At 43.8% G+C, this 144,179-nt stretch overlaps 2 protein-coding genes across 2 annotated transcripts; one reads left to right on the forward strand and one right to left on the reverse strand.

Annotated features, from left to right (window-relative positions):
* Window positions 1-3,318: 3,318 nt before the first annotated feature.
* On the forward strand, window positions 3,319-95,387 carry LOC147888947 (copper ion binding / methyltransferase). Its single transcript, XM_087392541.1, has 13 exons — window positions 3,319-3,757; window positions 12,272-12,531; window positions 25,888-25,961; window positions 26,527-26,621; window positions 55,404-55,504; window positions 64,433-64,516; window positions 89,360-89,440; window positions 89,570-89,677; window positions 93,193-93,288; window positions 94,203-94,282; window positions 94,478-94,563; window positions 94,661-95,101; window positions 95,248-95,387. The coding sequence occupies exons 1-13, from the start codon at window positions 3,628-3,630 to the stop codon at window positions 95,355-95,357; spliced, it is 1,746 nt and encodes a 581-aa protein (XP_087248667.1). The 5' UTR covers window positions 3,319-3,627; the 3' UTR covers window positions 95,358-95,387.
* Window positions 95,388-112,130: 16,743 nt separating this feature from the next.
* On the reverse strand, window positions 112,131-115,907 carry LOC147888948 (pentatricopeptide repeat-containing protein At2g39620-like). Its single transcript, XM_087392606.1, has 2 exons — window positions 112,900-115,907; window positions 112,131-112,575 (listed from the first exon to the last, which is right to left on the reverse strand). Exons 1-2 carry the CDS (start codon window positions 115,659-115,661, stop codon window positions 112,572-112,574), a joined length of 2,766 nt encoding a protein of 921 aa, XP_087248732.1. The 5' UTR covers window positions 115,662-115,907; the 3' UTR covers window positions 112,131-112,571.
* Window positions 115,908-144,179: the final 28,272 nt, after the last annotated feature.

Consider the following 144,179-nt stretch of genomic DNA (forward strand, 5'->3'; position numbering starts at 1 on the left):
CTTAATATAGGGACTTTACTCCTTTGGTCTATCTAAATCTCAATCAACTTCTCTAGGATGTTCTTGCCTTTGACCTCTTTCTACTCCTTTGAGATGTCAGAGAAATATGTTTATTGCCATCACTATAACAAGATGATGTGGAGGAAAAAGAAACCAAAATATGTCAAGTGCCCCTTTACTTTTTCCCTGCCTCCCTTTGCTAACCCTCTTCTCCACATGGGTTTTCTAAAGCCCTAATTCTCTTCATCTCCCCTCCTTTGGCTACCCCTATGTGTTGCTATGTATTGGTTAATTCTCCTCTATGGTGTCATGGGCAATTAAGGAGTGCCCCTTGGGCTCCTTTGCCTCTATCATTCCCTCAAGTCTACATTCCCTATTCAAGTCCTGATCCATTCAATACTTCTTTGCTTCTCTCTATTTCCCTTTGTTTTTCTTTGTTCCTTGATGGTTTTGTTCATTGCTAGTCTCCCTACTAAGAATATGAGGGGAAGGTTGCATCTTGGGTCTTAGGTTCCTCAACCACCTCCTTTATTGTTGCATTCTTATTAGCCTCCCTTATTTTTTGCTTCTCGAACCCTTTCTATTACCCTTAGTTTTTCTTTGCTTTGAGCATTCTCTAACTTTATCCATCTCCCCCTATTGCACTTGCACTAGGTGGTTCATCCCTTAGGATATGAAGCTGGTGTGTTATCATGGTGACTACTTTCCTTTTGTTATGTGATTCATTGCTTGCATTGCATTGTCCTATGGAAAGCTGTGTTCGGTTGGAATTTTATAGTTGATAGGACGACGGTTGGAAGGTCCTATGGTGTCTTTGTGTAGGTGAACATCAAACATAGGCATCTGCATGTTGCTATAATGGTTTGGTAATAGAGCACATTAGTTGGGCTTCATGAAAAAGTAGTCATGCCCTAATCATGTGAGCACTACCATACTTTAGTTCCATGTTACTCCCTTTGGCTTTTATACTTCCTTAGCATGGTATCTAAGACCATGGTTGATTGTGCTTGCATTCTTTGAAATACTCCTTGTGCTCGTATATAGCCTAGCGAGAGAGACCATGGTTGACTGTGCTTTCTTTCTTTGAAATACTCATTGTGCTCGTATTATAGCCTAGAGAGAGAGACCATAGTTGCTTGTGCTTGCATTATTTGTAGCAGTCCTTGTGCTCATCTTGTAGCCTAGGGAGAGACTTGTACTTTTGCTTTTAATAATACCTCAATATGAGCTTCCTAGCTCAAAATATCACATTTCAAAGCTTCTGTCCCAATTTTCATCAATGAGATAGGATGATTGAAGAAATGAGGAGAGACTTTCTTGATTAGTATTTGTAGAATAACTCACATGGAGGATCCCCTTATGCACTCTAGGTATAGTGCCTTGAGCTTTAAATCCTTCAGAACTTTCTCAAATCCTAACATGGATCTATTTTTGCCACCTTGAATGCCATTAGGCCCAAATGGGTGGCCCCCTTTTCTTTCAATCACATTAGCCCTCCTTGAGCCTCACAGTTCTACCCTTTACCTCCATGAGTGCCTCCTCCTCCGATGGCTTACCATGGTTCAATCTGGCTTCAACAATCCTTGAGTGCCACCCTTTGTCATTGAGCAAGCACCTAGCATAGCTACTCCATTGTTGCCACCACGTAGTTTACTCCTCTGAGCTTTACATCCATATTAAACCTCTACCTTTAGTTTTTAATGCTCCTCAAATATCCCATATGTGGCTCAAGCACTTTATCTATGTGGCGTCCTACTCATATTAACCTACAAGTCACGTTTACAAGAAACCCAATGAGATTTTCATTGGACCTAAAGGATTTGCTACGATGGCTCAAAGCATAGCAAAACACAACCTTATTATAGGAAACCACGAAATGCCAAAGGGTCCATGTGATTTTCATTGTCAATAAGCTCAAGCTCAAGTTTCTTTGAATGATTAGCTTGCACATTGCTTTAGTAGTCAACCAACGGTAAGAAGGATAGTTATGGGGGAAGAAAGAGAAATGTACCTTGGAGCTCAAAGATAAAAGAGAAGCCAAGAATAGGACGAGATGTGGGGCAATTTGGTTTAAGATTTGAAGATTGACAATATAATGGTATTTTAAGTGTGTGAAGGTCCTAAAAGTGAATTTTTAAATTACTAAATTTATCGAGGTCATGATGAAATCACGAGGGGTTGAGAAGATTCAACTTCATAGCATTTGCAAATGTATTCACAAGTCATTATAAACTCAAAAGGATATCAACAAGGAAAGCACTAGGTAGAGGTGAAAGGACAATAATGAATACAATAAGTATGGACATCTTGGTGGTCTTACCTTACAATGACATTTTGGTGGACTAGCTTGACTTGAGACAACTAGATCATAATCCAAGCAAACATAGGATATTATCCCTTGAGAGGTACGTAAGACATTGATCTATGACCTAGATGCACAAATTTTTTCAATAAGATAGAGAAAAGGTTTGAATGCAAAAGCAGTGTCATTGAATTTAGATAGTATGGAAGTCGATAAAGTGGAAGAGGAGGGCCCTTCAACCTCAGGTAAAGAGTCAATTCAAAATAAGAGACCTTAGTTTATAAAGAAAAGGAATTTACCTAATTTATCTCTAATAGGGTTGAGAATTATACAAGTTCTCAAACATTATCATAAAATAGCGTTGAGAATCGTGAAAAATGGCTTACATGTTATCCAAACATTATCAAAACATGCAAGCACCTCAACTTCAAGAAGGGAATGTGTTTTTTGGAAAAATAAAAAACAAACAAAATGACAAGCTTTCATGCCATCTTTGAGAAGCTAGACTTATCAAACAAACTTTTTAAAAACACCCTAAATTTGTTGATAAGTAAATATGAAGCTGTTCCTAGAAAATATAGGATAAAATTCCTTAGATATACTGGAATTGAGACAATGTGACTACGTTGGTTTATTTTTGTGGAGAGCTTTGGCATGAGGAGTGCATCAAGGGAAGCGAGTTCGAGTGTGACGTTGTAGCTATTAAAGAGGTTAGACTCAAGGTTATAGTAAGCAACCAATTGAATAACCAAAAAGCCAACTTTGTCTAAAACCTTTTAGCCATTTTTTAAACAGGGAGTTGGGCTATCAAAAGGCAATTTGAAACACTCAACTTAACTTAGTGGAAATTCACACTCCCACTAAGGAGGCACCCCTAGGGTCAAAATGGAAAATGAGCATGTCTTCGATATATTTCCTATGAAAGAACTTTTGTGATCTTCCTTAAAACATTCAAAATCCATGGCAATGTCCTACTTGGGCAAAGGTTTACGTGAGCTAAATCTTGCATCAGTTTAATATACGTGGGACAAAAAGGTTTAACTCTCCAAAGGAACGTCTGTATGATACAAACAGCGACCTCTGTGGATGAATTGTGGTGTACCCATAAGATACTGCAAGTCAGATTGCCTTGACAATGGCCCTTGCCATCACGACACACCATCTCTTCCCAAGCTTTCTAATAGAGCGCAAATGCAGCATCAATTGATCAGGTCAAGTCCAAATAATGTTTGAATACAACACGATACCAAATGATTGATTAAGGCGCGTGATTTAATTTGAAACTCTTGGAGTTCTTCCGCTGCCTATTGGGGTTTTGGTGCAGCATGGCTCTCGTTCCTTATGAGGTCCAGAAAGCTCTCACACCAGCTGGTCTCAGAGCAGCATCCCGCCAAAGCCAAGGCCTACTCCGTATACCACCCCGGCTTAAGTCGGCCATAGAATCCTTTCTTGGAGGTACGTCGGTGTTGTTTTTTGATTTGCAGTTATTTACAAAACACTCTCACAGCCGCTGTGCATTGATACAGACATTGTCAAGTGGTTGATGTGTTTCTTCAATTTTCTTTTTGGGTACTGAAGACCTGCAGTTTGAGCTAGAATTTGTTCGGTAACATATATAGTATGACCAATGAGTATTCTAATAGTAGTGTTTTCGTACCGTGCTCTGCACTAAGGTATTCAAAATCTGCCTTTGCATGTTGCAAGCATGGAAAACTGCATGAAATTCTGTCAGAGATAACAGCAATTTCAAGCATTCATGATTTTTTTTTGGGTTGTTTGAACTCCTAAAAGGAAATGTCTTAAAGGGAGGGTCTACTACATGAAAAGAACGAAAGTATCCAGACTCATGACTCCCAAGTATTTTCTCCTTTTGGGCTTATTGAGAGGTTAGCTTGAGCTTGCACCCTGTTCTCTGACAGCTAGCCTTCTAGCCTATGCATCTTGAAAGAATGCAAGTTGCTCCACATCTATCACTCACTCAGTAGATTGACTCTATAACTGTAGATCCACAAGTCCACATCCTTCCTACAGCCAGCTTCAAGATGACTGCGTCACATGCCATAATACCCCAAGTACCACAATATGCTTACGGTGCAGGGCACTGTTGTATGATCCAATACATGGGACACATTGTTACCAAGGATGACAATAGAATGGCGCTGGTCCCAACCATAAAAGAATGGTTGAGGTCCAATGGAATATCTGAGGTCTTATCTTCTAATCCCCCTAGTTCTTATTGCAGACAGATCACGATACCCACATAGCCCTTATAGCCCTTTTACTCCAGCAAAGGGAATTGATTTTAACTAAAGAGAGATATAGATGCCATTTTGAGAGCTTTGGTTTCCGATATCGCTCCCCTCATGCTAGATCGACAATAGTGGGGCAACAATATAAGCCAATGGCCACAACATCACCTATAAGAGTAGGAAGCTACAAAGTTCAAAGCTCGACCGTAACATTTGACAGAATTGATCATGAAATGGAAAGTGTCTAGTTGGCAATGGAGTTTTTCTGAAGACTGACCATAGACACTTAAGGATTATTTCACTCTGCAGTTTAACAAAGAGAGACGCATGACATGGACTAATTTTTTTGCAAACGCTCGTCTTTCAGTTGATGCATCACCTTGTGAAAATTAACAGGCAACCCGTAAAAGAATGCCATACTGTGATCATAGTAAAGATCGACAGTACATTAAACTCATCGTAAGGGGTCAACTGTGTCTTGGTATAATGCCAAAATTGTTGGCTGAGATAAGTGTCCTGAAACATGTCCAATGCACTCCAAAATCCGCAAGATTTTGTAAGAAAATGAGTTTCTCTCTGTGCAATGCAACATGTTGCACCTATGGGAAAATGCGACCATGGACATTGCATGCTTACAGAAGATTACAAAAATTACAATCTTCTGAAAGAAAGAGAAAGATGGAGATCGGAACAAAGAAAACACAAATTACGAAAGGGTGGCAGTGGTGAGACGGACATTCACAACCCTTCAAAAACATGTGTGCAGCCCAAGGTCTTTGAAAAAGAACATTTTCGCAATTACATTTAATGTTGTATGGTTCAATCAGCCCCTTTTTTTGCATGCTGCAAGTCCTGCTTTTCCTCTAAGATAACAGCTCTCTACAAGAGAGATACTTGCAGGTGCTTGTTTGACTTGATAAGTTTAGTCCGTAAGAACGCAATACGGTCGCTAATCAAGCATCACACACCTCTACATCATAAACCACTGCTGTCCTGAAATTGCACTACACATTCTAATGAGGGTAGAGCTATACTAGTTGCAATGACCCTCCAATGCCCTGAAGCCGTTCTTTTGAGGATAAATGCATAGTAGCATTGTGGACGTGTACAAATATAAGTGTAGCGAGCCACACACATTGTGAAACCTGTTTAAATATGTCTTTTGACATCTGTGTGTCCTTGTAAAGATGACATCTCTCTAAACCTGAAACTATGAGTGTTTTCAGAAATTTTGTATAGCAGGTGTTGAACGATTCTCCCAAAAGAGAAAAACGCAAAAGCTTCATTTTCATTTCTTTTAATGTAGTAGACCCTGATATCCCTCCCTTTTAAGATATTTCCTTTGAGGCTTGTTATGAAGGGAATCAAGTATTTTCTTCTTTTGGGTTATTGAGAGGATTATCATGCATCAGATTTGAGGTGGTCTCCAAGCTGAAATACACCTTGCCTCACAGGCTAGTGCATTGAGCATTTTAAATTGAGAGTGCTACTAGTAACTACAAAAGCTGTGGGTGATAAAAACCTATAAGTGGTGCGAGAATTGTGGGATGATGGTACATAAGGTTGTTTCCTTGTATACAAGTTTTATTCTCTTCTTTTGATTCTCAGTGACATATTCATAGGTCTTCCACCATATCAATGCATCATTCAGCTCGCATGGGCGAAATATGGGTTTTGGAAATTCCTTACATTTGTGATGTAAGCAATCAAGATTATGCCATTCAGTATTCTCTTTCTTTAGACATACTATTGACCTCCACATTTTAGACACAGAAGAGTAGGTGCTAGTGTTTGCAACATATGTTTCTTCTCCTAGTGGCCTACAAACCTTGCATAAGCAATCACACATAGCTCCATGCAATGACAACATATCCCGTCTCATGGAATGCACTCCTAGTCGCATCTTGCATGGTCAGGGTATGTATGACGGTTGTTGCACCTTACATATCCAGCTGTCACATTTGACAGAGACGTCCCTCTATGCCACATGTGGAGATACAAATGTGTTAGGGCAGCCACTTGTTGTTGGAGCTATGCTGCCTAGAGTAGTTAGGCAAACACTCAGGAGGCCTATGGAAATAGATGCCAAACTACTAAGGAGAATGCATTTCTGCCAATGCTTGTAATGCAGTCCAGACATGTTATGTCACTCCCTGGCATGCAGCCAAACCAGGCTTCAGAGCCATGGATAATGCCTTTGGATGCAAGACAAAAATCTGATTGTTGTTAGTGATTCCAGCTGCAAATGCTAAAGGATGTTGTGGGGAGAAGTGTTCTAATGAAAATAGCAGCTTCTACGGCTAAGAACAACAAGAACCAAACGCTGTCATTTCGGGAGCACCCAAGGGTATACCTCCTAGCTTTGTAATGCTCACGCTTGATGGCACAAGGGCTAAATTCATGGATGCTTTGTCGAGATGCGTCAGAGCGTGACCCAAGCCGAGGCAGTGAAGCAGATGGGCCAGCAAATCGGTGAACAAACTTGTGAGAAGATCGGAGAGGTTGTGCACATTGCAATGTAGGAGATGGGAAAGCAGCCCATGGTTCCTCCTATGCACCAAAACGATGGGGGTGGGAAAGATATTGATCCACCCATAGAGTCTCCTAGACTCGCACAAGGTTGTCAAAGACGAACCTACATCAAAGGGGAATCGAAATTTGAGATGCTTAGCTTACATGCCATGCTCCTGAAGCACACAAAAGAGATGCATTCATTTGGGACTGAACTTAATGGTGGGGATGGAAACCAGGCCAAGCATGCAGATTTCAGGGATAATACAAGAGGGCAGAGCCCTATAGCCGATTCTGATGTATTCACAACCACTGCCAATGATAGAAGCGGCATGTACACGGTACAACCTGAAAGTGACAGCCAAAATTATGAAGACAATGGACAGCAAATGCAGCTTGGACAGATTTATGTGGAAGGATGCCATATGCGCGATTCGCACATGAGTTTGTGGGCCGAATGGGACGTTGATGTTGCCTGGTCAAATTAGCACCATGCCTATGTGGGCCTACCATCTGTGGTCATGTCTTTTGTACATTATTGCAGGGGCTTGTTTGGACAAGTGTGTGGTAGACAAAAGATATTTTGGCAAACCACAGATTCAAAGGAGAAACCAAGGATGGTAATAAGTAGGAAGAATGGCTCTCAGCTTTGGAAGGAGATATCATATTGTATACAATGGATGATAAGGGCTAGATTCTTTATGATGGCATGCATCATGCCCACACTTGGTTGAACTACACATGGGCAGCTTTCAAAGACCTCAGGGATGTCATGGTTAGAAGGAAATTACAGTGATACAGCCGGGGTTGAAGGCCTTACATGTGAGGACTGAAGATCCCTGGAATGTTGAGGAAGCACAAGAGCTTCTGGAACTATTCGAGCCTGAAAATAACATCTATAAGGAAGATGATTTTCAGTTTGTTGCATTTGGGCAAGACGCTAGAGATGCAGTGGATATATGGAAAAGCAATGAACACTCCCAATGTAGGCAAAAAGGGACAGCAAGGCATAAAGAGGTGTGCAAAGTAGACTCCATGGAGACAAGCAGTGACTATGTGATTGTGGAGCTTCTTGATGATGAGCATGATAGGTGGGATCAACGCTTACATGACCTAGGAGGTGCCACAACATCTATGCCAAAGAACTATCTCTTTTGACCCAGGTGGTCTGCTTGTTGGAGCATGTTTATTCTACAGCAGGGAGTGTTGGAGTTTACTCATCACTTGCAATTTTGAGGACAAAATTATATTGAGTGGGGATTGCGTAATGAAGGCCAAATGTTGGTTAAGTTAGTGGGGATTAGGATTATTAGTACTTGGGGGTGTTTGGAAGATAGAAAGGTTAAAGGGGATAAGGAGGTACTATATAAGTTACCTCCCCTCATTGCAATGTACTTTTGATGTGACATCTAATCTATCTACTATCCTCCTACTTGCAGCTTTCTCTCTCTCTCTCTCTCTCTCTCCCCCCCAATCCCTCTCTCACCTCTCTCTCCCTCTCTCTCTTTCTCTCTCTCTTACACATATTTGGGGGTAGTGTTCCCTGGGCTAGGTTTCACGACGACCCATGCAACTACAGCATGACTCACATGAGGGCAGGGTGCTCTAGAGAGGTAGTGCTTCCAGGCACACTTCCATGATCCTTCGACAAAGGGTTGGATTTTTGACATCCTAGTGAGACTGACTGCCATGCATGCAGAACCTTTCTAGGGGAGTGACATTTTAGCCATAGAGTGGAAGAGATTTGAGAGGCTATAGGTGGCTATGGGATCTAGGATGATTCGGAGTAAGCCCTCGGTCCCCCCCCCCCCTCAGATTATATAGGTAGAGTTCACCATGACCCCTCTCCAGGTTGATGCCATCTTTTAGACAATGAAATTCCTCCCCAGAGTCTAGGCCTTACCCCAGTGGAGATTACTGAGGCTAGCATTGGAGTCTTCCAGGCGACTGGCAGAGAGCGGTACTGATACATCATGGTACGCACGGGTATCCATATGGTTTGGTAGTCACGGCATTCAAATGGACAGACTTCCCCCCTTTCAGTACAACATGGATGCACCACCCGAGATGTGATCCCACGAGATGAGATCAACCGTAATATACGGTTGGACCTTCTCCAGCTTCATATGTCTAGGGCTTGGGGGGAGAGGAGTTCCCTGCCAAGATCCAGCTCTACCATGACCAATTCTTGAGGGTCTCAGAGTATGGTCTCGTCATTAGACCTCAGTATCTTGAGGATAGGAGAGTCTCACATGCACTGAGGATCGCCATTTGATAGTTGCGAGTCTCGTCACATCAGTTGAGGATTGAGGCAAGGAGAGTTGCAGGCATACCCAGAGAGCAGAGGATCTGCAGACTATGCCCTTTGGGGGAGGTTGAGATAGAGGAGCACTTTCTATGTGTCTGCCTAGTCTACTATGAGATCCGAGGGTGATATCATCGCCTCTTTCAGGAGGGACATGACTTTGGTCCGCTTACACGATTGATCCATTTTCCCGACCAAGTTTGTGTTGGGCTCTATCTAATTGAGATGTGACGACACAGAGATATACTAATGCGATATACTAGAGAGTAGTAGGAGGCGATGCCACAGGTCCCTGAGATCGACCGAGCACAAACATGTGTTACAGACTTCTATGCATCTGACTCGGCTACCGAGGAGGCTGAGGGAGAGGGGCTTGATTAGATGAGAGCATCATGGATTAGCAGCGAGAGTCACCGCCACCACGATCTGCCAGACGAGAGGTACACACTCCACATGCGGCACGGAGAGAGTGACTAGAGCATGCACGATTGAGGTCTGGTCTATTTCAGCCCCCCTCAGAGGAGACTGCCAGAGTTGAGGCCTCACCCTTGACCTAGCCCATTGGATACAAAGATCGAGGAGACCACGCCCTTCGCCGCCTCGAGAGACTATTTTGCTATTTTTCTCACTAGTTTAGCACTTTAGCTTTTAGCAAGGACCTTAGTGAGCCCTTTGCTTCAGCCCAGAGCGGCTTACATGAGTTACTTTTGGTTTTGTACTTTCTCTCATAGGCCCACGAGGTCACCTGCAGATGTTAATACATCTTTTTTTCTTTCTTTCTTTTCTCCTTTTCCCACCTCTTCCTCTCTCTCCTATCCCTTCTCCTTCCTTCTCTCCCTTCCTCTCTCTCCATTTCTCTCCTCAATCCCCCTTTCTTTAATTTTTCCCCTACCCTTTTCCACAGGATGATCCTAGGGTAAACCCACTAAGCTTCCTTGTACTCCATATTGTTGGGCACGAGGAGCAGTGGAACTGAAGTGGAATGCAAGAACGGAACAATAGCTGAAGGAACTGGGAGTTTTTCCAAAATAGATAATGAAGAAAGTACAAGAGTGGCCACTATATGGTCCTAAGGGCCACTATATGGTCCTAAGTCAACTGGTTGACAGGATTATGACTAAATGTCCTAACTAGCCTACAAGGCCATACTAGAGCTAAGTGCTAACAACCCCCCTCCATGGTATGGCTAAAGTATCCTGGATACATCTTAGGTATACCTGGAAACTATATCATGGTTGCACATATTTGTCCATGATGGATATAGCAACCTATAAAGTATAGGGAAGCATAATCATGTTAAAAATGTTACCAAGTGTAAAGCTTGCTGAAAACCTTCAAACTTGGGTTGTGATAGAGCGTTTGTTAAGAGTCTACGAAGTTATCCTCCGTGGGAATGTAGGATAATTGTATATCCCCAACTCATAGTTGCTCTCGAACATAATGATAGTGCACCTCAATGTGCTTTGTACGTGCATGAAAGATAGGATTACGTGCAATGGCCAAAGCCCATAGTAGCGGTCCATCTGAATACCGTAGCTATCAAACCATCTAGGCCATGCAAACTCCGCTCTAGCTAATCGTGTAGATGACTGCACGTGAGACCCTTCAAGGTTATGGGACTGGCAATCACTATTAACTAGTAGTAATCCCCTACATCAATGAAAGAAAATATTACAAACTTGCTATGTATTGAGTACTTCTTGGGCTAGCTTGTGTGCTAGTCCTAGACCTTGTTGTGGTGTTCCAAGACCTCTTCTATGTAGTTCCTAGCTTTTGGTTGGCTGCTCCAACGGATTTTTCAAAATTGTCTCTGCTGTCCCCATAGCCTTTTGAGAGAGAGAGAGAGAGAGAGTATATGATGATATTAGAGGATTGAAAGCTGGCCTTTGGTGGCCGACCCTCTTTGGGGATGCAGCTGAATTTGTCAAACGATGCGATCCCTGCCAAAGAATGTGTATTTCTGCCCTATAAAATGGCCTCTTTACATAGAGAATGAAGAGGTGTACTAAGAAATGTATGTGCCTCAGACTATGTCCATGAAGTGTAAGCCATATGAAGGGTTTGACCCTTTATGAGAGGGTGCACAATGCATAGCTATAAACAGAAGTGTCTCTTCCTTAAACAGTGTCTGTTGTGAAGGATTATGTCAGTTCCATTTGTGACCACTTGTTTGGCCTAGATTGGCTTTGATGGGGTTGGCCCAACGGAATTCATGGCTGGCAAGGGCTTGCTGAGGGGTAGCCTGTTTGCACAGCATTAGCTTCTTATAAGTTCACCTTGGGAGGCTGCAGAATGGGGATGTTAGCCCTTGCTACTCTATCAACACACCTCCACCTGGAAGTGCGGTTTTCTGTTCTTGCAGTAATATGCCCTTTAATTGCAGCCTCTCCCTCTTGTAGTTGCAGTTGGCTTACCCTTCCCTGTTATCATCATAGGATTTCTTCTTATATTGTGCAGTTTTTGTGCACGTAATGCATGGCTCGAGCTTGTGTCCTTGGAAAAGTTTTCATCCCGTGGTTTCATTATTTTACTTGCGCTTGTATCTTGTTGGTTTCTCACAAACTTGTCCTGTATTTTGGCTCTAATGTAATTCAAGCCCCGCATGTCAAAAGTCCATGCTTCAATGTTTGTGAATGATGTTTTGCACACGTATTTTGGAGCTTTTCTTCAACATTGTCTTGTTCGGATATAAAATTAAATTAGCCTGCCCTGACCCCCCCCTTCCCCTCCCCTTGCCTCCTCTTCCTTGATATATGTTTGAGACTCTACCAGTTTGCATTTTTCTATGTGTTTGCATGTCTGTGTGTGCAGCTGTACAAGTGGCATATATAAATACAACATAGCTACATGCGTGAAGTGTGCTTTGGAGTTAGTCAGATGGTCATATATATTGTCCTTGTGCAGAATACCCAACACGTGAGCTAAAGCTAAGTGTATCACGCCTGTCTGAGACAATGAGGAAGACCAAATTGGCATTGCAGCAAGAAGAAGATCCACAAGCATCTGGTGAACAAGATGCTGAGACAATCACTCCACATAAATGGCAAAAGAAAGCTTACTCTCGTCGTCAGCTTTTCAACAAGTATAGAGAACATGATACATGTGCTTATGTTGCTGCTCGTATGCCTGCAGTGTATAGTGCAGCTTATCGTGTTCTAATTGAGGTATTATTGCACAACATGTTTGCACCATTGGGATCAATACAGAGTATAAGAAAATGTAAATTTATTTCTTGTCAGGTGCAAAAAAGACAGCGAAAAATAAGATTAAAGTGGCAACATTGCCCTCTTGACATTTTTGTAGATTATCTGATTTCAAGACATTAGGTCTCTTATACAAGGCTTTTATGTGGATGAGATGTGAGTTTTTCGACTTGGCTAGATGACTTTGACCGTGAACCTACCATGAAACTGAGAAATTTTTTCATATAGTACTTGTTATAGGAGCTCAATTTTGCAGTTCTACAAAAGATATTGAGAATATGCTTCCTGTCGGGTCAATTGAGACTTGCTAGATTATTCTACCTGCAACTCATCTAGTCAGGTGTCAAAATTTTGATCATCAGATGTCAAACTGCTTAGTCAGGTTTTTATAGAGTCACTAGAGTGAGAGCCCTCTGAGCTGCTGCGTGCTGCTGCTGCCCCTTGTCCCGCTGCCCCGCCCTTCCGCAGCCCTCTCCGCCTCCCCCCGCCCTCCTCCTCCTCCGCCTCCCCCCCGTCAGCTCCGCCCCCCACCATCTAGCCCACCCCTTGGCCTTCTCTGCCGCCCACTCCCCGGCCCCTTCCGCCATCTCCTCCGCCTCCCACCTCCTCTCCTCCGCCGGCTCTTCTCCCCCTTCCCCTCCGCCCCCTGCCTCCTCTCCCCTGCTTGCTCTTCCGCCCCCCCGGCCACTTCTTCCACCTCCCCCCGCTTCCTCCTCTTCCTCCTGTAGCCATCCCTTCTTCCGCCTCCCATCGTCCCCCCCGCTCCATCCGCTGCTGCCCTCCCACCGCCTTCTCGCCTTCCTTGCCTCCCCCCCGCCCTCTCTACCTCTCTCCCCCCGTCCCTTTGCCTCCTCTTCCCCACCGCCCCCTGCCGCCCCTCTTCCTTTTCCCGCCTCCTTTCCTGCCTTCTTCCTCCTTCCCTCAGCCTACCCTCGTCCGCTCCCCGCCTCACCTCGTCTCGGCCTCCTCCTCTTACATCTTTCCGCCTCGCCCCCCCTTTTTATCTTCTTCCTCCCTACAGCGGGAGCATTTGTGCTTCTTCATTGAAAGAAAATCTTGGTGGTGACCCTTGGTTTGGCCAGAGGGGCTCTATGGCAACACCCACACCCTCGAATCCCACAGCCGTTAAGGTTCTTCTTCCCTAGCCGACAAGCAACAGGTACAGCAGGCAGTTCAATCCCTTCAAGACAAGGTGATTGTGAGCAGAATTGTGGGCCTTACTCCTACAAGGAGACTGGTGCGAGAGTGGATCCAGGCGAGCTTGGCACTAGAGGGTGACCACATTCAGGAGGTCACCATCTATGGATGAGGCGTATTCCTCATCCAGCTGAGCTCCCTCAACATTGCCTCAACACTCGTGGAGCAGAGCCCCATCCTCCTTGGCCCGCATCTGGTGTACCTCTTTCGTTGGTACCATGGCTTTACAGTGGAGGACATGGACACGACACACCATGTTCACCGTTTTCCGGTTACGCTCTGCTTCCCAGGGCTCCCAAAGGAGTATCAAGCCATCTTCCCCTCCATTGGTCGGGCACTTGGCACCGTGCTCGAGTCCCCGTCAGATTCGGCCGCTTCAGTGGTAGCAGATGACGGGGTCCCCAAGATCAGATTGGTGGTTGAGAGCCCAGAGTCCCTCTTAGAGTTGATCCTCCTAGAGACCCTCGAAGGGGGCACACTTCGCCAGCGAGTGGAGATTTCTGGGTTACCAGGCCAGTGTCTTCATTGTAGACTAATGGGTCACCTGGATGCTGCGGTGAGGAAGCGGAAGGGGACGTCGTCTTACCCTTGCCTATTGGCAAGGATGTCGAGGCAGGGGAAGGGTGGGAGGCTGAAGAACCTGCTGAGGAGTTGGAGGGGGGGTCGGAGGGGGAAGGGGGAGGAAGGCAGTCGGAGGGAGAGGGGGGAGTGGTGAGGGTGACCACAGCAGGAGGGGCGAGGGGGGGGGCAAGGGGCGAGGGGAATCCAAGAGGGAGGGGAGGGAGTGGAAAGGGAGCGAGATCTGGAGGGGGAGGGGGGGAGTAGGGACAACCACAAGCCCCCCCTACTGATGAGGCTCGACGGGGCTCTGGACTTGCTCCTCTTCAGTCAATGTTGGGCTAACGTCCGCAGCTTCCGCCATCGCAACGTCAGGAGCTCATGGGGTTCGGTCTTGATGCAAGGGTGAGTGCGGACGCTGAACCTCCATCATAGGAGGATCCTCTGACTGGGCAGTGGCCCCTTCTGCTAGGGGAGGTGGATCTCCACATAAGGGCTCCTGATGCTGCTCCACCTCAGGTGCCTCTCGAAAAGCCTTGTCTCTCTCTTTGTGTCTAGCCATCTGCCTGCGACGCTTGCGGGCCTGTTTGCTTGGTTTCTTTTTCTTTTTAACTTGGGTCCAATCTCCTTCTGAGGGGGTCACCCAGGGGGTTTGAGACTCCTGCTGCTCCTGTCTGCTATATAGCGACACTGTTAATCGTCGCTATATAGCGACACTGGTAAACGTCGCTATATAGCGACGATTAACAGAAGTAAAAAAAAAGGGTTAGTGGGGCTAAACAGGGCTTCCTTTTGGCCCTGTTTAGCCCCACTAATCCTTTTTTTTTTTAATAACTACAAAAGAAAGTTTTTTATAACAAAATTTCCCTTGCTTGCAGGGTGATACAAAATTGTTCTTGTGAAATGATGAGTAACAAATGCATATACATGTTGGACATATACAACAGTGTTTGTAACAAAATTACCTTGTTGAAAGGGCGATACAAAATTGCTCAAACGAGCGGATATACAAAATGCTACTACCACTACTCATCCGAATCCGAATCATCTTCGTCTTGTTGGCCTATTCCTTGGTCCTTGACACCTGCGTCTTCTCCCTCGTCCTCACCACCTGCGTCTGATCCTTGGCCCTGTTGATCTATAGGAAGGGAGCCAGAGGGAAGGGGCTTGTCCTCCTGGTCAGCAGCTCCCAATCTCTAGCCTGGGCATCCCTTACTGCAGGGATTCTGGAGATTGGGACCCTGGAATTATTTGGAGATTCAGGACTCCTACCCTCTACCCCTGGAGTTAACGCTTGTGGTCTTGCAGCCCCGAAAAGGGGGTTCGATCAGCGTAGTGGGCTCTCAGACACATCCAGTTTGGAGATTGCAGTTCGCACTCACAAGGTTGGAGAAGTGGTCCCCAGTGGTGTTTGATGCTATTTTGTTTGATGCTATTATGGAAGATCAGAGTTCACACATGATGGACGAGTGGATGGGACCACAGGCACTAGACCTTTGGCACACCCATGGTGCAGAGGTGAATTTTCAGCTGGGCTTCACGCGAGAGAAGCCGATGTGTGGCAGTAGGAGTTATTAGATTGTCGCTTGAGGCAAAGGTTGATTGGGCATACTACTGGCCACTCCAGAAGTGTGCGGAGTTTTTCGGGGTGGAAGTCTCCTTCATGATGAAGTGTGCACGGAAGATTGGCATTGAGCCAGTGTCCACTTTAGTACGTTGACATACAGACACTGACTACTCTCCCTCCAAACCCCTAGCAAAGTCACATAAGGTAGTCTTTCTGGAACAGGCACCCACTCACAGGAGAGCCTTGTTTTTTGCATCCCCGTCCTCATGAGTTGGACCATAGTGAGTTGAATGTGCATGGGCTCCACGACCGTGCTCCTAGTCAACCGTAGTACTTGATCCTTCGGCAGGAGTTGCAGAGGGTAGTGGTAGGGCGGATTGTGGACATCCTTTTGATATTCAGGAGCATATGTTCTTAGCATCAGACATCAGATGGCGACACCACCTCCTCCCAAGGAGAGGTCCGGAGGTGTGGTCCCCTGCAGTAGGACGGAGCGGAGGGGTCTGCATCTCGGTCTCACAGACAGTGGCTCCAGAGTTCTATGATCAAGGCGAGCTTATCCCAGGATGGGTAGTTTGGATGGGAGTTAGGATGGGAGAGTCCAGGATTGGGATCTTGAATGTGTATGCCCTAGTGTGCAGACAGCACAGTCCGGCCTTTTGGAGGAGGCTTTTAGAGTGTCTTCCGGATGTAGATTCCTGGATTGTTGGAGGGGACTTCAACAACCTGGAGTTTGGGGAGGACAAGCAGGGCGGCGCCTTTTTCTTTGAGATGCCAGCAGCAGCACGGAGTACCTGGGAGTAGTTTATTTTCATGATCAATGGCAGAGACCCGTGGCGAGAGCTAGATTTCAACAGGATCCTTGGCAGCCTCCTCATCTCTTTCGGACAGAGGAGACATGATGGACTGCTTGAGAGGCTAGACTGCTTCTACGTTGGTGACTGGGCACTACATAGAGGCGGCTCTACCGGGATTCTGACAGGTACCACGATGTTAGACTACTCTCGAGTAGTACTTCACTTAGAGCAACCCCCAGAGGTCTTCCCCAAAAGGGGGTCTGCATTCCAGAGAACCTTCTGCAAGACGAGGAGATTCAGCAGGTCATGGTAGGGATTTGGCAGAAATTAGAGACGGCACCGTGCAAGGGCTGGGCTTCGTGGGTGGCCGATGCGTTTCAGAGGAGCAGTGAGAAGTTGCATTAGGTGGAGGAGGACTCTTCAGGAGCAGGTGCGGGCACTGAGGAGAGACCTCGCCTCCATAGAGCATCTCAGGGAGTAGGACCCATGATCTTAGTGGCTTAGGGACAGGTTTGAGAGCGCTCGCCTTGAGCTTTAGGACACGGAGATTTGGCGGGCTGCGTTCTCCTATCACTCTTCCTGGGCCCGGTGGGTACAGCAGAGGGACAGGATGACGAAGGAGTTTTTTCAGACCACTGGGCCCCAATCGGTAAGCACGCAGTAGTGTCTTCGAGATCTGCAGGGCATGATGCACATTGACCTTCAGGAGATTTTAGACCTGACCACAGGTTTTTACAGCCAGCTCTTTTAGACAGGGAGGATGACTTTAGTTGGTCTTGTGGCCCTGGAGGTAGTTTGGGATCACATTCCGACGGTAGTCTCGTAGGATTTGTGCAGCAGTTTGGAGGAGCCCTTCATGGATGAGGAGCTCTGGGAAGCCCTCAAGGCTCTCCCGATCTAGAAGTATCTTGGCGAGGATGGCTTGACTTTGGCCTTCCTCCGGAACTTCTGGGAGATCATTTCCACCCATTTCCGACTAGCTTGCGAGGAGATTTTTGACACGGGCTCCCTCCCTCAGTCCTTGAGTAGGGGGTGGATTTGTTTGATCCCGAAAGGGGGGGGATAGGTCAGATATCCGGCAGTGGAAACCGATCGCTTGGCTTGATCTGCATACAAGATCGTCGCCAAGGTCTTGAGTTTGTGGTTACGGCCCCATCTTACTGACATCATTCACGACACACAAACCGGGTTCGTCGAGGAGTGCAACATCCTGGACAACATCTTCACATCCTGGGAGGGAGTGGATTGGTCTAGGGAGGAGTCACAGCCATTGGCCGTCCTCCTCTTGGATTTCGAGAAGGCATACGACAAGGTGGAGTGGTCCTTCCTGGAGGGTACTATACGGAAATTGGGTTTCTCAGACAGATGGGTCAGAGGAGTTTCTGCGCTTTATGTGGGGAGCTCTAGCCAAATGCTTATCGGAGGACACACGGGCGAGGCCTTTCCTCTCTCTCTCTCTCTCTCTCTCTCTCTCTCTCTCTCTTCTCTCTCTCTCTCTCTGCCAGGGCTACCCCCTCGCTCCCTTCCTCTTCTTGTTTGTGGCGGAGGCTTTGGGCTACTACTTGAGATCGCAGGTGGTTACAGGGTTGAGGCTCCCAATCAGGCAGGAGTTGCTAGACTTGCGATGACACGGCCTTGTATGTGAGAGCACCACAACGAGCTTAGAGAGAGTCAAGGGAGCCTTGGCTATCAACTGTGAGGCCTCGGGTGCGCGGATCAACTGGACAAAGTCCATAGGTTTCTTCACAGGCTTTGAGGAGACACAGGAGATTTGTGAGTGGGGGAGCGACTTTGGCTTTAGATGGATACCGCGGGGCCAGACGGCGAGATACCTCGGATGCCAGGTTGGTATTGACATTATAGCAGAGCAGCAGATTGCCCCGGTCCTTGAGAGTGTTCGGCGCAAGCTTCGCTGCTGGAGCTCGGACAAACTCTCCCTAGGAGGTTGTGTCTTAATGGCAAACCGGGTCCTTCTTGCCACGGCCTGGTATATCGTGTCCTACTGATGTTTTCACAGAGGGTACATTGAGCAGCTTCAACGGTTGGTTCGGAACGTCCTTTGGGCAAGTTCGGATGGCATGAGGAACACTAGAGCCGGGGTCGCTTGGCAGACGATGATCATGCCGTAGGCACTGGGAGGCTTGGGTATCATCGATCTAGAGATGCAGAGTAGAGCCCTCTTGGGCAAGTTGGTTGTTCGCGGCCTCACATTAGGTGCGGAGCCTTGGAAGCTCCTCTTATAGCGAGGGCTTCTTAGGAACACCCCACGCACTGGGAGGTAGTGGCATCTTTCACACATATGGATCTTCTCAGAGGCCCCCCTTACGGGGAAGGGTTCCCCCTTGATGAGGAGCCTCCATAGGGTGTGGAAGAGATTAGCAGGGGGCCTCTTTCGAGCTCAACCCAGATGCAGAGAGGAGTTCGAGCGTCAACCCCTTGTTTGGCACCCGAGATCCGAGATCAGGAGGGGCGTATGCTAGGACAACCAACTCACATTGGTTGGGCGCAGTTCGACAGTGGACCGGCTGGGTCCTTTGGCAGATGGAGCAGATTACCCATGGAGGCAGAGGCGAGGCTTGGCACCGTAGTGCATCTGCGAGAGGCAGGGCAGCGGATGAGAGAGATTGACCTAGCCATCCCTGAGTCCTGGTGGGAGGGACTTCACGTGTGGAAGGACAACAGATGGTTGGGCGAGTTTTCTCGGACTGGTGTTCCCTTGAGGATGATGATGCAACGAGGTAGCACGCAGCTTGGTTTTTTTCGTGTAAGACCTGGAGGCCTACTCCAGGCACTCACTAAGAGAGACCTAGAGATGGATGGGGGTCTGGATGGGATTCACTGGTAGATGATCAGAGTGGTGGGACGTTTGGGGAAGGAGTGGCACATTGACCCTCCTAGTATCTCAGAGTAGGATGCCCCTAGATGGCGCCTCTGGCTTTGGGAGGGTAGGCCGTTGAGGGAAGTCGAGTGGGATCCGGGAGAGTGGTTTTGGCCCTCCAGGGGTGGCCTTGTCGAGCAGGTGGATGAGGTACCCTTCTTTTCCTACACCACATGGATTGGCAGGAGGCTTCATATGAATTTTTCGATGTGGATCCCTTCGAGGGAGAGGCATTGAGTGGCCCAGAGAGTGTCCCGAGATGTCCATTCAAGGTTTTGGACGCGGTTATGGTCCAGTTTGCGGTCGAGGAAGATATCCTACTTCTTATGGTTAGCCTCCCATGGAGGCTTGCCCATCAGCCTGTGGTTGGAGCAGATGCGGGTGGAGGGGCAGTGTCACTGTTGCTCTGCTGGTTTTCTGGAGACGATCCCGCATTGCCTCTGGAGCTGTTGTAGCGCAGTGAGGATTTGGATGGGAGCCCTCAGGATTATGACACGTATGCAGAGTCTTTAGAGGGACTACACTTGGGGGTTGGTGGCCTGGTTGACTGAGGGAGGACATGCGTTCCGGATTGATGAGATCTCCCCAGCTTACCGGATACAGGGTCAGAGCATTCAGAGGATAGAGCAGAGGCAGTCCCTCTTGATAGCGTGGCTCCTCCTCCTCCGGAGGACAGTGTATGGGAGGTAGTAGTTAGTATCACTGCGTGGAACATTTGGGTTGCTCGCTGCAGTCTGGTGATGGGTGAGCATCCGGTTCCACCCTCGGCTACCTTGGTCACCATCTCGCAGGATATCATCTACACCCTCCTGTGTGTGCGCTTGCTTGCTTTGGCAAGCTTTTTTGGATCTTTGGCATTCACCCACGGAGGGCAGAGTTTGATATTTTTTTCACATGGGTTTGATATTGGGCACTTTGGACTCTGTGGAAAGACAGGAACCACAGAGTCTTTAGAGAGCCTACTTCTTCCATGTTCTACTGTTTTCGGATGTTGCTCAGGCAATCCTTTTATGATTGCCTATCTGTTGGTCAGATAGATTACTCTGTTACTCGTCTTACAATGAAATTTTCTGATCTTGTATTTGCTAGTCTCCACTTTGGAGACCGCCTCTTGTAATATAAAAATACATGGATTTCACCCAAAAAAAGAAAAAAGAGAGTGTGCGCGTAGCTGTCTCACTTTGAGACAGCTATGAATGTACATTCTTTTTAATGAAAGGTTCTTTTGCCACCAAAGGAAAAAAAGTGCTCGCGCGTGGAAGCATCCTCTATAGCAGTAACTCCAAAGTTGTAGATGAAACTCCTAGAAAAGAGATTACGAAGTCCTATATAAGATCCTACTCTTTGAAAGGTTTATCTTGACACCCTCTATGATGCCTTGAAGTAGCATGCCAAGTATCATGGACATACCTCGCCCCAGCCTGTTCCAAACTTTTCATCACACAACACCTCAAGGAAGCCATAAAATCCCAAAAGAATGAGAGATCCGAGGATTACAAAGGCCTTCAAGTAGAGCTTGGTTGGGGAACACTTGCACGGATCTTGACCAAGCTGCTTAATGAGGTATTTTGTAAATCCTCTTGAAGCATGTGCATCACGAGATCTTTCAGCTAAAGATTGAAAAAGAGGAGGATCCACTTTCCCATCCCCAAGGCGGCAAATATGATGCCCAAACCGAATGAAGTAAGCTACCCTCTACTCCCATCATGCCACCTTTGCCTGGCTAGGAAATGATCAATGTAACTTTTTTTGACTAGGGTGAAAAAGGGATGGAGCATGCCTTTACTATCTGAAGAAGCCGTGGAAGTAAGAGGGTTGGTGGGATGGAAGCCTAAAGATCGTTGGGGGATGGGCTGCAAGATAGGGGAATCAGCAAGCAAAGGTTTTGAGAGAGTTTGGTGGGATTCAAAAAGAGTTTGAGAAGGGGGTATGGCTGCAAAAGCCTAGAAGGGAGCTTTAGTGTGGCAGGGGTGTGTGTGTGTGTGTGTGTTAAAAGTGGGGTGGCAGGACTGGGCTGTGTGGGAGGTGCAAGGGTGGTTGCTTGGAGTTAGATTGCTGAGTGGGTGGGTCCACGTGAGGGTTAGGAGGAGGGGAGGGGGGGCAATGTAGAGGCGATATGACAATGGCGGAGGGGCCATAAGGGGGTTTGGATGAGCAAGTGCTCCCTTGGAGGGGCTATGCTACCAGTCCACATGGGAGTTATGGCAGGTGCACTGATTCTTCTCAGGGGATTTGAAGGGCTAAGATTTGGTCTTGGGGAAGGAGGCCCTCTATGGTAGGTTCAAAGGGAGAGGCTGAATTCTGTGAGGACTCAAATGATTTTTGCTCGTTAAGGCTCCAATAGTCTTCGCACTTGGATTCTGCTTGGTGAGGTAGACACTTCATACAAAACCTTGGGTTTTGGTTTTTGGAGGGGGATGGTTCTTGCTTGAAGTGGACTAAATGGATTGATCCTCACACTTAACCTCAGGGAGGTGCGTCTTGTGAAACGATGGGATTGGCTTGTGATACCATGCTAGATACAAAATAAATCGTCCACGAGATCACGCTTTGGAAATCTAGATCCTACTCAATATGTGCACACATTTATAGGAATGAATTCCACGCTCAGATTTGAAGTAGACAGGGAGAGTAGCAATTAATAATGGAATAGAAATTTCCACTGAAAGGACCAAAACATGGATATAAAAGTGCACTCACAATGTACTTTACGTAGACTGTGGGATGCCACTTCTCTAATTCTAGTTAGAAGGCCACCAATTGATACCCAATCTTCTACTCCTCCTGCTACATGCCTCTCAAGAAAGATGTTCAATGGCTTAGGGAGAAGCCCAAAACTCTATGTCAACATCCTCTCTGCTTGCATTGTGATATGCTCCTTAGAGCATGTGTGCTGCCCACATGGCAGCTTCTGTCTCCTTGCATAATCCCCCTAGTTTTCTGTAGTTGTCACTCCCCGATGCTCTCCTCATTTGGGGGCTTAGAGCGTGGAGTTGACCCTTCTTTTCTAATCCCCCCTCTCAACGAGCCTTGTTTTTCTAATCCCCCCTCTCAACGAGCCTTGTGAGCCCTAGCCCACCCTTCCAAGAATGTGCTCAATCTACTTGTTGGAAAGAACGCTCAGAAACACGTCCAAGGGGTCGGTCCATTTTTGGTCCAAACACTCGTAGTTCATACTATAGCACCGTGTGTGGTGGCCCTACGTAGCACTCATACTCTTCTCTTGCCTCTTTGTGGCATCTTGCTCTACATTCCTGCAGTTTAGTTTTTAATGGAATGTCAGTTTTATTTTGTCCCTGCGCATGTGCTGCCTCAGTTTGCTTATACATGTGCCTATGCCTATAACTTTGTTTTGACTTTTTTCTATTCTAGGCTATGTTGTACAATGTTTCCTACCTCTCCACCTAAATCACTGATTGTTTGGTCATGTTTTAATGTGGCAGTTACCTGTCCGTGACCATCATTTCTCTTTCTACTATGGATTTGGCAATTGCACTTGACTATTTGCTTACTGGAGCCTTTTATTTGCTATCTTCATCTAAATCGACCCTTCTCCAAAATGCTTGAGCAGTTAATGTAAGGATTTGGGGTAGAGGAGGATAAAGAGTGGAGCTGAAGTGCTATTGCAAAATGTGAAAGATCACAAAGTGAGGTTATGTATGGGGAAAAATCCCTTCTAACTGGAGTAAAAAGTGCCCCAAGGGTATTCACACTACACTATTCAATATCCAACAAATCCCCTCTATAGTGGCAGTGTGAACATGCACAGGAAAGTACATCAATCACCACAAGGTATCAAGCCTTTGTGGAAAGATTCAACCTCTTCTCTGGATAATGCCTTGGTGAAAAGATCTGCAACATTTCATGTGTACACTGTAGGACAATAAATCGGTCTGATCTAGCTTAAGCCCAAGTTCAACTGGAGTTAAAATTGGCTTACAATTCTGCATTCTAAACCTGCGTAGCAGCCTTGAAAATCAGTCTTGAATTATGCAATTCTGTCCTCATGGGTTCTTGTGAGCAGCATATCATCCACATAAAGGATAATTATGATCAGATTTCCTTTGTCTATCTTGACATAGAGGATGCTTTTAGTTTGGACTGTTCTTCAAACTTTGGCTTGTTAAATGAGTGTGTTATTTTATCATATCAAGCCTGTGGATCTTGTTTGAGCACAGTTTACCTTTCTGTCCAGACCCAGACATCACAAATCCAATGGGTTGACTCACATAGACTTCCTTGCAAGTCCCCATTAAGGAAAGTCTTGATGTCCAACTGTTGCAATTTCCAATCGAAATTAGCAGCCAATGCTATAATGCATCTTGGAAGTGGGGGCAAAGGTCTCATCATAGCCTTGTAATTGTCAATGGTACCATTAGATATTCTTTTCACCATCCAAACTCACTTTGTCCCAATAGCCTTTTGGCCTAGGGCGACTCCACTAGATCCCATGTGTTGTTTTTGAAGGATTGAATCCAATTCAGCCCGCGTGGCTCTCATCCATTGCTGACTTTGTTGAGCATCCTTGAAGCTGTCAGGTTCATCCTCATCACAGCCGAGCAGCATGTAGAAAATGTGCATCACCAGAACTTCTAGAACCAGCCCTTGTCTTGGAGAGTTTGAATCAGCGACTTGGGGACTGATCTAGCTTCTTGAGTTGCTGTTCCCTCTTCCCTAATGATTTGTTTCACATCATCTTGAATATTGGGCTGATCTTTGGTCTGGTCCGGATCATCCACATGCTGCTGCCCATGCTGAGGCTTCAAACGCCATCCTGCAAGCTGAATGTGCAGTAGTAATGAATCTGCAATGGTGCTGATAATGATGGCAAAGGCCTCTGCATCATGCAGCACCCAATCTCTGATTGTTACAGGATCTGCTGGAGTTAAAAGTAACCCAGCCACATTCTTTATGTCTTGTGACCTCATCCGTCCTCGTTGAAATCTCCCAAATTACTCTTACCACAGGTGACTCTGGATCTTCATCTTCTATAGCGAGTAATTTGTGCCATCGAACTTTTTAGTGTCCGCAAAGTTTAGGATGGGTAGTGTACTGGCCACGACAAGGATGTGAAATGCTTAGGAGGAGAATTCCTGTAAACAGAGGCACGGTGAGGCTCTGATACCATGTCAGAGATAAGAGTGCATGATGTGCAACCCTAACATGCTGATGACAGCCTCTGAATGAGATCTGTTGCAGCTCCAATTCCCTCTACCTAGCCACACAAACCCCTTTGATCTACTGACCCCTTCTCCTCCTCGTATGGGGGCACAAGTGGGTCAATGATCTCTAGCATATGCGGAATTCAGTTTCACAAATTGTTAAAACTTCGATGTTGGGTGTTATTGTGAATATATTTATATACTTCTTCCATATTATGGCGAGCGTTAAATGTTCTAGGGTTTTTCTAGAGTCCTATCTATGAGGTCTTGTTGTAGAACACGTCTTTATATCTCTTAGTAAATAGAAGTATCCCTTTCTCTGGAAAAAAAGAGTAAATAGAAATATCCCATGGTACAATCAACGGAGGGGGTGGTTCTCACCCACAGCCTAGTCATGTATTGTGTTGCTCTAAACTTTCTACTGATGCATGCTTTGTGGACTATGAAAATGCTATTTCGTATGTTTCTATTGTGTGAATGCAATTGATTCAAGTCAATAATATATGCTCATGCGCTGCCGAAAATGAGGAGAGGTCAAATGTATGTTGAAGTTCTTAAGAAACAATGTACATGTAAAGCTTGGATCATGCAAGCTGGAATTGCTATTGAACATTGAAAGGCTTTATGGATTCAGAAATTGCCTAGTGGCAAGTGCTATTTTGACAGACAAGGTGCCAACCCTCACAGACCAATGGCTGCTGGGAACTAGAATTGCAACAGGGTATGTGGTTGCTGCTAGGAGGAGGCCATGAACAGAAATATGCCTTTCTAGATGGAACCGTTGACCATTTCTGAAAGGACTACGCATGCTGCAGATCAGAAACTGGTTTTTTTGCAGTAACTCTTTCTGTGGCTAAAGAAAAAAGGGCTTTGGTGTGTGTTCTCCAGCCTTTTGCTTTGCTGTAGGTGTCTGATAGTGTGGAGTAGTTAAACCCATGATTGTGGAAGGGGGGGAGACAAATGCCAAAAGTCACATGGAAAGTTTTGAGTCTGCTAAAAACTATATCTAAAGGAGCCAACGTGACCATTCTGGAGTTTTGGTGCTTCTAGGCTTATGGCTGACTCTTTTTTTTGGGGTTTTAGTTTTAAATATGTGTTCTGGTTATAGTTCCCGACAACTTATAGGGAACCGTGTAACAAGTTAGTGGCTTCGTGCAGGTTCGTCGCCGCTTGCCGGATTTCAATCCTAGTCATGTTATGGATTATGGTTCTGGCCCAGGCACTGCTATTTGGTACGATTTCAATTCTCCAATTTGAATATGTTCTTCAATATCACGGATTTTTTGGTACTTTAAGATAAAATAATTCTCCTTATGAAAGGGCAACGAACAGTAAGACATCATGTATTTTGTAAACTGACTTGAGCACCTGCACGCGCGCACAGGCTCACACACACAGGCTCACACACACACATGTGCACACTCACACAACACAAACTCACTCGTGCACACACAGGCTCACACATGCACATGTGCACACTCACACAAACTCACTCGTGCACATGCACACACTTTTTTTTGGTGAAATCGTGCACATGCACACACACAAGGGTAGGCATCTGTGCACACATGCACACACATGCAGTTGCTTGCAACACACCACACATGCCCATAGATATTGATTCATGTCTCATATCCTTAAATGCTTGTGCTTGTGCATGTGCATGGGCATGCATGCGCGTGCACACACAAACACACACAACACAGTCCCGCTGTGTGTGTGTGTGAGAGAGAGAGAGAGAGAGAGAGAGAGAGAGAGAGAGAGAGAGAGAGATAAAATATGTGCATATCATGGAAGGGCTTTATGTGAGGTCTGGCCTGGGGCTATCAAGCACGTGAATATAGTGGAGCCATCTGAAGCGATGTCGTATGCCAGGAGGAGCTTATTTCAAGGTGCTTGTTTCACTTTAAAAAAAAGATTACAATATATGATTGAGGTTGATAAAGAGGTGGGTTGCGTACAACTAGCAATAGAAAGAATGCATTTTATCATAGCATGACACTCAAGCCTTGGAGTTAATAATTTAAGAAATGAGTTAGAAATGCACATTTTGTGAGAGTGTGGGCGAGAGAGAGAGAGAGAGAGAGAGAGAGAGAGAGAGAGAGCGAGAGAGAGAAAGAAAGAAATTTTATTAGTCTTTGGAAGACCGATGGGTCTATGAGACTGAAAGAAAACCTGATACAAATCACAGTAAGGGTGGAGCTATTGAAACGAGCATCATCACCCGTGCTGAATCCTAAGTTTGATCATACATAATCAAATACATCTGGATGTAACAATGAAAAGAAAAGGACTGGAGCGGAGCGGAATCCTCCGTATGTCATGTCGCCCTGGCTGGTGCATAGCCGGTGATGGGACGCTGGTGCCCGGTCGCCCTGGCTGGTGCATAGCCGGTGATGGGACGCTGGTGCCCGTCAAGGGGTGCCGTGCGTCTCGGTCTCCTGGACGAGGCTCGACGCAAGACCAGAGCCACCGTGACTCCCGTGGGACGTATCACGGGTCTAAACAATGACGGGAGGTCCCCTAGAGTGATCTGTGTGTCCCCTCGATGTCTCGTGTGTCGTGCTGCGATCGTTGGGTCGGGGTCTCTGTCATGTCTGCGGCTAGAGATTGGACGATCAATGTCACTCAATGGGAAGAACTCTGTGATCCTGCTCTGAGAGGTGTCTGATGATGTGGCCAAGCCCCGTCGCCTGAGTAAGTACTCTCTATGTCAGACTCCCTTGTGAATGAAGGCCGCGAGGCATCTCTGATCTGGGTAGGCAAGGAATCTGGAAAGGAGCCCGGAGCCGTCTTTGAAGAGGCAATGATAGCGACCTCGGATCTCGTAGTACATTAGGCACCTGAAAATAAAATGCTCCTCCGACTCAACCTCTTGACAGTCGCACAATATGCATAAGTGATGCTCCCTAGGAATCCCCTCTGCTCTGCCGCTCTCTATGCGGAGGCGGTGTGATGATACCCGAAACTGTCCGATGGAGATCCCTACCCGGTGGTGTGATGAATCCCTCCTCCGAAATGCGAAGACAGTAATCTCTGTAGAAACTCAGCTTCACTGGAAGCTCCCTCGGCTCCAACTAGGTCCTAAAGGTGTGTAGCTGCAGATCCTCTCGAATGACCTAGTTGGTATGTGGCCCAATCAAGATGGTGGGTGGGAGTACCGGAGGGGCATCTAAACTGTATTGAAAAGAAGGTATCCTATCGATGTGGAAACCTAGTCTCACAAACCATCTGTGAGTCCGTGCATACCAGCATCGCTTGTCTCCCTCTGCTGCCAACCTCATGGAGGAATCGAGAGCCACCAACCATGGCAACCTCTGTCTCCGTGATGTGCAGTCCCCATATGATCTAACCCGGTGTAGATATGTGATGGTCTGAAAGGCTGCATCTAGCTGGAGTGGAGAAGCACCAAACTCGGCGTGAATGATGTGATGTGGTACAGACGATTTCCCCCGGATCATCCGTGAGAGCATGAGGATTTGCAAGCGCTCCACCCATGTCCACTCTATCTCTGACATGTCAGGCCCCCAACAAGGGCTGCCATACATACCGGCTGGTTGGACCAAGGAGTCCAAGAGAAGAGCCTTGGTCCGAGGGTCCTGGAAGTGGGAGTGAAAGCACTGTCTCTCTAGCTGAGCCAGTGAGGTGTATCCCCTACTCAGTCTGGCCTGCATCGCTGGTCTCATCGTGAAGATCGGGTCGGAGAAGATGACCCCCAAGTAAGTGTATGAGGATACGATCTCAACTGGTGACCCACCGAAAGTAAAAGTAAACTGCTTCCGTTGCATGTTTGCTCGAGAGGTGTTAAAGATCATGACCTTGGTCTTGCCAAGGTTGACCTCCAAATCATGGGATAAACAAAAAGCCTGAAGTGCATCCAGGTGTCGCTGGAGCCCCTCGGGTGTGGACGACAAGAGTGCCACGTCATCTGCATAAAGAAGAATCCTGATGATGATCCCGGCAAGTGAGCAACCAGTCCCTCCGAACGTCCCCATGAAAGTCTCAAGCTCATCGATGTAGAGGCCAAACAGGGTCGGTGATAAGGGACAACCCTGTTTGACCCCTATGGTACTCTGTCCAACCTGCGCCTGTACGAACTCGGCTTGAGACTCTCTCATACAGTGCCATGACTGCTCAGATGATCTCCTGATCAAATCCCAGTGTCTGTAGGCATGTGATAAGATGAGCTCGAGGTACTATGTCAAAGGCTTTGCGGAAATCCACAAAGCAACAATATACCCTCTCCTTTCGTGATCTGGCCTCCTCAATGACACTCTTGAGTGTGAGTATGTGATCCATAGTCCCATGGTCTCGCCTGAAACCGGCCTGACCCTCTGCTCTGAGCCCTCTCATCTCTGCGAACAGGTTGACCGATGCATCCAATACAGCTGCATAGATCTTGGACATCACATGTCCAATCATGATAGTCCTGTAGTTACTCGGGTCCATGGGATCCCCTACCTTGTGGATGGGGGTGATGGTGTTGAGTGTCCAAGTGCGGGGGAAGCCAAGGCAAATAGCGTCATTGAATAGCTTTGCTAGGTTCAGGGCTAATGTGTCGATCCCATATGTGATAAACTCAGTGCATAGTCCCTTGTGATCCTTATCTCGGCCATTGTGCAGTTTCAATGTCGCGTCCTTGACTCCCTCTTTGGTGAACAACGTGCAAGTGGTGGGGCGAGGTGTGTGTATGAGATCTAGAGTGGGCTGGTGTGGGACATCATAAAGATGGTGTGCATACGTGTGCCAGACTCTCGTGTCGGTGAGGGGTGATGGGGACCTACGCTCAAGGAATCTCCGCAAAAAATTGTAGGCCACTCTATGGGCTATCCATAGGTGTCACTTATTCCTTGGTATGTGCCTTGTAGGCCTAGATATTATCAGTTAGGACCTATGGTACACTTAGTACTAGTTCCAGTTGGGACACCTAGTACATGTATGACACCCAGTTAGGGTTTCATCATATTAGGTGTATCTTTTGTATTCTTCATAACTTCAGCAATACAACTTCAGGAGCACACTTTGCTTCTTGCCTCCGTCTCCTGTTGCTTCTGTTGTCCACTTCATTGCTTCAGATCTGCCCCTCCCGCTTCCTCTTCTTGCTGGTTATCACTCTCAGGAGGCTTCCCATCGCCATTTTCTGGAGTTTCCAGCCATTGCTCGAAGTTTCGTCGCGGGAAAGTGCTTCAAATCTGATCTCCCATCCTTCTTGCTACTTCTCCAACCTAGGAGGACTCCATTCAAGCTGATTCAGCCTTCATTTGGGCCAAAACCGCCTGTTTTCTGTCAAAACCACCTGCTGCGTCAGAAAACCACTTCTTGCACACAACAGTTTTGACAAAGTGCAAACTTTTTGGCATAGCTGTGTTCTACAAGTCAGGACGCCCCTACTTGGTGCAAAAATCAGGTCAAAATCACTTTTCTGCTCCAAAACCACCTCCGGTTTTGCAAAAAAAACTTCTGGTTTTAGGGTTTCGGAGACTGTTTTGGGTCAAATTTGGTACAGATCTGGTCGTCCTTCTCTTCTAGTTCCATCTGCCTTGGTCTTGCTGGATTTTGACATTCGTGGTCAAAACTACGACCATTTTGGTCAAAACTGCCCCGGTTTTGGTCAAAACAGCTTGTTTTTTGAGTGGTTTTGTAGTTACAGCAGTAGTATTTGCTGTTGCAGACATACATCTACTGGTGGAGAGTTGGTCAAAGCTGATTTACTGTGTGTTTGACCAGCGTTGACTTTTAGGGTTGACCGGTCAACTGGTTGATTGAAATTCCTGCATTCAATTTCAATTTTGCCTGGTACATTCAAATATTACTGGCAGATTTCAGTTGGTCATACTGTTGGTTTATGCTTTGAAAAGCCTTGAGGCTTACGTATTCAGTCACTGATATTCTCAGTTGAGAGCTTGAGGCTCCTGCTCTTTGCTTTTGTCATTCTTGTGCATTTGACTACATAATGGCTAGTGGCAAAGATGATTTCTTTGGGGCCTTCGGTGCTGATGATAAGCTTGATGGGGTTAACTACCCTATGTGGTCATTCATGATGAAGCATGTCTTGGTGTCCAAGAACTTGTGGAATCTAGTGTCTGGCAATGAGCCTAGGCCAGTCAGGCAGGCCACACCTTCTTCCAATGATGTTACATCCACTGGTACTTCTCGTGATGCCTTTGCTCCTCCTACTCAGGAGATGATACAGTGGGATGGCCGTGATGCTAAAGCACAGGCATTTATTGCTTTGTCCATCAAAAGAAGTATTGTTCCTCATATCAGATCATGCACTACTGCTAAGGACTCTTGGGATAAGCTTGCTTCCTTGTATCAGGTACGCAATGAGGCCCGTGTTGCCTATCTTCGCAAGCAGCTGAAGGATACTCGTCTAAATGAGGGTGATAACATGGATGCATATCTTACAGCTATCCAAGATTTAAAGGAGCAATTGGCTAATATTGATGAGGACATCCCTGACTCACAACTTGTATCAGGCACATTGGATGGGTTGCCTGACTCTTACCAAGGATTTGCCACTACCTTGAGGTTGGTTGCCATGGGCAATGCCAACTACTATTCCTTTGATCAATTGGTTGCACTTTTACTGCAGGAGGAGCAGAGCCGTGTCAATCGGAATGCGAGTATGCACTCAGATCAAGCATTTGCAGCCAATGATCGGAATAAGGGAAGATTTCAAAAATCTGTCCCTAAAAATACAGCAAATAATCAGCCTTCTACTTCATCCTCTCAGGGTGATCAGAAGAAGAAAAAGAGGTGCAATTATTGCAGGAAGCCGGGCCATGAAATTGCTGAATTATGCCGGGGATCAGAATTGGGGCTTCATTGTTCAATGCCATTACAATCCTCCAATGCATGATACAGGTTCACATGCTTGTATGGCAGTTTCAGCCTCTACATGGTTCTTTGACAGTGGTGCTTCTAAGCACATTACCTCCTGTAAAACTTTGTTTACTTCTCTTGCTGATGCCCCAAAGGGGGGTTCCGTGACATGTGCCAACAATGCATCTTATATTGTTAAGGGTATTGGGCAAGTGGCTGTTACATCAGTTACAGGTAGTGTTGTCACTCTGGAGAATGTCTTGTATGTACCAGGCATACGGAAAAATCTGATTTCTATTTCAGCCATAGCTACATGTGGATTTCGGATTGTCTTTGATGGGCATAGGTGTGCAGTCTATGACTTGAGTCATGCCGATGCTATTGTATTGACTGGTACTCTTCAGGGGGGCTTGTACAGCTTGGATGCATATGATAGATGCAATGACAGTTCAGCTCATGATGCTCATGCAGTTGATGTAGATGTTTTGCCTGATACTTACTTGTGGCATGAGAGGTTTGGGCATCTTAACTTTAATGTTATGGTAAAGTTGCCTAAAATGGTTGAAGATATGCCACAGATGCAGATTCCTCATAAGCATGTATGTGAAGCTTGCTTGCTTGGCAAGATGCACCGCTTTGTCATACCTAAGGATGGTAGAGTTGGTGCATCACGCAAGCTATTCTTGATTCACAGTGATGTATGTGGTCCTATGCGGGCTGCTTCCATTGGAGGTTTCTATTATTTTGTGACATTTATTGATGACTTTACCAGGTATACTTGGATCTTTGCATTGAAGTCCAAGTCAGAGGTGCTTACCTGCTTCAAGCATTTCATTGCCTTGGCTGAAAATGATTCAGGCTTGAAGATTGCACATTTGAGATCAGACAGAGGTGGTGAATATATGTCAGAGGAATTTAATGCTTACATGAAATCCCGTGGTATTCATCATGAGTGTACAGTGCCTTACACTCCTCAGCAAAATGGAGTTGCTGAGAGAAAGAATAGGACAGTTATGGAAATGGCCAGGTGTATGCTTAAGGGAAAGAATTTGCCCAATATGTTTTGGCTGGATGCAGTGATGTGTGCCAATTATGTGCTCAACAGGAGCCCCACCAAAGCATTGAAAACAATCACACCCTATGAGGCTTGGAAAGGACACAAGCCAACCATTTCTCACATGCGTACTTTTGGGTGTTTGGCCTATGCACATGTGCCTTCACAGAGGCGGACAAAGCTGGATGATAAGGCTATAAAATGTATATTTTTGGGATACAGTGCAGAGAGTAAGGGTTATAGACTTTATGAGCCTTCCACCAGGAGGGTAATTGTCAGTAGAGATGTCATCTTTGATGAGATATCCTCCATGCCCTTGCGGGACTGCAAAGTGCAGTCTACACTTGGTGTCTCAGATATTTTTTATAGTCTTGTGCCATTGCTTGGATCTGATGCCTCAGATGATGCACCACAGGGTTATTCTCCTCCACCTAATGCTCATTTACAGCCTACTACACAGTCCGGACAGCCACATGTTTTGACACAGATGCCACGTGCTACTGAGGACATTGTGGAAGAGGCAGTAGAGCAAGAATTGGCTGATATTAGACAGCCCAAAAGAGCACCTAGATGGCTCTTTGAAACTTTGAAGGACAACAAACTTGATGCTCCTTTGCAGGCCCGTACGAGAGCTGCAGCCAAAAGAGATTTGGCAAACTCGGTTGCTCATGCATTGATTGCTATCGCATTTGATGAGGAGCCTGTTTGTCACAAAGATGCCTTCTCAAATGAATTGTGGATGAAAGCCATGCAGGATGAATTGGACTCCATTCATGCAAACAAAACATGGGAGTTATGTGACTTGCCTGCAGGCAAACATGCAGTAGGGACCAAGTGGGTATACAAGGTCAAAAGAAAAGCTGATGGTTCAGTTGAGAGGTACAAAGCCCGTCTTGTGGCCAAAGGCTATGCTCAAAAAGAGGGCATTGATTATGAAGAGACCTTTGCTCCCACTTCACGCATCACTACCATTAGATGTGTTATTGCCCTAGCTGCCCATAATAATTGGGAGGTGCATCAGTTGGATATAAAGACAGCATTTCTCAATGGTTTTTTGGCAGAGGAAGTCTATGTTGCTCAACCTCCAGGCTTTGAGGTTGAAGGGTCTGAACGCAAGGTATGCCGGCTTAAGAAAGCCTTATATGGATTGAAGCAGGCACCCAGGGCTTGGTATGACAGGATACACACTCATTTGCTCAGCCTAGGCTTTCAGAATAGTCCTACAGAAGTGACTTTATATATCCGCAAGAGGGGGGCAGATTTGCTGATTTTGATCCTCTATGTGGATGATATGATTCTCACTGGGCCACATCCCGAGAAAATTGCAGATTTCAAGCGGGAATTACAGCAAGTCTTTTTCCATGACTGATCTTGGCCAGTTGCACTACTATTTGGGCATTCAATTTGCTCGATCTGAGGGGGGAATTGTGATGTCACAATCGAAGTACATTGGGCAGCTTCTACATAGATTTCAGATGGAGGATTGTAAGCCTGTCTCCACCCCATTAGAGACTGGTTTTCATTTCTCTGCTGAAGATGGCAGTGGTCCATGTGATGCTACCTCCTATCAGCAAGCAGTTGGTTGTTTGCTTTATCTATGCCATACTCGGCCAGACTTGCAGAGTATGTGGTTTCTCAGTTGAGCAGATACATGCACAGTCCCACTCATCACCATTGGCATGCAGTGAAACGTGTCTTCAGGTACATCAAAGGCACACAATACTTGGGCCTTCTCTACAGGGCTGATACTTCACTTTATCATGCATGGGTTCACTGATAGTGATTGGGCTGGTTGCCAGGATACACGCAGATCCCACAGTGGCAATTGTTTTATGCTTGGTTCTTCATGCATCTCATGGTTCAGCAAGAAGCAGGCTACAGTTGCCACATCTAGTTGTGAAGCTGAGTACAGAGCAGCTTTCACAGCTACAGTAGAGTGTGTTTGGCTACGGAAATTACTTGCAGATCTTCTGGTTAGTCAGACAGCTCCTACCGTCATCCATACTGACAGTCAGAGTGCTTTGGCCATAGCACGAAATCCAGTGTTTCATGCTCGCACAAAGCACATTGAGGTTCATTATCATTATGTCAGAGAGAGATGGTCAGATGGTGACATCAAGTTGTCTTATGTTCCCACTGAGGACAACTTGGCAGATCTATTCACTAAGGCTCTTCCACGGCCTAAGTTTGAAGCTTTTCGACAAGCTTTACACTTGGTCCCTTTTGTTACGTGATCTGCCTTCTCTGTACATTCATAGGTTGCTATATCCACATTGGATGAATTTGTGCAACCATGACCTAGTCTTTCAGGTATCTTGAGACGTTTCCAGGATACTTCAGCCCATACCGTCGAGGGGGGTTTGTAGGCCACTCTATGGGCTATCCATAGGTGTCACTCATTCCTTGGTATGTGCCTTGTAGGCCTAGATATTATCAGTTAGGACCTATGGTACACTTAGTACTAGTTTCAGTTGGGACACCTAGTACATGTATGACACCCAGTTAGGGTTTCATCATATTAGGTGTATCTTTTGTATTCTTCATAACTTCAGCAATACAACTTCAGGAGCACACTTTGCTTCTTGCCTCCGTCTCCTGTTGTTTCTGTTGTCCACTCCACCCAACAAAAATCGTGACATCTGGTTTCAAGTCGGAGTTGTCGGAGATAAGCCTTGCACTCCGTATCGTACCAATTGTTGCAGGGTACAGAACCAAGAGGTGGTGGTCTAGTGGACCGTGTGGTGTGGGGAAAGATTTGGAGGGCAGCCTTGTGGAGTGTGCGACTAATCAGGGCAGCACGGTCCTCTATGAGTGGTATGTGATCGATGTAGGTTAGGAGTTTGTTTAGGCGTCCAGAGTAGGCCGGTGAGAGGCTGTGATCAAAGTGTATGTCGTGGTAGGTGTCGTGCTTCCTATGTGGTGTGTGTGGTGTGGCTAAGCGTGGGGTGGCGATAGTGAAGAATAGGTATGTGTGATCAGCTCCTGGAGGGAGTGGTGCTACGGTGAAGTCGGTGATACATGAAGTGAAGGTAGGGGATCCCATGGTGTAATCTACTACACTAGTGCCCCCCCCATGTGGGAAGCAAGTAAAACCACCTGAGGAGGGCCATAGGTCGAGCCCGTTGTAGATGATGAGATCATGCATCCTGCCAAATCAAGGAGCGCGTGTCCATATGGTGTAACAGGCCCGTGTCGGTCCGATGAGGTCCTGGTCATACTTGCTCCGTCTAGGTCCATGTCTGGTAGCATGATAGAGTCGTCTCGGAAGTCTAGGAGTGGTGCTTGTCGCGTACTCGTCCTGGTGTTGAAGTCCCCAACAAGGAGAACTTCCCCACGGGGTGAAAGGTTTGGGATATTCTGATGTAAGGGTGCATATGGCGATGTCTCACCCTCCTCTCGTGCCACTCTGGCGAAGTGGGATGTGTCTGGCGGGAAGTAGCATATTGCTATGAAAAGGTCACGGGTGTCTGTGTGTCGGATCCGGATCCACATGAATCGGGAGTGTGCGTCCTTTCTCTCAATGGAGATGGCTCAAGCAAGGGAAGACCTGTACAATACTGCAACCCTGCTTGATCCTTGGACTCCTCCCGTATCCCTCGTCTCATCCTTGAAGGCTGACTCCCATGTGTAGCCACTGACTATCGGTAGTGGACGCTCTGGGCTCTGGTGTCACCGTTCATGTGTCTCTCCGTGTAAAAGACTATGTCTCGTCTTGTATAAGACTCCGAGAAGTTCCCTGGGTCTGACCATAAGGTACCATTACAGTTCCAAATGGTGCAGTCTAGGGTCTCGGAAACCTGAGTCTCATAGGCCCCGTCCCCCTAGGGGTAACGGCGGGTGGGAGCCCGACGGGTGCCGGTCAACAATCTACCATCTCGGACCACGGCCCATTTTCCCTCCTTGCGGGCAACATCCCGCTGCTGCAGAAGAACTCGTCGCTCCTCAATTTGTAGTGGTGTCAAATCCTTGTCCATGGATAGGGTGGGATGCTCTCGTAGAGAGGCTCGGCGTTGCAGTGTCGCTAGTCGAGCATGTGAATCTCTGAAGCGAATGACTAGGGGCTGCTCTCGGTTGGGATCTCTCCCAACACGCCATGCTCCCTGTATACCATGGTCGGGGACCCCCATGGTGGTGGGCACAAAGGTGATCGCCTCCTCCATGGGCGTCGTAGTGGTGCTGGTGCTGTCTCGCGTGATCCCTCGTATACGGATGTTGAGGGCCTTCGAAGCCCTCTGCTGCTGCTCCTGTATGGCAGCTGAAACGGTTGCCTTTGCGGGCTCCTGTTTTGCCACGTACACGCATCTAGTCGTCTTTGCTATAGCCGACTGTATCGTGGCTATCTGTGCCTCCATCTCTGTGATTGGGGTCCCTCCAGGCGCTGCTCTGAGGGTCCCAAGCTCCTCTCGAAGCTGTGTGATGTCGTGTCTGAGTCCCTGGATAAGGGTGCCCTGCTCGTGTATAATGCGGGTCTGCTCCTGGGTGTATCGGGCTTGCTCTTGGGTGTAATGTGTCAGCTCTGCCTGACGGGCCCGGAGAAACACATATGAGAGAGTTGATAAGATATGATTGTATTAAGGTTATCTTGAGACCCTTCAAGATCTATGGAACTGGTCATCACTATCAACAAATAGTGGTCTTTTACATTTGGCGAAAGAAAATACTATAGACTTGCTATGTAGTTAGTACTTGTTGAGCTAGCTTGTGTGCTAGTCCAAGTACCTTGTTGTGGTGTTCCAAAACTTCTTTTAGATAACTTCCTAGCTTTGTAGCTGGTTGCTTTAATAGATTTTTCAGGTTGCCTCTGTTGTCATTGTATCTTTCTCTGTGTGCATAGGTCCGACATCTTACAAGTACATGCTGCTCACTTTGGCCTCCCCTGTGCGACAGATTTTGCATATTCTTTCTTGTCTTGGGACTGTAGGTCTTGCCCACCTTCCCTTTGCCACCTCTAGATGGTTCTCGTTTTGCATATTAGATGCCTTTTATACATTGATATGCCTTCCCCAATGTGTTTTTACATCCCGTAGCTGTCCATTGGATTAATTTCCTGTTTGAAGAACTGCATTTTGGCCCTTTGGTCTTGCCATAAATTTTGCAGCATCTTCTGTGTCACTAACTCCCTGTCTCACAGGCATCCTCTGGTATATCAGCAGCTGTTATAGCCCATAATTCAATCCATTTCATCCCATCTTGGTGCCATCCAGTGGTTTGCGAAGCTTCCAATGCCTTGTGAGGTATCCTGCTGGCATCTAGCTTCTCAACTTTGTTGAGGTCAGCCATGAATTGGCATAAGGCCTCCCCTTCGAGAGGTCTCAGCCAGGAGGATGGGGTGAGTGTCTGAGCCTTAATCTCCAATTCTCCTATAATTTTTGTGTGTAAAGTTCTAGTCTTTTCCAGTAGAGGCCATGCCGGACACCCATAAAGGATCACTGTTTGTACGAGAGAGAGAGAGAGAGAGAGAGAGAGAGAGAGAGAGAGAGAGAGAGATGATTTTATTAAAGTCCATGTGAGACCCTTTAGAATCTATGGGACTGGCTATGTCACGATCTGTGACGTATTCCTTTCTCTATTTCTAGACTTATGGATGGTTTGATGAATGGACACTTGTGAAAGGGTATGCCCTTTCGACGGGACACTTCCTATAAGGCACAACCCTTGCCATTTCGACAGGACACTTCCTATGAGGCACAACCCTTCACAAGAGACATTCTATTGAAGAGACATTTCTATTGTAATGTACCCTCTCATCAAGGGTCACACCCTTCACAAGGGGTACACACCTCTTCATGCACATACCCTTTGGAGTACACACCTTTTCATGTGTGACTCTTCACTCTCTATATAAGAGAGGCCCAATTGTATGGATGACACTACATCTATCCTACAGACATTCAAGCAATACAATTATTCCTTGTTCTCTGCTATTTCAATCTCCTTTCTGTTCCTTAGCACATTTCTAAATATAGTAAATCTAGGATTTCTTACAGTGGTATCAGAGCAAAATTCGCTCCTGCCTGTAGGAAATGCCCCCCACCTTCTAGCGCCGATCTGATACATCTTTTCCGATAGAAGGATATCCGTGCACATTGTGCATGGAAGAGATGGAGAGGATGAGCGTAAAAATTTTTCGCGCCAACCCTGCCTAAAGTCATCTATGGCCTCTCCATCTCCCACACATCACAAGTTGATGTGAATGGACACGACAAAAATCGTGTCTTTTCAGGTGCTTGGGCTGTCCCAAAACCAAGGGACGCACCTTTTCCACCATCGGACACACCTTTTGATGAAGAGTCTCGACTCCTCACTCAAGGGCAACACCCCATCGTGGAAAAAAGGACACACCTATTCATGTAGGGACACCCCTTTTAAAAACAGGGACACACCCCTTCATGAAAAGGTGCACCTATTCCAAGGGTTACACCCCTTCGAATAGGCACATCTTTTAGGCACCAAGCACCTATAAAAGGGTACCTAGAGGGGTAAAAAGGGAAAAAAATAAACCCAGCCCCTACCCTTAGGTTTACCCTAGCTACCCTAGGGTTAACTAAACCCCCAAATTAATTTTTGGGCAACTACCCAACCTTAGGCAGCCCCAACAAAAAGAGGCGAACCTCTTTGTTATTCCGTACGGCCTGCACCGTACGGATCTCCCCGCAGCAGCAGCCTGCCTCAGCCCGTGGACCGTACGGATCTGCACGCCAGCCTACCTGCGCAGCCCTAGCCTCGCCAGCACGCCAGCCTACCTGCGCAGCCTTAGCCTCGCCAGCACGCAGCCTACCTGCGCAGCCCTAGCCTCGCCATTTCGCTCAGCGCAGCCCCTTTTTCGCTGCCCTGCCTGGCCTCGCCATTGCACTGCCAGCCCACGCAGGGTTTGCCGCCCTTCAGGCCTCGCCATTTTGCTGCCAGCCCACGCCACCTGTTGCAGCCTTCACACAGATTCACGCTGCCAGCCATCTGCCTTTTTCGCTGCCAGCCTTTGCCTCTGTCACTGCCAGGTTCTTTCCTTTACAGCCGCTGGTATTGCAGCCCTGCTCTTTTCCAGCCTGCAACGGGAGCACAGCATCAGCCAGCCTTGTGGTCGAAAAACAACCTGCAAACAGATTTTTCGCCATGACAGCAGCAGCCTGATGCGCCAATCCTTATTGCGATCCAGAAGCGGGTACCTGCAGCCAGTTGCGCCTTTGATAGCTTGCTCTCCTTGCCAGGTGGAGTCTTTCCAATCTGCTTTTAAGGATTCTCTTGCCATTAACAAATTACAGCAAATGAAAGAATCTCCCTTAAAGCATGGAAACCCCTGGTAATTCACCCGGCATTTCAAGGACACCTCAGACATCATCTACCACACAATATCGTGTTCAGATTGCACAACCAGCCCATTTCGGAGCCTTTGCATCTTGGGTCTTCTGTATCACGTGCCCTCCTAGTGATTTGGACCACATCCTCTACCTTCTGCGTGAGGCACCTCAGTTACATTACTTCCTCAGCACAGTACAGGTTGTGTTCCACGAGACACGAAGATATCCAGAACCCGATATTCCTCAAGAGTTTGCTATCCATCTGTGGAGAGAATTTTACCCCTCACCTTCGGCATCTCCAGGGTACTCTCCACCTCCTTCAGCTCCCAGATATCCTTCTCTACAGGTTGTACCTTCTCCAAGACAGTATTTACACTATGAAGGCACCCCTTCTCCTGGATATCCTCCACTTCCGACAGCAGCTCCTTATCCCTTCTCAGATCCGTGGACTCTGCAACCTACTCCTGTCCTCTCACGAGCTGTAACACCACTTTCGGCATCGCCAGTGTTACCTCAGACAGGACCTCCTTTACCAGATCTCCACGGGTGGTTCCATCCTGCCTCGCCTGCCCCCTCCAACATGAGCAACCTCAGGGAGCAGCCCGAATCTTCTTCCAGGAATGGTACAAACTAGAGCGCAAGTTCGCGCTTTTCTCACAGGGATCTCCGATATGTCGCAACGCTCGCGTGAAGCCTCTCTAGAGATCAAAGACTCAAGATTAAAAAAGACCCCTGAAGTCAACGTACAAGGCGAATCACTACTGCAACTTCAAATTTCCCAGCTTCAAGACAACATCTCCGACTTGGTCCAGAAAGTTCAACAACTTCAAGAGTCTCGCAGTACCACACATACAGAGGATGATGTGACGCAACCAGACGACTATGCGGATTCATTCCCACCAGAGGTAGAAAACACTGAACTACGTGCCCTCTACCGTTTACTTCAAGCTTCCAAAACTAAAAGACTTGACATCAAACATCCAGAAGCCTACACTGGTCAACGCAATCGCGGAACAGTTGACCAATGGCTCGCAAAAATATGCGCATGTATTTTGATACTGTTGACCTCACTGAAGGCAAAAAGCTCACCTTGGCAGCATCCCTCCTCAAGGATACAACTTTTCTATGGTGGCAAAGACGCTTAAAGGACGGCAAAAGTGTGTTAACATGGGAATGTTTTGAACACGTGCTCCGTAAGTAGTTCATACCTGCCAATGCGGACTTCCAAGCACGTTCAAAACTCCGACAGTTGGAGCAAACGGGCTCCCTGTCTTCCTACATCTCTCAGTTCACCACATTGGTGTTGGAGATTGATGGTTTAACTGAGGATGATGATCGCCTTCATGCTTTCATCTCAGGCCTAAATCCCTCGTTATGCATTGATGTCCTTAAAGCAAACATCACCACCACAGTTGGCGCTATTGCTTACGCAGAGCGCATTACAGATTTCCAAAACACAGGGAAGCAGAGTGCTAATCGCACACAGAACTCTCCTATGGCCAAAGGTGCTCGCCCTCAAGATAACACCAGGTTTCGAAAAAACTCCGGTAATCAAGGTCAGCGACAGTCTCAAGATCCCCAGAAGACTCAGAAATCATATGCTGGATTTCAACAGAAGCACTTCTCCAAGGATCGTGCCTCTTCTTCTTCACAAAGTCATTACCGACATCCCCAACATAAAGGTGCGGCCACTGACAAGAAGAACAACTCCAGCACAAAAGGACTTTGTACCATCTGTACAGGCGACCATAGATGGTTTGATTGTCCCAAGTGACCAAAGCAAAATTCCAATATGGAACCTAGCACTTCCCAAAGAGAAGATGCTACCCCAGCACAAGACAAGAAAGGCAAAGCTATTCGAATGGCAAATACCATCCACCTGAGCCTTGCCAGCAACCCCGAACCTTCCCTGGCCACTCAAGTACTTTGTGTTCAAGGATCGATTCGTGGAACAATGGTCACTATCCTCATCGACAGTGGCTACTCTCATAACTTCCTAGCTAGTTCTATGGTCGACAAACTTCGGTTGACCACCAGTCTTAGTCTCATGGACTATCAGATTGAACTCGCAAATGGAACTACTTTCTTGTGCAACACCAGGATCAAAAACTTGTCTTTTCGCATCCAACATTATACGGACAAGTTGAACTTCGACATCATGCCTCTTTCTCGGTACGATGTCATACTCGGACAACAGTGGCTCTACGACTATGATCCATCAATCAGTTTTCGCAGCCATACGATCCAGTTTGTCCACCAGGGAAAACTTATTGAGCTAATTGGTTCTAGGGACTCTCCTTCAACCCCAGTTGCCTCTGCCCTACAAGTAAAGAAGTGGGTTCGTAAACGTCAAGTAAAGACTTCACTTCTATTGGTTACGGCAGTCGAGGAGACACCAACAAAGGATCCTCCTGAATACCTCAACCAACCTTTTTTCTAGCCCTACCTGGATATTTTTCCACAAGAATTGCCAAAGCAGTTACCACCTCGACGACCAGTGGATCACCCAATCGAACTTATTCCCGGCAGTAATCCACCGTCGAAACCTCCTTATCGGGTTTCTTACACTCAAAATGAAGAAATCCAAAGACAGGTCACCGAACTACTCGACAAAGGTCACATTCGGCCCAGTCGCAGCCCCTTCGGATCTCCTGTACTACTTGTGGAAAAAAAGAATAAGTCAATGCGTCTCTGCATCGACTACTGAGCCCTCAACAAGCTCACTATCAAAAACAAGTATCCATTGCCTTGCATCGATGACCTCTTCGATCAATCTACATGCAACACAATTCTCAAAGATTGATCTTCGTTCAGGTTATCATCAAATTCGCATACGAGAAGGCGATGAGTACAAGACAGCTTTTCGAACAAAGTATGGACACTATGAATGTTTGGTCATGCCTTTTGGGTTAAACAATGCCCCGGCCACATTCATGACACTCATGAACGACATCTTCAAGCCTTTCCTCGATAAGTTCGTCATCGTTTACCTCGATGACATCCTTGTTTTCAGCAGATCCCTACATGAGCACAAACAACATCTTCACCAAGTTTTTGAAGTTCTCTGCGCAAATTCTCTCTACATCAACATTGAGAAGAGTGAGTTCTTCAAGACCCAACTCGAATATTTGGGACATATTATTTCAGCTCAAGGCATCTGTGTGGATCCCAAGAAGGTCGAGGTAATCCGAAACTGGCCTACTCCTAAGAATGTTCATGATGTCGGCTCTTTTCTCGGATTAGCAAACTTCTACCATACAAAGGTCTATCAGTTTTCTGAAATCGCAGCTCCTATGTCCGAATTATTGAAAATCACAGCAGTTTTTCAGTGGCTTCCTGAAACAGAGTATAGTTTTCAACAACTCAAGCAAGCACTCACTACCACACCAGTTATGGCTATTGCTGACCCAAACCTTCCATTTGAGGTCATGACCGACGCTTCCGACATCGCTACAGGAGCAGTCTTGATGCAAGAAGGCAGAGTTATTGCTTTTGACAGCCATAAACATTTTGATATCCAAACCCGATACCCGGTTTATGATAAGGAGTTTCTTGCCGTTGTACATGCTTATCGCTCTTGGAAACATTATCTCATGGGAGCCGACTCTGTGGTCAAAACAGACCATCACTCTTTAAAGTATATCTTTACTCAGCCAGTCATGAATGCTCGACAAGCACGCTGGGTTGAGTTTTTGGCCAACTTTCACATGACCATTGAGTACATTCCAGGACTACGCAATGTAGTTGCAGATGCTCTCAGCAGGTTAGATGGCGTCATTGGAGTCCATCTCCTTCGAGACGTCCACGGAGACGAAGGTATGCACAATCAGCTATGGTAATCTCTACATTATCTGTGGATGTTCCGAATTCATTCAAAGGAAAGTATTTCAATGATAAAGACTTCGGCACAACAGTACAAGTTCTTTCAAAAGATCAACCTTTGACTTTCGAACAAAAGATTTTCTCATCCTATTCTTATACGGACGACCTTTTGTATTATCAAGATCGCGTCTGTGTACCACATGACAAGGATGTTCGACGTCTTTTGTTAAAAGAGCATCATGTAGTTCCTTATGCTGCCCATCCAGGCATCAACAAGACTTATCGGTTACTCAGTGCAACATACTACTGGCCTCAGATGAAAAACGACGTCATCAAAATGGTTACATCTTGCTTATCTTGTCAACAAATGAAGCAAGCCGACGACTTCCAACAGGTTTTCTTCAGCCTCTTCCAGTTCCAACTGAAAGGTGGGAAAGTATTTCCATGGATTTCATTACAACACTACCACGATCCTCCAGAGGTAACACTCAGATTATGGTAATTGTTGATCGATTGTCCAAAATGGCACACTTTGTTGCTTGCAAAAGCAGTGCACAGGCTCCGGACATAGCCAAACTTTTCATACAACATATCTTCCAACACCATGGATTGCCCAAGAATATCATATCCGACAGAGATCCTAAGTTTACCAGTCACTTTTGGATTTCACTGTTCGAATCTTTGGGTACAACTCTACTGTTCAGTTCAACCTACCACCCAGAATCAGATGGCCAGACTGAAAGAGTCAACCAAGTTCTGGAAGAAATGCTTCGACATTATATTCAATCACACCTCGCAGCCTGGGAATAGTATCTACCACTCCTTGAGTTTGCTTATAATAACTCTTTCCATAGTGCCATCAGCATGACTCCATTCCAAGTAGCCTATGGACACACTCCGATTGTACCAACGAATTTTATACTTCAACATCGAGTGGCCCTAGCTGATCAACTGGTTCAAGAAATGCAAGACATTCTACTTCAAGTCAGGGATCATATGCGAAACGTGCAAGAGCGGTATCAACGGTCTGCCAACAAACATAGACGTCACCTGGAATTTGACACTGGTGACATGGTGCTATTATTTGTAGCCCCACATCGCTATAAGACGGTTAAGTCTGTGTTTCCTAAATTGCGACCAAGATACTATGGACCTTTCCGGATCGTCAAGAAAAATTCATCTTTAAGTTACAAATTGGAATTACCACCATCATGGGGTAAAATCCATCCAACATTTCATGTTTCTTGGCTAAAGATGTACATTCCAAGCGATGAAGCAGTTCCTCCTGTAGGTGATTATGTCCCAGAAATCGAAGACGATTATGTTCTCCTTATTCCTGAGCGTATTCTGGACCATCGACAGCGAGAGACTCGACATCGACTTATCACATAATTCCTTGTTCTTTGGCGAGATCTGGACGACTCCGACGCTACTTGGCAATCTGATGAAGACTTGCAGCAGTACCCTGACGTTTTACAGCAGTATTTTCAGAATTTACAGTGATATTTTCTACATCAGTTCATTGTCTCCACCAGGGTCTTCTTTTGAGTGGGAGGGGATGTCACGATCTGTGACGTATTCCTTTCTCTATTTCTAGACTTATGGATGGTTTGATGAATGGACACTTGTGAAAGGGTATGCCCTTTCGACGGGACACTTCCTATAAGGCACAACCCTTGCCCTTTCGACGGGACACTTCCTATGAGGCACAACCCTTCACAAGAGACATTCTATTGAAGAGACATTTCTATTGTAATGTACCCTCTCATCAAGGGTCACACCCTTCACAAGGGGTACACACCTCTTCATGCACATGTGTGACTCTTCACTCTCTATATAAGAGAGGCCCAATTGTATGGATGACACTACATCTATCCTACAGACATTCAAGCAATACAATTATTCCTTGTTCTCTGCTATTTCAGTCTCCTTTCTGTTCCTTAGCACATTTCTAAATATAGTAAATCTAGGATTTCTTACAGGCTATCACTATCAACTTGTAGTGATCCCTTACATCTAGTGAGAGAAAACTTGTTATGTAGTGAGTAGTTGTTGGCCTAGCTTGTGTGCTAGTCCCAGTACCTTGTTGTGGTGTTCCAAAATCTCTTTCAAGTAGCTTGGTTCTAATCTTAGGAGTACATGCTGTTCATTTTCTACCTGCCTTGTGAGGTAGATTTTGCAAGTTCTTTCCTCTTTGGGGATCTTGGGTGTTGCCCATCTACCCCTCTCTACCTCGAGATCATGTGAATTAGTTCTGATTATGCAGATTAGATGCCTTTTAAATGTTGATATGTCTTCCTAGAGGTATTTCTGCATTCATAGCTGTCCATTGATTTACTCTCGTGTCTATAGGACTGCATTTGTTCCTGGGTTTTGCCATAGTTTTTGTAGTATTTCTGCGTCACAATCTCCCTTATTTCACATGCATCTTCTGGTATATCAGCGGCTGTTATACCCCATGACCCTCCACTTCATTACCTCTTTGTGTGCACGTAGCTTCCATTGCCTTGTGTGGTATCCTACTGGCGCCCATCTTCTCAACTTTGTTGAGATACGCCATGAATTGACACAAGGCTTCCCCTTCTAGAGGTATCATACCTGTTTCTGCGAGTAGGATGGGGTAGGTTGTCTGTGCTTTAACCCATAACTTTCCTATCAGGAAACGTTTATGTAAAGTTTCTATTCTTTCCTAGTATATTCTAGAGAGCCGTGGTGTCCAAGCGTGACATCTGTAAAGGATTATTGTTTGCTTGAGCATGGTATACAAAAACTTTCCCATTTCCCAATTCCGCAGATGCGCCTTCCTGCATTTAATTTGGAAGCTATATAGAGCTTTCAAACCTCCGAGAATCGTCCTTTCCACGCATGCCTTCACTGTAGTTGTCTATTAAATCCAGTCTTAAATATTTATATGAGTTGACTGTTTCCAAGGGCTCCCCTTCCAAAGTGACATCCACTTGTTTGTTACGTGTCCCGATGACCATTACTTTTGTCTTGTCTATATTGACTTGCATTCCTGAGTGTTTGCCAAATTCTCTCAGTTAGTCTATCCAACTGTCCTTGCAGGCTTTCCTTGTTCTTTGCGAAGAATACCGCAGTATCTGCATAGCTAAGCATTTTACAAAGCATACCCTACAATCTGAACACCTTCAAAGCATACCCTACAAAGAATACCCTACAATCTGAACACCTTCCTTGTTGTGCATTCTCATCTAGTCTTCCAACTCATCAATAAAAAGATTGAAGAGTGTCAATGAAAGGGGGCAGCCTTGCTTAACCCCTATGTCACTCCTTATTACAGCTTCCCCTTTGGAGCATGACCCATCCACTAGCGGCTGTGTTAACTCAGCTAGAGCCCTCCATAGAGTCGATATGTCGTTTCTTTGAGTTCTTGAGGGACTTTAAGCTTTTCCAGTCTTTCCCATAATCTCTTACGCGGCAAAGGCTTTCTTGAAAACTATGAAACAGCAGTAGACAGACTCTTTCTTATGATTGGCTCCTTCAGTTGCAGTCCGTATGCAACCAGATGATCAACATTAGAGTGCTTGGGACAAAACCCTGCCTGGGATGGTGCCATCACTCCTTGTTCCTCTGCCCATTTGCTGATTTTTTGCTCAAGGCTAGTGCCATATAAGTTTGCCATTAGGCTGCTTACCATGATTGTCCGATAATTCTTTGCCATCTTGCTATCTCCCCCTTATGAATTGGTATAATCCTGCTAATTAACCAATCTGATGGAAACCCTTCCTGTAGAGCCATATTCATAAGCCTGGTAAGCATTTTCTTTGTTTTCTCACCTCCCCATATCAACATCTCTACTACTGGCCCTTGTATGTTTGGAGCTTTCCCATTGGCAAGCTTTTTCATGTCGTTTCCCATGTCTTCCTCTGTTATGATTCCATTTGTTGCTTTAATGGTATACTTCTGGTTGATCTTTCGTTCTCCGTCTCTTTCGTAGAGGCTTTTGACATATTGTATTATGTCTTCCCATTGTGCCTTCTTCTCTTGGGATTTGTTGCCGTATAGTTTCTGAAAAAGTTTATGGGATTTTGTTTCAGCTCCTCTAAGCTCTCAAGCTGTTTGCTCATGATGTATTCTTTTTTTGTGCCTTGACACCTGTTATATGTTTGAGCTTTGTCCTCTTTCTCTGCTGTATTCGCTGTTTTCCAAGCTCTATTTACATCCTTGCAATCTTGGTCATACCGATGGTTACATGGCATCCCTGCACTTCTCCCCTTGCTTTTAGTGAAACATTTTGGGGCTGTTGATAGCAGCACATCTGTTATTTATTTGCTAATTTCTTGACATGTTGAAGGCATTTGCCCTTGTGCCATTGCCGCCTATTCTCATTTCATAAACATGCACCTTTTTGTTGTCCATTCTTAGCCTAGGATGTGCAGTAATTTTTTGTTTTTTCATAGCATTGCTCGTCCCAATTTGCCTATGGTCCGACTCAAGAGGCCAGGCCTGGGGCTGCTCCTAGTAGCAAAACAAGATCTAGGCGTGGCCTAGGGAAAACACCAAGTAATCGCGCAACTAGGCCAGCTGCCTAGACTGCCACACGAGGCCTAGACTGGGCATTTTCCTATCCATCGACAGTGAGTTGAGTGTCGCCTTCTAGTATAGAGGCTGGGGCGGGGAGGAGGGAAGGGGGAGGGAGGGCTAGGGGGAGTGAAGCAGGCCTTCGGTAGATCCAAAGGTCAGTAAACATATAAGAACCAGCAAATACTTAGTTTCCAGCCATTTAGAAAATATTCACAGCACAAAAGAATTTCCAAACCTAATATTCAAGAGCTAGATCACCCGGTCTGCACTAGACACTAGATTGGACCTAAACTTAGCGCCTCTTTCGATATTTCTTTATGTTTTATTCAGAAAGCAACAAAAATACAGTAAAGGCACTACTCCGTTCACAGGCACTTTCGTCTTGCTATGCAAATGGTTTCAGTCTCAGCCACATTCTCCACAAGAAGCACCCTTGTCTTTGTTTATACTCAGATCCACATCCTTACCAGATGTGTCCTGAAGAATCCAAATCAGATTTCAAACACGATGAGTATGCATAATGTCCACATAGGAAGTATGATCTCAAGCGTCAATATATATCACAAGAGATGACTGTGTTTTCGCCACACAATACTATTTTTTGGCATTGTCTGCCCAACGAGAATGGCTATCATGACTGGCAAGCAATCCGATAGGCCCAGCAGCGAACAGCCATCAATTGAAATCTAAGAGAACTTGGACTTCGGCAGTGGACTGGGAAGGGCTGATTGTATGCCAAATGAACCCAAGCACTATCTCTTGAGGATGTTGACAGGTGGAGGGTGATCTAAGTCTTAAGGACTTGGACAGCCCTATAAGTTCTGAAATAGCTCCATGTAGTGGAGTCCACCCCTTGCACTAGCTACCATCATCTTGTCACTAAAATGTGACTAGTTGTACACATAGGAAGTGTGAGCTGTGTCTGATCCTTCTGCAAAAAGGTGCCACTATCATGTTAAGATGGTGAAGTCTCATGGTTAAGAACCATAGATAAGTGATATCAGTAAATTGATGAAGACCAATGCATTGGATTTGTAGAAGATGTCCGGCCGGAAGTATAAGTCCTGTACGAAAGAACTAACACTCACATGGGTTACATTCCCTCCATCCTCAACTGAAACTACTAGGTACTCAAATGAAGCGCTTCCTCATAAAGCTGAATCAAATGAGGATAATCAGAAAGAAACTGCCGGTCTACCCACTTTGCATCGGTAGTAGGGTAGTTCTGAAATTTTAGAAGATATTTGTGCTCAAACCGTCCTCTTTGCGTACGCTTATCTTGATGAAAAAGGATTTGTTATGGTATGATAACCTCATCCTCATCAACAACTTATGGCCGAACCTCATCAATGGGTGTATGTCCCTCATAATGCTTCAGCAAATTCATATGAAAAGCATTATGAATTTTCCACTGGGAAGGAAGACACAAACCAAAAGAAACTTTATTGATCCTATGTTGAATCTGGAAAGGACCACAATATTGTAAAGCCAGCTTTACATAAATGATATAGTTACCGCTCTTTAATTTCAGCCTTGCTTTGAAACTCAGCAAATCCCAATCACCTTCTTTATATTCAGCTGCCCTCTATCGCTTATTAGCAAACGTCCTTTGGCATATCTGTGACTGGAGAATATGCTGTCTCACATAATCGTAAGCTGATTTCTATCTTCATTGAACTGATCAGCAGCAAATCTTTGGTTCACGCAACTGGCAAAGGCAAAGCATTACCATTGATAATTTCAAAAGGTGCTTTGCCTGTCGAATGGACTGTATTTGTTGTAAGCAAACTCAATCATGGCACGTACTTCTTCCAGAAAGATGCTTATTAATATAACTCCTTAAGAGTTCCAAAAACGCTTTCTGCTGCCTCAATTTGGCCATTAGTCTCATGATGAAAAGAAGAAGAAAATTCTAGCTTTGTCCCTAAGCTCTCAAATAATGCTTGCCAAAAGTTACTGGAAAACTCACTATCATGATTAGAAACTATGGTCTTGGGAACTGCATGATGTACAAAAATGTGTTTAATAAATAAAGAGACGGATTTCGTAGCTTTTAGAGTTTGTTTACATGGAACGAAATGAACTTGCTCACGGAACCTGCTAATAACTGCGTGTATCATGTCATGTCCCTGGGGAGATTGCGGAAAACCTATGACAAAGTCCATTGCAATGTCCTCCCAAGGTGCCTCTAGAACTGGCAATGGCTGTAATAACCCTTGTGGTTTTGTCCGATCATACGTAACCTTTTGGCAAATTGGACATGATGCCACATAGCTGTTAGAAGTTACCCAACAGAGGGTACGCACAGCGGAGACTGATAGTAATGCCCAGGAGCTCACACAGTGTGGTGTGGGATGTGGAATCACAAACTTCTTAACTCATGTGCATAAAATAGATGTGCAGACTCATCAATAGACAATGAACCAGCCAGATAGAGAAACCACCAAAATAATATATTTCCGTCCAAAACTATGGACACAATACAAAAGATATAGATCCAGAGTCCCACCAATGGTGTGGTCCTCTGATCTTACCACAAGGTCCTTCTCCTATCTGCTGGCTATCTCTAGACTCGAGTCCGCGTGCTCCTTGTCGAGCGTCTGTAGACTTTCTGTCCAGACTTGATCTTTACACCTTGCTGCCCTGGATGTCAGCCTAGGTGTGCAGCCCTAACTCAGCTTGTCTGCAGCTCTTCAGCCTCCTATACACCTCCTGGATGTAGGCCCTATAGGTACTGATCTGCTGCTTCAGTCTGCTGAGGCTCTGCTGCTCCAGATGATGATCAAATGAGGGCTGGAGGCCCTCCTTTTATAGGCCCCAAGGGGGCTGACAAAAAACCGACCAGCCTGCAGCAAACTGGCTGACCAGTCTGTGGCTGGTCCAGCCCTATAAGGGCTCACAACTTGGGGCCTTTTGGGCCCACACTTCTAGGGCCTTGGCCCTCTTATCAAGGCAAGGGCCCAGCCTATATAAAGGCAGGTCCTTGCCTCATGGCAGCCTCTTTTGCTGCTCCACTAGGCCTCATCCAGCCCTGTACTTCTCCGTACAGCTGCGTGCCACTTGTCCCGGGTCTGCACACCCTCCGTACTGCTCTGTACAGTTGCGCACCACCTGTCCCGGGTCTGCACACCCTCCTTACTGCTTCGTACAGTTGCGCCACCTGTCCCGGGTCTCCTCTAGGTGTGCTGCCCTCATGACAGCCATGATGCTGTCCATGTGGCAGCCCCTTCCTCTCTTTTTCTGTGGGGTACTGCCCTAGGTCTCCCTCCCCCATGCTCTCCTCATATGGGGGCTTACAGATGGGGAGGTGACCATTCCAACAATAGCAAAATCATCTCTTTGGATTTGGGGCCAATAAAAGTAAGGTTCAAGTTGAGCCAATGTGGGAGACATACCTCTATGACCAGCAAAGGGTGGATTATGGCATTCTCCATCTTTATGAGGAGTATGCTGAATCTGAAAATTAAATGCAGCAAGAAAGTTTGCCGATCTCATGTGTGTCTCCCTTACCAATGGCTGCGTAAGAAGGTAACACACTTTGATGGTCAGTGTGAATAGGGGATTCAACTCCCAAAAGATAATGCTTCCAAACTTGAAGCGCATGTACTACTGCAAGTAATTGTTTCTCATACACATCATAATTAAGCTCAACATCTTTCAACCGTCTACTTTCATATGCTACAACATGACCTTCTTGCAAGAGATTTGCTCTAGTACATTCTCCACTAGCATCTGCTTGAACTATAAAAGTTTTTTGCAATTAGGCCATTCAAGTCTAAACTTTAGCTTCCTTAGATCCATTGTAATTTCTTCTTCAGCGACTATATGTCCAAGAGCCCGTATCTTAGATTGAAAAAACTCACTCTTCTTAGCATTTTATGAATAACTGATTCTCTTTTAGGAGATCAACTGCAATCTTTAAATGCCTTCTATGTTTCTCTTCATCATTGCTGAAAACAATGATTTCATCAAAGAATGTCTCCACAAAAGATCTATTTTTTTGAAAAGATTGATTGATCATCTGATTGAAGATAGTTGGGGCATTACTTAAACTGAAGGTACTACCACATATTCTTACAAATCCTGTGATGTTTGAAAAGCAATTTTATGGATATCTTGGGGTACATCCTTGTTGATGATAATTACTCTTCAAATCAATGCAGCTGAAAACACATGCTCCCTTTAAGCTATCAATAATCTCATCAATCCGAGCAATTGGATACCTATTTTTGATATCGTCTTATTTAGAGCTCTGTAGTCCACATAGATACGCCAAGGCGCATCATTCTTTAAAGATAGAAGTGCTTTACTCATTCTATATGGAGGTCTATTAGGCGGTGTGCTCCTTGGAATGAAATCTATGGTAAGGGCCGGGTCTCTGAAGTGGTAAAGTCATAGGCAAATCCCTTAGAAAGCAATTAACTGATGCATAAAATTTGGACATTATATGCTTGATCATAATGATCTTGTAGTTTTTCATACTTATGGATCCTCTGCCTTATGGATTAAGTGGTTATGTGTGAGAAAAACTGGTGTAAACCTCTTGTTAAATAGCTTTGCTAAGATCATGTCTAAGTTGCTAAGTCCATGTGCACTTAACTCAGTGCATAGCCCCTCATGATCTTTGGCTCGGCCATTCTGTAGGGTTTCTTGTTTGATATCATAGGTGGTGAAGAGTGAATAAGAGGTAAGGTGAGGCAATTGTGGAAGGTTTGGTGTCGGTTGATGGGGAAGGTCGTAGAGGCTGTGTGCATATGTGTGCCAGATGGTTGGTTTCTCTGAGAGGGGATGGGGACCTCCACTCCAAAAACTTCCGTCGAAAGTCCTTGGAGTTACTCCTAACAGAGTGTTAGTAATTCTTTCTCGTTCTTGCGGATGAAGTGCCTCTTCTTTTGACGGGCTAGACGATAATATTCTTATTTAGTCTCTGTCTTGATGAGAAGATAATGCTTGGTTTCAACTCTGAGTTGACAGTGCAAGTTCTTACACTCATTATCATACTAGCTATTGCAAGGAACCGATCCAGTAAGGTGCTGGGCAGGTCGATTTGGTGGTGTGGGGAACAGACTGGAGATCATCTCATGAACGGAGTGGGTGATCATGCTGCTCTATCCTCTAGTAAGGGAGTACCATCAATTCCAACAAGCATAGCAGAGAGGTGGGCAGTGTATGTGGGAGCTAATTTCTGAGCAAAGGAAATCTCCTAATAAGTGATGTATGTGTGGTGGGGTTGTTGGGTGTGACCGGGTATGGTCGGCTCCATGTGGGATGTAGAAATCTGTGATGTGAGAGGCAATGGTAGGGGATCCCATGAGGTAGTCAACTACATTGGAACCTCCTGCATGCAGAAAACAAGTGAGCCATCCGGAAGGAGGCCATCTCTCCAAACCATTGTAGATAATCAGATCATGCATCTGGTCCATATCTACAAAAGTGTGGTTGTATGAGGTGACTTGGATACATTGGTTTGCAGAAACTCGGGAAGAACTTGCCTCATCTAGATCATTGTTAGGCAATATAAGCAAGTCATGCTGAAAGTCAATGATTGATATGTGGTGGTCGTAGTATTAGCATTGAAGTCTCTAACAAGGAGAACTTCCCCGTGGCTTGAGAAATCCATGAGGTCCAGGTATAGAGTTGTATACGGCGATGCCTCAGCCTCCTCTTAGAACTCCCTAGCAAAATGTGACGTCTTTGGCGGAAAGTATAGCAAACTACTGCGATGAAATTGTCTCGTGAAGATTGCTTTTTGATCCGGATCCATGTGAATCTAGCATATGGGTTGTGTTGTTTCACACAGATTATCCTAGTGAGAGATGGTTGTAATAGAATTGTGACATGGCGTGATCCCTCTACCTTGCCTATCTTTTTAGTCTCATCATGATAGTTTGAGTGGATGTGCTCTGGGCTCTAGTGAGTCTCTCTGTAAAATACAATGTCTTGTCTTATGCATGATTCCAAGAAGATACCTAGCTCTGGCCATAGGATTCCATTACAATTCCAAATGGTGCAAGTCACGGTCTCGGTTGCCGTGAGTCTTATAGACCCTCCCCTTCCTAGGCGGGTGTGTCAACAATTGCCTGTCTAGGGCAAATAAGAATTGTCGCTTCCATACCATTGCCCATTTCTCCTCCTTATGGGCAGCATCCTGTTGTTGTAAGAGGATTCGTCTCTCCTCTACTTGCAAAAGGTAAGCTCCTCATCCATATGAACCTATGGGTGATCCCGAAGGTCTGTGCGCATGTGTACTACTGCCAGCCGAGCATGGGCATCTCTGAATCATATTAGTAGAGGCTTGTCTCTAGTGGGGTCAGGTCCTAGACGCCAAGCCCCTTAATGCCATGCTCTTTCAAGGTGGAGGTTATAAAAGTAGCATCATCTGTGACAGCCGGGGGGGTGGGGAATCCCATGGACTCTACTGTATCATCTGTGACAGCGGAGGGGGGGTGGGGAATCCTACGGCTAGGAGAGCTGAGTGGCGTCGAGGGGGAGCTGCGAGCAGGGTGGGGGGGAGCTGAGGGGGGGGGGCAGCGAGCAGAGCAAAGAGTAAGTGAGTGGAGGTGTGTATGAGAGTGTGGAGGGGAGAATAGGGTGGGGACTGGGGGGCTGAGCAAGGCGGAGAGTGAGTGAGTGGACTGTGTGTGTGAGAGAGAGTGGCTGTTCCTTTCCTTCAAGAAAATGAAAATTCTTCGGTTGTTGTGGAGAGTCTTCTTCCCTTATTGAGGAGAGAGCTATGTATCCCTTGAGTTCAATGCTTATGTCATTGTAATGTAGGTGATACCCTTGTTCTTTTTGAATCTTGAATACAACCAGTAGCTACACTGGAATGACAGCATTAATAAATCTCATAGTGCTTGCATTTTTCTGCATTCGAAGTCAAAATTAAAGATACTGCAATTGAAAGAATTCCAATCTTTCTTACAATAATTGTGAAAAGAAGTACTATTTCCATTAATAAAATAGAGAAACTTCAAGATTCTCAGTATACACGATGTGGAGCATTCTTTTTAATAGTTTTTTCTTTTACTGTTTTCTATTATGTTGTTAGATGCATACAGGATCGACCGTATGCTTTTATATAAAACTCATCAAGATGGCCTTACTTGTGGAGTTTGAATGTGATTGGCATAAAGCAATGAAGAATCTTTTGCCGGAGATAAGGAATTTCGACAGCATTGATGGATTCGCACGTCAAGTTCGACCTGCAGATCGTGCTCACAACCTTGTCATTGCGGTTTGTGTTACCTTCAATTTCTGACCTTGCTATCTCCTTGCTGCCGCCTCCTCCCTCCTCACCTGTGTTGTATGGGGAAGTTATCAGGAATATTATTTGTCATGATCCTTGCTAATAAGGATGGGTGATATTTTTGTTGATCTGAGGTATTATAGTCTGTAGAACTGATGATGGTTGTTCATTTTGTGTGATTACATTGCTGGCTTACTATTTCTATTATTTTTGGTGCAGAAGAAAAATCGATCAATAGTAATGAAATCCCCAAGCATAAAAAAGAGAAGCTTTATCTCTGTTACAATTTGGAAATTTCTGGAAGTAATAAAGTTTCAAAGGTAGGATCACATAAGCAGAGTCAACACTGCGCCTTCCACCTCCTATCCTGCTAGCCCCCCAACCCCCAGTCAGCGGCCTCCTCCCCCCCCTCCCCCTCCCCGCCCCCAAAAAATAAAAATAAAAACATAAAAATCCCAACCCCCCAACACCACCACCACATCTTCCTCCCGAGCCTGTGATGGGTCTGGGTACTACCCCTTAGTGGATCTCTATAGAGCCCATTTGAGGGCTGCCTTTTCCTCCGCATGTACCTGTGTCGTGCCAGCCCATTTTGGCTCTCAGAAAGCCTTGCTTAGGCCTTGCTTTGTCTTCTCTGCTAGGGGCCATTTTGTTTTGTGCGTTGGTCAAACTGGCCTCTCCGGGCCATTTTTGCACCCGCTATCTACTTTCCACCTTGCCTCGGCTGCTCAACCTGTGACCGCTGCCACCCTTCCCCTCCTGCCCCCCTTTCTCAGTTTTGCCAGCCCTGAGGCTGATCTTTGCTTTCTTTTTCAGGCTGAGTGCAAGCCTCAAACTTTTTTTTTTGGTTTTTGTGTTTTTCTTGGGAGTCCCTTCAGGGTCCTCTTTCTTTCAGCCCTTGGCCCCTCTTTTGTTTTTCCCTTTCCTTCCCTTTCCTAGGTTCGTGATCCAAGAGGTAACCTTTTGGTCTAGCGAGAGGGCCTTGCATGGCATCACCCTCGACATCCTCATCCATCAAAATCTCCCTTTCCCCTGGAGAACAAACAGCAGGTACAAAAAGCTATTATCTCCCATCAAGATCTAGTAGTGGTTGGGCACATTGTTGGCCTTACCCCCATGTGACAACATGTGAGTTTAGTCTTGGAAGGTGACTAGTGGCATATGGGATGTCACCATTTATGGGAGGGGGTTTAATCTACTCCGTCTTAGCTCCTTGGACACCACCTAGGCACTGGAGGAGCAAGGCCCAGTTTACCTGGTACTACATCTAGTTTTCTTCATCCCTTGGTTCCTAGGTTTCACGGTGGATGATATGGAGACGACGCATCACACACCAATGTATCTCATTACGCTTTGCTTCCTAGGCTTCCCTAACAAGTACATATCTATTTATCCTTTATTGGGCCTTGTTTTGGCATCAACTCGAGACATTGACCACATCATTTTTGTACATGGAATCCTGAAGGTGCAGGTGATTGTAAATGGCGGATGGGCCACCTGACCTAGGCTTGCCCATGCTTTGTGAGCTTTCCCATTGCTCATCCCCAGGTTCCTTCATATTATCAACATGAGCAAGACACACTCTCACACACACACATACACACACACACACATACGCACACATACACACTTTTTTTTTTTTTTTTGTGAGAAGAAATCTTTTATTTCTATGGAATAATTACATTCATAGCTGCTTCAAAAACGAAGTAGCTACTACTCAACAAAAGATCTCAGTATAAGCTGTATACACATCCTGATCAATCAAACGAGTCTGAAAACAATCGTAGAATGATTGTTGCAGAGATCGTTTGAAAAAAAGAAAGGATGAAAATAGTGGATCACCAAAGACTCTATGATTTCTATCCATCCATAAAGTCCATAGGGTCCAATATCGCACCCATACAAAAAATAAATCAAAACCCTGTCTCTGGGGATGAAATCCAAACAACCAGAAAAATCTGCCAAAAGTAACAGTAGGAAATCGCTGTCGAAGCCTCTGTCTGATGAGAGCAATGAGATCAGAAGTGTTTGGACAGGACCAAAAGATATGAAGCACTGATTCAGTAGAGTGCGAGCATCTGTGACAAACAGCTGAAGCAATATGTCTGTGTGCGAGTAACTGTCCAGATGGAAAAATGCCAAGGAGAACTCGCCATAGGAAAAGCTGTTGTCGAAGAGGGACTTTGTAATGCCAAAGGAGACGCAGCCTTTTTCTCCACCACTTCATTGGACGATCCATATGCCAAACAGTATTTGCTCTGTTGGAAATCCAAGGTGGAGGTAATAACACTTTATATAGTGATGACACTATAATATGTGAAAGCTTCAAAGGACGGACATATGAGGAAGGAGAGCGTAAAATCCAATCCTCAAGCCGATGCTGAATTTCTAAATGAGGTACCGGCAAGTACGGTTGGAGCATTGCTGAAATTTTATGCCATAAAGGACGATAATGAGCTCCCAGGCCATATTTGCGAGCAGCCAAAGAAAAAGATAGAATTGTGCCATCATCCTGAAGTACACACACACATACACACACACACACACACACACACACACGCACGCATACACACACACACACAAGTACACACGCACAGAGACAGACAATTGGGAGCTAGAATCTCGTTAATTGCGAATCGCATGGGTTGCCCCATTTGAAGGGGTTTGTACTAGAGTGGAGGGCAAGAAAGTCAACAAGCACCCAACAAAGAATCAAAGGAGATAGCTAGAGGGGCTTGGATGGCAACGCCCTTGACATCCTCAACCATCCGGATTCCTCGTGGGAATTTTTTTAAGTAGGTGATCTACTAATCTAATTGATGGCAAACCACGGCGATTCAGATGGAAAGACATCTGCAAACTTTGTTTGTATCTCAGCTACTTCCTATACATCTAATTTAGAAGATTCAGACACATTATCCGCGTCAGATGAAAAATTACACACCATACACTTATCCACGTCATATGAAAATTACACATTATCCACGTCAGATGAAAAATTACACACCATACACTAATACACTTTGCGCTTAGTATTTGTAATCATATTAACAACTTCCAATGAGTTTACAAGGGTATGGGATGGGACATCAAAATCACCCTGTAATGCATACCGTACACCTCCTTTAAGAAAGGCTAATCTATGAGTTCGCCAATCAGTTTGGGCAATCCGCGTCTGCAATCCTTCATTCCCCAAAATTACATTTACTCTACCTAGATTTATTAACATAAATCTATGCTTCGTGTAATATTGTATGGTAATAGGAATCTGTCTCGCACGTCAATGCTTCCCATCTGCAATGTCCATCTTCTAGACATGGTCACTCAGCTGTGTTGGTACTCCCAATTTCTGCACAAGTTTGGCATTCATCAATTGGGAGTACTACCAGAGTCAATCAGGATGGGGACTGTTCTACCCAGACTGTTTCATACATACGAAGAAGGTCATAGGGCTTGAACACTCTCATGTTAAGGTTATGATCCTTTTGCTACAAAGGCTTTGATCTAGGGATATAGTGTATAAAGAAGAAATAATATTACCTATGACCTCATTCAGGGTGGCAGCCTTTGTGGGTCTCTATGTAAAGTTACTAACTAGAAGATACTTTCCACTGAAGTTCTCTGCAAAGTTTCTTGATTTGAAGCTCCTGGAGGAGGTTGACATGGCGAGATTTGAGGCTTCAAGGCAGCCCAAGATGGTACATGCCTGTAGCATGCTGATGCAAGCTCTCCATATGGAACTGAGTTAGGGGAGAGCAAATGAAAATTGAAGCAAGCAGGGGTGGAGGTCTAGGAATGGACCATCATGGCTTACTCTTCAATGTTTACGTTACAGCACATATCCAAGCAACAGGCCCTTCTAGGGTGCAAGAATCAGCAAAGCGCCGGGCAGCAGCTGGAATGATGATTGGGTTGAAGCAGCATTGGGGCAAGAAGTGAATGAATCATGCGGTGCAACTGCTATCGTGCAGTAGTGATGAGTTTGTGTCATGCATAACTGGCTTGAAGAATTACTATGGGTGAGCACTAGCTACTTTAGAATTGCAAGACTCTTGTAAGGATCTTGATCCAGTATTTTTAGAAACTTACTTATGCTAGTTCAAGTGCAATTCAACTTCAGAAGATAATGCGAACTTTGTTCCGCAAATGAAGATAGAAATAGGCACCCACATACAAGGGAGATGGAAAATGACACATCAATGATGCAGCATACTTTTGGGGTTCAATAGGCAATGAAAGGTAGGTTCTAGAACGGCTTAAGGAAGATAGGCTTAACATCTCAGTATTTGGAGGCAAGGTGAGATCTGATGCTGCTTGAGTTCCTCCCTGCTAGCCCTTCCTCTTCCTCTCTTGCTGTTGCCTAGCTCTTCCCCTTGCTCCCCTGCCCCTTAGTCGCGCCCTCTCCTTCTGTAGTCTTTCCCCCCCGCTTCTGGGTTCTATCCTTTTTGCGCAGCAGTTTTTCTCCTTGACCTGCTCTCCTTTCTTTTGCCTCCATTGCCCCCCTTTCTGTTTTGCCCGTTTTTACAGCTTCTGGAGTCACTGACATGTACTCTAAAGGTGTTGCAACCCCTAGCACAGCCGTGACGGTGTCTAGGAGTTTTTCCCCCGTGTTGGTGTCTGTGCTTTAGGCGATTTTGTCTTGGAGGCTGCTATTTGGGGCTAGGACGCTTAGTGGTGAGCTGCGTGCAGCTCTTGTCTTTCATCTCCCTGCTTGAGCTTCTTTTGCGGGCTACTGCTCTCATTTGCAGATGCCCCCTTCCTCTTTCTGGCTGCTCTTTGCAGTCTTTCTTTGTCCTGTCAGCCTCTTCTTCTTCTTTCTGGCTTGTCTTCGAATTCCAGGTGGTGACCTTTTCTTTGATCTGGCCAGAATGGCTCTCGTGCCAGCTCCCTCGGTTCCCAGAGCCGTTCGGATCCTCTTTTCCCAGAAGACAAGCAGCAATTGGAGACGGCAGTTTAGTCTCTCCAAGGTAGAGAATTGGTGGGCCACATTGTTGGCCTCACGCCCATGAGAAGCCAGGTTCATGATTTGCCCTAGAGGGTGACCATATTCAGGAGGTCACCATCTATGGGAGAAGGGTCTTTCTTCTTCAGCTGAGCTCCCTTGATACTACCTAGGCTTTGGTGGAGCATAGGTCCCATCTTATTCAGTGTGCATTTGGTGTACTTCGTTCCTTGGTAATATGGTTTCATAGTTGATGACATGGATACAACACAGCATGTGCCTTAATTTCCAGTGACGCTCTGCTTCCTGGGGCTTCCAAAGGACTCCCTGCCTATCTTGGCCTCTATTGGAGAATGTTTTGGCACAGTGCTGGAGTCCTCGCCTATCACAATAGCATCAGTTTTGACAGGGGATGGGTCCCTTGCCTTAGGGTGATGGTTGAGTCCTCTGAGACCTTGGAGGTTCGAGTTACACACTAGATGCTTCATGAATGGGCTAGCCGGCTTGGGGTTGAGGTCTCCTTCATGATGCAATGGGACCAAAAGGTAGGCATCGAGCCCAGCCATGCCTTTGGCCCGCTGTCACACAGACACAAACTACTCCCCTTCCAAACTCCCGTTGCAGTCGCAGAAATCCATAGCTGTCATTCAAGCTCCCACCAATAGGAGACCCTTGTTCTCCAACCCCAACGCGGCCCCCCCCCCCCCTTTCCCCCCTAACCAACCAACCCACCACCATGAGTAGTGGGAGTTGCTCTTTTTGCACTCCTTTGGAGCTGCCCTCCCTAAGCGGATGTATTTAGCTGGTTTTTGGTTGTCCCATAGAGTTGTTAGTTTGCCATAGACATAAATAGATTGTCTTTCTTTCTTTCCCTTTATCTTTCTCTTCGTGGTAGTGGTTTTGGGTTATTTTCTGTGTTCTCAAGCCGTAGACCTCACTGGGATGTGGCCTCGGATGCTTTCACAAAGGTTGTATTGGTCAGCTCAAGCGCCTAGTGTGCGATTTCTTGTCGGCAGGTTTGGATGGTATGAGGAAAATTTGCGCTCGACGGACATTGATCCTTCCCTAGATGTGGGGAGGACTTGACAATGTGGACCTCGGGATGCAGAGTAGAGTCCTATTGGGCAAGCTATGGTACACGGTCTCACCCTAGGTCCCAAGACGTAGAAGCTCTTGATTCAACGAGAGCTTCTCAAGAACACCCACCCTACATGAGGTCAATGGTAGCAGTCCCACAGGTGGATGTTTTCAGAGCCTCCCCTCAGAGGGAAGGGCTCCCCCCCTGATGAGGAGCCCTCACAGAGTTTGACAGTGTTTGTATGGAGGACTTAGTCGGTGCGAATTTGATGTACCCGGAGGAGTTTGAGAGGTAGCCACTGCTTTTGGCATTTCAGGATGGATTCATACTAGGGCACAGGACACATACTGGATGGGCTCAGTGGGATAGTGATCCAGCTAGATCTTTAGGACTTGGAGCTGCCTTTTTGTAGAGGTAGAGGCACGAGGGCAGGCACTCTCTCATCTGAGGGGAATATGCACTTGGATGGCAGAGATCAATGCGGCGATCCTAGAGTCTTGATGGGAGGGACTGTGCAGTGTCTCAGGACTCCCCTTGTTGGTATAGACAATTTTCTAGGATAGGGGTGCCTCTCAAGATTCAAATTTGTAGTAGTCCCTTGGCTCCTACCGATGCAAACTTTATAGAGTGGGGCCTAGGGGCCTCCCTTTACATGAGTGGTAGAGGATCAGGAAAGTGGGCCGCTTAGGCAAGGAGTGGAGCATTGACCAAGCTCCTATCTCGGCAAGACAAGAGGGGGGTCAGTGGCGCCTCTGGTTATGGAGGGCTGGCCACTTTGGAGTGGGATCCAAGTGACAGCTTTTGGCCCATACGAGTAGGGCACTTGGACAGGGTGGATGAGGTGCCCGTGCCCTTCTTCTTGTACATGGCTCGCATAGACTGTCGTCTTTAGCTGGAGGTCGCAGCCAGGACCCCCTCAAGAGAGAGTCATTGGGTGGAGCAGTAGGTTTTGTTGGAGGTTATCTCTTGGTTTTGGTCACGTCTCTGGACCAGTCACTGGCCACGAAGGATGTCTTAGTTCTTTTGGATTAAGGCACATGGGCGTTTGCCATTGGCCCCTGGTTGCAGATGTGGGCAGATGGTAGCTGCCACTGTTGCACAGATAGAGTTTTAGAGACGATCCCATATTGTCTCTTGGGTTGCCTAGCAACATAGAGAATATGGAGGGGTGCCCTCAGGATTGTTCCCAGCACGCAGAGGATGCATAGAGACTTTACTTGGGGGATGGCTGCATTGCTGATGGAGGGGAGTCATGCCTTCTCCATTGATCCATCCTTTCTAGCCTACAGTATTCAAGGCCAATAGGTATTTAGGATAGAGTCACATGAGGCAACGCCTCCTTCCCGCCCGCGCCCTTTGCCTTCGCCAAAGGATAGTGTTTGGGAGATGGTGTCCAGCACCACTGCTTGGAACATTGGGTTGCAAGGGGGATGCCAAAGAAATGTTAATGAGTTTTTGAAATCACTTTGCTTAATCTGATCCGGCTTTGTGGTTGGAACAGAAAAAGGCATGAGCATTGACAACCAAGAGATGATGAGAACATTTGGTGGTGGTGGAATCTATAAAACTTGATTTACAGAAATGTTAACGAGTTTTTGAAATCACTTTGCTTAATCTGATCCGGCTTTGTGGTTGGAACAGAAAAAGGCATGAGCATTGACAACCAAGAGATGATGAGAACATTTGGTGGTGGTGGAATCTATAAAACTTGATTTACAGATTATTTGCACAAGTGCTATTAATTTAACAAATGTAGTGTCCATGTGCTCCGCAAAAACATGCTCATGATTGGCTTCTGCACGCTTTGCAAAAGAAAGGAGCATCTTTTTGCTGGACTTCAAAGAAATTGCAGCTTTAGAAGTGTTGCCACATGCATCACGCTGGACAGCGAAGGGCTTTCTCAAATCTCTCAAGATTAGGACAGGGTCAGAACACAACTTTTCTTTCAGCTTTACCAAGCGAAGTATTCGCTGGATATATAGACCTCCACTCTGGTTGCTAGCCCTTGTTCCAGGGATTCCCTAGGCAGTGAGCTGGGTTCTTTGGAAACATGCTTCTTTTTCTGACAACCTGATGTTTTATTCTTTTCCCATAATCAGTGCCTTTCGGATTTCTGTCTATGGTTGGTTTCTCTAACACTAATGGAAGTTCTTTTCTCTGGTAAAAAAAGCATCTCAGTATTTGCAATACCTGCCTCAGAATCTGACAAATGGCATGTAGGGGTTACACACAGAATTGCTCGGAGAAGTAAACACGTATGTTATAACATTTGGTTCAATCTAGAGCAGATAAGGAAAGATTCAAGAGTCTTCCTTGGCAAGAATGCTGGAAACTGGGGGTGGGGGAGGGGGTGCATTTTGATCCTTGTGAAAAATGGCAGGACTAAAAATAGTAAAGGTGTTTTTTTTGAATAAGATCTTGCTAGATAGGGGTTTGGAAAATTGGATTGGTGTAATTGAAGGACATGGAAGAAGGTTGTCAAAAAGGCACTTTTGTGTGTTTGGGGGGGGGAGGGGGGGGTCATGACTGGGAAATAATAACTAGTAACCAGCCTTTCTGTTTTTTGGGGGACGGGGGAATAATGGTAGCCATCTTTTAGAAGGTAGGTTGTTGTAAATGAGAATTTTAGACCCTCTCAGGGCATCTTGCCTTTATATCTGGCGGGTTTTAGATCCGCTCAGGGCATCTTGTCTTTATATCTGGTGGGTTGTCCAAAGCATCTAGAATGTTGATCTGGTGTTACTTGCAATTTGGTATCTTTGGTAGACTTCAATCTCTGATGTTCTTACATTGGGAGCAGGCTTTGAAGGAATAACCTCGTATTTGTGGTTGTGTGGATAAAACTTGGAATTTCTGTGAGTTTTCTGATTTGAACTTTGTGGTTTGATGTGGACAGTCATATTCGCTGGGGGAGTTGAAGACACCAGAAGAGCGCATAAGTGTTACTCGTCAACTTTGGGGCCTTACAACAGACATTCTGGTGATTTTATTGCTTTTATTGCATGAAATTTTCTGAAATTGTTTGTGACAGAAAGGGTGATTATGTCATGTAGAAACCCTTTCACAAGGGTGTTTTGCACAAGCAGTTGAAACCACTACTGGGTAAATTCAGAATTCGGAACGTTGTTTGCAATCGCAACATCATAGCACAGGGAAACCACAACAAAACCGTTCATGTGTGTGAAGGATGTTTCTTCTTTGAATATTCTGAACACCAAAGTGTTTGTAAGAAGCATCTCACCTCATTCTACCAAAGGGTGTCTAATTTCAGCAGTTACCATACTCTATAGAAAATCCCAAATCCTGTCATCATTTCAGCTTTCAGACAACGTACGTTAGACACGACAGGTTTTGAGAAAGTCTCTATCCTGTCAAACGTGACAGTTCTCCAAGTCACCTCCCCTTGACCCTTGGCCGACTTTGCATTCTACCAGATGGAACCATGAGGGATTTTCAGTTGCTACGTGATCCTTTACCCCTCAAGCTCTCTTGCCATTTGGCACGCTTCCGTCAAGTTATCATGCATCATCGTAACATGAATGCTAGGAATAAACTTGAACACCTTCCATAATACCAACACATGTGAATGAACTTTGTTGACACTGTCTGCTTTCTACCACCAATTGGCAGCTTTAGATCTTTTCACATGCGGCATGCTTCTTTAGTTCTTTGAGGTCTCTTGCCATTTAGCACATTGGCTTCTAAAAAGTCATCATGCCTCATTCATTTCTGTTTTAATTTGCAGAGATGTAATTACTTTCTCCTTACTTGACAATACACCACACTATGATCTCTAGCATTTGTCAGTGGACTCTGTGTGCGCGTGCGCGTGTGTGTACCATCTTCTGATGCTTGTAGGTGATAGGCCCTTTCTTCGGGACTGTTTCTTGTAATCTAATGACAACTAGATTCCCCCCCCCCCCCAAAAAAAAAGAAAAAAAAAAGGAAAAAGGAAAAAAAAGAAAAAAGAAAAAGAAAAAAGAAAAAGAAAAGAAGAAGTGTGTATGTATATACACATACACACGTATACATATACAGAATACATATATATGCGCGTGTGTGTGTGTGTGCACACACACACGCACACACACTTTTTTTTGTGAGAAGAAATCTTTATTTCTATAGAATAATTACATTCATAGCTGCTTCAAAAGCGAAGTAGCTACTACTCAAGAAAAGATCTCAGTATAGGCTGTATACACATCCTGATCAATCAAACGAGTCTGAAAACAATCGTAGAATGATTGTTGCAGAGATCGTTTGAAAAAAAGGAAGGATGAAAATAGTGGATCACCAAAGACTCTATGATTTCTATCCATCCATAAAGTCCATAGGGTCCAATATCGCACCCATACGAAAAATAAATCAAAACCCTGTCTCTGGGGATGAAATCCAAACAACCAGAAAAATCTGCCAAAAGTAACAGTAGGAAATCGCTGTCGAAGCCTCTGTCTGATGAGAGCAATGAGATCAGAAGTATGTGGACAGGACCAAAAGATGTGAAGCACTGATTCAGTAGAGTGCGAGCATCTGTGACAAACAGCTGAAGCAATATGTCTGTGTACGAGTAACTGTCCAGATGGAAAAATGCCAAGGAGAACTCGCCATAGGAAAAGCTGTTGTCGAAGAGGGACTTTGTTATGCCAAAGGAGACGCAGCCTTTTTCTCCACCACTTCATTGGACGATCCATATGCCAAACAATATTTGCTCTGTTGGAAATCCAAGGTGGAGGTAATAACACTCTATACAATGATGACACTGTGATATGTGAAAGCTTCAAAGGAAGGACATATGAGGAAGGAGAGCGTAAAATCCAATCCTCAAGCCGATGCTGAATTTCTAAATGAGATACCTTCAAGTACGGTTGGAGCATTGCTGAAATTTTATGCCATAAAGGACGATAATAAGCTCCCAAGCCATATTTGCGAGCAGCCAAAGAAAAAGATAGAATTGTGCCATCATCTTGAAGTACATCTGCCACAGATGAAATGCCTTTGAAGGAGAGAAAATATAAACGTCGGGGTTCTTGTATGGCCAAAGGTGGGTGGAATACTTTAGACCAAAAGAGATTCTCTTCCCTCAAAGAGTTGCCCGAGAGAGAGTCCCTGCCTTTCCATTCCAAGTGGGAAAGAATGTGTTTCCAATCAAGAAGCAGAGAAGAGACAAAAGAGCATCCTCTGATCTTGCCTTGGATAGAGCCAAATAAAAATTCCCACTGAGTAGGCTGCCAATTCCCAAAAGCAGATGTATGAAGATGTAATAAGAGAGAGCGAATCATAAAAGCCCAAGGCTGATCTCCTTGTAGAAACTGCATCATCATTTTCCCCCTGTGAGCAAGTAAATGCATTTGAATATTTAGAATGTTCAAACCCCCGTGCATCTTTGGAGAACAGAGACGATGCATGGAGAGTAATCTGAGACTTTTCTTGCCATGTTTTGAACGCCAGAAAATTTCCATGATAGCTGACATAAATGAAACCAAATCTGCCTTAGTGAACATAGTAAGAGGCAGATAAAATTGTATGTATGCTATCAAAATGGATTGTGTAATTCGCAGACGAACATGTAATGGCCAAGTTGCAAGCTTCCAATATTCAAGTTTTGCCCTCAACTTTACTAGCACCCAATCAGTTTGTTGTGAACGGGTGAGTCCCCAGCCTAAAGGATAACCAAGATGTCGAATGAATTGAGAAGCAGGGACAATTTCCCCAGGCCACAAAAGGTTGTGTCAGTCCTGTGCATGTAAAGGCAACAATTTTGATTTTTGAAAATTTACCGGAAGGCCAGCAGCCAATCCATATGTAGAAAGAGCATGCATGATCATGGACAGATCAGCCCGATTATTTTTTGGAGTAAAGAATGAATCATCAGCATATGCTTGAGCAATCATGCTGCGACTGCCAAGGATCTCCAAACCGTGCAGCTGGTCAGTGTCCAAGAGGTGATCCAGATATTGAAGCAGTGGATGAGTGGCTATGGCAAAAAGTAAAGCACTCAGTGGACATCCTTGTCTGACAGAGCAAGCAAGAGTCCAGGATGGAGAAATATCTCCTGAAAGTATGCAGGCAGCTTCACTATCTTGATATAGCCAATTAATGAGTTGCTGCATTTTTGTGCCAAAACCCAAAGCCTGCATAGTCGATGAAATAAAATCCCACTGAACTGTATCAAAAGCTTTGGCAATATCAACTTGCAATAACAAAACATCCTGCTGTGTGTATTTGGCATATTCAATTCCAATGTAGGCATTAGCAATGTTATCGGTGATATGCCTACGCGGGACAAAGCCATATTGCGCAGGATGCAACCCATCATGTGAAAACTCCTTTAGCCGAGCAACAATCATTTTGGTAGTGACTTTGTAAATTACGGGCATAAGAGTGATAGGTCTCCAGTCTGCCAAAGACTCACAAATTTGTTTTTTAGGAAGGAGTTTAACAAGACCTCTCTTCCATGTGTCTGGCATTTTCTGATGTTGCCATGCAGCATTCACCATAGATAGTAATGGATGCTTCAAAATAGGCCAGTATGCCAGAAAAAACTCGACTGTCAAGCTATCCCATCCAGGGGATTTCCATTTGCCACATGATTTGATGGCATCTGACAGTTCCCTCTCAGTAAAGGGTTCCTCCAATTCCAAAGCTTGAGTAGGGGAAATGATTGGAGAAACATTTTGCAACAGTAAATTTCGTGCAAGCAAAACCTGTTGCGAGGGAGGAGCTACAGAGCCAAATTGCTGAGAGAAGTGATGCACACAAACAGAGGCAAGCTCTGACCGTGAAGTAGTCCATGATCCATCAGGCATTAGCACTCTGCAAATTTCTGTTTGGATTCTCCTCTGATGCAAACTCTTGAAAAATTCTTTGGAAGAGCAACCTTTATCTATGAAGGCTCTTTGTCTTGCTCTAGTCTCCCATTTTGCTAGTTTCCTGTGATCATTTAGTTTAAGACAATGTCTGGCCTGACATAATGTGGTTTGCTCATGCATGGACAACGAACGATGATGACTGAGTTCAGTGAGGTCTTGACAAGTAGACTTGGCCTGAGCAATGGTTTCCCTCAGAGTCTTCATGTAAGACTTGCCATAAGCTCTAATCACCATTTGCATTTTAGAAATAAAAGAAGCCCAGGCATCATCAACATGAAGATGGCTGTTAGATGAAAGACAATGAGCTGCTTCAGTAACCATTGCCTTGAATTCAGCATGTTGCAAATAACTGTTGTTGATGATTAGATGTCGCCTTTGTGGCAAACTATCATCTGGCATCTTATGAAAAGATAACCGCAGCCATAGTGGTGCATGGTCTGAATGCACAAAGGTATAGTCAATCCACATTTTGCATGCGAAATCCCCATTTTGTTGTGGAGCAACACTATACCAACGATCTAGTCGTGCCTTATAAGCGGAAAGAGCATTATGTTGAAAAGTGTAGCCCGGTGACAGAGGCTGCAATTCCTTCCAGAGGTCAACTAGATCCAAATGCAAAAGTAGTTGAGACTAGGCATGCCTTTCAGGAGATAACATATGATCGTGGTTGGAAGTGTTGTCTCCCTGTTGTGGAGCATTATTGAAATCCCCACATATGTAGGCATGAGATCTCCACGGGTATTGTTGCATAGCATCCCAAATTACAGTTCTGTCTCGAGATGACTAAGGTGCATAAACTGAAGCAAATTCAAACACCTCTCCTCTTATAATGCATTGGAGAACAAGCCATCTGCCTTTGTTGTCATTTAATGCAATGACTGGTTGAAGCTCATGTTTGATCAGAAGGACAACCTCTGAGAAAGAGTGCTCCCCAGCATAGAAAATGTCATACCCGCAGTAGTGTCCTGTCTTGCCTGCATAAATATGTTGGTTGTGCTCTTGTAATGCCACTATGTCAGGCTGAAATCTGTTGATGTACAGCCACACAGATTTCCATTTCCTACTGTCACATATGCCCTGGACATTGAGTGTAACAGAGGTGATGTGAGCAGTCATATATACAGATATTTATAGTAATGTAACAACTATGTACAGCAGCAAAATGTATGAGGTCAGCCTTGCATTTCTATCTCAGGGTCGAGGCCTCGCCCCTGAGAAGAAGTAGTCGCCTGAGAAGTGGACAGCAAAGCAGCAACCTCTTCTTCAGGGAAGAGTGTTCTGCTGGCTGTTACTGCAGCCCATGTAATTCCAATTCCTGTATTGATCTCTGGGGTGTTTCCGCTAGAAGAGGCACCATTCCAAGTGCGGGGGGGTGGAATTCTTCGAGCAGAAATAACCTTATGAATACTCTGCCATGAGTCGGTAGGAAAAGGAGCTCGAGGATGAAGTACCTGTATAAGGGTGGTAAAAGCCAAAAAAACCAGTCCCAAAGAAAGATCAGAGGAAGCCCGCAAGAGAGAAGAGGAAGTGTAGAACTGGTAAGGAAAGAGCAAAAGGATAGGTAGGAGTTGGCTGAAAAACCAGGTAGGGAAAACTCCGGTTGAAAGCCCCAAAAGTATACGAAAGCTGGACTTGTACGGAAAGGTACAGAATGTACGGACGCCATACGGTGGCCGTACAGACGTACGGAAGAGGATTGGTGCAGGGTTACGGGTGAGAGACGAGATGCTGATGGAAGATGGAACTGAAATGAAACGAAGCCTATAGATGCAGATATCGACGCACACACACGAGGGCTGGAGCGAATTCACGCAGGATGCGTAGGGAGAACAGCGGGGACGTACCGTACTGACGTACGGCACCTGTACGGCAGCCGTACAGGTGTATGGTCAGACGGGGGAAGCTGAACGGGGCTCTGGCGATCTGTTCTGCGCTCTTTCCAAGCGCTCACGCTCCACGCACTCTCAGCCTGCCACACCTAGAGAGTTACACACCACACACACACACACACACACACACACACACACACGCACGCACACACACACACACACACACACACACACACACACACACACACATATATGTGTGTGTGTGTGTGTGTGTGCACATACTTATGTATGTATATGGAAGTGTATAGATCATCACAATGGGAAAAGCGTCTGTTAGCCAAGTTGCCAAGCCCTAATTGAAGTCCTGGCATGTGCGTCGCATCTTGGCCACCATCCTAAGGGAGCATTGCAAGATCCTCTGAGCCTTTGGACAATTCCATAAGCATTGACCCACCTCTTTGGCATCACAACAATGACATGCCCCATGTACTCTCATTTGCTCCAGCCATGGTCTTGTTGGCAGCCCTTCATGAGCTACCAACCAGAAGAAATAGGAGATCTTTCAGGTGGAAGTTAGGATAGACGGCGGGCCCAAAACCCAGTAAGAACCTCACATGGCACTTGTTGCTCTAGTCAGTGCCTCTCCTTTGAGAAAGTGCATGCTGTCGCATTTAGCTAAAACCGTCTACGAATTCTAGTGGTGTGGGAGAAGAAGGGCACCTCCAGAGTCCACCAACTGCTCCAAGTGCCCTATCAGGATGTCCAAAACCACCCCCTTGGACCCCATTGCATCTCGCGCAAGGGTTTTCCCTCCATATCTAGAGGCACAAGGGATCATGTCCGTACAAGAAAGGGCTTGGAGTCCCTGGGGCTTGGTCCAAGGTCCGCCCCAAATAGCCAAGTTCTTTAATCCTCCTCCATTCTACAGAGTCTAAGACCCCACAATCCCCTGGGGCTCTGTCCCCTCCCTTTGACTCTATCTAGAGTAATCCACTCAACCCCGTATTGAAGAAAATCAGGTAGGTCTTGTCGTGGTCCTACTATAGGTAGAAGACTTTGAAAGGAACTCTTCATGGAGAACAGCCCAAACTAGCATGGATGGTCTATGGCGTTTTGGGTTTGTTGGTAGGCCCTCCTGCCATGCCTTCGGGATGGCCTCCTTGATCTCTACTATTGGCTCCTCTCAGGTGGGCACTTGCGTGCACCCTCTCCTTGGTGTGCTAGGGGAGCCAACTCCCTACCCCCAGGGACCTCATTGGTCCGTTGTCCCATTGTGCCTACTCAATGCGTGTGTGCTGCCCTAGCATACGACCATCCTGGTCTTGGATTTCCAGACTCCAAATTAGGGGCTGCAGCGGGGACTCATCTTTGCTCAGGGGCAGCTCACATAAGGCTTTGTGAGAGATCCGCTGCATCATTAGAAACCTTTCCGTATAAGAGGGCCCCCCATGAGGATTCATTTGTGAGACTGCTGCCACTGTCTTCGTGTGCATGGCATGTTCCTTAGAAGTCTTGCCAAAGTAGGAGCTTCCAAGGTTGAAACCTTGGAGCCAGACCCTTGATAATAAGCTTCCCCAACGACGTTGTGCTTTGCATCTCATGGATTATTGATACCCAGCCCTCCCTCTGCCTAGGGGAGAACCTTGTTTTCAAGTGACCTTGATGTGGTATATCTGTTGCCATCCGAACTTGCATGAAAGAAAGTGCCCCATGCATCTTTAATGAAAGAACCAACATGAGGTGATAAACAGGCCGTTGCCAAAAGGACTTGGTTCACCACCAAATCTCTCCTTGTCAAAGAGAGCTTGGCCAAGCTCCAATAGAGAACTGTGCGTCAAACACTCTCTAACATCATAGAAATTTGTTGCGCTACTGAAATATCCAGTCCCATTTGATAGCCCAGGTATCTCGGCGTCTACTTCCTAGGGAATCCAATGGTCGCTAAGGTTAGTGCCGCCCAATGATTGGAGGTCCTTTGAACCTATGTTAAAACGAACTGAATTATTCCAGTTGATCTTGGCTCCCAAAACTAAATAGTAGTCTTCTAATGAGAGCTGAACCCTCTCTAGGCTCTGTGCTAGACCTCTACGAATATGGTTGTATCATCTATGAGTTATGAGTCCAAGAACTTATCTATGAGTGCAAGCCGACCGAGCCAACCCTCTGAGAGCGGAGGAAGTATCCTTGCACCTCTACCACGAAAAGAAATAGAAAGGGGGCTAGGGGGCAGCCCTATCACATTGAGAGGGAGAGTGAGAAAACTGCCTTGCGTGTCTCCCTATGGGAACTTGGTTGGAGCTACTTGCGTAAAGGGTAGGAACCCACTGGTCCTAGAAGGCGAGCCTTTGCATGGTGCCCTTCAAGAAAGCCCTACCCACCTTGTCGTACACTTTTTCAATATCTAGTAGGAAGCTAATGCCTTCTAAAAAGTGAAGATGTCCAAGATGCTCTTCTAGTGAACAAAACCTATTGGGGTATCATGGAGGATGTCGGGGAGATGTGGACAAAGCGTCAAGCTCAAGGCTTTGGCTAAGATTTTGTAGTTCTCTCCAAAAGTGTGATTTGGTGCCACTGGCAGATGTTAGCTTGGTCTCCCCCTATTTGGAAAATCTCCTACGAAGCGGAGTGTAGGAGAGTGCTAATGTGCCCCCAAAAGAAACTAAAAAACATCGGGGACAAACCTTTCTCCTTTGTGCATTTCTACAAAGGGAGAGCTTTGAGGGCTTCCAAGAGCTTCCCATCAGTGAAGGGGATCCTAACTATGCCAAGATGTCTTGGGTGACCGTTGAGGGGGTGTCCTCCTAGGTTACAAGTACCTCGAGGGTCTCCTCCTTTGACTTAAAAGTCAGCGATAAAGGTAGGTTAGTCATCTTTAGGATATCTTGTGGGTCTAATTGCATCTGGCCTCTCCTGTATCTCGACTGTTGGAGCTAAGACCTTGTCGACCTGGGGCGCATGGTGTGAAGTGTGGTGTCATCCTAGCTATCTGTTGCATCCATCTTGCTTTGGAGGAGTGAAAGGAGTACTTAGTGCCATATCTCCATCGCTTGGTAGGTTTAACTTTGTAGTCTAATATCTATCCTCGAGCCATACTGAGGGGCCGGCTTGCTCCTCTTGAGTCGCTCACCGTAGGCTAGGTCCTTGGCACCTGCTCGTGTGTTTGCTTGCATTGCAGCCCGAGGGATTGGAGCTTTGTACTGCTCTGTCTTATGGTAGGAGTTCAAAGATCCCTTGTCTCAATACTCCATGAGCGCATGCTCTAAGCCGCGGACATCTGTAGATGGAGGCTCTTCTTTCAAGAAGGGCCCTTGAATTTGGCTCCCAATAGTGGTATGTAGTAGGGTAGGATTTGTAGCTGAATGGGTACGCATAGTGTGGATTGGATTGATCATGGGGGATACCCAAGTAGTGGTCTCAACATTTATGCACGTGCCTGCCACATCAAAGAGCATCATTTTGGAGGCAGCTGACATAGAGTCTTCCATATATGAGATCTGGATTGTTGGCATACATTTTCAATTCCGGTGTAATAAAAGTGAGGGAGTGTTGTGTATAAACGTAGAAAATAATCTCTTAAAGCCAACGTCTATATTGAACTTCAGTGGAGGATAAGGCAATTAGTACTTTGCTTTTTTCTGCACCATGATACTTAGCTAGATCCAATGATGAAGCAATATCCAAAAGTAGATCTTTTGTCAACTAAACATCCTATCCAATCACTATCAATAAATTCCGACAGTTTTAAAATATTGTTTCTCTTATGAAAATTTTGAAACCTAGATGGCCACTGTCACGAGGACGTGAAAAGTGATGTAAAGTTTAATGTAACTCAATCCGGGGTTAACTGCGGTTAAGTCTAGTAATAGTTTGGTCGTGAGGGATTGGCTAGAGGAAGTGTAGACTTCCTAGAAGTCTCTAGGGGCAATTTCTAGGTGTATCCACTAGGTCCTAGGGGCAAGGCAAAGACATTAAAGAGGGGTTTTAAAGTTGGGCCCAAGGACAACCAACGTTGTCCTTGATATGATGGTTAGGACTTTAATGAAGGGCCAAGTGGCATGCATGCAAATGCATGTGCTTCCCCCAACCTACCATCTCTCTCCCTCTCCCTCACCCTCACCCTCTTGGAGCATCCTCAGTTTGCAGAAGCTCTTGAAGCTGATTTCATTGCATGTTCTCTCCCTACCAGCATTTGCTGCTCCTGCACACGCTTCTTGCTGCTTTTGGATCTTGCATGCAGGTCCAGGCAATCCGTACAGTGTACGGATTGCTGGCGCATTTTGTGAGGCCCTTTTCACTATCGTACGGTTGTCGTATTGACAGTACGAACATTTGTACGGACACCTGATTCTGTTGTACGGACTTCTTGCTCATGCTCCAAGGTAGGCACACACTTCGAGGGATTTTTGGCACGCATTTGGAGATTGACACGCTTCCCAATGCGGATTTTTTGGCATGGATCCTGAGGTAGACACTTCGGGGTGGATCTGTGGACCATAGCCTCTCCAGCTCTTTTCTTGCCCTCATTCTGCCTTCTATCTGTTCTTTCTCTCTTCCCTGGAGGCTGGAAGAGACCTGCACCCTGTTGGGAGCCTGGCCAGGGGATAGGCGCGAGGACTGAGCTTCGCCCCTCTGCCACAGACAGAGGGTATTTGGTCGTTGTCTTCCATTTGATTGTTATTTCTTATTTTGAGGTTATTTGCAGTGTAATTCTTGTGTTCGGAGTCCTTTCTGGTCCCCACAGGCTTAAGCAAGCATTGAGAAGCAAAGGGTGTGCCTAGTGAAAGGCAAGAGGGCCAGTGTGTTGCATTTGAAAGCCTTGAGGCTGCTTTGAGCACAACTTGCTAGTGGTTGGATGCTTGGATGCCTTTCAGTTGGGTCAATTGAGTCAGAAGTGGATGCCTAAGATTGCCTTGCCAGTTGGATTCTAGTGGTGCACTGAGGAATAGATGCCCAAAGGATAGTTAGAGGATTTGCAAAGAGGAACAGTACAGGGGTGAGTCCCTGGTATAAAGCATTTCCATTAAGAGGCATTATATAAATACTAAAAGGGGCGCCAAGGCATTTGGGGCCAGTGGGTGTATTGTGTACTGTTTTCACTGAGCAGGGGCATGCTAGCCTCCCTATTGTTGTTGTTGAAGTTTGTTTCTAAGTTTTGCTAAGTGGTTGAAGTGACTGAAGCTTGCATTGTGGCTATTTATGAGGGTTATGACTGAGTAGACGAGGATTACTGCCCTTTAGATTCTTGAAGGCCGGTTACAATGGTTCCATTGCCGTCTCGTACCCGTATGTCAGATGAAGAAAAACAAATTCTTTATGCTGCCAACAAATGTTATATTTTCAAGGAGGAGGGCCACAGGGCTTTTGAGTGCCCACACAAAAAGAGGAATTTCCATCCTACCAAGCAGGGTGAGCATAGGGAAGAGAAGAAGAATGATTAGAAGAATAAGAAGCCTAAACCCACTGCTGGTCTTTTGCAAGACTTGCTTGGGGCTGTTCAGAATACGGATGCTACAGAGTTATGTCTAGCATGGGGCAAGATAAGAGATCAAACAGCTTTGATTTGGGAGCCAAAGCCAACTTCATATCTCCAGAGCTGGCTGGAAAGGAAGAGATGGGTCCCATGTGTGATGCGGACATGGCTTGCTCAGGGCTCAACCAATCAGTTACTCCAATGATAGGCAAGATGAGAATGCACATTCAGAGCTACGTGGACACCGAAGAGTTCTACATTATGCCGCTGAATGGTCGTGATGTGTTATTGGGAAAAATTGGCACTTATGTGTTGGGGCTGTTTTGGATAAGAAGAATAAAACTATCAAAATCACTCACCATGGCAAAACACATGTTGTAGATGCTAAGCTGAAGGGAGAATCTATTCATGTTGTATCTGCTTCTGCCATTGGTAATGTAATGAAAAAGCACCTTTCAGCATACTTAGTGTTTGCATCTGAAAAGCAGTCAGTAGAAGAAAAGTCTCATTTCTCTAAGGTGGAAAAGCAGTGGACAGATTTTCTTTTTCAGTTTAAGGAGTGTTTTTCTGACTCTCTTCCTCAGGAGTTGTCCCCTGAAAGGCTAGAAGACCATACGATAGACATAATCCCGGGTAGCAGCCCACCTAGCAGACCTCCTTACAGGGTCAGGCAGTGCAGCCCAGCAAGAGAAAATTATGAATCAGGTGAAGGACCTGTTGGAGATGGTGGGGCTGATTCAGCCCAGCTCTTCACCCTACTTACTGCTCACCCGTGCTGTTGGTCCAGAAGAAGGATGGATCCTGAGGATGTGCATTGACTACCGAGCCCTCAATAAAATTACAATTAAGAACAAATTCCCTATACCGAGGATAGATGATATTTTGGATAGGTTACAAGGATCTGGAATGTTTAGCCGCATTGATATGAAGAGTGGTTATCACCAGATCAGAATTCAGCCAGAGGATGTGCACAAAACAGCATTCTGTACCACATTTGATTTGTATCAGTTTCTTGCCATGCCATTTGGGTTAATGAATGTACCTGCCACCTTCAACAGAATGATGGACATGATTTTTAGAGAACACCGAGCCTTTGTTGGCACTTTCTTTGATGACATCGTCGTGTTCTCTCAGGATGAGGATGAACATAAGAAGCACCTGGCAATTGTTTTTGAGGAGCTTCGAAAGCATAAGTTGGTTGTCAATGCCAAGAAAAGTGAAATTTTCATGCATGAGATCCATTTTCTCGGACATAATGTTTCCAAGGATGGAGTCAGGATGGACCCCGCCAAAGTAGAGGCTATCAAGAATTGGACACATCTGAAGAACATTTATGAAGTACATAGCTTTTTGGGCTTGTGCTCGTACTATAGGAGATTCATCCGATATTTTGTAGAGATTGCATCACCGCTCCATGCCTTGCAGAAGAAAGGGGCCACTTTCAGGTGGGCTACCAAAGAGATTGCAGCTTTTGAGAAGCTGAAGGAGAAGCTCTGCTCCGATCCTGTTATCATACAGCTCGATTTTCGTAAGCCTTTCGTTGTCCAAGCTGATGCATGTAGGAACAACGTAGGCGGGGTACTTATGCAAGACAGTCGAGGTGGTGGCATATGAGAGTAGAGTGCTCTAGGACGCTGAAATGAAATTTGGTATCAACGAGAAAGAGATGTTGGCTGTCATACATGCTCTTTCGACTTGGAAGTATTATCTTTTAGGTGCTGATTTTTATGTTTAGACTGATCACCAATCCTTAGAGAAAGCTGTCCGAGAAGCCCATGAGGTGGGGCCAACTTTCTTTCTATCTTTCATTTTCAGATGGTGCATGTGCCTGGAAAGAAGAATGTGGTTTGTAGATGCACTTTCCCGAAAGCCCACTCTAGATCCAGTGTCTGTTAAGCCGCAAGTTTCAGCCGTTACCATTGCATATCATGATGAGCTTGATCCATGAAGGATCAATATACCAATGATGCTGATTTTGCACGGATTTATGATCAGTTGGTTGAAGGCCAAAGGTATGAGCACTACACTCTCAAGGAAGGTTTTCTGATGATGCATGGCAGATTATGTGTCACACACCAATTGAGGGCAAAATTTTTGATTGAGAGTCATGCTCCACCTTATGTAGGACACAGAGGCATTGATTCCACCATCAAAGCTATGGAGCATTATTTCATTTGGCCGACATTGAGGCGGGATGCCGATATTTATGTCAGGACATGCATCACGTGCCAGAAGTGAAATATGACAGACAGAAGCCGGCTGGATTGCTGCAGCCTTTACCTATTCCCGATCAATCATGGCAGAGCATTGCCATGGATTTCATCTTCGATCTTCCACGTACATCATTGGGACATGATGGGATATGGACCATTATTTGCAGATTCAGCAAGCAGGCCCACTTTATTCCCGTACGGAAGAAGATTACACCAGACCAGATGGCGAGACTTCTTATGTCTCATGTGTTCAAACATCACGTGATGCCTCAATCGATTGTCAGTGATTGAGACCCGCGGATGACAAGTCTTTCTAGAGAGGTATCTTCGAGAATTTGGGTACCACGCTGAATTTCTCATCCTCTTCGAGGATATGGGTTCCACGCTGAATTTCTCATCCTCTTTCCATCCTGAATCTGATGGATAGTCTGAAGAAGCCAACTCCACTGCCCTTGGTCTTCTCAAGTGTTATGTTTTGGATCAACAATCGAAATGGGAGCAATTTTTGCCACTTGTTGAATTTGCATACAACAACACTGTACATTCATCTATGGGAAAGCACCCTTTGAGATTGTGGCCGGAGAACGGAAGGTACCTCCCATTTTGCATACAAAAGAGAAGATTTTTGAAGTAGACAGGTTTGTGGAAAGTTTGAATGTTGCCTACCAGAAGGTCAAAACAGCCCTCTAGAACAGCTAGGAGAAGCACAAATGGGCAGTATAGATAAACATTGCCGCCGCGAGCTACTCTTGAAAAAGGGCGATTGGGTGCTGCTGCCTTTCCAGAAAGCACGACTCAAGAAGATGAAAGGCAAGGACAGTGTGTACACAAAGCTGAAGATGAGGTATTATGGTTCTTTCCAAGTTTCTGAAAGGATTAATGATGTAGCTTACAGATTGAAGTTGCCTACAAATGGACAATACACAATGCCTTTCATGTGATTTTACTGAAGCCTTTTCATGGCGATGTGCCTATTGACCTGCTTCATGAGGATCAGCCCGAGGTTGAAGTGTTGGATGAAATCTTGGTTACGAAAAAGATTTTGGCACATATTGAGTTTCCCATTGCTACCTAATGAAGTTCAGGAACTATCCTGCACTGGATGCGAAATGGATGGAGGAGAGTGATCTGGCTGAGTCACCTCATATTTTGCAGCTCTACTTGGACGCATTTCAGCTTGAGCCAACAATGGTGCAAGCTCTTACAGGTTCAGTAGAGTAGAGATTTGGAGCATTGCATGGTTGCTCAAGAGGGGGTGGCACTTGTCACGGGGATGTGATTTTATGAACCGTGACTCACTTTGGCTTAGGGGACTAGCCCAGGGGAAGCAACACTTCCCAGAAGTCCCTAGGTGCACACACTAGGCCTACGTGCTAGGGACAAGGCAAGGTTTAGGGGGGGTCTTAAAGTTAGGCCCAAGGAAACCAATGTTCCATTGGTTAGAAGGGTTAGGATTTAAGTGTGAGGGGCAAACCAATGTTTCATTGGTTTTGTGGGGTTAGAGCTTTAACGAGGGGGCCACGTGGCAACCCCTCATGCACACCTACCCCCTTCCTCTCCTTCCAAGGCTAACGTACTTGATGTTTTTCTCACTTCTTGCTTCCTTGACGCATTTCGAGATCGCCTTCCCCCACGTATCTTGCTGTTGCACGCATTTCGAGGCAGTCTGTATGGCTATTTGGATTGCAGGTGCTAATCTCGAGGAGGATGTATGGTTGCTTTGCTTGGAGTGGCACACACTTTTAGGCATCTTCAAGGCTATACGAGATAGTATGGTTGTCATGCACGCTTCCCAAGACAGGCTGTACGGACAGAACACTTGATTGGCACGTGAACCAAGGTGGCTGAATTGCATTAATTGCTGGCTATATGAAAGAGGCACGCATCCCTAGGCTGCTTGTAGTACGGAGATTGCACGCTTCCCGTGGTAGTTTGGCGCTGATTTCAAGACTGTTGTACGGCTGTTTTTTGCATATTGTTCGAGGTGCACGCTTCCCTAGGCGGATCTTGTAGGCTGTGTTGATCTCTTCCTCCTCCTCTTGCCCGTGATCATCCTGCTCTTTCTCTCTCTCTCTGATTCCAGCCTGTTATCTCTCTTCCTTCCCCTCTCCAAGTTGCCATTTCCTCTTACTAGCCTCCACATTGGATCTGTTGCCCGTGGAGGTTTTTCAGGACTGGATTGGAGTTCCTTGGAGCTGATCTGGAGTTGGATTGAAGTCGTTTGAAGCTGGTTTGAGTTTTCTTGTCACTATCCCTTTCACGTTGATTGCATTTGTGGATTTTGGAAGCTTGTTATCCTCCATTTGTTGTTGGAAGCCCCTCTTGGCCATTCAGGTTGTGATTGGGCACCCAATAACAAAGGGTGTAGCTAGATTGGGGTCAAAGGGCCGATGTGTGGATTTTCTTCCTGTATTCTGGTCACTTGTTCAGTCTGAGATCTGTGTTGAAGCTTGATCACCCTGGGAGGCTGGTTAGTGGGTTGTGGGATTGCCAGTCTTGGTTGAGTAAGTTGGATGCTTTGTGGAATGCTTGGACACCTTTATAGTGGTCATGGACAATGGTGAATGCCTTAGCCTTGCCTTGGCACTTGGGTACTAGTGTGTGCACCAGGATGGAGTGCAGGTTATAGCCAAGGTTTGGCTTGGACAGTGGAATTGCCCATGGGGCAGAGCACAAGGGTGAGCCCTTGTTGTATGTACAAATCTCATTCTAAAGAAATAAATAAATATCGGAAGGGGCGCCAAGTGTTTGGGGCCAGTGTGGTGTCTTGTACTTGGTTTCATTGAGCAGGGGCACTCTAGCCTCCATCCAGTTATTCCTCAAATTGTTTTCTAAGTGGTATTGTTTAAAGTTAAGTGGTTGGAAATGATGCAATGTGGCTGTGAATAATGAATATGCAATGTTAGTTATGGTCTACTGTCCTTTAGGAAACTGAAGGCCGGTTACAGCACCTCCCCCTCCTTGTTATAGACTGCTCACGTATCTAGAGATTGCTTGGTGATGCCGATTGTCTCACCCGAGATGTTGCTTGCTGAAGTATTTCTGCCGTGAGGTCTCCATGATGGGTGTTCGCGACACTCGACAAAGAGGATGTATTGATGTATAGATGGACTCTCGAGCTCTTCTAGCCCATATTATCATTGGAGGTTGTATCTTACAGATGATGTATATTCTGGTATGGGCTATTTTTGCCTAGTATCTTTATTTTTCCTGTAAGTTTCAGTAGCAACTTGGGTAGTTTGCTGTTTTAAGAGAAGGATATGTCACAGGGACGTGAAAAGTGATGTAAAGTTTAATGTAACTCAACCCGAGATTAACCGTGGTTGAGTCTAGTAATAGTTTGGCGGTGAGGGACTGGCTAGAGGAAGTGTAGACTTCCTAGAAGCCCCTAGGGGCAATTTCTTTTTTTTTTGCCGAAAAGACAGTGCTAATTATATTACTTCGAGAGAAAGATACAAAAGGTCAGCTTGTAGCTGACGGGCTGCGTTCACAAATCGGACACAGCCCTAAAAGGTAACAAAAAAGTAAATCTCTCTCTCACGGAGGGATAAGGCGAGTGTGAATGAACAGCCATCGGGGTGGTGAGTAGCGCCACCGAAGGCCCTAGGGGCAATTTCTTGGTGTATCCACTAGGCCCTAAGGGCAAGGCAAAGGCATTAAAGAGGGGTTTTAAAGTTGGGCCCAAGGACAACCAATGTTGTCCTTGGTATGGTGGTTAGGACTTTAATGAAGGGCCAAGTGGCATGCATGCAAATGCATGTGCTTCCCCCAACCTACCATCTCTCTCCCTCACCCTCCTGGAGCATCCTCAGTTTGCAGAAGCTCCTGAAGTTGATTTCGTTGCATGTTCTTGCTCTCCCTACTAGCATTTGCTGCTCGTGCACATGCTTCTTGCTACTTTAGCTCCCTGTTCTAATCCTACTGCAAGTCGAGGCAATCCGTACAGTGTACGGATTGTTGGCGTGTTTTTTGAGGCTCTTTTCATTGTCGTCGCCGTACGACTGTCGTATAGACGGTACGGATAGTTGTACGGACACTTGATTCTGCTGTGTGGACTTCTTGCTCGTTTTCTGGGGCAAGCACACACTTCAAGGGGTTTTTGGCACGAATTTGGAGGCTGGCACGCTTCCCAAGGATTTTTTGGAACGGATCCTGAGGCATACACTTCGGGGCGGATCTGTGGACCATAGCCTCTCTAGCTCTTTTCTTGGCCTCCTTCCGCCTTCTATCTGTTCTTTCTCTCTTCTTTCGGAGGCTAGAAGACACCTGCACCCTGCTGGGAGCATGGTCGAGGGATAGGCGCGAGGACTGAGCTCGTCCCTGTGCCACGGACAACGGGTATTTGGTTATTGTCTTCCATTTGATTGTTATTTCTTATTTTGAGGCTATCTACATTGTATTCTTGTGTTTTGAGTCCTTTTGGGTCCCCACAGGCTTAAGCAAGCATTGAGAAGCAAAGGGTGTGCCTAGGGAAAGACAAGAGGGCCAGTGTGTTGCATGTCAAAGCCTTGAGGCTGCTTTGCTCCAAAAGGAGCCTACAATAGATCAGTGTTGACTCGTACAGCTCCAAAATGCAGAACGACTTTGAAACGTGTGCTTGAAAAGCAGTAGATGCAACTTTATGGACTGCTCCAGATACAAACCTTGAAATATGTGAGGGAAGGCTCACACTAAAATCAACCGCTAACTATGCTTAGGGGCAAGGGAAATTGGCCCCTAACCCTCCTAGGTAGTTAATACATTGGCCAGTTTCTTTAATATTACAATATTTCCAACATGGCATTGATTGGAGTAGCAAGTGCCCTATAAAGTCCTTATCAGGTTTTGGTCTTGCCTTTGGACGAACGTCTTCCTAAGGAAGATCTCTTATTTCTTCTTGCTAGTAGTCATGAAGGTATGCGGGGTCTTCCTAAGGAAGATCTCTTATTTCTTCTTGCTAGTAGTCATGAAGGTATGCGGATAGGACCTTGGCGGGAGCAGATTATGCTAGATGGGATCTGTCATTGCTATGACACAAATGACCTTGAGATCATAGTTGCGAGTTCATTTGAAACTAATGTCTCACTCATGTATTAGTCCTTGAAGACCAATACGTATTCCCTACAAACACTATAAGTACATCAATATGTAGGTAAAGGCAGCCTCAAAAGAAGGAAAATAGGTTGTCTTTTGATATGAAAAGGCTTTGATCAGAGACTTCAAAGCCAAGTCCAAAGACCCTCTGTCTATAATTGATGTATGGTGTTTTTTTTAATGTTGCTCTCAGTTCTTTTTGTTCATCCTTAAATCGACTAAGGGCATCTACTACACTATCCAAGGAACCCTTCCAATACCATATGTCAAAATCGAAATCCTGCATTAACTCTACCCATCTAGCCTAACTCCCTCACAATTCCAGAGAAAGGAATGATGTGGATGGGTGTCCCTTTTATACGATGTGGAGAGTTTTTAGGGATTTTAATCTTAATTATTTAATGTGGCTTAAGTGAAAATACCGATTAGCCTTATTTTTAGCAATAGTTGGAAGCATTTTTGCACTCCTTTTGTGGGAGAGAAGTGTCTTGAATGGTTTTTCGAAGGGGGCTATTTTTTCACAAATGCAAACACGTGCTCCACTTTCGTTGTAGGCGCTAACCTCCCCGGTAGCAGTGCCAAAATGCTGTCACTGTTTCTCCCAAGTGCAGGTTTCGAGTTGGTCACCTACAATCGTGTCGTTGCTCTTTATAGCATAGGTGTTCACAAATGTAGCATAGGTCCTCGAGTGTGATATTCCGATGAGAGGTGTAGTCTAAAGCGTGGAAAGCAGATCTCATGCATGCATGGGTGAGAAAGAGGGCTTGATCATAACGATTGATGGAGGCTCTCGCCTCCACGGGAGCTTAGAGGATGTTGCAATGCTCTCTCAGGATGGTAGCTAGGGCACGACCTATCTGATGTAATTTCACGTTGGACGTGACAACATGGTTGACAGAGGGGTGCCATGCTTTTCCTATTGGGATGGTCCCTTCATCCTACAAGATAGATGGAATGAGTCTCACTTGGACATTCAAGGTTTGGTTCCTTGCTCTCGCCAAAGACCTAAGTTCTCTCCCTAGAACGGTGTGTGGGAGACAGTGGCCAGCATCACAGCTAGAATATCTTGGTAGCGCGCGATGTAGTTATTGATGGGGGGACAATAGACTCGTCTTGTAGCCATTATTGTCAACATTTGGCAGCATATCATCTACATCCTACATGCAGTAGGGTGCAAAGGGGTCTAGGAAGACTGCCGAAAGGTGGGAATGTTTTGCAATGCATGGCATACATAGATAGATAGATAGTGGATAGATCCTTATCCTTACTTGCATGGCACAATCCCAAGACTTCTCATTGGTAGGCTGTGAAGCGTGCGTTCAGATACCTGCAAGTGGTACTCAGTCTCTTGATTTGTTATTTCCTAGGGGTGGTAACTTGCATTTACATTGTTCCAGTGATTCGGATTGGTGGGCTGGTGACTTTGATACCAGACAGTCAACCAATGGTAATTATTTCTTTCTTGGATACTCATGCATGTCTTGGTTGAGCAAGAAATAGTGTACGGTTACTACCTCATCTTGTGAGGCTGAGGATAGGGCAGCTTTCACAAGCACAATGGTGTGTATGGTTGAGGCGTTTGTTGGCTGATTAAATTCATCATTGGAGGAGTGCACTCCAATTCTCACTGACAGTTAGAGTGCCATTGCTCTGGGGCGGAATCCTGTGTTTCATGCACATACGAAACACATACATATACATTATCGGCTACATGCAGGAGAGATCAGCTTGGTCTTCTACCGTACACAACAAAATGTGGCGGATTTTTCCATCAAAGCATTACCTCATCTGAAGTTTGAGGCCTTCGGCAAAGCTCTGAACTTATATTCGTTTGGTGATTAATATTGATCCTTGTACACTGTGACATTGTCTTTGCAGGGGCTTGTTAGAAATATTATTTCTGAAGAGAGTGGCCAAATGTAATAAGGGACAAGGGGCACTTTTTTAGGCTATAATGTTTTTTCCTCCTAACCTCAATTAGAGGCTGAGTTTGTGGGTGAGTTAGTCACCACACATGTTTTGACCCTAGTTAAGGTCCATCCTAGGGTTTTGTCTCTATGGCTACCCTAGCTTTCTCTTTCATTCTTGGTTGCTGCAATTCCAATTTCAGGTTCCTTCAGCTTTGTATTCTCTTGCACACTTGCTTTCATTTCCAACGTCATACATGGCTGTTGTGTAGTTGGCTTTGTGATTGCAATGGCTTTACCATCAACTTGGCAAGCGAATATATTTAGCCTATACCAATGCTAGACTCCATGGACCCATCAAGTTTCATCTTATATGATGATTATGAATCTTATTGTTGTGCAAAAAGGCATGTTGCTGTTATTGAAATGTTTGGAGGTTTTGGAAGATGAGCCCAAACACCTTTTTTCTCAAAAGAAGAATTGATGGAAGCTTGTAGGCTTTTTGCATACTCTCATGGATCAAGGAATGGTTGCATCCACCCTTTGTGCTGGTACCTATTTTCGGGATACCCTAGGCGGTTGTGAATTTCACTTTGTGAAGTTGGTCCTTGTCGCAGCGTCGTTGTAGCTTGAATGAAGAGAATGTGGACTACTATTTGAATAGCCTTCCTCCTTTAGTGCTAGCCTCTGTCATGGCTGTGTTTGCCCTTCACCTTCGAAGTGCCGATAGAAAGTTAGTACGAAGACCTTTGTATGAATGGATGCTCAAGTATGTGTGGGTGCGTGGATTTTTATGTGTGAGAGCATATGTTTATACTATGATCTACACCCAGTGTTGGACGGTGATGACATCAATGAGGATGTCATAGTAGCTAGTCCCTACTATGCCTGATGGCGTTTATGGTTTCAACCTTATGAGTGACTATCATGAGATTGAAACTGCCCTATATGTTGTGTTTTTAGAGGATGAGTTAGGGCATGTTCCTGGATTCATCTAGATATATAACCTAGATAGTCCTAAGAAGCAAGCTGCATGGCAGCCAGCTGTCCATTCTGCTTGGTCAAGCGTCCCATATTTTGTTGACCTATAGTTTTTCTAATAGAGATGTTCACCCTCTTACTATGTCTTTAAAGAATGCAGTTCCTCATTTAAGCCACAAACAACATCGTCAGCAATGTGTCACAAGAATGCTGTCACGGGGACGTGGTGGTGATGGTGTAGTGTCCAAACTAACTGTCACTGAATTTAGCCTAGGGTGCCAGGTTAGGGGCCTTAGTTAATGCCCAAAAGGTACCTATGATTTCATGTGCAATAAGTGCAACTCCTAGTGCTATTAGAGTGGTTTCAATTTCTAAGGTCATTGGTTTGGTTCAGTGGGGTCATCCTTTAAAAATTGACCCCCTAGAGATCCTACAAACTAGGGTCATTGGTTCCCAAGCATTAGGGTCATGGTGTGCCATCTGACCCCCCTAGGGGCATTGAATTCCCACGCCTCATTTTGCCATGTGCCTGTGTGTGGAGCTAGTGTGGCCTCTCTGCTTGCCTTGTGGCACCTAGGTGTCACCTTTGGAAGCCCTTGGAGCCCTTCCTTGCCTTTCCATGCTGTTTTGAGTCTTCACCCCTATCAGAAGTCCCTCATTCTGAAGATGGTGGATTTTGCAGCCTCCCTCTTGCTGGCTGAAGTCGATTTTCGAGCTTTCTTCACGACAGTTCTCCTCCCCTTGGTGCTCTCTGTTGCTGGCATGCTTCCTCGACTTGGATGCCTCCATTATGGGCCATTTCTGGAGGTTTTCTCGACTTTCTTCACGACAAAAGTCTTCCTTTCTTGAATCTGAGCCCATATTCTTGGACGCCTCTCTTCCTGCTCCTGTCTGGTGCAAGCCGCACTGAGAACTGAGGTGATGGTGGGCTGGAATCTCCATTCTGGTGGGCGCAATCATGGTGGATCTGTTTCAGCTTGCTGAACCCTCTCTTTCTTGATCTTTTCTGGTGCTGGAAGTGAGTCATAGGCAGCTCCCTCCTACCAGAGTCTGCTGTCTGCTGTTCAACCAACTTCTGGGGCTGTTCCGGGCTGAAACATGCTCTTTCTGTTGGCTGGAGGCCCTGCCATTTGGCCCGGGAGAGGATTGGGGCACTGGTTGTGATACTCTCTTCCTAGGGGTGCAGTGGCAAGCCTTGGGCTCAGTAATGGCTTTGATATATGTGAATGCATTGCTCGGCATGCTGTCAGGTTGTTCTACTTGTGTTATGCATGGCTATTGAAGGGAACCAAGAGAATAGCACTGGGAGTTGATCACTGGCACAGCCACGGGTTGGCATTGTACTGGGTTGCACTTGCGGGTGAGCTCTTGAAGGGAATCCCTTGTATTTACGCTAACCAGTAATTAAATAAATACGGCAAGGGGGGCCAAGTGTTGGGGTCAACAGGTGTCACTTTTCATGCTTTTGAGTAGGGGCATTATAGCCTCCCTTGTCTTAAATGGTACAGTGATGCTATGCTGTGAAGTTATACGTTCTATGTTTTGTTTGTGTGCAACGGCAATGGTTCAAGTTGGCTGTATTTCAGATTTGTGAGATAATAGAGTCAGTTACATTGCCCTTTGTTGGTCAAACGGTTACAATGCAATCTTTTTACCTGTCCATTTGTGCGCTGTTCATAACCATCGAATAGCTCAGATGGTTATAACCTATGTGAAAAGGAACTACATAGCTTTCCCACAATGAAAGCATAGTGCCTCATCACCAAATACACGAGCCACGGCTTGGGTGCAAATAAGCATCACCCCTCTATGGGGTAAGTGCAACATGAATTGGCTTGTCATCCAAAGGCAAAAACATGTTCAAAGAGCTCAGCTGTAACGTTCTAGGAGCGACTAAACAAACAACAAGTCTAGCCACTGAGAGACAGTGGAAATTGGAAAAAACCCAGCCACCTCACGTTCGCCAGAGAGTCCGAAGGCCTGCTACACTCCTACGCTATGAGGAGAGCCACCTTATGATCGCTAGAGAGTCCAAAGGCCGGCTACACTCTTACGCTTTGGGAAGAGACCTAACGGTATTGCAGCCTTCTCTCTCCTCCGTTTCTTTCATAAGCTCTCGAAAGAATAGTAAATTCGATATGGCAGTTGATTATTGGTTGCTCTAAGCTTATGATCTTGCTGGGAAAGGGATGGATGTCTGAGCAGTTGAAAGAGTCGGTCTTGAAAACCAAAGTAATCAGAAGAATACCGGGGGTTCGAATCCCTCTCCATCCGTGAGTACGGCCATAAGTTAGCATTCTCACGTGGTGTGTTTCCCACCCCGATTTGAAGAGCGCTTCTTGTGAGTTATGAGCAGAACCAAGCCTAAGAGGTTAAAAGAGATCGTCACAAATGAAGTGTTTCAAGGTGTAGTTGCTTGACTCAACGTGTGTCCATACTGCTTTTAGCTTGATCATACTTTTTTTCCTGCATTCTTTTTCTAGAGGTCCATCCTACAGCAATAATTGTATTTGTGTCTCTGTTTGGGCTTCCTAGTAGTGTTTTGTATCGCATGCTCTCCTTGATAGAGCATCCTGATTATCGTTTGTAGGCATGGAAATCTACCTTTCATGTAGATTAAGGAGATGAAATTTATGTTACAAAGGCACCAAGGAGGAGCATGTCTTGCCAGGGATGACTTGACTTTGGGGGCCAAGTCAGCACCACAGGATATGCCAACATGACTATCCAGGTTTTGAATTGAGGAGATGCAAGAGGACCATTGGAGCTTGTTAGGACTAGTGACCAGCCAAGTTTTGAATTGAGGAGATTAATACAGGACCATTGGAGCTTCTTAAGACTGGTGGACATTCATAGGTGTAGACACACAGGGACTAGATCCCTATAGTTTGTTGAGGGATGGAAGAGTCACTACTTTGCTCAATGACGATGCGATCATATGAGCTGGACTGGTACCCACGGAAGCACCAGAGAGTGGCTTGTTTCAATTCTTTAATCTCCTTTTAGCATTGGTCCACCATTTGGACATTGAGCAATGATCATGTCATTGTCATGTTCTTGAACCAAGAACAGGTTAGACATTAAGTGCCCACATGTGGATGTAAACTGAGGCTTATGACATCATATTGTTTGAAGTTGGTTATCTTCCATTTGCTCATTTTATCATAGTGGTGAGTGTCAAAAACTTCTTTTGAGGGTTTAGGGGGGGGGCTTTCGTCAGTGCGTCTATCCTCATGAGGTGTCTTCAGAAGGTATGCATTCCATATTGACTTCTTAAATCTACATCGTCATTAACAACCATAGCAACATGCAATCTCTGTATTCCATTGTGTATTCTTTATATGTATCAGAACAAGAGAAAATACAACTGAAACCTTGCATCCAAAAGAAATGGAAGGATATGTTAAAGATAGTTCACAGAAAAGGTTGTTACAGGTATGCTTCAAATTGACTCTTTTGTGCTTTTTATAAACTTCTGCAGATTATCATAGAGCCTGGGTCTCCAAGGGGTTCCAGCATTGTTAGAGAGCTTCGATCACATATTTTGTGCATGGAAAACAAGGTAAATGAGATGCATCTTACTTCGTTCTGCATGAATTTGAAGGGGAAAATACAAATATCAAAAAGTTTTTCGTGTGCTATTACTGATTGTTGTCAATTATTTGTTGCACAACTATGTGTCGCCTCACAGAGGTTGTGGCGTCAAAAGAAGAAACATGAGGCATCACAGGCAGAGAAGGATTCTATTTTTTGTATTGAACAACCAAAGGAGAAAGTCGGTGCCTTTGTTGTTGCCCCAGTAAGTTTCAATATCTTTTGGCTCACCATGGTTTGCTTCTTTATATTTGTTCATGAGCAGCATACAATTGACAGAGAACCCCACCCCAATGTTTCATGCCAGAATTAGTGCAGTATCATTTCATCAGAGAAAAAGCCCTCAGTGAGAATATAGATCTTGTTCACATTGCAACACAAGCATAAGTTGCATCTTCACCAAACCTTCCCTCAATAGATTGAACTCATTTTCATGTCAGCTTAGCATTTGTCAGAATCAACTACTACTTAAGAGGTAAAAATTATGATTAAATTGCACGACAGATGATACGACACATCATCAAATGACATAAAACTATACTAGAACAGAAAAGAAACTAAATCTTTACAGCTTAAATTTTCCATTTCAGCTCTAGAACTTTGAAAAGCACACATTTGGATTGTTTCATAATCCAGTTAGTACAAATGGGGGCTACCCATACGGGCGTGGTTTGAGCAGATGAGATGAGATGGCACCTACCACTGATGCGTTCGTGGTAGGAGGCCATCTAGCATTGCACCTAAAACTACTTAGAATATGTTTATTGACTATCCAAGAGTCCTATATTGTTGCCTTTGGGGGATTGTCGCCTCGTTTTTTGAGATAGAGCAGATTTTTCATTTGATCTATTGACTGGATCTCTAGCTTATCAAATCCAAGGTATCACATCCAAGATCACTCAAGTAGCCCTGACACCAAGATAGAGTATCCTTGGTCCCCACAAGGATGACATTTGGGAGGCCATAGCCAGCATCAAAGCTTGTCCAATCTTGACCACTCTGCAATCAGATGATTGGTGGTCAATAGACTGGACGTGCGGCTGCTTTGAGAATTGGCTTGACATTATCTTCACATTGGGCTCTATTCTGGAACAAGATCAGGAAGGTTTTTCCAAAACATTTGAGCATATCACATGCTTTATAAGACATGGCATCTGTGCACTCTCTAATGTATCACAAATAGATATATTTGGGGTTTGTATGGTCCCTCGTGCTCAAGGCAATGAGTTGAGAACATTGTGAAGCAGCTCACAAGGGGCAGGTCTGCACAGCGACCTAGTGGACTGCTGAGATGTATTCCTTTATCAAAGCTTATTCTGAAGTTTCAATTAGTCTGCACATGCATGTGTGCACGTGTGTGTGTTTGTGCATTTATATATGAAGCAATATACTTGCTAACCTTAGATATGCTTGGAATATGCGTGCTTGAATTTCCTGTTGGGCATGACTAATTTTGTGCTTTGGATACACACAAGTAATCATGAAGAAGGGTCAGTACAGCAGTCATGATGAAGAAATGGTTAGCGCAGCTATTGCGTGTGTTCCTGCAACTAATATCTCAGCATATACTTGTTTTCATGAATAGAAAATTCAAGGCTTGATAGAAATTTATCGTGAAGCTCAAAGGTTGAAGTGATAGAAATAGGGAATTATACTATACCAACTCGAGTGCTACATGTAGCAAAGCTATTTCTAGTCAGTCCAAAAAATGCTTAAAGAGAGCAATTATGTCTGGAACTTGATAACCAGTTCAGGAAGATCTGTTTCCTTTTGCATATGTCAGGGTAACGAAGTGAGCAGGAAAAAATGGATTTCATAGCCAGGCTATGTTCAACTATGACATTTTGAGAATCTCATTGTTGGATACAATTCTTACAAATATATGTTTGAGAGAGATCAATTTAGCACATGGTTTGACACATGCATGCTCATGATGATTGCTGAGTTTTCTTTAGACAGTTGAATGCTTTTGAATAGTACCTTGGAAATAAAGGCATGGAATGCTCTGAGATGAACATGCAAAAAATGATCTAGAATCTTATTGGAGCTGGTGGCCTTCACCCCTCATTTGGCATTGTGTGGCATGGTTAAGTGGTAGGGGCTTCGTGCATTTGACACGTGGAATTTGATGGGAATTAATCCCATAATCACAAATATATTGAAGGGGCCCTTGGATATATAGATCCTCAACCCCTCTCTCTCTCATCCCTCCTGGGACTTTTTGGGAGGAGAGAGAGGTTATGCGCGCTAGGAGGTGGGGGAGTGGGACCCCCCATACTCGCCGCTACCCTGGACATGTGGCAGCCATGCAGCAGGGCTGCCATGGTATCAGAGCAGAGATACTCTGTGGACTGTGTGGGACAGTCATGCTGTGCTTGACACGTGGCGGTGCAATGGTGTTCTTTGGCGGCGGAGGTGTCGCGATCTGCGGCGGCATTAAGTGCGACTGGACGTTTCGGCAGCGGCATCTGCTGTTCCTGACTGCTCACATGTGGCAGTTTTCCCTTGGACTTTGGCATCTATGCTACCCCTGGTGTGTTTGGTGACAACTGGTCCTTGGTGGTTGGCCCGGCCTTGGGTTTGGTTGTGGCCCAGTTTGGTCAGTATCACGTTTGTGTTTACCCGGGGTTTGTCCATAGGGGGGTGTTGGAGGTATTGGCCTTCACCCCTCATTTGGCATTGTGTAGCATGGTTAAGTGGCAGGGCACACACATTTGACATGTGGAAGGAATTAATCCCATAATCACAAATATATTGAAGGGGCCCTTGGATATATAGGCCCTTAACCCCTCTCTCTCTCATCCCTCCTGGGGCTTTTTGGGAGGAGAGAGAGGTTATGCGTGGCTAGGAGGCGGGGGAGTGGAACCCTCCATACTCCGTGCTACCCTGGACCGTGGCAGCCATCCAGGGCTGCCCACAAATCTGAAATGTTTTGGATAAGAGAATGGAGTGCTTGATCATATGCAAGCATTGGACTTAGTTAAGGTATTTTGATCACAAGATATTGGCTTTTGTTGGGGCGTGCAAAGTGGAAGTGTCTCTGTAACGTGCTCAATGTTACATAAGAACAAAATAAAAGGTGGAGAGCTTACGTGAGAGGAAAGTAGAGAGCTGAAGATGGAGGGCCATTTTGGTGTAGATGAGACATTTCTCAAGGAAAATGACAGGACAAGTGAGGAATTGATGAACTGGAAGAGGAAAAAAGGTAGGACAATGTGCATTGTGTGAAGACGAGTAAATAGATAAACTGAGCTACTTGAAAGGGAAACTTATATTTAAACCTCATCTTATTTCAGAGGTTCAAGATGCCTTTAGAGGAATGAAGATAGAAGATGGAATAAGGGAATCATAACGAAAACTGGGTACAGCTATTCTTTCGAGAAGAAGAGGTAACTATACATAAAACTTGATACAGCTAGGGCTCAGGAGGAGTAATTTAGAATGTCTTTGATCTGTTATTTGCAAGGCTGAGCACGTGTCTTGAAAAAGAATAAGGTTACATGTCCATTGATCTGGTATTTCCAAGATTGAACGTCTGCGCTTGAAAAGGGAAACATAAACTGAAACTTAGTGATAATATGCAGGAATTGAAGGTTTAATAATTCAGTTGCCTTGTTCTTGTTCTTTTACTATTTTGTATTTGTATTGATATGGTGTATTTCATCCAAGGCTTATTATTGACCCTGTTTGTCTGATTTTGTTATAATGAAAATGGAACAGTGTGCTCATAATGGAGTGTGTCCCATGGATGGGACTGAAAAATTTTGTCACTTCAGTCAACGTCTGGAAAGATCTTCCTCACAGCTGCTATTCAAGGTGTACTACATAGTGCATACGTTACACCAAGCAATTGCCAAGCGTGAGAATTTCTGTTGGTGGGAATTTTGAACATACTATAGACCATTATGTAAAGTTTTTAATTCAATTTGTTGCTTTCCACGACCTGAAAATTTTATGTGATATTGGTCGTCCAATTCATTTCATTGATATATTGCGATGCTGCACATGAACATATTCTTTTGATTGTCTAAAGCACGGCGAATGATAGACATGATAGGAAATTAGCTGCATAATCGTCAGTGCCAAGGATTAATACTCGTTGTAGGTCAGGGCTTAAGTTCAAATGATCGTGCAAGTCATATAGAGTCTTGTTGAATCCTGTGTTTGCATTGGCTAACTGTGAAGTAGTTATCATGCAGTATATTAATTTCTAGGGTTATTTATAGGCTTCAAAAGCTTAGATCTTTTTATGTCAGTCCTATCTATGGGGAGATAGAGAGAAATGGAATGAAATAAAGTGAAATACCGTGTTTGCATTTTACATATTCTACTGTAGGCTAACCGTAAAGTAATTATTTTGGAGTATATTGATTTCTAGGGTTATTTACAGCCTTCCAAATCTTTCTATGGCAAGCCTATCAGCCGAGGTCATTGAATTTGTTAAGTATTCTTTGATGAAAATTTTTGCCTGTGTTTCATGCATTTAAGGAAAACTGATATTGAATTTTCTTGCTTTTGCCCTATGTGGGCTATTTTTAAAAGCTACATTTTGTACAATTTTAATGGTGTAGCAATCAATTGTCAACGATGCCTCTACAAAAAGATCTTGTAAACAGACACTTTGAACTCCTGAGAACATTGACAGTAAGCTGATCTTCAAAGTTTGGGGTTCTGACAGTCAAATACATTCTGACTCCATATGAATTTGTCTGATTTTTTATGTTTTGCAGAGGCCAAAGGGCAGAGCATTGCGTGGATATGAGGATGAGAAGTTTTCTTTTGTTGTGTTGCGGAAGGGAAGTCGTCCAAGGTAATATAGATCTATTGCAGTATATTTTTACGGCAAAAGTATCTTTGTTGCAATCTAAAATTCAGGAAATTCTTGGTGTTGGTTAAGATTTGTGGAAGACTGCACTTAAACACAGGAATCCTTTATCTGCCTTTCTAGTTTTGATTGCCATTTTTTGAGGAATAAGGGTTCTTATTATGTCTGCTTTGGGGACAGGATGGAGTGGCCATTGGACAGAGTGGATCAGCGTGCTTTTGATGAAGCAAAGAAGAAAGCACCAAACTTCTATGGCGTAATAATTGGTGGGTAGCACTCTATCTTTTGTCAACTGTAATAAATCTTGAGAACATGCAATGAACCTTGTAAATGCTTGTTTAGATGTTTTGTTGCGTTTTGCAGAGGAGCCTGAGGACTTCGATGAGGTTGATGATGGCCAGACAGAACTTGATGAAAATAATTCTGGAGAAGAAGAAGATGAGGGGAGTGGGAATGGGGATGTTGAAGAAAGTAGTGAGGAAGAAAATACAGAGAATGAGGTAGCTGAAGAAAGTAGTGAGGATGATAGAACGGACAATGAGGGGGCTGAAGGAAGTAATGAGGAAGAACATGAGGAAGTGGAGGAGGATGTTGATGAGCCTTCAGCTGACATGGGGAGTGGATGGGGTCGAATACTGTTTTCTCCAATTCGAAGAGGAAAGCGTGTTGTTGTAGATGTGTGCCGCTCAGTTGATAGGGAAGGGTCAAAAGGTATGCTTGAAAGGATTACAGTAACTCCATCCACAAACAAAGTTCTCCATTTCCAAGCTCGCCGATCAAAGTGGGGTGACTTATGGCCTTATGGTAATGCAAAATAAGCAAGTTCCATCTTAGCTTTTTGGTACAGTTGATCAGATCTCAGCTGGCTTCCAAGATTCATATACACATGCAGATGCACATGCATTCACACGTCGCCTTCTTTTCTTCTGTTTTTGTTTCCTTTGTTTCAGGGTTCTCTTTTCTGAGCTGTGTTCCCCCTGTTTCGGGAGGGTGGGAGGCATTGAAATGTGTTCAAGTGATCTGCATTTACTGTATTTTCTCTGAGAGTCACTGTTTTTAGAATTACATATCAGAGTGTATCACAGCTATTCACCAGAGGCTATGCCCTTGACTATTTCATGGTCTAGGCAATTGGGGGGGGAGAGAGAGAGAGGGGACGGGGGGAAGAGAGAGATGATTTGATTATATTAAAGACCGCTTGAGACTCTTTAGGATCTATGGGCCTGGTAACCACGAGTAACTAATAGTGGTCAGTTTATATCCAACATTTGAAAAGATATCTCTACAAAACTTGCTATGTTGTGAGTATTTGCCTAGCTAAGTGGTGTGCCAGCTGGAGAGGGTTATTAGGTTCAGTGATGCTGCTATCTTTTCCCTTGAAGTGTGCATAGGCTCAACAACACACATTGCTCATTTTCTATATCCTGTGTGGGGCAGATCTTCTGCATCCCCTGGGATTTTGGGTCTTGCCCACCCTCCTTTTCTATCTCTAGATCATGGGATTGGGTCCGTATTTGCAGATTAAATGCCTTTTGAACAGACATCTCCTGCCCGAGGTATTTTTGCATTTCATATCTGTCCATTGTGTTAATTTTGTGTTTGTGGAAGTGCATTTTTGCCCCCAGGTCTTGCCATAGTTTCTGTAGCATTTTTCTGCGTGATCGAATTTCTGATTTCCCCCATATCTTCTGGAATATCAGCAGCCTGTATGCCCCATAACTCCATCCATTTCCCCCCTTCTCTGTGCCATCTAGTGTTCTTTGTAGCCTCCGTTGCTTTGCATGGGATCTTGCTTGCATCCATCTTCTCAAGTTGTTGAGGTAAACCATCTTTTGGCATAATGCTTCCCTTTCAAGAGGTATCATACCAGCTACCTTGGCCCCTAGTTCTCCTATTAGAAAGCGTTTATGTATTGTTTCTATTCTTCTCCAATAAGCTTTGGAGGGCTCGGGTGCCCAAGCTAGGGCATCCATACAGGATCACTATTGCACAAGCATGGTGTACTGAAACTTTCTCATTTCCCAGTTCCATAGGTGTGCCTTCCTGTACCTTTTTTGGAAGCTATATAGAGCTTTCAAACCTTCCATTATTCTCTTTCCATGCATGCGTTCCACTTATAACTGTCTTCAAACTCCAAACCTAGGTCTTTGTATGAGTTCAATGAAGGGGATTTGTTTATTTTAGCACCCTCTTATGATCGGAATGTGGTGTCTTTGAGTGCTTTGGGGACTCGGAGCTTTTCTAGTCTCTCCCTTAGCTTTTTACAGGAATTGTGTTGAAAGCTTTCTTGATGTCTCCAAAGCAACAACTGATATCCCTTTTCTTATTCTTGGCTCCCTCCGTTATAGCAACTAAATGACTGCCGAGTGCTTGGGGTGGAACGCTGCTTGGGATGTGTGCCCTAATTCCTTGTGCCTATGTGCTTCTGTTGACTTTTGTCAATGACAGTGCTGTAAGTTTGGCCATTATGTTGTTTACCATGATTGTGCAGTTCTTTTTTGCCACCTCCTTTGCGAGTTGGTACAATCCTGTTGAGAGGCCATTCGGATGGGAATTCCTCCTCGTAAGGCTTTATTCATGAGCGTGTTGCGCATTTCCTTTGTCTTGTCTCCTCCCCATGTCAACTTCTCAGCCACTAGTCCTATGGGTCTGGGGCCTTCATGTTTGCTAGCTTCTTCAACACTCTTCCCATATCATCTTCTGTGATGATGTCATTTGTTGCCTTGATAGAAAAGTCATGGTTGTAACTTGTCCCTCTCTTCCCTATCTCTTTTGTTCTTTTTTAGCTCCTTGTAATTTTTGAGGTGTTTGTTCACGAGGAAACCTCTTTTCTTGCTCCTTACCACCTGCCTATATCCTGAGAGAGAGAGAGAGAGAGAGAGAGAGAGGACTATTTTGCACTGTTATATAATAATCCATGAGGATCTATGAGACGAACCAGACAAGAATCAAGCCGTGTGGTCTCTTGCTCTTTGGGCTACTCCACTAAGTATTTATTACATGCCATTTATGTCTAAAAAATAGTGGAATCCACACTCAATATTACTGGTTTTTGGAAAGTGGCATTTCAATAGATTCCTTTGTAAGGTTCCAGATTTTCACAATGAGCTGTCAATTTTCTGGAGAGGACAACTCAAGAAGATTATAGAGATGAAGAGGCTAGATACCAAACTTATCTGGATGTGCTCTTAGTTGCTGAAATAGAGCGATAATGTTAGCTTGACGCTCCACCATTTCTCTCATGCATAGTTTGCAAGTCTTCTCTTCGTGATTGGTGTTCTTCCTTCAGCCAATGTTAACCTCTACATCATGAGAGCTGATTCTCATCCTGCATATTAGCTATCTCTTATGCATGAAAATTCCATCCTGAAGGTATTTTTATCCCCCCTCAATCATGACCACTTTCTGTGATTGGTGTTCCCATATTCAAACTTGTTTGTTGTACAAACTCACCTATTTCCATCACATGTTCTGATATGTCCATCATATGGATTCCCAACATGGTACTCCTAGAGGGAGCATTCCTTCTTGTGGATGTGCTTTGGTTTTGACTTCCTTGGCAAGAGACCTCTTTGGGGTAAGTTAGTTTAGTCCATGCTTCTCACGCTAGGCCATATCCCCACGCTTGGCAACCATGTGGTTGTACGAAGTAGCAAGTAAGAACTCTTTCAGTCCATGCTCCTTTGCTAGGGCACATCTTGGGAACCATCTAGTTGTAACAACATAGCAAGTAAGAACTCTCATTTTGTAGTTCGAAGCCGTATCAATAGAACAATTTCTCCTTCAAAAAGAGTCCATAATTGTAAAATAGTAAAGAAATCCTCTATACCCTAGTGATTTTCAAAATCACAAATAGCTCAAAAATTTATGATCTAGAATAGGAAATGTGATAATGTTGTGAGGCAGAGGTGAATAATCTTCATGTGTCAAGCAATTCCACGTTAGTAATATAATAACTTTAGGATATAATCAACTTTGGATACTTAGAATCAACGAACCCAAATTAGAAGTAAAAAAGACTTCAGAATACAACTTAAATAGGTAAAGTTAAGAAAAGCAACCTTTAGGAGTGTAGAGGAATCAAAGCACAAACAATGTGCAATAGGTAAATGCCAAGGTGAAACCCAATAGCTTGGATACCATTTGAAGCAAATCACAATTTGCTCTAGATCTATCTTGGAACAAAAATGATGCTCAAATCTCTAGCGATTTTCAAAATGACAAATAGCTCAAAATTTATGATTTAGGACAGGAAATTTGACAATGTTGTAAGATAGAGCCGAATAATTTTCAAGAAACATGTATCAAGCAATTCCACATTAGTAATAATAAATCTAATAACTTTAAAATAGAATTAACTTTAGAAATGTACTAATCCGAATTAGAAGGAAAAAAGACTTTAGAATAGAATTTAAATAGGTAGAGTGAAGAAAAGCAGCCTTGAGGAGTGCAAAGGAATCACAGAACTAACAATGTGCAATAGGTGAAATCCAACAACTAGGATACTATTTAGAGCAAATCACAATTTGCTCTAGATCTATCTTGGAACAAAAATGATGCTCAAAAAGTTGGGTTTGGGCTACGTCCAATTGAAAGCAGCAGTCTTGGTGCAAATTTTTAATAAAGGCTACTTATAGTAGACAAATTTGAGAAAGGGTGCCAAATTTGATTGCAAAAGCTTTGAATGCAACATGAGTTTAGCAAAAGTTGGCTTTGTGACTTCCAAAGAGCGGTAGCATGAAATTGTTACAAGAAGAACAACTCCAAGATTCGAGATACAGGTGAGCGAAATCAAAGAAAGGTTGAGTGGAGATGATAGGTTGGAAGATCTTTAGAGGACTACAGAAATGAATTGCAAGTATGGAAGAAGGGACTTCAACCATTGAAGATCAGTAGAGTTGTGCAAGGGTCCACAAGAGGGAATCAGTTTTGAGGAGTGCAAAAAATATTATAAATTTCTGAAAGCTTTTAAAGAATATGGAGACTAGGTGGACATGTTTGGATCAACAAATTTGGGATGAATATATCATATGCTTATTAATGTCGAGTGTAGAGGTAAAATGCAAGATTGAAAATATATACATTTTGTATCATAAGTTGACCACGTTAAATGTTGTATTGAAATTTTGTGGAATCATTTTTGTTCTACAAAACCAAACATTGTTATGAAGGCTAGTTTTCACAAAATGAACTAATAGAAGTGTTCACAATTTGCATTAGTGAATATTTTGAGAGAATAAATTTAAGAATGAAACCTCATTTGGTATCTCTTTGGAGAGCATTAGCATGGATAATGTAGGATACGATTGTTGGCTAGATTTTTGAAAGTCTATACTCGCAACTTTCCCACTTTAGAGAAGTCATGCACCAACTAACCAATGTAATGGAACTACTAAAAACTCAAACGCTCCATAATGTATCTTTGGATAGAGACTTTACTCAATAAATACCTACAGTAACATATCTCAAAGCATGTTAAGCTTAAGGATTGCAAACTCCCTAACAAAACTCAAGAGAATGATTTAAGTGGAAGAGTAGCAGCTTTACTTTTGGTGTGGAACAATGTACTAACATGTTGGATCATAAGCATGATGTGTGTGTGTGTGTCCTATAGAGATACTAACCTAACTTTACATCCATTTCTTTCATCAATAGTTATCGGTATTCACAAATATATGTATCCAAGTTTCTTAAGAACCATCAACCCTACAGGTTTCATATACCTAGTTTCCCCTTATCTTACATATATCTAGATTCCCCTTTTAAAGTTGCATAAAGTATATTTCGCATTGCTTTTAGAAAGTCGTACCCAGATACATTAGGAAACAATGCAATTTGGAAGGCCATGACCTCCCGAGGTGGAGCTAGGGATCAAATGTGATCTTGGCCAAACATAAGTTGAAGGACACCAATAGCATCCCCATCTAATAAGAGGACCCGACTTAGGTTGGGGCTTAGTCAAGGGGCTTCATAGTGTATATTTATCGATTCTATGTAGTCAGGGAGATTTTCCACGAGGTAAGATGGACCAACATAAAGATGAGACATCCTCGTAAGAATGAAAATGTGATAAGGGAACCCAAAAAACCAGCTACTCAAAAGAATACAAGGGGAGGGTGATAGAGTCCAAGCTTCCGAAGGGTATTCCCAACTCCCTCTTAGGTCAACATGAGCGAGGCTCTTTTGATACCCATTTCTCTCCCCTAATGATACATGATGCTAGCACCGATAAGACTCATACATAATACTATTATGAAACTTTGATTGTGGTGCAACATTGCTATTGTAATGTACATATAGTAGTTGTGCAATAGTCATATAGTTCTGATATAGTGCTACTAAGAATTGTAATACTTATACAATAGTACTATGATAGTGATACTAAATACTACTAGTGATACAATCTACTGTGAAGCTTGTGCAATACTAATATAATGCTAGTCAATACTCTAACGATGCACCAATGGTATTGTGATAGTGGTGAAGTACTCACATAGTGCTAGTCAATATTGTAATACCGATTCGAAAGTACTATGCTATTGGTGTAATAGTGCTAATCCTCTAGTAATACATATTTCATTAATTTTGGACTTGTCAATGTCCAAAATAATTTTTATAGGTATTTTTGGATAAAATTTAAGAAAAAACGCCACTATTCATCAAAACACATATCAAAACATAAAAACAAGCAATTTTCAAGAGTTTTTTTGAAGGAAATAAAATCAAAATTATAAAATTTACCGTGACACAGTTAAGTTACACCAAAAGATCAGAAGGGGTTGTAAACTCTCACAATATTTATAATGGTGTTAACAAACACCTTCAAATAGTTGCAATAAGCCTCTAGATTATTATCACTGGAAGGCATTAGCATTTGCTATCTCTATCTGAGATTCACACATTTCATTAAAAAACACTATTGAAAAAATAGATTAAAACATAAAAGCAAGCAAATTTCAAGAGTTTTTTAAAGCAATTTAAATTAACATTATGCAATTTAACGTGACATCTTACATAAACTTTCATATCCTCAATGAATACCATGACATTATTACTTATATAAAAAAAACTTGTAAACTCTCATTAAGAGTTACATCAAAAGACTTTGTTTTTTCTTAATTATGAACTTAATTTATTAATAATTTAAATTAATAAAAATAATCTAAATGCATACATAAATAAATAAATGTATATATGTATGTATGGGACCAAGCATGACATTAATTTACCATAAGAGTCCTCTAATATCTTCAAAATATCATAACGGTATTAATAAACAGTGAACACCTTTTGAGAGTTTAAAATCTCTAAAATGTGGTAAACGCATGGCATGTACATGCCCTTGGTTCATCGATGGAAGGCCATTGGTACATATGGTAGGACTGGTGTGTTGCATTTGACAAGTGGCATGGGCTTGCCCTCAGGGCTTTTAGTCGATCCGTATCGGTGTGGAATTGGTACATATGGTAGGACTGGTGTGTTGCATTTGACAAGTGGCATGGGCTTGCCCTCAGGGCTTTTAGTCGATCTGTTGATGGAAAGGGGAAATAGAGAGAAAGGGAGGGGGGGTAAGAGAGAAAGGGAAAGGATGTGAAAAGGGAGAGAAAGGGGGAAGGGAAGGGAAGGGAAGGGGAAGGGGAAGGGGAAGGGGAAGGGGAGGGAGCAAGAGAGAGGGGAAGGAAGGAGGAAGGGAAGGGAAGGGGAGGGGGAGGGAGGGGAAGGGGAAGAGAAGGAAGGGGGAAGGAAAGGGAAGGGGAGGAGGGTGAGGAAGGGGGAAGGAGAGAGGAGGGGTAGGGGAGGAAGGGGAGGGGAGAGGAAGAGGGATGGGGGACGGGAGGGGAAGGGGGAAGGGGAGGGGAGGGGTGAGGAAGGGAAGGGGAGGGGGCCTCCCTAATGCATGCTCTGGCGGCTGCGGCCGCCGAGCAAGAAAAAGAAAAAAAGAAAGGAACGAAAAAGAAAAAAGGAAAGGAAAGAAAAGTTTAAAGGGAGGGGTGAGGAAGGGAAGGAGAGGGGAGGGCACTCCCTTGGCAGTTGCGGCATTCGAGTCCTGCAAATTTAATTTAATTTGTTTTTTTTGGCGTTTGGCGGCTCTATTTGTGTTTTGGAAGGGAAGGGAGAAGGGCGAACGAAAGAGAATAAGAGGGAGAGGGGATGAAGAAGAGAGAGGAAGGGATGGAGAAGAGAGAGGAAGAGGGGAGGGGAAGGGAAGAGAGGGAGAAGAGAGAGAGAGGAGAGAGGAAGAAGAGGGAAGAGAGGGAGAAGAGAGAGGGAGAGGGGACGGGAGGAGAGGTGAGAAGAGAGAGGGAGAGGGGAGGAGAGAGGAGGGGAGAGGAAGGGGAAAGTGAAGGGAGGGAAAGGGGAGGGGAATGTGAGAGTCGATATATAAGCCACGAAACCCTAAATTTTTTGAATTTCCCTCTCTTTTCCTCTCCCTCTCCCTCCTTAGAATTCAAATGTTCCACCCTCTCTTGTCGCCATCTCTCCCTTCCCTCCCCTTCCCTTCTCCTCCACCTGTTGTCTCCCTTACCTGTACTAGAATTCAAACTTTCTTTCCCCATACTTCAAACTTCCGCTCCCTGTAGGACTCCCTTACCTCCCATGAATTCAAAGTTCCTCATCCTGTAGGATTCCCTTGCCTCCTGTGAATTCAAACTTCCTCTCCTCAAAGGACTCCCTTACCTCTCCCACGCAGAGAGGAAGTTTGAATTCTAGGAGAGGTAAGGGAGAGAATGGGGAGAGGAGAAGGGAGGGAGCGGGAAGTTTGAATTCTAGAAGAGGGAAGGGAGAGAACGACGAGGAGAGAGAGAGTGGGATGTTTGAATTCTAGGGAGGGAGAAGGAGAGGGAGAGGGCGAGAGTTTGAATTTTAGAGGAGGCAAGGGAGAGAACAACGAGGAGAGAGAGTGGGATGTTTGAATTCTAGGGAAGGAGGAGGGAGAGGGAGAGGGAGAGGGAGCTTGCCATCTACTATCGGTACCTGTTTGGAAGTCCCCAATATAGCCTCAATATATGACACTTTACAACTTGTCAATATATTATTGCCATCCCTGCTCAAATATGGATCTGCTCGAACATTGATAAAGACATATAAATCACCCAGAGGGACCTCCACGTTTTCTAGCATTTCCCTTCTGAGCACACTCTGAGCCGACTTCCTGAATCAACACCAGCAGGTACCTTAAGACTTATACTCTTCTTTCTTCTTGCACGCCCATCACCTCGGCATGTACTACAAGAGTTGACGGCTGCCCAACTCCACCCTCACATTCCCCTTTGCCTCTCTCCTCTCCTCTCCCTCTCTCTTCTCCCCTCCTGTCCCCTCTCGCTCTCTCTTCTCCCGCTTTTCCCCTTCTTCCTCTCTCCTCTCCCTCCCTCTTCCTCTCTCTTCTTTCTCTCTTCTCCCTCTTCTTCTCTTCCATTTGCGCCTCCCCCTTCCCCTCCACAACACTAATAGGGTGGCCGCAGCTGCCAAACACTTTTTTTTTTGGTGCTGGGCTCGACGGCCGTCACTTCCGCTTGAGCATGTATTAGGGAGTTCTTTCCCCTCTCCTTCCCTTCCTCACCCCTCCTCTCCCTTCCCCCTTCTCTCCCCTCAAAATTTTCTTTCCTTTTCTGTTTTCTTTTTTGCGTCGGTGGCCGCGGTTATTAGAGCATGCATTAGGGAGGCCCCCTCCCTCCCCACCCTCCCCTCCCCTTCCCTTCCTCACCCCTACCCTCCCGCTTCCCCCTTCCCCTCCCCTCCCCTCCCCTCCTCCCCCCCCTCCCCCCCCCCTCCCCTCCCCTCCCCTCCTCCCCTCACCCTCCCTTGCCCCTTCCTCACGCTCCCCTTCTCTTCTCCTTCCCCTCCCTTCCCTTCCCTTCCCCCATCCTTCCCCGCTCTCTCTCCCTCCCCTTCTCTTCCCTTCCCTTCCCTTCCCTTCCCTTTGCCCTCCCTTTCCTTTTCCCCTTCCCCTTCCTTCCCCTCCCCCCCTCCCTTTCTCTCTCTTTCCCCCTTCGTCAACAGCCGCAACATGAATTCCACATCGATATGGATCAGCTAAAAGCCCTGAGGGCATGCCAATGGCACTTGGTAAGTGCATCACACCGGTCCTACCATATGTACCAATGGCCTTCCATCGATGAACCAAGGGCATGTACGTGCCATGCACGCATATCTACCATATTTCAAAAGGTGTTTATTAATACCGTTATGATATCTTGAAGGTTTTAGAGGATTCTTATGGTAAATTAATGTCATGCATGGGCCATACATACATACATACATGCATGCATGCGTGCATACATACATATATACATACATACATACACACATACCATGCATTTAAATTAGTTTTATTAATTTAAATTGTCAATAAGTGCAATCACTCATTTCATGGCTTCTCACTTGCAAAAGCCACCTCTGATTCTGACGTCAATTTTATTAAAGATGAATAGGATTCTTAAAAATAAGAAATACAAAACTAGGATTTAATAGCAGTTTTTGCATTATTAGTGCAACATTATAAGAAATATTGTGAAATATATTATGTGGAAATGATAGTGCCAAAAAGTAAACTTTTGATTCTCGAATGACATTTTCATAAACTTTCCATTTGGGAAGGATTTTTAGGATTAGTTCAAAGGTAGACATATGACTCCAAAATTAATGAAATATGTGTTTAGTTATGCTCTCATGTTGACCATAAGAGTACCATTAAAATTTGAGTAATATTACAATGATAGTGATGAAATACTTACATAATGTTAGTTAATATTGCAATACTAATCCAAAAGTACTATGATTAAGGCATAATAGTGCTAATCCTATAGTTATTCTCTCATGTTGACCATAGTAATGCCAGTAAGATTTGAGCACAAGTACAGTGCTTTGTGCAACAGTAATGCTACAGCATGGGGCGGATTGTAATAGTTCCAATAGTGGTATAGGGGTGCAATACTACATAGTGCTAGAGAGGAATTGTAATAATGGCATAGTCATACTTTAATGGAGGTCACTTCCACATGTACTATTGCATTGAAACCACTTGTATGGTAAGCACCACATAATATTTACCTTTTGTTCTCTTTCTCTCTCTCTCTCTCTCTCTCTCTCTCTCAATAGAAGAAGTATAATTCATATTAAACTAATAAGAAATATATTTTTTGGGCAGTGCCTTTGATAAATCCTCCAGCAAGGTAAGGATATCATCAAGGAAATCTAATACAGGAACATGCAAATGTGTGATCAAGTCTATTGAGAAAGGTGTAAATTACACCATCTAAGCAGGGTTCATGTGAAAAAGCCTTACTCGGCGGTCCATGTATATATTCTCAACTTCTTTTTGTATTACAACCTAACGTATAGTTAGCTCTCTTCCCCCCCCCCCCCCCCCCCTCTCTCTCTCTCTCTCTCTCTCTCTCTCTCTCTCTCTCTCTCTCTCGATCCTTAACAATACCTAGACTCAACATGGTATGAGAGCCCATGGTTGTTAAGCCCTTGCTTTTGTCAAGCCAACAATAGGCATTCTTCCTCTTCATGTTCTTGAGAGTTTGATAGAGTTCTCCTAAGGTTCTATGAGAGTCTCCTCCCTTGTAAGATTTTTCAAGAGATCTTAGCTTTATTTTGAGCAAAACAGAGAGCAAGAGATTCAACTACCTTGAGCATTGTGCAAATATCATTTTTTATGAGTTATAATTGATAGGCTTTGGTTCATCTTTGCACGCATTCAACTACCTATTCAACAATAGACGAACAACAAGCCAAGTGACACAAGTAGAACAAGAAACTCTATAGCAGTGACTCTACAGCAAGCTTCCAGCATCTACGACTGACCACTACAGTACAGGAAAAACCGACACTCAAAACAAAACAGCAAAGCAAGCAATTGGTGTGCAACACACGTGATGCTCAATCTTGACTCAAAGGCAAGCTTCAATGATAACACAACAATAGTGATTAAAAATAGCACGGACAAAATGACTCAACACATGCAGCACCGGACAAGCAGCAACATAACAAGCAGTAGTCAACACTCAAGCAAATAGCATGAGATGAAGGCAAGCCATAGAGCACACAAAAATTATAATAGCATGACATGTAGGCAAGCCATAGAGTAGGTAGCAAGACATGTAGGCAAGGCATGGAGCACACAAAAATACAAGCCACTATGACAACATAATGATGCTCCAACAACTTTAGTCGACTCCCTAGTTTCTCTTTATAGTTTGCCCACATGATAGGTAAGCCATGTTGCAGATAGGCCACACACTAATTGACCAACCACATCAGCTTATTCCCCACATGGCAATGGCCACATCATTGCTTGCCATGTCAGCTTCATGTCACTTGCGATGTCACCCATCCACGTGGTGGTGCCATATCATCTACTTGCCATCTTACTGCTTATTGTGTCATCACTAACACATGGCAATGCCATGTCACCAAAGCCTCCCAGTTCCACATGGTCTCAACGACAATGCTTCATAAGCACACTATGCTCAACATATTCACATTGCCCACATCACCTAAGTGCGTGCACACACACACACAGAGAGTTGGATCACCATATCTTTTGATTCAAGATGCCTTTTGATGAGCAACAGAATAGAGAGATGCTCAGTTGTTTTAGCTCTTCCCAATGGACACATTTGATTTGAGGTTTCATAGTGCATATTTGACCCCCATACCACATCATCAAAACCCCTTGAGATTAGATTGTAACTTTTCTTCAAATCCAACAATTAAAAATGAAGTAAGACAAAATTTATATAGTTTTAGGAAGAAGACAAGATGCATTTTCAATATTTATTTAGGTTTAATTTATCAATATCTTACATCCCCTGATGCTATTAGCTTTATTTAACAATATGATAAATTAATTTTTAAAAATGAATTTTAAAGAAAATTGTAGATCATTGTGTTCCTTAATCCACTAACCACTATACTGACCTATTTATCTTTGCTATATCATTGTCTCTACTTACAGAATTGAAATCTATCCTTGGTTTGCACACCATCACAAAGGAAGCATCACAAGTGTTTGAATAATTTGGACAATAAAGAGCAGTTATCTTGTTCAATAGAAAGCCTGGAGGTGTGTGTCAACTCTAGTGTAGGAATGATTCTCTAGCTTTGGATCCTCTTCAATACAGACAGCTCATTAGCATGTTGATCTATCTAACTATCACTAGGCATGGAATTTCTTATTTAGCTGATGTGCTCAGTCTCACTAATGCAGGATCCTAAGAAGAATCACCTCCTTGTAGCAAAGAGAGTACTTAGATACCTTCATGGTTGACTACATTATGCCAAGACAACATTAAACTTACACTTCCATGCATACATAGATGTGTATTGGGCAGGAAATATAATGAAAAGGAGATGCTACCATGATCTATTTAGATTATATCAGGAAGGCTTGTGTTTCATGCTAGAAAAAAATATATGAAGAGGAGGGATAATGATGAATCAAAAGTGAAATGAAGATAGTTTGGAATAAGTTGCTAGATGGTGGTAGGAATGCATTTTTCTAAGTGCATGGAAGAGGTGGAACGTTTGGAAGAGAGAGAAATTCTATGAAAGTCAAAGTTCTAGGCCAAATTATTGAACTAGAAGGAAAACCATGAAAATAGCACTAGTTACAAGGTAGCTTGGAAGGGAGGAAAACAAGGAGGCTTGACATGTTTAGACCCAGGCCTGCCAAAGGTAATTTTTTATTGTGAAACACCAATGACATTTTTTTAAGTATTTTTGAAAAGAAGTGGAATTTCCCCTAGAGTAGTCCACATGGCATAATTTACTTGATGGCTTCCGTATTTCCTTATCTAGGCCTCCAATATTTTAGAAATTCTCTAAATGGCCCCTCTTTGAGTCCAAAAATGTTATAATGAAATGGGACATTTATTAGTTTCTTGGCATAAAGATTTGAAGATCAGATTTGCATGTTATGTTCACTTAATCCAAGTATGCCAAACAACTTTGATACTCTAGTGGAATGTTATTACAATATGCTACTTCCCAAGGCATAGAGACATGGAAATACCGTCAACTTATTGGTAGTCTCATCTACTTCATTATCACAAAACCTGACCTCAATTATATTGTTGGCATACTCAACCAATATATGCAATAACCCAAGGCAATTCATCTTCATGCAGCATGTAGAGTGCTCAAATGTGAACAATACCATTGATTTTGGTTTGAAGTATGATAGCTAGTCAACATTTTAACTCTCAATATTAAAATATGCAAATTGTAATTATTAGTAATTTTTTTAGTATTTTTGAAATTCATAACCTCTATTTCTAGGTGAGTGAACTCCGCTTTTAGCACTGGACATAGTTGGTGTGACAAAAAAGGGATGGCTCACAACAATCTGCCTACTATATGCTAGCATTTGTGGTTGTTAACATTGCTTGGATTTGAGGTTGGGACCTCTCATGCTATAGAAACATCTTTTGACATCATGGCCACCATGAACTAAGCATATGTGACACCACAACCTTGCTAGATGGTTTCATTCATAGCTTATCCAAGATCTCAATATTGGACATTCATTTTGATGTATAATCGATTGGCCATGGAGTGAAAGCAGCACCATATGTGCTTCCTTTTTGGATATGTTGATGGTGCTTCCTATGCTTCCTTTTTGGATATGTTGATTGTACTACCTACCCTACCTATAACTTTTATTCTATGGTTGTGCATTTCATTTCACATTGGTTGCCATGGTCCCACCAGATCCTTTGTGCTTTCTTCTTTATTAGATCCTTGGTGCTTTCTTCTTTATTAGAGCTGATATTTCTTTCTTGATTCTTACTTTAAGTGCAGCTAATTTAGCATTTTGCTCATTTATGTCTGAATTAGTCATTCCATTGTCAATGTGGCCTAATATTTCATGGGCGTCCTTGTAATTACCATGACTATTGATCTTCTTCATTTCAAGTTTTCAAACCTACTTTGAAGAGTATTTATCACTAGATCTAGGAAATTTCCAATCCTATTATGAGACATGCTATTGAATATTTATAATTGGGTCTAGGAAATTTTTAAAACTACTATGAACAATGCTTAATTAATCACTATTAGGTCTAGGATCACATTTAGCAATCATTTTTTTTATTTTGCCTAGAGATAGGTATCTCCTAGCTTTTTCTTTCCATCATCATTTCATTTTGCCAATTGAAGAGCTAGATCATCCAAGAGAGTTTTAATATGGAATCTTCTTTGGAACTGTGCAAGAAATTCATCCTAGGAGGCTCTTTTCCACCAATTCTCCACCAATAGGTCAAGTTTACATTAGCAGCTCCATCTATTGGGCCATTGGAAACATAAAGACCTAATATTCCTAGCATAGTCCCTTGAGTTCGTGCTCTATCGTCTTGGTCTTGGCTCTTTTCATTTAGTATTTTTTAGTGACCCATTGGATAGGATTTTAGGTCCTTGGGGTACCTATCTAAGTGTATATAGAATTTGGCTCTAGGGCTCTTTAAAGCTAATGGATTCTAGGTCTATGGAATCCAGCCTGAGTGATTCTTGTCTTGTACTAGATGTCTGATCCTTAATTCTTATATCTCTTCCTTTAACCTTCCTAAAGTGATTTGGGGCATAGGTTAACTTTTTAATAGAGTGGTTTATCTCCATAGTTGGGCAATGTTGCTCTTTTCCTAAGCAAAGTATATTTTTGATTTTCCTATTAAATGTACCCTATGTGCGGTTGGAGAAGTATGGAAGGGTTCAATAGTTTTCCTTGTTATGTATATGATTGTATTAGTTCTGTTGGCAATTTTTAAAAAGGATTTAGTCATCTTTTGATTCCTAGATGGCTTGTGATCTCTGTTTGTCTCTTGCACACACATAAGTTTTCATGATTCTAACATTAGGTTAACCATAATGAATGATAAGGGGATCTTATCTATCCTAGAGGCTAGAACTCTTCATTAACCTTTTGTGCAAAGCCCATTTGACTTTGGGAATGAGGTTATCATGGAGTATACAAGCTCTAATTTAGGGGGTAATTTAGGGGGTTATACTCTCTAAGTGTTGAATGTACTAGGCCAATCAACTCCCATGACCACATTTTGAGTGTTTGGCATGCCCTCTTATGCCATGAACTAGTGGCAAGCCATCTCAAGGGTTGAATTCACGCCATGAACTATATTGTATATAGGACCTTGAACTCAATCATACTTGGTTATGATTACTCATACCACCTTTGATTGGTTGTGGCATGGTTTTTAGGCCTATTTTAATATTTTCTTATTTCTCAACTTCATATTATTCTCTTATGCATGAGATTTTGAGATTTATGGCGGCAAGAATAGTGCTCAACCTCTAGATTTTTTGGCTATCATGTAGCACTAGCTTGTTTTGGGGGTCTTTTACCATTGGTTCCACTCTTGATCGTGTGAACCTGAGTTCTTCATGTGTATTCTTGTCCATAAGGTGACCCATTTATTCTCTATGTGTGTGTGTGTGTGTGTGTGTGTGTGTGTGTGTGAGAGAGAGAGAGAGAGAGAGAGAGAGAGAGAGAGAGAGAGAGAGAGAGAGAGAGAACCGCGATAGCCATTGGATTTGCCATGAACTTGCCATTTAGTAGATATTATGGAGCGTTTGAACCAATGAGAAAATGATGACTTGCATGGGCAGATGCAAGGGCCAGGGCAATGCACTTGAGGCTATGCAATCAACGTAGCATACTTTATTGCTTTATGATAGAAGTACTTTATCGATTGGATGGGAGGACCTGGTGTCAACAACATGTCCTACAATAGGGACATTGCACTGGTCGACTTGGGGCCTAGTCTACAGAGTTGGTCAACATGTGCCATCTTGGCTTGCATGAAAACACGTGACTTGCAATAAGACCACTACTACTAGGTTGGTTGATGAGTGCCACTATGGTAGTAAGCAACATTTGCAAACACGTGTCATGCAATAAGACCACTGCATTAAGTCCATTGAGCTAGTTGACATATGCCACTGTGGCCTAGATGAAAACTTAGTTATCAAGTGAATCAACTTGTACAAACGTGGTAGTAGTCACGGCCTGCAGTAGTGGTTTGATTATTTGTAGTTGACATTTGCCACTAACCTCAAAACCAAGGACAAAGAAGAGGTTGAACTCAAAATGTTGAACTCAAAATCACCCCCTCCCAAAACTCATGGATAATTGGGAGCACAGATTGATGATACTCTTGGGTTTGCCCCAAGGTAGTGGAGTTCCCTAGGGTCTTTCTAGCACTATGGGAGTTAACCACCTTGTGGAGGCTCTATTAGTAACTAGTTTGCTTCTCAACAAAGGTTTGATGTGGGTGAATAGTGTTAACCCACATTGATTCGATCTACCTCTTGAGTTTCGCCCCTTTAAATTGCATGGTTTTGCCATTTGAAGTAATTTCTTTAGTTGTACTTTTTCAATTTATATCAACTAATACATTTGAATTATCCAATTTCTTGTGCCCCTTGACCAAGTTATGATTCAAAATATGAAAATTATGGGTCAAAACTCATTCCTTGAATGAAGTCCAAAATGAGATCTTTTGGGCTGAAATTTTCCCAAATAGTTGAGGTCTTAATATGTGAATTTGGGTCCAAATAAAGTTCATTTTGGTGCCCACATGGTCAACTTGGGGCCTCTGAAAGACAAGGGCTTTGTAAGTCTTTTCAGAAGATATCATGTTAGGAACAAATATCAAATGTCATTTAGTTGAATAGATAGTTCTATTCACTTCCTATTGCTAATGAAATGTCTTACATTAGGAAGCACCTACTGAATTCATGGTTGTTTGTGATTTACTTAAATTAAGTTTCATTTTTTTGAAATAACATTTGCAACTTTCTCTCTAAACCACAGATCTACAACTTGAGAGTGCTGGTGATGATTTTGTACATATTCATGATGTAAAGATTTTGTTGCCCAGTGACCTCCGTCTTTAACCCTCTTGTCAGTGGTAAGTTATGAGTGATGGAAGTTGATGTAGATTGCCAAACAGGCTCAGTGAGGTGTGGACACTGATGTTTCCTGGAGTAATAACCCATGAGCTGCACCCTACAGCTGCACCAAACAAAAGCTGGGAGAGTTTGCCTCCATACAATCAAGACAAAGGAAGCCACTGACAGCAAGGAACTCCACAAAGATGTACACGTGCCGTAATGCTGCTCAATGACGAGGGGGTTTGACAGGAAATTTCCCAATGGGAAGTTATGAGTGATGGAAGTTGATGTATTGCCAAATAGGTTCGGTGAGGTTTTGACACTGATGTTTCCTGGAGTAATATCCCATGAGCTGCACCCTTCAGCTGCAAAAAACAAAAGCTGCGAGAGTTTGCCTCCATACAATCAAAACATAGGAAGCCACTGACAGCAAGGAACTCCACAAAGATGGTCAGGTGTGGCAATGCTGCTCAATGACGAGGGGATTGACAGGAAATTTCCTAACAGAGCAACGCTTGTCAGTATGATTGGTCTCTTTACCAAGCATAAGAAGCAATTGAATAACCTTGGAAAACTTCCAATTTGCAGCTTCTCTACAGACCTGTGTGCACAACAGACAAGGCTTCTATAAATAACACTGTACTGAGACAGATCCCAACTGAAAATGGGATCACCCAAAGTACTTTTACCTGATGTAACAGCAGCAGCCAGGAATTGATGCACAGGTCTTCCACAGACTGTCCCCGTGATGGTCCAACTTCATGGTGAACATCTTCTCATCGTCACGTATTTGAGCATGGATGTTAGACATCAAGACATATACTCCAGCATTTGTTTCATCCAAGTGCACAGCACATTCAAACGCCCATCTTCCAAGTTCCACATTGCCCCACTTTTGACAGGCACCCAATACAGTGTTCCACACCACAAGATCAGGATGGAATGGCATCCGCTTGACCATCGCTACTGCATCATCTAATTGGCCGGCACGGCCAAGAAGATCAACCATGCAAGTGTGGTGTGCGATAGTTGGAGTGATGCCATAGTCTTTGGTCATGGCCTCAAAGTACTTCTGGCCCTTGTCCATTAGACCTGTGTGACTGCACGCAGTAAGAACAATAAGGAATGTGACCTCACCTGGCTTTATACCTTCTCTGCTCATTCTCTCGAGCATATGGAAAACACTTTGAATTTCTCCTAGGTGGGCATATCCTGCGATTAGTGCATTCCATGAGACCTCATCTCGACCTGGAAGCTTGTAAAACACTTCCCGTGCTTCTGCAAGCGAGCCACATTTGGCATACATATCCACCAAGGTGTTGCCAATACTAAGATCTATTTCCAACCCCTCTCTGGCAATCTCAGCGTGTATTTCTCGGCCCTTGTATATGACTCCTATGCTGCCACAAGCTTTCAAGCTGCAAATAAATGTGACAGCATCCGGAGAGACACCATCCAATTTCATCTGTTCAAAACAATTCAGAGATTCCAAACCAAGCCCATGCTCAGCATATCCTGAGATAAGTGCATTCCACAAGACCTCGTTTTGCACTGGAAGCTTGTCAAACGCTTCCTGTGCTGTTGTAATTGAGCCACATTTAGCATACATATCCACCAAAGCACTGCCAATAAAAATCTCTCTTTCCAACCCCTTTCTGGCAATCTCAGCATGTATTTCTCGTCCCTTGTCTAGCTCTCGTATGCTGCCACAAGCTTTCAAGCTGCAAATGAATGTGATAATATTTGGAGAGACACACTCCAGTTGCATCTGCTCGTAACATTTCAGCGCTTCTACACCGAGCCCATGCTCAGCATATCCTGCAGTTAGTGCATTCCATGAGACTTCATCTTGAACAGGAAGCTTGTCAAACGCTTCCTGTGCTTCTGCAAGCAACCCACATTTAGCATACATATCAACCAAGATGCTGCCAACAAGAAGGCCTCTTTCCAACCCCTTTCTGGCAATCTCAGCATGTATTTCTCGGCCCTTTTCTAAGTCTCCCAAGCTGCCACAAGCTTTCAAGCTGCAAACAAATGTGACAGCATTTGGAGGGACACCCTCTAGTTGCATCTGCTCGAAACAGTTCAGCGCCTCCTTACCAAAACCATGCTCAGCGTATCCTCTGATTAGTGCAGTCCAGGAGACCACATCTCGAATTGCAAGCTTGTCAAACGCTTCACATGCTTCTGGAAGCGAACCACACTTGGCATACATATCCACCAAGGTGCTTCCGACAAAAATCTGCCTTTCCCAGCCCTTTCTAACAATCTCGTTGTGTATTTCTTGGCCCTTGCCTATGGCTCCTACGCTGCCACAAGCTTTCAAAGTGCAAACGAATGTGACAGCATTTGGAGAGACACCCTCCAATTGCATCTCTTCAAAACAGTTTAGCGCTTCCAAACCAAGCCCATGCTCAACATACCCTGCAATTAGTGCAGTCCATGAGACCTCACCCCGAACTGGAAGCTTGTCAAACGCTTCCCATGCTTTGGCAAGCAAGCCACATTTGGCATACATATGCACCAGAGCGCTGCCAACAAAACAATCTCTTTCTAATCCCTTTCTGGCAATTTCAGCATGTATCTCACGGCCCTTGTCTATGGCTCCTACACTGCCACAAGCTTTCAAGCTGCAAACAAACGTGACAGCATTTGGAGAGATACCCTCCGATTTCATCTGTTCAAAACATTTCAGCGCATTGCCACCAAGCCCATGCTCGGTATATCCTGTGATTAGTGCATTCCACGAGACTTCATCTCGAATTGGAAGCTTATGAAATACTTCTCCTGCTTTTGCAAGGGAGCCACATTTGGCATACATATCCACCAAGGTGTTGCCAACAAAACTGTCTCTTTCCAAACCCTTTCTGGCAACCGCAGCGTGTAATTCTTGGCCTCTTTCAGCATCTTTCAGCCTAGCACAAGCCTTCAATAGGGCCACAAACGTATAGTTGCTAGGATGTACAGAATCCTCTTGCATTTTCTGGTACAGGTTGAGGGCATGCTGTGACTCCCCACATTCAATATAACCCATGATGAGAGAAGTCCAAGAATACACATTCCGAACAACCAACCTGTCAAAAACCTGCTTGGCATCGCCTATGCTTCCGACTTGCACCAATATTGGGACTAGGTAGTTCCCAAAATATCTATGATCTTCCAGCCCATTTTTGCACATGTAAGCATGCAAGCGCTTGGTGTATTCTAGATTGTTCTTTTTCCTGCACTTATGCAAGATGCAAGTAAGGTCCTCAATGGAAAGGCGCTGGGGTATCTGTTCCAAAGAATTGAGTGCCTGCTCCAAGCTAAGCGTCTCCCAGCCACTCTTTTCTCTGATCTCTTGTGTTCTAGATGCATTCCCCTGTGTTCCAGACATAAAACATGGCCTTGCCACACTCCACCAAGCCACCGTCTTGAGAGTTTGACCAGCGGAAGCAATGGCCCTGTGCATTCCCTTGCTTCTACACTGTAGGAGCCGGGGGGGACGTCAAGTGCTTCTTCCATAAGAGCACGATACTTGAGCTACGTGCACAGCATGACCACAATGGAATGCCAATAAGCCATGACAATGAAGGCTACCTGATTTGTCTACCTCCGCTAAACCGATATTTGAGGCCATGGCAAAGGAAAATAGATCGAAATTGTATTTGGCAGAGCAAATTTCTAATTTACCACAGACCCAACTTTGATATTCCAATAATTCCATAGTTGGAAAAACAAACACTCTCTATATTTTAATTGCTTGAGCTCTATAACACACACACACACACTTTTTAGCATTGCCTTCCAGGGACAGCTATAGTTAACACTTTTGTAAAAAAGTGTCCCACACACTTTCTTGCCAAGTGGCCCCTTTCCATTTTGGTTCAATCTCTCTCTCTCTCTCTCTCTCACATACACACACAGTTTGCAAATCATTCAGAATTTCCTATGCAGAGGCTTCCATCAGAGGTGTTGCAAATTAATCATCCAATCATCTTGACAATTGTTTTACTTTGACAAGAACCAATTTGAAGGTAGTGCTCACGAGTACTTGTACTCACTTGTTTTTAAAGGAAGTATTTTATTAAAACAAAATGAACATTCAAAGCTCCTCCAAAGAGGAGCAACTTCTACTCGAAATTAACAAGGTGAATTGCATTCATATGGCTTACCTTGATGGCCGAGTGTGAATGTTGCTTGAATCTGGAGTTATTAGTGTGCAAAAAAGGTGTGCAATAATTTGCTTTTGTAGTGTGTTCGCATGTAAGAGTAATTTAAGTAATGTAGGTGCTCTTCTGTATGTTGACCGACATGAATTTTGTTGAGCATATTTATGTAGGTTTTGTTTTTCTGGCCCATTGGTTGTTGTAGCTCATAGTACTCTCTCCATATGGTTGGGATCATCACACTGCTAGATGGCCTATTGGAGAATATCCAAGCGTCCTTTATAGGGCTTGCTTGTTGGTAGAAGTTGCCATAGAAGAGTACATTGACTCCTCCAAATGGTCCTGTGTGGTGTTGTGGGATTTGAAAACCTCCAAAATGGCACGATCACGGGGCATCCATGCATACAAACTTCATGATGAGAGCGTAGGAGGGAGGAGATGACTCATCAGGGAGATGGAAATACACAAGTGAGATAGGGGGAAAAGGGGAGGGGGAAGTGGAAGCAAAAGGGACATGTGGGAAAATGAGAGGGAAGAGGGAGACTAGGGGGAGAACATATACACCATGAGGCAATGGGGAGTAAGAGGTGGGGAAGGGAGAGGGATGGTAGGAATATCATGGAAGAAGGGGCTGAGACATGGGGGAGAATGAAGGAGAGGAGTGAGGGAGTGATTTGCACACTATAGGAGTAGGGAAATGGCTTAATCTTCCATTATGGTGGCTATACAAGCAAGGAGGTGACCCATCAAGCAATAGTCCCTCCTTTTTATAACCAAAGGAAGGGGGATCAATGCCTCCTCCCACATGCATGGTGTGGGAGGAGACCTTCTCCAATGTGGGCTTGGTAGTGCGCATCCTCAATAGCATGCAATAATTTCTTCCCCTCAAGAATCAAACCTTCTTATCCTTAGTCTAGGAGGTCTCATGGCTCCATCTCAATATTATATTGCCTAGGAGGACAAGTGGAGGGTTGGCACATAGATGCTTTGCCACCACATCCTACTTTTCCTTTATGAAAATATTATCCTTTGGACTATTCCACATGGGTCTAGCCCACATAGATGAGAAAGTTTAAGATGCCCTGCCACCTCTACCAATTAAATACAATATGTCCCCTTGGCCTTGGCCATATATCACTTAATGTTTCATGGGACCACCTAGGTGGAGGGGTGGCACATGGAGATTCCATGCCATCTGACCATACTATATTATTTGTTCCATGGACTATGTATAACACACCTATGGGTCCTCTTACTTGGAAGGGTGGCACATGGACATGCCCTCAGGCCACCTCAACCTTGGGCCCTTACCACTCCATGTTATATCCTACTGATGCCACACACAAATATTCACTTCTACTTATTACATTTACAATGGAATTTTTTTAGCAGAAACAGATTCCCTCCTCCCAAGCATGGAATGCGCAGCATGCCCATGCTATCACAACCGAACAAAGAAAGGCTTGAGATGCCTTTCGTTGAACACTTTCCTCCTGTTCGGCTCCTGCAGCTTATGAACCTCCATTGATCCATTGTTGCGTTCCTTGATGACCTGGTATGGTCCACACCACTTCGGAGGAAACTTTTTGTCCATTTGGTGGTCCAATCTACTATCAAAGCACAACACCATGTCTCCTTCTACAAAATTACGCTCCCACCCCTCGCGAATCTTGGCATCCAAGCGGGCTTTTTGTCGATTCTTCTAGATCTCCACATGATGCAAAGCATGCCGCTGGGTCTCATCCAATTTTTCAAGTTGAACCAATCTGGGTTCCCAATCTGGGTTCAACTTGTTCATCTTCTAACATCTTTTGTTCCCGTGCCAACCTCAATGCAGGTACTTCTATCTCCAATGGTAGAACTGCTTCGGTACCATATACTAATTCAAATGGGGTGTGTCCAGTGGATGTCTTATGGTTAATATTGTATGCCCAAACCACCTCAATAACTTCTTGATCCCACTGGCCCCGATGTTTATCTACCATTTTTCCTATGGATGTGCACAAGAGGCCATTGACCCACTCCACTTGACCTGTGGATTGTGGATAATAAATGCTGGAAGTGTGATGATCGATACCCATACGTTCCATGAACGCCTTCACGGCTTCATTCAAGAATGGACTCCCATGATCCGACACAATCTCCATAGGTGTCCCAAAACAAGTACATATGCGCTCAAAGATGAAATTTGAGACTACCTTACCATTTGCGGTTGAGAGAGCTACAACTTCGACCCACTTGGTAACATATTGTGTAGCCACCAAAAGGTACTTTTTCTTGCGGGTTGTCATTGGTAGAGGGCCCACAAAATCAATACCCCATTTCTAAAATGGATGAATGGACATCACAGGATGATGTTGCCCAGGCGAGTAATCCTTCTTACCAAAGAATTGGTAGGGCTCGCAGGTCTTGCAATATATGGCTACATCTTTGAACATAGTTGGCCAATAATACCCTGCATGTAGAATCTTCTTGGTGGTGTAATCTGCTGCATAGTGTCCACCACAAAAACCATCATGGTATTGCTACAATACTTTGGGTACTTCCTCTACATCAATAGCTCTTCTTAATACACCATCCATGCCTTGGCGATACAACACCCCATCAAAGAGTGTATAGCGCCTACTATTTCTGTAGATCTTCTTTTGCTTATAATTGGTGCAGTTAGGCGGGAAAGAAAAGGTAGCCAGAAACTTGTGGATACCTCCATACCATGGATCATCTACTTCCATGGCTGCTATAAGGTTCACTTCATGACTTTCTTCCAAGTCAATTAAGGCATTCTTCAGATTAGAACAACCCCGTTTTACAAAATTGAAGGTAAAATCATGCTCTTGAAGGATTTCTAACCACTTAGCCAACTGGCCATGGAGATTAGGCAACTACAAAACCTGCTTTGCAAGACCATTGCTTGAAATAATGACAAAAGCTTTATAAGCCACATAATGCATAAACTTTTCAATGCAAAAAACCAAGGATAGAGCATGCTTGTCGGCATCAGAATCGCACTGCTCTGTCTCAAGCATTTGCCATGAAGTGAACTGAATGAGATACATGAATCGGTCTTCCCCTTGCTGGAGAAGAATCCCTGCCAAAGTGTGCTCTCCAAACCCTAGGTTGATATAAAAGATCTTGGACCAATCGAGGTTACAGAGAATAGGCTCAGATGCAAGAGCCTCCTTGATTTGCACAAACCTTTGGTTATATTCTTTACTCCATGAAAAAATTAACACCATCTTTTAACAACATAGTCATGGGTCTAGTTAAAGTAGCATACTAATCAATGAAGCGCCGGTAATATCCTGCCAAGTTCATAAAGGAATGCACTTGATGCCTTGTGGTGGGTGGAGAGAGCTTAAGAATTGCATCAACCTTATCTGGATCAGGCCTAATGCCATCTGCTAAGACTATGTGCCCAAGCAATCTTCCTTGACTGGCCCCAACAGTGCATTTCTCAAGGTTGAGGCTGCCATTTGCTTCATTAATCCTTTGGAAAGCTGTGCGAACCTTCATGATGTGCTCACTTCGTGTAGAAAATATGCAAAAGTCATTTAAAAACACTTCTAAGAAAATCCCCAAATAAGGGGCGAAGACCATCTACATGAATCGTTGAAATGTAGCTGGAGCATTGGTAAGACGAAACGGCATCACTTTGAAAGCAAAAGTGCCCCAGGGCATGGCAAATGTAGTCTTGTACACATCTTCTTCTACAATTCTGATTTGATGAAACCCTGAGTAGCCATCACAAAAAGTGTACATCTCATGGCCGCTCACCTTCTCTAGAATGATGTCCTGAAATGGCAAAGGATGATGATCTCTTTTCGTGGCCGTGTTGAGCTTCTTGTAGTTGATGCGAACCTGCCACTTGTTCTTCTTCTTGGGAGTGACAACCACTGGTGAAACCCATTTGGTGTTGGTGACTAGAATAATGAATCCGGCTTCTACCAGCTTCTGCACCTCCGTGCATAGCGCATTAGTTTGAATTGGGCCTAACCTTCGAAACTTCTGTGCCACAGGCTTAGCATCTAGCTTCAGTTCTATCTTATGTTCTATGGCAGTCACATGGTGCAAATGATGGTAACTTGTGGCAAAGCGGTTAGGAAAATCTTTAAACATTTCTAAGAATTCATCCTTTTAACTGGGAGTAAGATAAGGAGAAAGCATAGACTCTAGCTATTGGGGTGTGGCAGTTACCTTCTTTGTTGGCAATGCAGTAGGAGACACTTCCATGATATAGATTTCTTCTTCGGAGACCTCTTCCCCCTCATCTGAATCTTCAAGAGACTCAGATACTGTGGATGAGGCAGTGTCACTTCCCAGCTCTTCTTCTTCTTTTGGTTCCATCGCACCAAGCTGAACTGGGATCTTCTCCTTTGAAGTGCCAAAAGACATGTGTTCGATTTTCCAGTAGTTGACCACATCACTCTTCCTGAGCCATGGTCACCCAAGTATGGCTAGATAACTTCTTCCAGTATCTTCTATGTTGACCACATAGAAATTGATGGTGGTGGTCAGCGCATTGATTATGAAGGGCAAATCCTCAATGACCCCCATGGTAGCGAGTTGTCTTCCGTCTGCTACCTTGATCCGAGTAGAGAAGCACCTAGTGCATTTTAGATTTAACTTTTTCATGATGCGGGGAACCATGATGTTACATGTGGCACCACCATAAACGCACACATTCTTGATGCAGCAATTGTCTATGATGACATCCACAGTGTGTGGGTGTTGATCGATATATTCTGAGATAGATGAAATCTCCCGCACCTTTTCCTTCCTCTTGGACCTCCTTGTAGAAAGCCCTTGCTACAATTCAAGCCTCACCTAAGGGCTTAATGCTATGAGTTGTGGGAGTGTGATATTCAAAGACCGGTTGGCAATGTCTTGACCATAGAGTAGTCTTCTTGCCCTGATCCAATGGGGAAATCAGACGGAGACCACTTACTTCTATGGGATCTGGGAACTTTGCTTTTCTCAGCAAGGGGGCTTGCCATCTCAACATCTGAAGTCTCTGAAAAGGATACCTTCTTCTTTGGCTGGTCGGGTCCTCGACCAAAAGAAGGTCCTGTAGCTTCTCTACTTCTCTTTCCAAGATCAAGGACTTCCACATTGGACTCTCCTGCATTAGATTCACCTAGTAGGTTTACACGTGGACCATTCGGACATTCAGTGCGGTAGTGACCCTTTTGATGACAATCAAAGCACACAATGTTAGCATGTTCCTTTGGAACGCGGTTGGCTTGCTTCCTAATTCCCACCATCTCAAGTCGTAAGTCGCTAAGTGCCTTAGCAAGATCATTAATGCAAAGTTCTTCTATTGTCGGGTCAGAAGGTGTAGGAAGGAGGGAGCTTGTGCACGAGGTTGGGGAAACCCCCTAGGTGGAGGGTGAGGATATGCCCATGGCGGGGGAGGTGCATACATCCCAAGCGGAGGCTGTGGATACATTCCTGGTGGAAGAGGCTGAGGAAATGTCCCTGGCAGACGCTGTGAGGCTCTGGAAGATTGGGGTGGAGCAAAGTCTTTCCTAGAAGCAGGGTCCTACTGCACTTTGTTGAACTTGTGAGCGATCTCTTGTGCCCGCTCCATGGTATCCGGATCCTTCCACTTAATCTTGAGATGAAAACCATCTTCAGCCCCAGCAATCAAGTAACTCAGCACATGTTGAGTCATCCTGATTTGGAATCCAGCATTGTCTTCTTGCGTGGCAATCAAGCAATCAAGAAGTACAGCCACTCGGTTCACATACTGACGCATCGTCTCTCCTTCTAATTGCTTCAAATTTGCCACCTACAAGTGCACATTTTCTTGCTCTTCATCCTTGTCAAAATATTTGATCATTGCTGCAGTCAACCTTGGCCAACTCTGACAGACCGCCTCTATCTGCTTCTCATACCATACTTGAGCCAATCCTTCCAAGAATGTGGGTAATACCAACAACCACCAATCTTCTGTTAGGAAATTAAGGGACACACATCGGCGTTTGAATGCAACTAGGTATTCTTTTGGGTTCTCGCCCATCTGGTCACAGAATACCGGGATGTCTGCCATGGAGGAAAATTGAAAGAGAAGTAAATTGTGGGGAGGTGGAGAGGGAAGAAAAACTGTTGGCTAACCACTAACAATTGAGAGAATTATTTTGAAATAAAATTCTTAGGAGATGAAACTTCTAGGAAACATATGTAAGTCAGAAATGGAGATTCAGGAAATGAGTAGAATGTGGTGCGAGAAGAATCAACAGCAAATAAAAGCTCATAAACGACCTTCATGGGTCGGGCCATTATTGTGGGTGATGGGGGCTTGACGCCGCATCAAGTTGTTCATGAGAGCAAAGAGGAGGGCCATTATCAGGGCAAGAAGATGCAAGGCCTGCACATCAACTTCAGTTTCCTCTAACTCTTGTAATCTCCAAGAGATTTCTTCTAGCAGCGTGCGGTCTGGAATTGCAACTTCTTCTTTTGGGCAAGTCAATAGAGTACTTTTTGAATGATGGCCTTAAGCCGGAGGACCCGAATGATGTAGTTGGGACACTTTGTTTGGTGGTGGCCACATGCCCCACAATAATAACAATATATGACTCACATGCAGGCGGTTCGCATCCACGGGGTAGGTCCAAGCTTCATAAATTACATTGAATTGTGTGGGCGCACGAAACTCCTTTGGAAATGGTAGCTCCTTGGAATCACAGATGGCTCAAGCAAGTGTATCGGCCACACTATTCTTGAACCTTGGGATGTGATGTAATTAGATCTCTCAAAATTCTTGGCAGAGTTGCATGGCATGCTGATGATGTGGGGCCAAGGACTCGCTTTGTACCTTCCAATCACCACGAACTTGTCGGCACACCAGCTTAGAACCCCCCCGCACTTCAAGTTGGGTGATTTGATGGTCTTTAGCTTTTTGCAAACCGAAGATAAGGGCCAAATATTTAGCTTGATTACATGTGCTGGTGGCCACAGGATTGCTATACCGGAATTCCACCCCATCGAGAGAAAGTAAAGATACTCCGGCTCCGACTGCTTTTGTTGTGGGCTTGTAGGCACTGTCAAAGTACATCACCCATGTTGACATCATATAAGGACCAAAACACAGACATGCCAAGTCTTTCAGTAATCAAGAATGGGAAGTATTAGGGGATGAGGGGAAGCCAACACTTTGGCGAGCCGTGCAAGACCAAAAAAGATTACAATCCTTTACTGATGATTTATTTTATAACCAAATAAGATCACAACATGCAACTCAGCATGCGGTACAAATGGTTGATTTGGTAGAAAAGGATTACGAGGCCGGAACATTTCAACCATACAGATGCATATTATTACATAAGAATTCCAAAAATCCTAACTGCTTGGCATAGTCATAATAATAACCTTTGGGCTTTCTAGCTTCTTTAACCTTCTTTTTGTGGACTTTCCTCTTTCTTACTTTTAATGGTGCAGCACTAGAACCACAACTGGAAATCGGCATCTATGTTGTGACTAGCCTTGGGAGCATCAATCATTGGATCGACACTCTCCATCCATCATCATCACCTAGGAGAAGGCAACCCAAATGCACTAAGTAGTAATCAGATAGCACTAGCTTGTGAATTGGGATTAAACAACAGATTCTTAAGATGAATCCCCAATCCTCAGGGAGTTCCCACCCATTGACAAACCTTACTTCTCGTACCACCTCTGAAGATGCCAGAACCTCTACTGTTGTGCAGCTTGGAGAATTAAAGTTGAAACCTTGCCAATGGATGTTCAAAATTTCAATTTCTTTTACATCCCATGATAAGAGCTCCCACCCGTTGTTTGAATCAGCAAGTTGGTGGATGACGTGGCGCTGCAAGTCAATTGGGAGTTCTAGGAATACATCTCTTCAAGTACTCACGGCGGATGCCGGCTTTAGACTTCGGAGAAATTCTTTGAAATTTACAAACTCAGTCATACAAGCTAATCTGGAAATTCGTTTTACCTTTGGGTGAGTCTGAGTGGCTTGAAAAGGTCGGCCAAAGAACCACAATCGTAATACACAACAACTGGAAGGTCCTTTGCTGTTGTGGTCAGGGATGGATTGAATACGATTTAGAGCTTGATTTCTGATGTAACAAACCAAAGCTACGGCTGTAGCAATTGATGAGCAGTAAACTAAAGAGGGGTGGGTCCAAATTGACGATTTCTTTCTTATTTCTGATGTGGGCAGCAAGCCAGAAGTCTAGCAATGATGTTGAAATACCTGAGCCACGAGGTATACAACCATCAAGCTCCCAAAGGGTGGCCAACCTCTTATAGAAGCCAACAACAAGTTGAATTGGGGCTATTCTCAATGCTTCCTGGGAATCTCCACAAACATAACGGTTGAAGTAGCAAGGCAGCAGGGTTGAACCTGCCATTTTGGATGCTGGAATTGGCTTCATCAGGCTCCAAAAGAGGGACGTCTCCTTGTGGTAGAGCTGAAGCAAATTAGGATCAACCAAGCGATGCTGTGTAGAGGGCAACCAACTGATGGATGGTAGTCCCTACCCAAATGGAAAGAAGAAAATGAATTTTGCTACCCGAAGCTTTTTAGATCATCGATAGCAATCCAAATGATGAATGATAGTCCCTATCCAAATAGGAAGAAGGAAAAAAAGATTTTCGGCTGCCCAAGCGCTTTTGTTTTTCATCAACAACCAAAACACTGCAAAATTCTATTGCCCAGCAACAAAATAATATCTTTATCGTTTGTTCTTTGAAGTATGGAAAGGTAAGCATTTGGGAGCAATTACTTGAAATCCCTCATAGACACACTCTCTTCTGTAAGCTTGGCAGCAAAGTAAAGTCGTCATGAATGCTCAAACCCACCTCGTGATCTCGGGGAAGCAATCAGCATGTTCACCTATCGTTAACATAATGCTTTTCTCCCACTTGATTGTGTGAGGCATTAATCCTTCTTCTCTCAATCAAGTGATCGTTGAAGCTACCGACTCTTCAAAGCCCACATGGAGGTTTGATCGTTTGAAATGAATGCATGGACATTTAACAATTCTTTGCATGATCAAGTTACTTTCGTACTGTTTGTTGAGACCAAGCTTTCATGGAGCTGTCTAATGGTCCAGTAGCAGCAGGAAACCGAAGTTTGCATGGAGCAATCTGCGTGCAGATTTTGAAGCAATCGGCGCTTGTTTTTAGCTTTCACATTGCATCCTGAGCATCAACAATGGTTTAGGCAATTCATTGTCTACGTTGGTGTAGAAGTAGCACCACTCATGAGGGGGATGAACACGGAGAGAAGGGAAGGATAGTCAGGCTGAGTAATAGACGTGAGGGAGGGGCATCGCTAATGAGTTGAGGCTGAGCAGAAGAGAAAGGTTTTTGTGTATGTGTAGCAACAATAGATTGGGGAGACGAGGGGGTGTGGGAAAGAGTGAATGGATCAAAGGGAATAGTAGTCATGAGAGATGGCCGAGAGACAGATATGAGACTGAGTAAATGAAGGGGCCGAAAGGTCAGCGCAGGGAGAGAAGAAATAAGAGCAAGGAGTGAGGGGTCATGGGCTGAGTAAAGAGAGGGAGAGAAAAAAATGGTGGGGGAAGTAGGAAGAGAGAGATGAGAGAGGGAGGGTAAAAGAAAGAAAAGAACGAAACAAGAACGGGTTGAAGCGGGTGGACCAGAACATGAGGCGGGTGGCAACATGAGAGGGATAATAATGAGAATGAGGGAGAGGGCTTTTGGACAAAGACTTAGCCTCTTTTAAATTTACACATCGAAGGAAAGAGGGATGGATAAAAAAACTCTTTGAAAGTGGACGAAAAACAACAAAGCGGAAAAAAAAACTAATTGGATGAAATCCATTGTCAATGCTGTGGAGATTCGCATCCCAACAGCCACACCAAAACTGTTGTGGGATTTGAAAACCTCTTAAATGGTGCGATCACAGGGAATCCATGCATACAAACTTCATGATGAGAGCGTAGGAGGGAGGAGATGACTCATCGGGGAGATGGAAATACACAAGTGAGATAGGGGGAAAAGGGGAGGGGAAAGTGAAAGCAAAAGGGACATGTGGGAAAATGAGAGGGAAGAGGGAGACTGGGGGGAGAACATATACACCATGAGGCTATGGGGAGTAAGAGGTGGGGAAGGGAGAGGGATGGTAGGAACATCATGGAAGAAGGGGGTGAGACATGGGGGAGAATGGAGAGGAGTGAGGGAGTGATTTGCACACTATAGCAGTAGGGAAATGGCTTAATCTTTCAACATGGTGGCTATACAAGCGAGGAGGTGTCCCCATCAAGCAATCGTCCCTCCTTTTTATAACCAAAGGAAGGGGGATCAATGCCTCCTCCCACATGCATGGTGTGGGAGGAGACCTTCTCCCATGTGGGCTTGGCGGTGCGCATCCTCAATAGCATGTGACAATTTCTTCCCCTCAAGAATCAAACCTTCTTATCCTTAGTCTAAGAGGCCTCATGGCTCCATCTCAATATTATATTGCCTAGGAGGACAAGTGGAGGGTTGGCACATAGATGCTTTTCCACCTCATCCTACTTTTCTTTTATGAAAATATTATCCCTTGGACTATTCCACATGGGTCTAGCCCACATAGATGAGAAAGTATAAGATGCCCTGGCACCTTTACCAACAATTAAATACAATATATCCCCTTGGCCTTGGCCATATATCACTTAATGTTTCATGGGACCGCCTAGGTAGAGGGGTGGCACATGGAGATTCCATGCCATCTCACCATACTATATTATTTGTTCAATGGATCACCATACTATATTATTTGTTCCATGGACTATGTACAACACACCTATGGGTCCTCTTACTTGGAAGGGTGGCACATGGACATGCCCTGCCACCTCAACCTTGGGCCCTTGCCACTCCATGTTATATTCTACTAATGCCACACACAAATATTCACTTCTACTTATTACATTTACAATGGAATTTTTTGGCGATAACAGTGGTTGTGCTTTATCTCATGCATTCGCATATCTGCGGACGAGGAAACTGTTCTATCCAATTAGTGAGACCTCGTCAAAAACTACCACTGACGCTCTAAGTTCTTCTATAAGGATGAAAGGCTTTGTAACTTATTTGCTGTTGATAGGAAAGTGTAGTTTGTGTCATTAGTGGCAGATGCAATGCAGAGTGTATCGTTGTACCCCCTATGTTGTAGGCTACTTTGCCAGTGCATGCTAGCGTGATACTAGCTCGAAGTCGATTTTTGTGAGCTAAAGTCATTGTGCTTTGGAGTTATGTATGGTATTAATTTATTAAACTCCTACTTGTTTGCCTCAATTATGTCTTGCGAGCTCATGTATACATCATGCCATGTGGGGAGTTCTTCCATCCAGTAATGTTATTTTCCTATGAAAGGCAGATGAAGCAGACAAAGTTCTTTGTAGTAGTTTTTAGGGTTCTAGTTTTTGTTGTAGTTATTGAAGCATACGATTCTTAGTTTCTTGCACTTTTTCTTGTGTTTGTGTACTAAGAGACAAACAAAGCGAGTGTGATGTCTTCTAGTTCTTTGCCATCTATAGTATTTGGCGATTTGATCCTCGAAGAATATGTGCATGCTTTGGGGATGCATATGTTCGATCTGATTGTGTCATTTCAACAACAAAGTTTGTTTTCTCTAGCACTTCTGTTTATGTGTGTGAATTCTCTAGAGCTACTCGTGAGTGGTAGTGATAGTGCTAACTTGATGGATTGCAAATCATCGAAAACACATCGAAAACTATACAGATAAATATGCACGATCTTTCAAAACTCACAAACGGAAATAACAAGCGTGCTGGGTGCAATAGCCCACCATATGAGTGGTGCTTGTCCTCCACTTCCTACGTATTTGATTGATAAACTGGAGATAAGCCACAAACACGCATTCAAAATAGCTTCCCTTTTCTAGGAATAGAGTTTTATTGATTCAATAATTTCGAGCAACAACTGATACAAGCTCATGTACCTCTCGTCCATGCACGAACTGGAGATAAGGCACACACACACTTAAAAAATAGCTTGCCTTTTCTAGAACTAGAGTTTGCTATTCTTCTGCAGATTTGGTTGTGCCTTCTTTTGTTCTAGGTGGTGAAATCTTTACCCTCGATCTTGTGCTGCTTTCTTTCACGTTTTCACCATTGGTGAATTTTCTTATAGGCCCGTGCACTTCTTGTGCTATGTATTAATGAAGCTTTTGCTCAGATACCAATACAGTGGAAATTGCTTGCGGAAACTGCAAATCATCAAAACCACAGCAAAAACTATACACACAATATGCATGATCTTTCAAAACTCAAAAACGGAAAAGATAACAAGATGGACGATATTTCAAAACTCACAAACGAAAAAGATAACAAGTGCTCTAGGTGCAATCTCCTCCAATGGTGCTTGTCTTCCACTTCCTATGTATTTGATTGCTTCAATAAGTTCGAGCAACAACTGATACAAGATCATGTACCTCTCCTCCATGCACGAACTGGAGATAATCCACACACACACTTCCAAAATAGCTTGTCTTTTTTAGAAATAGAGTTTGCTTTTCCACTTTAGATAATATGCTTAGGCTAAGCCTCTAATGTTCCAAAAATCAAAATATGTACATGAGTAATTGTAATTAAAAAAATTAGGCTTTCGGAAGTAAACCTTGTTGGCTGACTGCCCTGAGTTTTGACTGTTCTCCGTGTTGTGCACTCTTCCTCTTCTTTTTAGCAATTTTTTTTTCCTAAACCGGTTTGTGCCATTGTTCTTCTGTGGATTTAGTTGCACCTTCTTCTATTCTGGATGGCAAAATTTTTTCCCTCGTTCTTGTGTTGCTTTCTTTCTCATTTTCACCATTCATGGATTTTCTTACAAGCCCATGCGCTTTCCATGCTATGGATCAATGAAGCCTTTGCTCTGATATTACAACAATGAAAATTGCTCGTGAAACCTTCAAATCATCAAAAACAGAGCGAAAACTATACACACAAATATGCACGATCTTTCAAACCTCACAAACAGAAAAGAGAACAAGCATGCTGGGTGCAATCTTCCCCCATAGGAGTGCCGCTCGTCTTCCACTTCTTATGCATTTGATTGATTCCATAATTTCAAGCAAGAACTGATACAAGCTCATGTACCTCTGCTCCAAGCATGATAAGCCACACACACACTTCCAAAATAGCTTGTCTTTTCTAGAAATAGAGTTTGGTTTTTCCACTTTAGATAATATGCTTAGGCTTTGCACGCTTTGATTGATTCAATAATTTCGAGCAACAACTGATACGAGCTCATGTACCTCTCCTCCATGCACGAACTGTAGATAAGACACCCACACAATTCTAAAAAAGCCCATGTTTTCTAGAAAGAGTTTGCTTTTCCCACTTTAGATAATATGTTTAGGCTTTGCATGCTTTTATTGATTCAATTATTTTGAGCAACAACTGATATAAGCTCATGTACCTCTCCTCCATGCACGAACTAGAGATAAGCCACACACACACTTCCAAAATAGCTTGCCTTTTCTATAAATAGAGTTTTATTTTCCCACTTTAGATAATATGCTTAGTCTAAGTGTCTAATGTTCCAAAAATTAAAATATGTGCTAGGCTTTCAGAAGTAAGCTTTGTTTACTGCAGCTTCGGCTAATCGGTGCACTGAGTGCCGACTGTTCTCCACACTACGCAGTCTTCCTCTTCTTTTTGGTGAATTTTTTTTCTTAAACTTGTTTGTGCCACTTTCCTTCTGTAGATTTTCTTGCGCCTTCTTTTGTTCTAGATGGCAAATTAGTTGCCCTTGCTCTTGTGCCATTTTTTGCCGTTCGCAAATTTCCTTGTAGGCCCGTGCACTTCTCTTGCTGCGAATCAACTAAGACTTTGCTCTGATATCACTACAAAGGGAATTTCTCAAGGAACTTGCAAATAATGGAAAGCACAATGAAAACTATACACACAAATATGCAAGATCTTTCAAAACTCATGAACGGAAAAGATAACAAGTGTGCTGGGTGCAATCTCTCCCCATAGGAGTGGTGTTCGTCTTCCACTTCCTATTTATTTGATTGCTTCAATAGTTTTGAGCAAAAAAATTGATACAAGCTCATGTACCTCTCCTCCATTCACGAACTGGAGATAAGCCATACACACACTGCTTGCCTTTTCTAGAAATAGAGTTTGCTTTTACCACTTTAGATAATATGCTTAGGCTAAGCCTCTAATGTTTCAAAAATTAAAATATATACTGAGTATTTGTAATTTCAAAAACTAGGCTTTCAGAAGTAAGCCTTGTTGAATGCAGCTTTGGCTGATTGGCGGTAGTGAGTTCTGACTGTTCTCTGCACTGCGCAACCTTCCTCTTCTTTTTAGCGATTTTTTTTCCCTAAACTAGTTTGTGCCACTCTTATTTTGCAGATTTGCTTGTGCCTTCTTTTATTCTAGGTGGTGAAATCTTTCCCCTCTTTCTTGTGCTACTTTTTTTCACGTTTTCACCATTTGCGGATTTCCTTGTAGGCCTGTGCGCTTCCCGTGCTACAGATCAACAAATTCTTAGCTCTGATACCACTACAACAGGAATTACTTGTGGAACCTACAAATCATTGAAAACACAGCAAAAACTAAACACACAAATATACATGATCTTTCAAAACTCACAAATGGAAAAGATAACAAGCGCGTTGTGTGCAATCTCCCCCCATAGGAATTATTCTCGTCTTCCATTTCCTATGTATTTGATTAATTCGATAATTTCTAGCAACAACTGATACAAGCTCATGAAAAGTGCTATGTACTAAATGCAAAGTGCTATATTCCAATTTCAAATTGCTACATGCTACATGCAAAATACGATGTGCTACATGCAAATTGATATGAACCCAAGGAAGGGTATGTTCCTTGGTCCTATAATTTTTGGAGAGGAAGTGTGCCAACTCCCCCCCACATTTTACATGTGGTTATGTGCTAAATGCAAAGTACTATGTGCAAAATCCAAATTGTAAGTGCTAAATTGAAGCTGTTTTGTGCTAAGTGCAAGTTGAAATGAACCCAAGAAAGGGCATGTTTCTTGGTCATATAATATTTAGAGAGCAAGCATGTCAACTCTCCCCCCACACATATGTGTGGTTATGAGTTAAATGTAAAGTATCATGTGCGAAATGAAAAGTACCACGTGCAAAATGCAAAGAGCTATTAATTAACCAAATCCAAATTGCTATATGCTAAATTAAAATTTCTAAAAGCAAAGTGCTATGCGTTCGATTCAAATTGGTATGTGCTAAATTCAAATGGATTTGTGTTGAATGCAAATTGAAAAATGTTATATGTTAAATTCAAATAACTAAATGCTATATGCTATATGCAAATTGCTACGTGCTAAATGCAAATCGATATGAACCCAAGGAAGGTTACATTCCTTGGTCTTATAGTTTTTGGAGAGGAAGTGTGGCAACTCTCCCCCCCCTAACAAATGTGTGGTTATGTTCTAATTGCAATGTACTTTAAGCCAAATGCAAAGTCAAATTGCTATATGCAAAATCCAAATTGCTTTGTGCTAAATGCAAAGTTCTAAGAATCCAACGTAGAGAAGATTCCTTGGTCTTAAAATTTTACATTGGTTGTGTGCTAAATGCAAAGTATTCAATGGCAAATGCAAAGTGCTATTTTCTAAATTGGAAGTGCTATGTGCTATATGCAAATGCTCTATGCTAAATGCAAATTAATATAAACCCAGGGAACACACACTCCTTGGTCTTATAATTTTTGGAGAGGAAGTGTGTCAACTCTCCCTCCAAACAAATGTGTGGTTATGTGCTAAATGCAAGGTACTATAAAAAAAATGCAAGGTGGTGTGTGCTCAATTCAAATTACTATGGGAAAATTCAAATTTCTTTATGCTAAATGCAAATTAAAACGAACCAAGGAATGGCATGTTCATTGGTATTATAATTTTTAGAGGGGAATTGTGCCATCTCTCCCACCATACAAATGTGTGGTTATGTGCCAAACACAAAGGACTATGTGCAAAATGAAAAGATGCATTGAATGCAAGGTGCTATGTGCTAATTCAAATTGGCTATGTGTAAAATTAACTTTCCTAAAAACAACACATGTGGTTATATGCTAAAACTACATATTGTCTGTCAATATAGCTACCTGCCCAGATCTAGTTATGCATATGGTAGCTCACAAATTGTATTAGCCATAGGTTTTCCTTTGAGGGGAAGCTATTAGTTAAATATGGGACACACAAGGTGAAAGATGTTGGCTATCTGCTGGTTATCTTGAGGGTTGACTTTATTGATAAACACAATTGTGACACTATCATATTTGTTGTGCCTCATGCCTATGTGGATCAATTCAAAAATAAACCTTTAAGTGGATTGATTCTATAGGATAGAAGGTCCGACAATGCTCAAGAGAAACAGGTGAAGGATGTACTTGTTGCTATTCTATTCATCTTGATGCCATGACCAATGAGTGACCAATGTACTCAAAGGTGAATGATTTGAGGGTATCATTATACTATGGAATAACCACAAAATTGCAACATACGTGCCTTATGTCACAAAAATTTGTGGGTCCATAACTATGGCAATGGGCACTATATCATTTGTTATGATCAAAGTTGACATGGATGGGGAAGTGGCAGATTGACTGATTATGGTAGATGGCCCTAGAAATGAAGACCCTCCTATGGTGAGTGATTTAAATAGATGAATTCCTTGCAATGTGAAGTACCTTGTTTGCTTTCATAGTGTATATTAAGCCTTTCAAACTTTCAGCTCACTTTCATGAATGAGCGCAAGGGACTCTTCACACGCCTAGTGCAAGAGTACAATGAGGAGGGCACCCTGATGTATATGCTAAGGAATCTACCCTACACGTCCGTAAGAAACAGCTTGTGTGTTTTTAACTTCACAATCTTGGTGAATATTGTAGAGGGATCAAAGAAGAAAGAGGTCACACAAGTGTATGTCACCCAAGTGAGGAGTCTTGGATACAGTTGCATGGTAATTTTTAACCCTATGCCTCCAAAGTTCAATATGAAATTGTTGTTGCTAAAGTTGTTGTATATATTGTTTTGTAGGTGAGTGGGCTTCTTGAGTTCATGAACGTTAACTCGTAGCTCACTGAGTACTACTATGCAGTTTGCACCGGCACATGGTGAGTCAAGACCATCGACGTACTTTTTGCTACAATTGAAAATGTGTGCAACCCATTTCCCAAACTTCTAGCTTGATCTGATGACATGTTTGTAATGGTTTGTAAGCATACAAAAAAATATTTATTGCCACATGATTTCATGGTCTTCTTTTCTTTTTGTTCAACTACTGTTGCAAAGGCATGGACATTTCTTTCAAAAAAGAAACCCTTGAAAATCTTAATGCATCTGATCTTGCTACTAACTTGAGTTTTCTACAAAGGCACCCACATACTAAAAACATTATTCAATGCTTGGTTGAACTTATTCCTTCTCATTCATACTCATCATGTTAAAAATCCTTACTCAATGCATTCAAGAAGATGCAAACTCGAATAGTTTGGAATGTCCTTCACAAACTTTGTGTTGACTGGAATAATGAAGGTGCTTGCGCCAAGGAAATTGGAATAATGGTAGCCAACATCTCAACCTCAAGATCACTATTACATAATTGTCTGGCTAAGCTTTTTGAATGTTTAGGTTGCTCGTTTAGGCTGATTTGCCAAACTACTACACATGTTTACGAAGCAGTGTTGGCTTTTACACAATTCTTCTTGATGAAACAACTATTCCAATGCAAATTTCTCCTTTGCGTGAAACTCAACATAAATGTGCATATGTGACTTGGGATAAACAGCATGAAAAGGGCCTCACACTAATTCTTCAAAGCGCCCCCGGCTTAAGTGCTAGACAAGTTGCTACCATGTTCATTCAAAAACACATTATTCTATCTAATCAATTATGCATAAGGTATATAGGATGAAAGATGCAAATATAGCAAGGGTCAATACATTGAGTATGTTGCCTACAATTGATAATAGAGTGCATGCTATAGGAATAGAAACTTGCCTTCTTGAGGGACCTACAATGGGACAAACGGGGATGGGAAAACAATCAAGAAAGAGATATGAGAAAAAGAGATACTAATAATGCTTGCACTAACTATCTAGGATCAACACAAGACTCTCCACGACATGCTTGTAAATGTTGCAAGACTTTAACATTTCTTTCAAAGTTAAAGAAATAAGTAGGGGATAAACCTTCAGAGTTTTTCAAAAGATATTCGTGATGAAAAGAAAGTTCAAGAGCACATCTCTATAATGCTGGATAGCTAGGGTCATTCAGTTTCCAATGATTGTGAAATTTCCAGGATAGTTTGTCAGCATCTTTCCTCCATTGTTGGTGCTGCTCCGATAGTTCCAATAGATTTTGATCAACACCTTCAAAGTTTCCTGCAATTTACTCATCCTGTGGTGGCCTCCCATGAAGCGCTGATGCTTCAACGGCCATTTTCTGAAAATGAGTTGCATTTTGTTGTCAATTCCATGGCCGGTTCAAATGGCATACCTGTGGTTTTTTTACAATTCTATTAGGATATCTGTGGTGCTGATCTGACTCGCATGGTAAATGCTTATTTCAAGAGAGGGTTTTTGTCTTCAAATATATGAATCGTGGGGTGATTAAGCTGATTACCAAATCAATTAACTGGCTACACCCTGGCGAGATTGGAGGCCGCTTACTATGCTTAATGATTCGTATAAAGTTATGGCCAAAGCTCTTGCATTGAAGGTTAAGTTTCTGCTCGCTAGGCTTTTGCATTCACGTCAATATGTCTTCTTACATGGCCGTAACATCCATGACTCTATTCTCAACATGCTCATTGCTATTGATTATACTGTCACACGAGATGCTAAGTTTATGATGCTGAATCTCGATTTAGAGAAGGCTTATGACGAGGTTCGATGGGATTTTTTGTTGCGGGCATTGGTTTTGGTCCAGGGTTTTGTTTCATGGTCAATACAATTTTCATCAATTCTTCTGTGGTTGTCTCCATCAATGGATATCTTTACGACATCTTTCCACTTCGACGTTCTATCCTTTAGGGTTGTCCACTGGCTCCACTTATTTTTGCCATACTGACTGAACCTTTATTACATAAGATTGATGTGCATATCAATAGGGGATCGCTGGCTGGTTTACCCTTGCCCGATGAACCAGTTTTTGCTTCGTAATTTTTTGTTGATGACAACTCTAACATTCTGTTGGCTTCTCATGCTGCAGTTCTATGACGAGTTTGCTTATGTTTCCGGTTCTAAGATAAACTCTTGCAAAACAACAGTTGCATTTCTAGATGGGCTCCCTCCTCCTCATTGGGTTCAGCAGTATGGATATTCCATTGTCAAGCCAGGAGAAGTTCTCAGGTATTTAGGTTGTCCTATTGGTGGTGTGGGGATTGCCATGAAGCAGAGACTTGATTGGTGTAAAATGAAGGTCTTCCAATGATTTCATAAATGGCATGATAAACGTATCTCTCTTTTGGGCCATCTTACTATGCTCAAGCATGTTCTTGCTCTGTGTATGGTGTTTCTTTTTATGGCTCTTCCCTTTTCGCATAGCAAGGTTTTTCTAAATTGGAGCGATGGGCTGTGGAGTTTCTTTGTTAGGACCAATGGCATGCATTTCCATGGCAGTATGTGCAGACGCCTAAGGAGGCTGGTGGGTTAGGACTTGAAGCTTTCAAAGCTAAGTGCTACAATTTGTGTGTCAAATGGGTGTTCATGATGCATTTTAGGCAGCCATGGGCAATCATTTCTCGCTTCTGGCTTGAAGAAGCTGGGGCGCTAGGCTTCTCGCAGGGCCAGTTGCATTGGCAGGAGGTCTTTCTTTCACCATCTTGAGTCCATGTTCCCCATTTTGCCATTTTTAAAAAACTCTTGCTGATTTGGTGGGCGATGCAGAGTGGCTGCCTACTCCGTGATGCCTTGGAGATCGTGCTCTAGGTTTGAATGTTTGGGTGAACAGGTGGCCATTTCGTAATGGAGTGGGTCCAGTACAAATTAAACCCAGGCTCTCTTTGCGGATGCATTTCAAAGGTATCACTACTTGGAGCTCTATTTGGAATTCTTCTTCTACCAAGTTTTTACCATTTCCAAAAATCGTGCATTGATATCGGTTATCATTTTCTGAACAAATGTTTCTATCTTCTACCCTTGGGAGACTACTTGATTATTGGCCTACTAGTCCTGTTTGTTTATGGGCTGTTGATCTTCGAGGTTGGGGCAATCAAGTGGGGAAGGATTTAACCCGTCTCTCACGTAAGGATTTTCCACTTCCTCTTCCTGTTGATATTCCTCATGCTACCAAATAGGCTTGGGTCCGGTTTGCTCCTCATGATTTACTTTGGGTGTGGGGATTAAGGTTGAAGTGGATATGCCTGGAGAATTCTGGTGCGCAAGTTGCCAACTCAAGACAGATTGGCTAAGTGGAATGGGAATATTTCTCCATTATGTCCATTTTGTAAAGTTTGTTCTCCAGCCAAGGATGTTTGGCGTATGGTTCGTCAGTGGCTGGACAGGGTTCACATATGCATTCGGCTGTGGTGGAAGTCGGTTCTCTTGGGGGGCAGAGCTGGCATGACTGACGCACAGCTCATTCTATGGCACTTACTATCTTACCATTCTACAAGGGGCTGTGGAAGTTCAGGAACTCTGTGGTGTTTAAGAAGGTTGCTCTTCCAATAGATTTTCTACAGCAGTTGAAATAGGATTGTATAGATGTGCTTCTTTACTTTTGGGAATCATAGTGAGTCTGTGGGCTTGGCAGCACATCTGCTTGCAGTAGCAGCATAGCTGAATCGTATTTGCTTCCCTTTTCCCATTTAATTTACTTTTGAATTGTTCTTTCTCACCAAAAAAAAAGATCATTAATTAAGCTTTGGTGGGCAATATGGCCTTAAGGGAAACATTGTCAATGCATTTGCTGATGTCGACAGATCTTAGCGTGTCCTCCCAAGGTTTTTCATCACTGATGGTGCAACCACCATGGTAGCTATATCAAAAGGAAACTTGGGTACACACATAGTTATATGAGTGGGTTGGTAAAGCCTACTCTTACAATGCATGCCTTGAATGAACTTTTAGTTACCCCACTGTGCAAAGACAACAATGTCAAATTGAACTCCACCTGGGCCCAACACATCGAAAGATTGCAAAACAAGGAATTCCAAGACGACTCACCTACAACAACTTTTTGAAACAAGGAAAATGAGAACCTTGAAATCGACACACTAGTCGATGGAATTTACACTAGGCAACAAGTAATTGACTTCGAAGACAAAACAATAGTTGTTGCTCCTTGAGAGGGCTTCTCACCTCTAAGCATCTTCAAGGATAAACAAAATGACGAACTTGCATTTCCTAAGCAGTTGTTTTATGGCCACACACACGTATAATACACCAGATCATAGTTCATACCAAGAGATTGCACATTGGCAACTCACTAGCAGTGAGATCGGCTCTTTACAATGTCCATAGAAAAACTTTTCTTTGAAATAATGAAAGTATTGGTCTCGTATTAGTTTGCTAAGTGGTGCATATGCACAAAGCGCAGTTGTTGCGAGGGCATACATTAAAAGAAAAAGATGGAGTAGAGTACACAGACATAAAGCATTCAAACATTGGTTACCATGACTTCGCTTCCATGTGAACATCATCAAACTACAAGGTGAGTGAAACTCCCAAAAAATGTGTTTGCCATGGTGTGCCAGCTAGGGCCTCCAACTTTCTTCATTACTTTCTCAATAGCAGAAAGATTATGGAAACCTTTATTGGAATGCTTGGAAACCCTTGCAGGTGAATCAAAACAAAATGACCACACTATTACTTCCATGAAAATTCGTAACTTGATTCGCAAAGATCCAATAACATCAACTCAATACTATGCGCACAGATTCCAAACGATTAGAAACTTGCTCAAACAAGATCCTTCCGTCATAGGGAGGGCCATGGGCTTCTCCTTTGTCTCCAAATTTTAGAAACGTGGTACCCAGCATGGGTTACTTTGGATCCAAGGGTCGCTTACGTATGGTGCCTCAACAAATAAGGAGAGATAAAAATTTGGTGACATATCAAAGCTTGACGTCCCAAACCTTGAGATCCAATCCCATAGCATAATGAGACTTGCAAACAAAGAGGAAAGGGTTGCCTCTTTGGATTCCCTTGTCACACCCATGCGCACAACTAAGATTTTTATTCCTCTAGCTTACAAAAGACATCGACAGTACATGTGAAGAGAAAATGAAATGTATCACTACACTTTTAGGAAACCCATGAGTGCTTCAACTAATGTTTGATGAGTAGTTAGCACAACTTAAGATTAGTGAAGAAGACACATTTTGACATTGTGTTCAAGTATTAGGTAGCCTACAATGTTTCTAAGACACGAACCACAAGATGTGTTCACTAATAACTTCAACCCAACTATATCAAAATTATGGGAAGCTAACACTGACCTTCAATTCATATTAAATCCACATGGATCAACATCATATTGCACATCCTATATGACCAACGTAGACCAAGAAACTACTGAAGTTGTTTGAAGCATTTAGTGAGTGCATCTAATCAAATGTGCTTGCCAATGAGTGCAGACGCAAAGTTGGCAATGCAATAATCAATACACAGCATATAATCTCTCATTTAGCAATGTACTTATGCCTTTCACCAGGGAATTCTCCTTCATTAACTAACATCAGCCCTATTGAGGGGAGGGCCTTGTTGGCTAAAACAAAGAGGAGACCTAGAGAAGTTGGACCCTGAGAGCAATGACATTTTTTCCACGGGTGTTGCCACAAAGTACTTACAATGAAAAGAAAGGATCCACCACGTCTGTTTGGCATCATTTGTTAGTGAATATGGAGGAAAGAAAAACACCAGGAAAAAGTGCCAGCACGAGAGAATAATCCGTTTCAATAACTATAGACTAAGGACCTGGAGAAACATTATAGAGAATTATGCTTGCTTTACTTGCCTTTCTTCAACCATGAGCATTCACTAAGTATCAATATCCCAACAAGGCATGATATCTATGAATACAACAAAGAATCAATAGAAACAAATAGAGTCCAATTTAACAAATTAATGTCCTTCAAGGAAACAACTTTGAATTCTACTATATCGAATTGTTCATCATATTTGAACTCTAACCACCATGGCAGAAAGCAAGAATTTGATTTGCGAGTTGAGCTTCCCAAAACTCACAAGCAAAAGCAATTCATTGAACATGTACACTTCACATACAAAGCAAAACCAAATGATCATTACCATACCTCGATTTCAACTTTGAATTCAGATCAATGTGCAATAGTGGAGGACCTTTTACTGCAGAAATTTCTAAGGCCAATGACCCCCTTACACATATTTCTATCAGGTAATGCAGGCACAGAGAAGACATTCACGTTGCTTTGTTGATCCAAGGATTGCTAAGGCATTATTCTCACCACAACACATCAGACGCTAGCTTGCCAAGAGTTCTTGAAGCTACATTCAATGTTGGTGGGACCACCATACACTCTACACTCCATCTGCCATTTGCTGAGATGACCTCAACATACAAATCCCTTTCAGTGGAGATAATCCAAACACTTTCAACTCTATATAAACAATTGAACTTAATAGTTTTTTATGAGGTATCCCTCATTGGGTAGAAGACATCTATTGCACTGACCATGCGGATGCGAGAGATCAAACACAACCACTTGGAGCCATTTTGAGGTGTGGATATGCTACTATGTGGAGACTTATGCCAAGCGAGCCCAACGAAGGATGCATGGATCTTCTCAAACAAGGTTGCAACCTTATCTATGCTACCTTCCATTTGGAAGGGCCACATAATGTACTATGAGCTAAAGAATCCAATGCACCAAAATGACCGTAAGGTTTTTGAGATTTTAAATTGCATTAGAATTGGGACACAAACAAAGATGGGTTTGAACTACTTAAACACTTTATATCATTGCACGCTTCAAAAAAACATGAAATTCCACACCAAGCTACTAGTACACAAATGCAGCAAAAGGCAAGCACGATGAAGACATCTTCCACATGTTGAACTCTCAAGCACACATCCTTAAAGAAATAGATGTTAAGCATAAGACATGTAGCAAAACAATCCAACTATCAAACGACCCAAAGAATACGGGAGTGACAAAATATGAAGAGGGGAGAGGAGAAGAGTTGAGATGAGGAGAGAGGGCACAACTAGATAGCATACCGCAAATGACTAACTGTACACTTGATTTAGTTGAAAATGTAGAATATATACAAACCCTTTTAGGGTTAGGGTTAGGGCATCTAACCCTTTCCTTCATAGCACTCTATTGGGTTAGTGCTATGCACATATGATCACATGATGTTGAGCATAGTTTCTTAACACCACTCCTCAAGATCAACATCATGAAGTAGGCCTTCCATCAAGATGATGATTTTGGGGAATCGAAGAAGGACTGAGCATTACATTCCATCACACCCCTTTAATGGGAATTTCCTTTCTCTGCATCAAACCAAGAGCTTATTGGTGCTTCTTGAAAAGCTCTTTGCTAAATGGTTTGTTAAAAATGTTTGCAACATTTTCTCTGCTATCACAATGCTGCAGTGTGATGTCACCAAGTAAGACCCTTTCTCTGATGAAGTGCTCTCTAAGATCAATGTTCTTGGTCTTGGAGTAATATACTGGATTCTTGGCCAATGCTTGAGCCGATTGATTATCACACATCATATTGTTGTTGGCTTTGATTCATCAAAGTAGTTTATTTCTGACAATAGTCTTCTGGTCCATATAGCTTCACATGCACCTGTAGTGAGTGCTCTATATTTTGCTTCAGCTGAAGACAAAGAAATAGTTGGGTGTTTGTTTGAAAACCATGATATAGCACCTTGACCAAGGAAAAATGCATATCCCTGTGTTGATCTCCTGGTCTCATGATCTCCGGCATAGTCCACTGTCATAGTATCCATGCAACCTTGGATGACTTCCTCTGTATTTTATTCCAAACTGTCTTGTACCTCTCATGTATCTCAAGACTCTTTTGGCTGCATTCCAGTGAGGATGTTTTGGATTTGACATAAATTGTGCAAGTGAGCTTATTGCATAACAAATATCTGGTCATGTGATAGTCAGGTATATAAGAGATCCGATGAGCTACCTATAGTACCTGTCATTGACAGTAGGCTTTTCTGAATCTTTTGTAAGTTTCAAACTTGTTCCATGGGAGTGGCTGCAATCTTGCAATCTACCCTATGAAACTTCTTCAGGAGGTTGTCAAGATATTTGAGCTCTCATAAAGGTGATGTCTGAATCTCTCCAAGACAATAGTGCATAAGTCCAAGATCTTTCATGTCGAACTCTGTAGATAAGTCTTGCTTCAACTTTTTGATGAAGCTATCATTTCTTCCTATCACAACCGGATCATCTACGTACAAAAGAGCAATAGTGAACTTTATAGTAGAGAGTATGATTTGCATTGGATTTCATGTACCCTAGATTAGCAAAATACTTGTTGATTCTACTGTACCAACTTCTGGGTGCTTGCTTTAAGTTGTAGAGACTTTTCTTGAGATGGCAAACCTGATTCTCTTTTCGTGGCTTAACATAACCTACTAGTTGTTGCATGTAGACTTTCTCATCTAGGTAACCATTGACAAAAGCATTCTTGACATCGAGTTGGTACACATTCCGTCTGCTGAGTGTTGCTAGTGATATCAAGAACCATATGGAATCCTTCTTTGCTACTGGAGCATAAGTATCATCATAGTCTTGACCATATTGCTGTGCAAATCCTTTTGCAACTAGTCTGGCTTTGTATCTTTCAATGCTTCCATCTAGATTGTACTTCACTTTGTATACCCATTTTTTTGCTATGGCCTTCTTTCCTGGTGGAAGGCTGCATAATTCCCAAGTAATATTCTTATACAAAGCTTCCATTTCTTCATTCATAGCAGTTTGCCATTCTGGCTTGTCAACTGCTTCTTTGAAGTACATTGGCTCTTCTGTAGCCATGATAGTAGTCATAAGAGCATGGTTGGTAGTTTCAACCTGAATTGCTTTGCCTTTCTAAGCATATGTCAATCTGGCTGGTGGTTTATTTTCCCTATTAGACCGTTTGAGTTGCTGTGGCTCTTCTTGGGGTGCTTTTGGCAATTCTTGCTCTTCTTCATTAACCTTTTCTGTAGATGAGTGTGTAATCTGTGTGTCTATCTCCCGTGTATTTGAGGTTTTCCATTTTGATTCCTCATCAAAGATTACATCTCTGGAGATAATGACCTTTTGGTTGATGGGATCATACAACTTGTATGCTTTGCTTTCTTCATTGTAGCCAACCATGATGCATTTACGTGACTTCGCATCCAATTTCCTGCGATGATCGTCATGTATGTGGGCATATGCTATGCAACCAAATCTATGAAGATGCCCCCAATGCATGGCCTGAGTCCAATGAATGCTTCATAATGGTAATACCTTGAATCGGTTTGGTAGGAAGTCGATTAAGCAAGTAGTTTGCAGTGGCTATTGCTTTTGCCCAATACTGATTTGGAAGATGCTTCTCACTGAGCATTGCTCTAGCACTGTCTACTAAAGTACCGTTCTTACTTTTAGCTCTTGCATTCTGTTGAGGAGTATCTGCACAAGTGAATTGTCTTCGAATGCCATGACTTCTGCAAAAGTTCATGAATGTTGGACATGTATTCACCTCCTCTATTTGATCTCATGACTTTGATCTTTCTACCTGTTTGGTTTTCTACCATGGCTTTGAATTCTTGAAATCTAGAAAAGATTTCAGATTTCTCTTTGAGAAAGTAGACCCAACAATATTTGTTGTAGTCATCGATGAAAGTCAAATAGTAAAGTGAACCATTGATGATGCGGGTCTGGGCATAACCCCATACATCTATATGTATCAAATCAAGAATAACTCTAGCTCGAGAGGTGCTTCTGCTGAAATTGGTTTGCTTTTGTTTGCCGAAGCAGCATGCTTTGCAAACTTTTCCAAGAAATTGAAGCTTTTGAATTCCAATTTCCATATTCTGATATTTGAGCTCTATCAAGATTTTGAAATTGACATGTCCATATCTCTTGTGGCATTTTGCAAAAAGTGGCACCTTTTTGCAGTTGAACTAACATGGCATGCAAATTTGGTATTGAAGCTAGCATTTTGGACAAGCGTCCTTCCTTGACTGCTTTTCCTACTAGCTGATATCCTTTGGATTTGTCCCTGATAGTGCATTCATCTCCATTGAAGATGACTCAATAGTTGTGTTCCATCATTTGACCAACTGATAAGAGGTTCTTGCTGAGTTTCGGAACATAGAGTACATCTTTCACCAATCCTTTCGTACCAATGAAATTGTTCATAGGGACAATGCCTTTCCCTTGAACTAGATTCGGTGTGTTATCTGTCGTGTAGATGACATTCTTCTATCCTTCTAATGGTTTCATCTCTATAAGCCATTCCTGATGCTTTGTCATATGAGATGATGTGCCGCTGTCGATGTACCAAGGATCTTGATCTGCTTGATTGACTTGTGATAACGGAATTCCCCTTTTGAATTGCAAACAATCAATGTCTAGATAGACTATTTCAATCTTTTGCATGTCTTTGCTTGCAAGAAACATGTTCTCAGGTTCATTAGCATAATGACTGTGACTGGAATGTCCACCGCCATGATTTCCTCTTCCGTGGAAATTCCCTCGATTGTTGCTGGAATGATCGCCTTCGTCATATTGCTTCTTACAAAAATCTCTTTCATAATGTCCAAGCTTATGACAATAGTTGCACTGAATTTTTGACACATTGGTGGATGCATTCCCTCATCCTTGGAATCTTCCTCGATTGGAATGAT

Source organism: Dipteris shenzhenensis, chromosome 21, assembly GCF_047967505.1.
Source record: "Dipteris shenzhenensis isolate YYH24624 ecotype China chromosome 21, Dip_SZ_1.0, whole genome shotgun sequence".
NCBI lineage: Eukaryota > Viridiplantae > Streptophyta > Polypodiopsida > Gleicheniales > Dipteridaceae > Dipteris > Dipteris shenzhenensis.

Coding starts and splice junctions, on each gene's coding strand:
- LOC147888947 (XM_087392541.1), top strand. CDS start 3,628: ATGGCTCTCGTTCCTTATGAGGTCCAGAAAGCTCTCACACCAGCTGGT. Junction 3,758..12,271: donor CATAGAATCCTTTCTTGGAG/GTACGTCGGTGT, acceptor GTCCTTGTGCAG/AATACCCAACACGTGAGCTA. Junction 64,517..89,359: donor GCCTTACAACAGACATTCTG/GTGATTTTATTG, acceptor AAACTTCTGCAG/ATTATCATAGAGCCTGGGTC.
- LOC147888948 (XM_087392606.1), bottom strand. CDS start 115,661: ATGCACAGGGCCATTGCTTCCGCTGGTCAAACTCTCAAGACGGTGGCT.